The following is a 134,821-nucleotide window of genomic DNA, read 5'->3' as shown; positions in this document are numbered from 1 at the left end:
GCGTAAGTACATAATTTTTGAGCTTGAAATTGTCTTCTTAAAAAATAAGTACTTATTTATCGTTCCGGAATGGGGCCTTAGAACAATTATTTTTTGTTTCCGTTAGTTTTGTTAACGGTGTTAACGATTTAACTAATTTCGTAAAACAAACTACAGGGACGAAATTAGAGCACTTTGAAACTAGAAGGACGAGAGTGAGACAGCTGTAAAACTACAGGGACGACTACGAAAATTTGCCCATTAATTTTTGGTATTATCGTGATAAACGTTTTGGATTAATCATTCTTTTCAATATGAATACTCTATAAATAAAAAATTATAACAAGAAGCTAAACAAAAAACCACAAAGATAATAACACAAAAAAAAAAAAAAACACCTGAGCCAAAATTCAGGGAGGTTTGCCACTATAAATTGTCAAAATACTACCAAATAATATCTGGTTATGATCTTGTCCATTTCTATCCATTTTATGAAGTAGAATAGTACTACAAAAAGTAATTAATATTACTAAAATTAATATTAATTTTTCCAAGTTCTTGGTAAACGACATTGGGCGGATGAACTTACACAATTTTAAAATTTAATTTTCAGAAAAAACTACTACTATAACTCTAATTAAAAATTAAAATGTGAGTGATATTGCGTAAGCTCATGCGTAGCTCATACGTCCCTTGATGATACTTTGACAAATGTTTATACTATATATATCAATTGTATACCCAACTAGTCTACTTTGAGCATAGGCAGAGAGATCTAGACAACCAAACCACAACTTTTATTAATAGAGAGAGAGAGAGAGAGAGAGAGAGAGAGAGCAATTAGTTGAGGTACAAAACCAACAAGAGCTTTATAAAAAGCGCAAACATTCTCCTTTTGGAATAGAGAGATCATCTACGTACAAAGGCCGGCAAGGTAAGTCTATGTTCGTGGAATATCTATCCATTTCATCCCATCTCTCTCTCAGTCACTCTCTCTCTCTCACTCTCTCTCTTTCTCTCTCTCTCCGCTCTCTCTCTCTCTGCTCAACTACATATGTACATGCTGTTATATATGTTATTGACATCAGCCTCACTGGTTGGACTTCAATTTTTCAGCTAAGAGGCTCCTATCTAGTTTTGGGAGATCCTGCACAAGGTACATCAACAGCCATGTTGCCTTGAAAGAAGAGGAGGAGAATTGGATAGTACTAGTCTAGCTTGAATTATTAACTGCATGGTAATCATGGCAGAGACTAATGGTTTCGATGGCGATCATCAACCGACGCAAGAGGAGGATGCCGCGACATCAACAAGCCCTGCACTTGAAATAGAGGCGGTGGCGCCGACAGCAGCAGCAACGACAAGTTCCTCCCCAAACGGGGGTCAACAACTCGACCCGGAACAGCAGGCGAGCGAAAAAGAGGAGACAGGTACCAAAACCGTTCCGTTCTACAAGCTCTTCTCGTTTGCAGACTCCGTGGATGTCGGCTTGATGATTGTTGGTACCATCGGTGCTGTTGGAAATGGGTTATGCATGCCTTTCATGACTGTACTCTTCGGCGAACTAATCAATTCTTTTGGACAAAACCAGAACAACAAAGACGTGATTCACGTAGTTTCTAAGGTAAACTAAAGAAGTACATCCTTCAATTAGCATGTTCTTGCTTAGATTTTTCTTCGTAGGAGAGCTATGTAAACAAAGTTACAGTTTTCCTCGTGCTAATTACTCTTCAATGGTTACGATGTTTTGGCGAATTCAATAGAATTCTAGTTCATTAGTTCCACAATTATATATCCTGCTTCTTTTTCTTGTGATGTGTTGGGAGTGAAATATTGTCACTGATTATTTCCTTGGTTATGCATTAGGTATCATTGAAATTTGTCTATTTGGCTTTGATAGCAGGGGTGGTAGCATTCCTCCGTACGTGCATCCAACCTACTCTCCAAACTATTAGTATTGTCAACGCCGAATGATTTTTTCCTCACTCTTTTTTTTGTATCGGTTTGTCAGAGGTGTCTTGCTGGATGGTAACGGGAGAGCGACAAGCAGCAAGAATAAGGAGTCTTTACTTGAAAGCAATAATGAGACAAGATATAGCTTTCTTTGACAAAGAAATGAATACAGGAGAGGTTGTGAGTCGGATGTCGGGTGACACTGTTCTAATTCAAGATGCTATGGGCGAGAAGGTACTTACTCACCATTCCCCTTAAAAAAGAAAAGAAAAAGAGGCCATACTTTCTTTTGCGTTTTTCATTTGTCCATCTGGGTTTTGTGTTTCAATGCAGGTTGGGAAATTTATACAGCTGGTCTCTACGTTTTTGGGTGGCTTTGTGGTAGCATTCATCAGGGGGTGGCTTCTTACGCTTGTCTTGTTATCTTGTATTCCTATACTTGTACTAACTGGTGGAACCACTTCCATCGCCGTATCCAAAGTGTCATCCGCCGGCCAAAACGCTTATGCTAAAGCAGCCATTGTGGTTGAACAGACTATTGGCTCAATTAGAACAGTATGTCAAAGATCCAAAAAGCTATTCTTCTTCTTCTTCTTTTAAAAAAAAAAAGTAAAAAACAATTCAATGTTGCAGATTTGCTTAAACTTTAATTCTCTGTAGTTTTGCTCTTTACTGATATATGCTCATCTTTCTGCGAACTGCATATGTAGGTTGCGTCATTTAGCGGGGAGAAGCATGCCATAACTAAATATGACAAATCTCTCCTGGATGCTTACAAGTCAGGTATTCAAGAAGGCTTAACTTCTGGATTGGGTGTTGGAGTAGTCTTTTGCGTTGCACTTTGCACTTATTCTTTGGCTCTATGGTTTGGTGCAAAGATGATATTAAATAACAGATACACCGGAGGCGAAGTGATTAATGTAATTGTTGCTGTGCTAACTGGTTCCATGTAAGTTTCACTTCTGAAACTATGTCGATGTACTAGAAAAGTCAAGTCCGTTTGGATCCTTAAAGCGACGTTGTTCATCTCTGTAACTGAAATTGTGTTCCTAATATGTTTGTAAGTTTTTGTGTTATATGGATGTTTCAGGTCTCTTGGGCAGGCATCTCCCTGCATGACTGCATTTTCTGCGGGTCAAGCTGCAGCCTTCAAGATGTTTGAGACAATAAATAGGAAGCCCGAGATAGACATATATGACAACGAAGGCAAAAAATTACATGATATTTGTGGCGATATAGAGTTGAGAGATGTTTATTTCAGTTATCCTGCCCGTCCAGATGAGCAAATATTCAACGGGTTCTCACTTTCCATCCCAAGTGGCATGACAGTAGCTATGGTCGGACAGAGTGGTAGCGGAAAGTCAACCGTTATCAGCCTGATACAGAGATTTTATGATCCACAATCTGGTCAAGTCCTCATAGATGGCATTAATATCAAAGATTTCCAACTGAAGTGGGTTAGGGAGAAAATAGGTCTTGTTAGCCAAGAGCCTGTGTTGTTTTCGTGCAGCATCAAGGACAATATTGCATATGGGAAGGATGGGGCAACCCTAGAAGAAATTAAAGCAGCAACTGAGGTAGCTAATGCTGCTAAATTCATTGCTGTCCTACCTCAGGTTCTGATTTTTTTTCCCTTCTGGATTAACTGTTGTGTATAATACTTATTTTTCGTTCATAATCGAGCATGGTTGGTTAGATTCTTTGTTTTGCCATAGCTCAATTTTGAATTTTAGGGGTTGGACACCATGGTTGGTGAGCATGGAATCCAGCTGTCCGGTGGACAAAAGCAGAGAGTTGCCATAGCCAGGGCAATCCTGAAAGACCCACGCATTCTGCTCTTAGATGAAGCAACAAGTGCGCTCGATGCAGAGTCAGAGAGGGTTGTTCAAGAGGCATTGGACAAGATAATGGTCAGTAGAACAACGGTTATTGTTGCTCATCGCTTGAGCACCGTAAGGAATGCTGACATGATTGCAGTGATTCACCAAGGAAAAATCGTTGAAAAAGGTATCTTAGGAACAACCTTACTGCTTAGGTAACATGCTAATGAGCAAAGAAAACAAAATTATCGTAGACATACATATACATACGCACATATATGAACTCGGCTTCCTTGTGATAGAGAATATTCATACTATTTCGCGTCTTATGTGTTCATGGATTAGGCTCACACTCAAAACTACTTGAGGACCCAGAAGGAGCATACTCTCAGCTTATTAGGCTGCAAAAAGTGAACAAAGATTCTGAACAAGTTGCAATGGACCCAGAGAAATCAGATTCTATTATTGAATCCGGAAGACAGCCAAGTCAACGAATTTCATCCCTTCGATCCACAAGTCGGGGATCTTCTGAACTAGGAAATAGCAGCCGCCACCTTAGAGTTTCATTTGGTCTACCTATTGGACTTGATGTTTCTGACACTCCGTTGCCAAAAGTAGGAGCCAGCTACAACCAATCATTAGGAAATCCTCCAAAAGTCTCACTGCTCCGACTTGCTCATCTCAACAAGCCGGAGGTTCCAGTGTTGATAGCCGGAGCTTTTGCTGCAATCATTAACGGTTCAATACTTCCCACCTTTGGTCTATTGCTATCAGAGGCTATTTACACATTTTTCAAGCCACCCCATCAACTAAAGAAAGATTCAAAATTTTGGGCCATAATGTTTGCACTCCTTGGAGTAGCATCGTTATTTGCATATCCAGCACGGACATACTTGTTTTCTGTGGCTGGTTGTAAGCTGACGAAAAGGGTGCGATCAAAGTGTTTCGAAAAAGTGGTTCAGATGGAGGTCAGCTGGTTTGATGAGCCCGATAACTTGAGTGGAGCAATTGGAGCTAGGCTATCTGCAGATGCAGCGACTATTCGGGCTTTAGTGGGAGATGCACTTGGTCAGCTTGTTCAAATCTCTGCTTCAGCAATTGCAGGATTGCTCATTGCTTTCACAGCATGTTGGCAGCTAGCATTTATTGTCCTTTCTTTGTTACCTCTCATGGGATTGAATGGTTATCTTCAATTAAAGTTCATGCAAGGATTCAGTGCAGATGCAAAGGTTTGCTTTTCTATTCTCACTACTACTGTATTTTCAATGGTTGCCACATATTGCAATATTTTCGGACTCGAAAGAAAAAGAATACTAGTACTGTAGTATGGGAGTAGATAAGATTTAGGATTTAGGAGTACTCAGTACTGCTAAAAGTTTTTCGTTTTATGTTGTTTTTTCCTTGTACCTCTTTTAAGATCTAGACGTAAATTGGTGCAGTTGATGTACGAGGAGGCAAGCCAAGTTGCAAATGATGCCGTTGGAAGCATAAGAACAATCGCTTCTTTCTGCGCTGAAGAAAAAGTGCTGGAATTATACAAGAGCAAGTGCGATGGCCCTATGAAAACCGGCATAAGGCAAGGCGTTATAAGCGGGATAGGTTTTGGGGTATCTTTCGCCTTGCTATTTTTGTTCTACGCCTGTTGTTTCTACGTTGGAGCAAAGCTAGTTGACGATGGGAAAGCAAAATTTAACGGCGTATTTCGTGTAAGAATCCAAAAGCTTAAACATTCAAGCAATTGTATATGCACTCAAATCACTTAACTGTTGTAATGGTGGGTGTGGCCTCGCATGCAGGTTTTCTTTGCTCTAAGCATGGCAGCCTTGGCAATCTCTGAATCAAGTGGCTTAGCTTCTGATACTACGAAATCTAAGGCTGCTGCTGCTTCCATATTTGCCATTCTTGACAGGAAGTCAGAGATAGACCCCAGCGACGAGTCCGGGATGACTCTAGAGAGTGTGAAGGGAGAGATTGAGCTCCACCATATAAGCTTCAAGTACCCAACCAGGCCAGATTTTCACATTTTCCGGGACCTCAATTTGAACATTCAATCCGGCAAGGTAGAATCCTCTTTTGATTTCTGATTCTGATGATAATTTAGAATGGCATGGGTATCTTTCTCCAAATAATTTTCGCTCCAATTTGATTTTGTTAACATCCTCAACTTTCAGACGGTAGCTCTGGTCGGAGAAAGTGGAAGCGGGAAATCAACGGTGATAGCATTGCTGCAAAGATTTTACGATCCTGAGTCAGGCAATATCACGCTTGATGGGATTGAAATTCAGAGGCTCCAGTTGAAGTGGTTGAGACAGCAAATGGGTCTGGTTAGCCAAGAGCCATTCCTGTTTAATGAAACAATACGTGCTAACATTGCATATGGAAAAGAAGGAAACGCAACTGAGGCAGAAATTCTAGCTGCATCAGAGCTGGCAAATGCCCACAGCTTCATTAGCGGATTACAACATGTCAGAACACTTTCATCATCTTTACATATTTTGGCGTATATTTTTGTTGATGTGGCGATTCCATCGCAACCCGAAAATGCGTATTTCATCACGTAGAGAATTCTTTTCTAAAAGAAAATAAATTGCAGGGGTACGACACCATAGTAGGAGAGCGAGGAGTGCAGTTGTCAGGGGGACAGAAGCAACGGGTGGCCATAGCGCGTGCCATGGTCAGAAGTCCGAAAATACTGCTACTAGACGAGGCTACGAGTGCGCTGGATGCCGAGTCGGAGAGAGTGGTTCAAGATGCGCTAGACGGAGTGATGGTGAACCGAACCACAGTGGTGGTGGCACATAGATTATCCACAATCAAGAATGCGGATGTGATCGCGGTGGTCAAGAACGGTGTGATAGTGGAGAAGGGAAGGCACGACACTCTTATTACCATTAAAGATGGTTTCTACGCTTCCTTGGTCGCACTTCATGCGAGCAATTCATCATCCTAAAGCCTCATCTTCCCCCCCCCCCCAACCAAAAAAAAAAAAAAAAATTGGATTTTTGTTTTTGCTTTTACTTCTTTTTTTCCTATTAAATTTCTTGTTTCTTTTTTATTTGTAAGATGTCAGAATGTACAGCTCCATCGTGTTTCCTCTCTAATTGATGGGGTGATTTTTTTTTTTTTTTTGTTAAACCTAATCTAGAAAGACAATGAAAATATAATTAGGAATATTTGGATTACAATTTCATAATTTAAAGGACAAACAAGAAGAGAGTATGAAAATAAATTCTCAAATATGTGAGTTTACTCAACACTAGTATAAAAGCTCATAGATGTATTCTTCTTTTTCTTTTCTTTTCATTTCCTTTCACTTAGGAGTATAGATTACATATAGCAGCTTAAGCAAAACTATTATTATGGTCTTACAAGAGGATCTGGTTTTGGTAGAGTACTTCTCCTGGGTAGAGCTGGTGAAGTTTGCGATGTGGCAAGATATGAGAGGTACGACCCATATTATAGGCTATCGAGATATCATAGATACGGAATGGGAAATCCTGCAGGGCGTCTTGCAGGGCAGATTTGGACCGTCCATCTCGACAATCAATGGTCCAGATATATTTGTTGGATTTGAAGAGGGAAGTATCTGATACCTGCAGTTTAAAGGTTACTTTGTCGAGACAATAATGTGCAGAATGGTTGAATTTGAGTTATGGTTGTCTTTGTTGGATAATATTTTCTACTGAGATCAGGATATCAAGAATAGGGAACAAACTTCCGAAAACAAGCACTGATGAAATCTCAGAAAAAAATTAACCTTGGACTACAGTGAGCAGAATAAGCACAACAATGGTGAAAGCGGCTTGCCGATGAAACGATGACACGAGCCGTTAAGGGGATGTTACCATGTCTGGTCATTACCATCCCCATAAAACACGGACGCTAATGACCATCCCCGTAAAACACCAACGCGGGAGAGATCATAGCAAAAGCAGCCGCTCGAGCTATATACCACCGGAAAAGCGACACTGGCAAATAAAAACCATAGGTCCATAGCTAAGGCTTAAACTGAAGACACCAGCAGAAGAAAAAGCCGACTACAATCTAAAAATGGAAACCAAAACAACAGCAAAAACCCAATCAAAATCTAGCAACGGAGTCACGCTATCAGAGTAAACTGAGATAACCCACCACCGAGTTACTATGAGTCATTCTGCTAGTTTACGTTTGATGTTTCCAGAAGAGTTCCTGTTTATTGAACTGGGGAGATTTATCCGGCTTTTTGGTGAAATTCGATCAGGACCATCGTACATCAAGAGTCGTAAATTATAGCCGAATTAGAATGCTAAAACAGTAGTAATTCACATTTATACAATAGTCTAAAAATCATCAAACTATTTCAAGGGAGTGTCGTTAAACTGGCAATAACAAAACCATCAGTACATACAAATACTATCAAATAACAGTGTTGTTACAACTGGCGATAACTTAACCATCAGTACATACCATACATACAACAAATGGCAGACGACTCAAAAGGTTTGAAAATGAACTTACAAACAGATAATACATAGCCTAACAGCAGCATCTGGAGACGTCTGAGATTACAAATTTTCGGGTCTGTTGGGAAAAATCACGTTTCCTGTTCTAACGCACGATGTGATTCGACTTTTACTTACACCGGAAGACCTTCCCTGCCTATGTAGCCGTGTGCCACGGACGAATTTGAATAGATCAGGGCTCGTCCGGTGCGCCTCTGAGGGGTGGCAAGATTGCCCCGCGTACTCCGTCGGATGTAGTTCCAGGGCACTTGCACAAGTCTGAAGCTCACCATCACCCCTGCTGAAAACAGGACATACAGCAAAAACAGTACAGGCCTAATCGAGTCAGGGAAAATAACCGATGCCAGAGACACCAAAGGGAGTGAACCAAGCACCACTGCGCCACAAAGAAGAACATTAGCATAAGCCGGTGGTGTACGCATCGAAGAGATCAATCTCAGTTCGTAGTCATAGGCCAAGGAGTACAGAAGCAAGCTGGCAATGGAAACGAACATGGTCTTCGGGTGTGTTTCGAATGGAGTAGAATCCAATCCCTGATATTTCAGTTTGAGAAAGCTGACGAGAACGGGAAGAACAAACTCGTAAATGGCATGGTAGAGAGAGAGTGACCGTTGCTCTTCTTCTAGTTGTTGTGAGAAGTAGGAGGAGAAACTCCTGCTAGTGAAGGCGTTATTGGTCCGTCCCGAGAAGCTTCTTCCTCCTGCGATTGTTGTCGCAACCGTTGCCATTGGGTTAAGGTTGGTTCTGTCTGAATAAGAGAGAGAAAGAGTTAGAACAAGATACTAAGGAGATCACATTTGAACAAGAAGATTAAGAAAGAAGGCATTACCTGTGGTGAATGAAAATGGAGTTGATCTTGATGCGGTACGTAATGTTAAGGTTTTTATACAGGTTTATGACAGTTTGGGATGGGTTAAGAGGGGGGCTCAGAGGGCTCAGAAAAGAAAAAGAAGGTTTTGGGAATACTCACGTAGTCACGTAGGTGTATGGTTCGAAAGGGTGGATGATTTGGTCCGACATTATTTTGTGAAGTAAAAAACGATTCTGATCACAAAGGTATTTTGTGAAGTAAAAAACGATTCTGATCACAAAGAATCTAGGACAAGCACAGTCCGAAATTGGGAAAAATGAAAAAATTTCAGTGCCGAGTGGGTACCATATGGTGTCCGTCCAGTGCATCCGAGCCGTTCATTGCGTTCTTGGGGCAAGACTTAAACGTGTGTAGTTTATAAACAACAAATCATCACCAGAGGGTTTATTACCTAAACTGTCGAATTGGAACCCAAGGGATTCGGCCAAGTGGGGATAAGACAACGATTAGAAGGCTTATCCCAAGAAATGGCAAGATCAATTAAATTTCACAAAAGTCAAACCTTCTAAATCCAGAAGCTGCAAGAGATTTGTCAGGTTGTCAACTTTAAAGCCTTGAGATAAATTAATTAGTTTAGATGCAATTTAGATGCAAGTAAGCTGGACCCCAAGGCTATCAAAAAAAGCATTATGGTTCCACGAGATTCGTTTCGTAATTCAATTATAGTGAAATTATACCATAGTCTTGGAGCACTGCCACATGGTACTCTCGACCACTTTATAATCACACATTCTTACGGAGTTTACCACCAAGTGTATGGACATCACAGGAACATATAGTTGTAAATTAGTTCGGTGTAAAACGTGGCGGTACTCCCGGACCATTTGAATAATTACTCTTCAATTATATTACATGTGAAATGCGGTCAAACAGTGCAGCGCTAAGGCTTACATTTCTTCTTCTTTTTTCCCCTTGAATGTAAAACGTGGCGGTACTCACAAGGGTTCAGATGGCTCTGGCTCTTTTACGTTATTTGGCGCTTGTTTTGGGAAACTTTGGATTCAGAAGGCTCTGGCTCTTTTACGTTATTTGGCGCTTGTTTTGGGAAATTTCTTGGTTGCCGTTGGTGGTTTCTTTGCTTAAGAACTTCCTGGTTTGACCAGATGGGGGGTTCACTCAACAATTTTTCAGTGCTGGATGGGTACCATGTGATACCCGCTTCCGTTTGGCACATCCGTGCTATCCATTCCGATTTTGGACGACTCGAATTTGGAGAGAGAAAAATGAGAGATAGTGGCGGAGTGAGAGGAGAGAGAGAGTTTCAATTGGATCGTCAAAAGTGCATAGAATGATCTGAATGTGTCGAACGGACACCACGTGAAATATGCACCGAAAAATTTATCGGGTTTCACTAGTAGAATGGCATGGTGATTATAAATAGTACTGGACAACCCAATGTGATATTTTCTCCATCTTTTCGATCGAATGAGCCATGCCCAAAAAAACAAAAAACAAAAAAGCAATAACGTCTGAAAGTGAAGAAGTCTTTGGACACCTAATTTCATCTTCTTCTTTTTTTTTTTTTCCAGTCCAACAGAAAATCCTTTTATTTTTTGTTTGTCAACTGAAATCTTAACCTTTAATTTTTTTTTTTTTTTTTTTGGGGGGGGGGGGGGGGGGGGGGGGGGGGGGGGTGGGGTGGTGTGGTGTGTCAGTAAAAGCTTTATATATATATACACACACACTCCCTCCGTCCCTATATAATTGTCCACTACGATTTTACGTGCATTTTTAACGATTTATATCTCTCGACGTATATTACATTTTATGTTTTTGAAATCATTGTCTTATAGAAAAAAATGAGAACTATCAAACAAGATCCATATTGTATATTTTTAATAATATACGTTGAGAGATATAAGCTGTTGAAAATGCACGCAAAATTGTAGTGAACAATTAAATAGGGAAGGAGGGAGTATTAAGAAACAAACAGGGTAGAAAGATCCTGAGCAAGGGATACAAAACAGCATACAAAGCAAAATTAAGGTAGGAACTACCCCAAACTACAAATCAAAACAAAAAACTGCCACATGCAAAAGGCTTCATACAAGGTCATTTAAAAAAGAAAGAAAGAGCAAACCCAGTGCAGAAGACTCCTGTCATTTCACACCAGATTTTGGGCTGCATCATTCCAGGCTATGCAACTAAAGATTGTTTAACCTTTGAATTTACTTCAACAAACACACTTAACCCAAACTCCCGATACCCCTCCCTAGTCAGCAATTGTCTAGTGGAGGTGGTAGATGGAATTACTCTATTACCCTATCGTGTTAAAAAAGAATTTACTTCAAGAAGAAGTTTCTTGAAAAGCTTTCATGGACAAATGAATTCTAATTTGGAAACAAATTCTACATTTATAATTAAAGTTAGATGAACCTGTAATCGACATTATCACTTCATACCAACAGAGCAGAATTTGTAAATTTTTTTAAAAACTAGGTAATTAGATATACTTGAGTGCTAATCCCCCACATGGTTGCAAAGGTGTGTCTCATATTATATAACCATCTGTTTTTCCTTGCTACCAAACTGATTGTTAAACAGCAAGAAATCTAACGAGAGAACAGATATGCAAGAAATTTCACAAATCAAGAGAATAAAATACACACAAGTGGAGTGGTACCGGTATAGGCATCGTGTAATCCCGTACATTAGGTGGTGGTTTCAGACTCTGCGCTCACATCCCCAATCCTTCGTGTTAGAGTGGATTAGTTTTTTTGCCTTGGAAACAAGCATAAACAACACATTTAGCGATCACAAATTTGACTAATTTAGTAGTTATGTGTTTGGTGGAAAATTAGGAGAATAACAACAATCGTGAAATCAAGAACCGATATGGCTGAAATCGTGAAACTAACCAAGAGCCTTGAAACATTTACTTTTCCTTCTCCGATTGATTAGAGTACCGATTTGCTAGAAATGTTTCTAATTCTTTACTCCTAATGAAATGACGGCCCAGGACGTGTTTTAATAATTAATACCCTCCAAGGACATGCTAAGAACAATTGTTAATGCTGAAAATGTCATTGGCAGGTATTAATTATCAAAACATGTCATTGCCCGTCATTTTCCCTAAATTTGAAGTGGAAAGTATCTCTTGGGTTCCGTCCTTAGTGAAAGCCCAATAACAACTTTGTTTGGCCCAAAAGTAGTACTAATTTGTATGGGCTAGTATTTGGATAGAAAATTCTATTGGCACGTGGCTTGCACATGGGTTTTTAAGCTTCTCTCGGAAGCCAAATACTATTTGTTTTTGTCTCTTTGGAGAACACCATCAGTTCATCCGGAAAAAGAAAAGCAACGGCGGTGCTCTGTGTGCATCAGTGTGTGTTTTGTGTTTTCGGTGGAGGAAGGAAAAGCTCTTGTGCATCCACTTTGTTCTCCTACCCTACGGCAGATAATTCGGATCTTTGGGGCAGATTACTTCCATTTGGTGGCTCTCCATTTCAGCTCTGTTTTGGAGGGTTTTGGTCAATCTACGTTTGGTTAGGTCTTTCCTCTCTTGTAATTGGAGTTTATTGGATATACTTTAGGGTGTTTTTAGGATGTCTGTGAAATCTTGAATCTCTTGTAAACCTATTTGTAAAACCTTTGTTGATAGTGGAGTCGGACTCCGCTCCCGTGGACGTACTTCAATTTTGGGAGAACCACGTAAATTGCTTGTGTCTCGCTTGGTTTGTGGTTTTGTACATTTCGAATTTCATTGGCAGCAATTTTTATTTCCTCCGTGATTTACTAGTGGGAAATTCTATATATTTTTCTCCATAGTATCTGTATCTGATACGTAGTAGTTTTTTTTTTAAATCAGAAATTTTTATTAACTCAGACAGACACAAAGTACATAGCTAAAAGGAGAGTAGATACATCGGCCTGACTATCCACAACCCTCATTTCCTAAACACATGGAGAAAAATTGATTAAGACTCAACAGACTGTCCAAACCAAGGGAAAAACACTTAAACAGCCCAGATTGGTAAAAAACCAATCCAAACAAAAAACAACCCAAAACACCTAATACAACCCAAACTCCCAAACCCTAACCCAGACTGCCCCACCGCTCGCCACCAACAGCCACCGCAAAGATTAGTTTGTTGAGCTTAAGGGGATATTACCATGTCTGGTGATTGCCATCCCTATAAAACAAGGACGCTAATGACCATCCCCAAGAAACATGGTCGCCGGAGAGATCATCGCAAAAGCAGCCACTCGAGCTACCGCCGGAAAAGCGACACTGGCAAATAAAAACCATAATTAAGGCTTAAACTGAGGACAGCAGCAGATGGAAGCCAACTACAATCTAAAAATGGAAACCAAAACAACAGCAAAAACCCAATCAAAATCTAGCAAGCGAGTCGAGTCATTCTGCAGTGAGCAGAACAAGCCAGCAGCAGTTTACGTTTCATGTTTGTAGAGGAGTTTCTGTTTTATTGAACCGGGGAGATTTATCGGGCTTTTTGGCGAAATTCGACCAGGATCATCATACTTCAAGAGTCATAAATAGGGCTGTCCGCGGTCCGGATTGCTATGAATCCAATCCTAATCCGTGAGTCACGAATTTTAGAAAATACAATCCGCGTCCGGACCAAAAGTCCTACGGTTCGATTCCAATCCGTGAGTCATGGTTCGGTTCCGGTTTTATCCGTAGATTACATCTTATAAACACTAAATTGCAAATCCAACAAAAAAAAAAAATTCATGCCACCAAAAAAAAACAAGCATTACAATCTCCCATTATTGAGGAGAAGGAGTAAGTATATACCGTGTGAGAATTGTTTTCCCCCTAGTAATGCAATACAGTTTCCCGCTGAGGTTATATATTATTACAATATAGTATCTCATTAAGATAAAATTGTTGAAAAAAATTATAACAATCGGTAAAACTTCTAATTATTTACTAAATATTATATATGTACACATATTTTTTTAATTTATTATTTTTAATATTTCACGGCCTAGTTCGGTTAATCCATGGCTTGATAATGAAAATCCGTGGACCGAACCGTATCTCACGGTTTTTCAATTTTTGAATCCGTATCCGGACCATTATCCACGGATCCAATCCAAAAGTCACGGATCGGTTCGGTCTGGTTTCACAGTTCTCGATTTTTCTCGGACAGCCTTAACAAATTATAGCCAAATTAGAATGCTAAACAGTAGTAATTCACATTTAGCCAATCAAATCAAACAATAGTCTAAAAATTATCAAAACTATTTCAAGGGAGCTAGTGTTGTTGCAACTGGCAATAACATAAATAACCATCAGTACGTACAAATATCAAATAACTGAGTGTTGTTACGACGGGCGATAACATAACCATCATTACAAGCATACAACAAATGGCAGACGACCGAAAAGGTTTGAAAACGAACTTACAAATAGATAATACATAGCCTAGCAGCAGCAGGATCTGGAGATGTCTGAGATTACAAATTTTCGGTCCGTGGGCCGGTCATCTTATTCTCTAGCAGTCGGAAATCGTCTGTCCCGAAAAATCACGTTTCCTGTTCTAAAGCACGATGTGATTCGACTTTTACTTACACCGGAAGACGTTCCCTGCCTGTGTTGCCATGTGGCGCCGCGGATGAACTTGAATGGATCAGGGCTCGTCGGATGCGCCTCTGTGGGGTGGCAAGATTGCCCCGCGTTCTCCGTCGGATGTAGTTCCACCACGGCACTTGCACAAGTCTGAAGTTCACCATCACGCCTGCTGAAAACAGGACATACAGCAAGAACAGTACAGGCCTAATCGAGTCGGGGAAAATAACCGATGCCAGAGACACCAAAGGGAGTGATCCAAGCACCACTGCGCCACGAAGAAGAACATTAGCATAAGCCGGCGGTGCACGCATCGAAGAGATCAATCTCAGTTCGTAGTCACAGGCCAAGGAGTACAGAAGCAAGCTGGCAATGGAAACGAACATGGTTTTCGGGTGTGATTCGAACGGAGTCGAATCCAATCCCTGATATTTCAGTTTGAGAAAGCTGATGAGAACGGGAAGAACAAACTCATAAATGGCATGGTAGAGAGAGAGTGGCTGCTGCTCTTCTCCTAGTTGTTGTGAGAAGTAGGAGGAGAAACTCCTGCTGGTAAAGGCGATATTGGTCCATCCCGAGAACCTCCTTCCTCCTGCGATTGTTGTTGCAACCGTCGCCATTGGGTTAAGCTTGATTTTTTTGTGCGTGTGAGAGAGAGAGAGAGAGAGAGAGATAATAAGGAAAGCACATTTGAACAAGAGTGGTTTTATATAGGTGTTGACAGTTTGGGATGGGTTAAGAGGGGGGGTTTAGAGGGCTCAGGAGAAAAAAAGGAAGGTTTTGAGAACACTCACGTAGGGGTGGTTCAAAAGGCTGGGTCATTTGGTCCAACATTAATATTGTGAAGTATAAAACGATTCTGGTTCACAAAAGGTGTTTTTCCCATTTCTTTGCATGTGTGCAGGTTGAATCTTGGAGAGGACAAGCACAGTCCAAAATTCTCTTTATGCGGTGGTGGGATTTAAATAAAGGGTTGGGATTTAAATTCACTTTATATCAGACTTTCTTTTTTCCCGATCATTGCATATATATATATATATATATATATATATATATATATATATATATATATATATATATATACAGTCCGTCTCCCGTAAGAATTACCTCATTTTAATAAAATACGGACCTCCCTTTCCCGATTGAATTTCGATGATCTGAGCCGCTCAATGTGTTCAGAACGTGATTTTAAGGGTACTCGCGAGAAATCAATAAAAAAAATGACCGGGAAGGTCTTCATCCGAGCAGTTTTTGTTTGTTTTTTATCAAACGGTTCTAACAAAAACTGCTCGGATGAAGCCCTTCCTGGTCATTTTTTTTGCCGATTTCTCGCGGGTACCCTTAAAATCACGTTCTGAACATATTGAGCAGCTCGGATCATCGAAATTCGATCAAAAAATGGGAGAAATGAGCAGGTCCGTATTTTAACTAAAATAGGGACTCTCTCATTTGAGACTGATTGTGTGTGTGTCTATATATATATATATATATATATATATATATATATATATATATCAGTCGGGTTCTGGTGAGGGATCCCGCATTTTTTTAAAATGCGGGACTCCCCTTCCCGGTTGAATTTCGATGATCCGAGCCGCTCAAAGTGACCAGAACGTGATTTTAAGGGTCCTCGCGAGAAATCAGCAAAAAAAATGACCGGGAAGGGCTTCATCCGAGCAGTTTTCATTGAACGGTTCAAAAAAAACTGCTCGGATGAAGCCCTTCCCCGGCATTTTTTTCGCTGATTTCTCGCGAAGACCCTTAAAATCACATTCTGCACACATTGAACGGTTCGGATTTTCAAAATTTGATCGGAAAATGAAAGTCCCTCATTTTAACAAAGTGAGGGATCCCTCACTTGATAATTTGTAATATATATATATATATCGGGGCGGTTCCGGGGACACTTAAAAAAACCCTTAAAAAAACACTTCATAGTTCTCGATCGAATTTTGATGATCCGGGCCGCTCAGTGTGATCAGAACTTGATTTTAAGGGTGCCCGCGAGAAATCAACAAAAAAAAAGACCGGGAAGGGCTTCATCCGAACAGTTTTTTATTGAACTTTATTGAACGGTCCAATAAAAAACTACTCAAATCAAGCCCTTTCCGGTTAGTTTTTTGCCAGTTTCTCTCGGGCACCCTTAAAATCACGTTCTGAACACATTGAGCGGCTCGGATCATCAAAATTTGATCGGGAACTATGAGATTTAAGATTTGGAGTGTTTTTTTAAGGGTTTTTTTAAGTGTCCCCGGAACCGCCCCGTATATATATATATATCAGACTAGAAAATCTTATTCATAGAGTTCCGTTAGTTAGTAAGTTGTTACAGAGGTGAATTGTGAGCGGTCAAAAGTGTTTTGAACGGTCCGTAGTTTAATAAAAGTCTTCCCTGCTTTTTATTGGAAGAGTTTTATTAAAATCCAGACCGCTCAATTCATAATTGAAATGGACGGTGCAACTCTATGAGTAAGTGAATCGCGGAGGCTAGCTCCATGAATAAGTCAATCTCATATCAGACTTAAACGAGTGTAGTTTATAAACAACAAATCACCAAAGATTTATACCTTAAAAAATTAATTGTGGGGATTTGGCCAAGTGGGCATGAGACAACAGTTAAAAGGGCTTGCCCCAAGAAGTCACGAAAGCCAGACGTTCCAAATCTTGAAGCTATAAGAGATTCGTCAGGTCGTCAACTTAAGGGCCTAAGATATAATTAGCTGAGATGCAAGCAAACTGGACTGAACGCATAAGTAACAACCCTGAGATATAATTAGCTGAGATGCAAGCAAGCTGGACTGAACACGCCCCGGCTATCAAAAAACGAATTGGGGAATTGGTTACTCAACAGGCATGTAATTGTTGCATTCAATTATAACATGTGAAATGCGGTCAACCAGTGCAGCTATGACTTGGTACAATTTTTTTGTTCTTGAATGTTACGTATATGTTACATCACAAGGGTTCAGATGGCTCTGGCTCTTTTGCGTTATTTATATTTGGCGCTTGCTTTGGGAAACTTCTTGGTTATCGTTGGTGGTTTCTTTGCTCAAGGATTTCCTGCTTTTGACCAGGGGGTTCACCAGTACACGGAGCCAGAATTTTTACGTAACGGGGCAAATGAATATACACGATTAATTTTTTTTATGATAAAAAAATTCAATGTAAATTTAGAACACGGCTTCTCTGTAGTCAGCGGTTCAAACTGAACCGTTCATCTTAAAAATCAATGGTTCAAATTTGTTGAATCTATTACCGGTAAAAGTCTTTTATTAACGGTAAAAGATTGAAAACAAATTTGGACCGTTAAAAATACTTTCGGTTTTGAAATTGTAGGGGGACAACTGCCCTTACTAGCCCCCTAATGACATGGTGATTAAAAAAATGGACAAATCAATGTGATATTTTCTCTGTCTTTTCGAACGAATGAGCCATGCCAAAAAAAAAAGCAATAACTTCTGAAAGTGAAGAAGTCTTTGGACAACTAATCTCTATTTTTTTTTTTTTCAGTCCAACAGAAATCTATTTTCTTTTTCTTTGTCAACTGAAATCTTAACCTTTGAATTTACTTCAAAGAAAGAAGTTCTTGAAAAGCTTTCATGGACAAATGAATTCTAATTTGGAAAACAGATTCTACATTTATAATTAAAGTTAGATGAACCTGTGATCGACATTATCACTTTATACCAATAGAGCAAAATATGTAAAATTTTAGAAAACAACTAGGTAATTAGGTGGTGGTCTCAAACTCCACGCTCACATCCCCAATCCTTCGTATTAGAGCGGATTAGTTTTTTTGCCTTGGAAAAAAAGCACAAACAACACATTTAGCGACCACAAATTTGGCTAATTTAATAGTTCTGCGTTTGATGGAGAATCAGAAGAATAACAGCGATCGTGAAATCACGAACTGATATGGCCGGCTGAAATCGTGAAACTAACCAAGAGCCTTGGAACATTTACTTTTCCTTCTCTGAGGAACATTTGCTTGTTTTGGTGATTTTGGATTCCGTAGATGCGCGGTTGTGTTCCACTAACTAAAATAAGTACTTATTTTTTTTAATTAAAAGTGAGATATTGTGAGAGAATAATTTGCCATGTAAAATAAAACTAAGTACTTAAAAAATAAGAAAGTTCCGTGACTGAGACGTCTTTAACCAGCACACCGTACGGTTGGAATTACCTTGAGTTGAGTAGCACATGAATGGACGCTTGAGCAGTGACATGTTTTAGGGGCGAATCTGGAATGGAAAGTATTGTTTTAGGGGCATAGTTGGAAAGAAAAGAGTAGGGAACACTTTGGGTTCTTCACTTAGTCACATAACCCTTCGTAAAGCCATCCACTACCTTTCCCGATCCTTGGTGTCGCAAATTTTAGTTGTTCAGAATGTTTAAAAAAGACGCTTTCACACTCACGCTTTAAAAAGACACTTTCACACTCACAATCACGCTGAAGACCACAATCCCACTGGCCTGGAAAGCCAGTAGAGACTACAACAACTCTGTATTCGAGCAGTCCAATTCCCCCATCTGCAGGTTGAGTCGTTTAGGTCATGAAAATGGTAGCAAATCACCAACACAAATGGAAGAAATATATTCCAGTAGCACCACCTTTCTAACTTCGTACACCAATTATACAACTACTACCAACAGTAAATACCAATTATTTCACCCTCTCTGGAAAAAAGGACAACACTACCACACTTTATTACAAAAGTAAATATACACCACACAAAAGAGAGTTGGTATGAGCACATGGTTTTCACTCTGGATTATCTGAACCACTGCTTCCAGAATAATCTTCAGTCAAGTGCTACTGTTCCAAAAGATAGCGGATATTTTGGCGCCATTCTTCCGGATAAGTATCATTGAATTTCCGCAAAAATACCATTGATTAGGCGAATTGGGGAAACATTTTGATCCTCGAACTGTAACTATACGACAAACCTATTGACCCGGAAAATAACAAAAAAGACAGAGAAACAAAAATGGAAATTCGCAATGTAAACCCTAACATATATCTGACTCAATCTAAAACCGAAAGTTGTTATTGAACCTCATTCAGCCTAAAAAGCAAAAGGGTTTTATTTCAAGTTTTTGAGTAATCAACACAACAAAGGGAAACAAGCAACAGACCACAGTGGCAACCTTCATGCTCAAATCCATTGGTAAGCTAAAATCAGCCCAAGAAGAAGCAGCAGCTCCAATTGCGGAAGAAGACATCCGTTCAGGCGGCATTGACCTTTACTATCTGCCGGGGCTGCAGCCACATATTAACGAAGGGTTTTAGCTCATCTCGAATCAGATTTCTGACTATATAATGCACAGCTGACCATGTGAATAAACAAGTGTGCAGCAAAGGAAGTGTTTGGATCTTGAATTTGTGAGACGGGGTTTACAAGCTCCATTATTTTGCTTTTTACTCTGTACATCTTCATCCACAGATTCATGATTCCATGATGCGATCATCAATTTTGGGGGAATTTGCAGAGAGAGAAAAAAACGGGGCAAAGTGAAGCGAGACAGATTTACGTTCACAAATCCATTTTACTTTTCTCTCCACAAATTCAAGATCCAAATGTGGCTTAAGGCGGTATTTTGCTCAAGGATTTAGGGAGGGATTTGAGGACGAACAAGAGAAGAGGAAAAGACTAAATCCCAACTGTCAAATCCGTCAATTTTCCTCCCTTCTTTTTCTTGTCCGCTGCCACATCCTTGATCTAAACACAGCCTAAAAGTCCAATCATCCTGGATTACTGAATGTCTTAATTAGTAGTATATGACATGATAGGGACATTTCAGCTCCATACCGGGGCTAACTCTTCTTCGTGCTTTGGAATAAAAGCAGTATCAACTTTTCCATTTTTGAAGTCCTGCAGAAGAAAAACATGGCGCAAAACAAGTTTAGAAAAAGCAGGTCCCCCACCCCAAACATGGGACATCTCCAAAATAGAAGGCGTGGAGAAAGTTGCCTACCTCAACTTCAAGGATAAGTTTATGGTATTCGATTGTTGTCGGAACTCCTGCCGAAAGAAAATGATATCAACTGACAAGTAGTCGGAGAAAAGAGCAAAAAATAAAAGCCATAAACAAAAAGTCAAAACGTAGAACACGTGGCAAAATGGTTTCTCACTTCCAGCTCTCAGTAACAAATGTTGAAGCCAAAAGGTTTCCTTTAAGCTTCACTATTAAACCTGAAGTGATTGAATCACAAAAATCCTAGCAAAATCTCTCTCTCTCTCTCTCTCTCTCTCTCTCTCTCTCTCTCTCTCACACACACACACACACACACATGCAAAAAGAAAAAAAGACTTGAGTCTGCAAAGGCAGATTTATGGATTAAAACTCGACTTGCTCCCCTCGAATGGAGAATGTTTCTTTATGGTATCAAGAGAAGATTCCAATGAAACAAAAATGCAATTGGAGCAAAATGTCTGGGCATGATATTTGTTAGATTCTCCCGCCCTTACCAGTAATTATAGTGTCATTGAGAGCCCTTTTCATGCGTTCTATTGCTCTCTCTCTTGTTGGAGCCCATACAATAAGCTGTAGATAAAATTGGGGAATAGTTAGGAGAGTTCCATTATCTGAAAAGGAAAGAACCAAAACATAAAACATGACTATGACATCCTGGAATATTTTCAACACCATATCCTCCAAATTCAAGTTCCTAAACCAGCCTAGGCATCCCATAGATAGGTCAGAAATGCACAAGTAGCAACGATTAGAGATGAATTTAAAAATGAGAGTAAACTCTCACTCTCCTTTTTTCTTTTACTCTCTCAGTAGGGAAGTGTGAGATGCTAAAAGTGGAGCATGAAAATCATTTCTACAAATATGCCAGTAGTATGTTCATGCAGGTTTTCACTTAAACATGGTTTATGTTACGAAGACTCACAATAATGTCAAAAGATACTATCATCTCATCTAACAAGCTGGGAACTACTTAACTTGGATCATATGCCTTTGTTTACTCTACATTTGGGCAAGGGATGTCTGAGGGATATGTGGCCAATAAAAGTTTGAAAATTCATAATTTAAAATCCTAGTTGCGATAAAGGAAAAAAAAAAGAAAAGGATTGTTGACTTTTGAAAGGAACTAGAATAATTTCAGAAGTCCAAATAAAAGAATCTGAGTGGAACAAAACAACCTCTCTTCCAGTAATTGATATATGATGTCGCATCTTTTGTAGGATTACAAAGCATAAATGCTAAATTACATCTCATTTACAAGCATGGCTACGAGCACCTAGAGCTTTGATCATTACATAATCAGCCACAGTAATTTTTCCCAAACACCAAAGATTCTCTTGACCCACATCGCTTAATTATCTCCTCCAAAAACTAGTATATGAGCTTGGGCAGCCTCTCCATTCCTTGCTAATTGGTTTGGAGTTGGATGCTTTAAGAACGAGATCCAAAATATATTAAATATATATCCCTACAATTTAAGTATGAGCGAGTTTTAAATTCTTCCTTTGAACAAATTCTTAGTTCCTTCCAAAAACAAATACAACTTAGATCTTAAGTAACCGAAACTAGATTGAATATTCTTTTTCAATACTTGTTATTGGCATTGCTTCATAAGATACAAAATTGCAAACCCTGATTTTACTGTTTTTGCCTTGCCAGTCCCAATTCGAGATAAAGCATTGAAGCATAAATGTAATCCAGCTCATGAACTTCATTTAGACCCTTAAAGTAACAAATACATACAAAAAACATCAACACATAAACAGATACTCGTACAGTTGATAGCACAAGCAAATCACATGAATTTATGGCGTTATTGAGCATATAACAATGCACACCAAATCAAAGGCATGCAAGCAAAAAAATTCACTTGCCCCAGTTTCTGCAGTCAAAAAACATTTGATAAAGGATGTGAAATTGAGCAAAAGCATAGGCACATCATATATTGCACCAAAAATTTAAATATCGACAAACCTTTCCAAGTAGGGAATCATAGCTTGGTGGAACCACGTAATCAGGATAGATATGACTATCCATTCTCACAAATGGACCTCCCGACGGCAAGTATGCTGTTATTCTACCTGATGTCCAGAAAGAACAAACATATGAGCCTCTGAAACGTCTAGAATTTTATGACCAGGAGAATGCTATGATACACATAGTGTGTACCATAGAAATGTTATGTCCGTTTGTGGGGTTGGTTATTTTTTGTGGTGTAGGTCGTGTAGTATAAACAGGTGTGTAACCATAAAAAAGTTTCATTTGGTATGTATTATTGTGTAGTGGTTTTAGTCTTTTATGTGCCTTTTCTGTAATGACTTTACGTGGTGTTACGCAATATTCTTGACTAGCTACTAATGGATGTGTATGCTGCACATGAAGATAGTACAATTATTGTAGCAAGTTATGAACTATTGTGGCTAGTTACGAAAAATTTGGTTTAGAATGTACCATAGGTCCCCTTGATGACCATACAAAACCAAGAATTGCATAACAAGTCTCAAACATAACTGCACGTGAACTTTTGGCAAACACAACTGCGTGTGAACTTTGGAAAACACACTCTTAAAAATTGCAAAGACTGGGAACCCAAAGATAAAAAACTCCAAGACTTCAACTTGTAAAACCTGAGTACACCAATTGAAAGCATATTACAAGACCCAATAACATAACTTTGACACAACTTATGAGCCATTGGTCCTAACTCAAGGACATATCCATCCAATCAAGTGATATTTAGAATGCCCTCATCCCTGAAGCTAAGCAAATGTATGTAAAATAATCCAGAAGCAAACAAACTTCAGAAACCCAAAAAAAAAAAGAACAGAAAAGAAAAGAAAAGAAAAGAAAAGAAAAGAAAAGAGGACTTGAAATTTTGACACCAGCTAACTGTCCTTGTGGCAGAAAATAAGGTAGAGAATATGTTGAGGATATAATAGTCCAAAATACCAAAGAATGAACTTAGAAATGACATCGGAACATTACTGCAGCTAAAGTGATGGGCAAAATAGCATTGACAAAGCAATCACGAATCACGATACACACATACCTGGCCCAGGTCTGAAATTTTTAAAAGCATCTTCTGCATTAATACGGCACTCAATTGAATGTCCTCTCAGCACAATATCTTCCTGTCAAAATGATACCATAAAAAATTAAGTTCATTGTGCTTTATGTCCTGAGTAGTTTTAGTATCTCACATTCAGTACCTGTTTGTAGCGAAGTTTTTCCCCTCTTGCTACCCGGATCTGTTCTTCAATCAGGTCGACAGAGGAAATCATCTCCGTCACAGGATGCTCAACCTAAATGTTTTGGCCCAGCATGAGAACCAGTGAACACAATTAACAGTTAATCACAGCCAAGGTAATATACACAAGCAGCGTCATCTTGTACCTGGATCCGAGTATTCATTTCCATGAAATAAAAGGAACCTCTCTCATCCAAAAGGAACTCCACAGTTCCAACACCAATGTATCCTATAGATGCTGCTGCTGAAACTGCTGCATCACCCATGGCTTTACGCAACTCTGGGGTTAATGCAGGTGAGGGTGCTTCTTCCAGAAGCTTCTGATTCCTTCTCTGCACGACCAAGTTATTTCAACATGACTCGTCACGTAAATAAAATATTCTTCCAACAAGAGCAGGAAACACCTCCACAAATTTGAAATAATATTGTTTGTTCCCATGTTTCAACAAAATCAGAATTAGCAGGTTGGCCTCCTTAACAATTTCAACAGCTATGAATGTTTGTTGTTGATATAAGTTCAACTAGGCCGAGGGAGAATGCCTCATCTTCCTTTTTTCTCCCCTTTTTTGTTAATCCAAAGAATGAGAAAGGAGAAAGAGAGTCCAAATGAAAGAACACCAGAGGGGGAAAAAAGAAGCATGAACAACAGACACATGCAAGAGAAAAGAGAATGCTTCTATCTTTTAGGAATTAGGATTATATTATATTGTTGATTGTTGATTTGTGGAGAGTTTTATCAAGGGAATTAGAGTAAAGTTTCTTTTTAACAGTTCCGTTGCATTCTATCGCAAATCAGGCTTTCTTGTGTCATTACCCCTGTTTTTTCCCCTCTTCTCACCTATTGAGTGCCACCTGGCTTGGGTTTCCACAATGGTTGCTGTTTGCAGCAGAATCAAACAGATAAATTTGCAAGCTTTTTCCATTAAATGTTGCTTTAAGTTATACTTATTAATTGGTTTGAGAGTGTATGCTCGAGTCATGCATATTACACCTGTTGAACTCCAAGCAGCATCTTAGGAATCTTCTATGTTTATGAATAGTCCTATCCTATCAGTCCCAGACTTCTTAAAGTGAGTCCTACTGCCATATGTCAAGTGGAAAATCTGAAGAGCGGCCCCTCCCGACCCTAATTGTATGTTTCTAGTCAAGTTCCAAATGTGGATTGAGCTGAAACAAAGCCTCCTGGTTCCAAACTCCAACATGCCAAAAAATAAATGGAAATTTAGCCACAATTAATCATCTACTTTAAAAAAAAAGTGTATCTAACTCCCACTTAACTAGTATGTGGTGTAAAGAGTTGAGGAAGTTATTATGATGTTCCGACTGGAAAACGTAGCAGATAAAGAGGCATATGAAGGAGTTGAATATACCTGAATACTGCAATCACGCTCTCCAAAGTGAACTACATTACCGTACTTGTCTGCAAGAACCTGTAGAAACCAAAATGCTAAACGTGAATCAATGGATCAAAACATGATCAAGTTTTGCACTTTTCAGTCCAAACATGTTGCCTACAATTGTGCCTCTCTCATACGTCTTAGCTGCAGTGTTGCTGTAGAGTTACAGTATCCAAAATCATAATGCAATAACATAGCTTAATCTCTCACTAGGGATAATAAATATGTATCTTATCATGCACTCGAAGGAACAATTTAAGGCCATCTGTAATCCCCCATCAAGTGTGTCACCCATTGCAGGGCACAAGATAATTCCTTTTTATTTGGATAAAACCCAAAATAGACAAACAGTTACCTGAAACTCAATGTGCCTTGGATTTTGGATGTACTTCTCCAAATAAACACCATCATTTCCAAATGCAGCTGCAGCCTCACTCTTAGCTGCCTGTGGACATAACCAGTTTGAATTCAACATACAAAGTCATCTATTGCAACACATCTTGATACAATTGTTGGTGCATAGGTCCATTTCTCGTGCCGCCGTCTATTTTGTATGGGGGTGGCATTCTGTTCATGCCCAATATATAATACTTATTGAGAAGACTCAATAGCTTCACAATTAATTCAATAGGATTACTTATCTCATGTGATAATGTATCCCTTTACTATTTCAAGTCAAACAAACCAGACCAAAGAGGAAAGATATTAATTGTACACTCTTTGCACTACAGCTCAGATCACACATGCAAAGAACCCTGAAATCTTTTGTAAAAGAGGGCAAATAAGTAAGGTGGAAGAGAACTGCGATCAAGAGAAACACCTGCAGCAACTTCACAAACTCATCAGGTTCTTTTGCAAGACGCATTCCCCGTCCTCCACCACCTGCTGTTGCCTTCAAAACACAAAGTATAATTCACTCAATCACCCGAGCAAAAATGGAAATATATCTTGCTATGGTTCACTTGATTGTACAGTCATAGAAGAGTGAGGGGAATGAGAATAGAGTACGAAAATAGTAATTGCAACCACTATTGTTATCAAACCTATTTATAGCCCGCAATCAAACAGGACAGAAAAATATTCAACGACAATTATAGCAAGTTCTAGAATACATCAAACCCTCTTGGATATCTGCATTTTGAGAGTTTGGACATTCCATAAGATTTAACGTGTTCGGCCCGGAGTGCCCCCATGGATTTGGTTACACAATGCCACTCCCTGCGACCGCTCTAAAAACAAACTTGCGGGTGCGATGTCGAATGCCATAAAAAGACTTAATTGAAACCCTTCCTACCACCAATTGGTTTTAGGAGAGATAGTGGAAAAGCAGTCCGACACAACCTTTCATAGAATTCCGCAGGCCAACCCACATATCATGTCTCAGTTAATAAAATAACAGAAAAGACAATGATTTGTTCATCTCCATGGCCCAACTGACAGATAGCATACAGATTTGTGCTGAACAAGCACCCAAAGGCATTCAAATGAGTATGTATGCCAAGCCTCCAAGAACTACTATTTTAGCCATCAATGTCTATTCTCCACAATAAAATCTGTTCAACTGCAGACGATATGATCTGTACCAGCGTGACTAAAGGACCAAGCATGAATTGCTTGGGCATAAACAAACTAAAGGATGAAAAGACAAGGAAAGAAGAATCACAGACGAAACTCCTGGTTCTTCCATTGAAGACGGACAGTATAATTCCCACTAATCACTACTGCAAAACCATCTGGTCGCCAAACACAATGAACCAGAAGGGTTTGACTTGACCAATATTCATCCAAAGACAACAAATGACATCCTAAAAATGCTGCTGAGCTTTTCTATGGACTAAAGGCAGCAACACTCATGACTGCCCAAAGTGGCATCGGGCTAAGTTCATTAAGCTCTATTGCAGCTACATTACAAGAATAAAAGTTACCAAGGTGATGAATACTCAAATATAAGAATTGTGTAAGGCCACCATTAAATTTTGAACAAATGCAGATTGCTATTATTGACCAAGACATATTATTTTGAACAACACTTTCTTTTTCTTTTTTGAACAGCATTGACCAAGACATATTAATCAGCTTGGATTGCATTCCCAAATCATAATGTATAGGAGATTTAAGTTCTACAAATAAAAAGTACCTTGATCATCACCGGAAAGCCAATCTCCTTTGCAAGCCTAAAGGCTTCTTCTGTGCTCTACAATCACAATAATTACGAACATGAAGATCAAGAAACAGAAAATTTGGTTTTTATTACGTCTCGTAATGCCCAAAATACAGATACCTCCACCAGCCCATCACTGCCTGGTACAGTTGGAACGCCAGCATTCTTCATTGTGTCCCTGGCCGTTGATTTATCACCCATGACGCGTATACTGTCAGGCTGCAAAATCATAAAACCAGATTTCAACAACTTTGCCACATACAAGGACTTGTGTTCATATCCAAGTAGTAAGAATTTTTGAATATGAGCCAAGAGACCTTTGGCCCAATGGCAACAGGCACTTAGGGGTCAGGAGTTAAAGCCGGTTTTTTCCATGAGTTAGATGCTTTAAATTCAAATACAGAACCTTTAATATTGACACGAGCATCCCACTTCAGATACTAATGGTTAGATCATATTGACTTAAAACAAAATTCAGCATTTTTTTAAGCCCTTACATTTGGACCAATAAAGTTGATTCCATGCTCCCTGCACATTGCAACAAAAACTGCATTCTCAGAAAGGAAGCCATATCCAGGATGCAACATTGTACAGCCACGACTGGTAGCAGCAGAAAGGACATTTGGGACCACCAAATACCTGCAAGTAGAAGACAAATATTCACATATGTAGACCATTTTATGTTATATATTCTACTCAAAAAGGAAAACACATGTGAAAGAGGAACTCCAAGAAACTGTAAGGTTTTTCAACTGGATTTGCTATGTTTCATGCCATTGCTTAGTACATTGTGAAACATCTATTCCACAAGAATGGCCAGAGAAAAATGTAAGCTCAAGGCATAGACACTACCACTACCTGGGGAACCAGAAATGGCCAGAGAAAAATGTAAGCTCAAGGCATAGACACTACCACTACTTGGGGAACTAGAAATCAACTAGAGTAAAAGATTGATGAAACAGTATAAACAGGTTAGTTCAGCCACAAAAGATACTGTTTCCAAAGCAATGCTGAGAAAGAACACTACAGAGCTAAATTTCAATGGCCCTTCTAAATGAAGAGTCAGTGTCAGAGAGAGTTCTAGACTCCAATACTCTGTGGACCAAAGTATGACAGTTCTTGGATCCTCTCTTCTTTAGGACGTCAAATGGACAAAGTGTTTTGTTGATTCTTGTGAAATATCAGACATTAAGGTTCTTGAAAGGTTTTAGAATGAGGTCCCTTGTGATTGATGCCAGATTTATCTTAAATTAGTTTTGCTGGCAAAGATTTTATCATTAGAAGACTCAGACCATGCAGTTAACACTGCAATAGAGGTCATTAACTCGTTTCAGATTTAGGAAGTAGATATGATGCATATTCCGACACAACTCCTCCCACAAGTACAGCCGTGCAGCCTGCATGAGAAGATACCATTTCGATAGCACCCCTTCTGGCAGATCCAACCTTTAACCCCTCTTTCTAGATGACCAGTAGTTAGCCCCCGGGAACTTGGAAATTGCAAAGAATATAACAGCTCCTTTTTTTTTGCAAATAATCTCAACATACTATAGGCTGTTATTATTTTCCCCCCGTTGTTGTTCCTGTTATGTAATACATTCTACCATTTTAGTCAAAGTTTTTAGGTGAGAAGCAACCCAACATTCTCAACAAGCGTGTAATCAACCAACAAAACAACCTATATGGGCAGACTAACAACCCAACTACATAAGAAAAGGGATCACGAAAATAAAAATAGAGATGACTGCCACCTTCCATCATGCTAGGAATAGTATTAATGAAAAATTAATACAATAAATCAGAAATGTTAACCACTACTAAACAATACGAACATTTATCGACAGGCACAAAAACCTTTTGAGTTTAACAACTTGCAAACCACTTGTGCGACTTACGATTGATTGCTTGGTGCTTCACCTATGCAGACTGATTCATCAGCCAGTTTCACGTGCAGTGCATCCTTATCTATGGTTGAGTAAACTGCAACACAGGGTATTCCCATCTCATGAGCAGTTCGAATCACACGAACCGCAATTTCTCCTCGATTTGCCACCAAAATTTTATCTGCAAGGCACTTAGCACGAAGGGGTCCACCACGTTTCTGCAATTTACGGCTAACTTGAATACTCCGGGTACTCTTCCCAAGAAAGTTCACCCTACTTCCCAAATTAAAGCTGCATCTTGGGCTCTGAATTCCATTGGCTCTCCCCACAGATAAACCCTTGCATGAAGAAAATTATCAACAGATTCAAATAAATCTATATACCACGAAAGCAAGAGCTATTAAAACTGAAAGACTTCTGTTGAATCATTCAAGAAGCCAAACACAGTCATGTATTACGACGTGTTACAATGGCTTTGGCATTCCATATGATCAAAAGGCCAATCATATAGCGAATGGAGCTATCGGCGCATCAAACATTGTTTCCTGGTTGGGATTGTAACATGCTACAGGAAGCCAAAAGTAACAATGGAAAGGTGTAACTTCAACCAATTGATCCAAGTTTTTTTATACATAAAATAGATCATTCAGATGTACTTGATCAGAATGGATAGAGTTTGTGGACTTCACATAGGTAAGTTTATACATTCTTTATGGGCACTCACAGAAGTTTAAGAAATAAATATTTCAAATGCAATTTCTTCACATGATCAAAAGGCCAATCATTTAGCGAATGGAGCTATCGGCATCAAACATTGTTTCCTGGTTGGGATTGTAACATGCTACAGGAAGCCAAAAGTAACAATGGAAAGTTGTAACTTCAACCAATTGATCCAAGTTTTTTTTTACATAAAATAGATCATTCAGATGTACTTGATCAGAATGGATAGAGTTTGTGGACTTCGCATAGGTAAGTTTATACATTCTTTATGGGCACTCACAGAAGTTTAAGAAATAAATAGTTCAAATGCAATTTCTTCACATGACTAACCTCCATGACACCCACAACCACGATGCCAATATGCCATCAAGCCAGATATGGGAATTTTCGCAAAATCATCTCTGAGCAATATATTTTTCTTTTGACAAATTAAATTGAGTGAAAACTGTTTAGAAAATAGTCGCATTGAATGCACGTGTTTAAGCCTCTACACCGCATAAGACATATCAAATCATACACAATCTAGCAGTTGTAGAGTACCTCTAGTCCACCTAATAGTAATCGAAGTTTAGTCCAAGTTTTGAACTAGTAAAACTTACTCTTAAAACCCTTAACACAACAAATCCTCGGTGAAACAACAGGCTTTGATAAAATTCTCTCGAGTATTGATTTGGCGAACATGGTGAGCAAAGAGGGAGTGGAATATCTTGGATTTTGTAGTTACATCAACAAAATATACCAAAACTCAACTAATGTACCCACAAGAAACTAAAAACTCTACTGAATATCTACATCGGAAACAAATAAGTTATCGACGAGAGGAAAGAGGGTTAGGATTGGGGGTGAGTAGAGAGGGCCCCGTTTGATAAACGGATTAGAGGTTGGGATTGGATTGTTAAGGTGATGGTATTAGTAATACATTGTTTGGTTTCCAAAATTTGTCCGGATTGGTTGTCCCATGTGATGAACAATCCGGCCCATAGGGGGTATTAGTAATACCCCTTGGGACTTGGTATTCGTAGTCCAATCCCAACCCCTTCTCATTACCAATCCCTTCTCATTATCAATTTCTTCTATCAATCCAATCTAATCCCATCTCAAACAAACATAATATTAATAATCCCATCATCTAATCTCATCCCAACAAACATACTCATTATCAATCTATTCTCATTAACAATCCATTCTCATTACCAATCCCAATCCTAATCCCATCTCCTTATGAATCTCATCCATCTATCACTGTTATCAAACGGGGCCTGAAGTAACCAACAATGTTGTCACCAAACAAATTTCAAACCATCAAATCTTTTTGCACTATTATATCCCAATGTGATCATAGCCATAATAAGCACAAAACACAGCTTCATGGCAAGACATTTAACATATAAACAGGTCCCACCTGCACAAGCTTTTCTGTCAATGCAAAACAAGTTCACACACACACACACACACGCATCCTGCTGGAAATTTTGGAATGCCACCCTTACAAAGTACTGAAAGCAAAACAAAACAAAACAAAACCGAAAAAATGACATATTCAGCTACGTACCAAGATGATATAGGATGGGGAAAAGGTTGAGTACGTTTTACTGTATTTAACACAAGACAGGAAGGGCCAATGAATAGAAAAGGTGGAAAAGTAGAATTGTAGGGTGTATCTGTAAAGCGAAGTCCCACATCGCCTGAGTACCAAAGAAATATGAAGTATATAAGCGTGAGGGCATCCTCACTTCATAGCTAGATTTTGGGGTTGAGTTCTACCCAAGACCGTGTAACATGGTATCAAGGTACACCAGAGATGGGTAGGGTGCGTGTCTCTGGCCTGCACACGGCAGGTGCTGCTGAGAGAGCATGCTGCGCGTGAGAGAGGGTGTGAAGCGAAGTCCCACATCGCCTAGGTACCAAAGAAATATGAAGTATATAAGCATGATGGCACCCTCACTTCATAAGCTAGCTTTTGGGGTTGAGTTCTACCTAATACCGTGTAACAGTATTAGGTTTAGGTTTTCCAGTGAACATAAGAAAGAATGACTGTGAATGCTGGGTAAATTTAACTGTAAAATCATATTCCCCATTTCTTACATAGAGTATAATACTATATAGAGTGAAAAAAAGTACCTCACATTAACAAGACAGCATTTTTTAACAAACAAAGGACACAAATTTCCTACCAGGGGAAGCAACAAATTTTCTAGTGGCCTTTGAGGATTGTAAGGATGTCATACAATTCAAAGGAGACTTCATGATCCTGCCTGATGGCACTTGCCTGGGAAATGATATTGAAGATACAACTGATGTAATTCCCAAACCCCAACCTTTCGCATTAAAGAAACTTAGGAGTAACATAACTATGTGACTAATTTGATTGTTAAAAGCCAAGAGGCCTTTGGTTCAACGGCAATCAGGAGTGCACTTAGGTGTCAGTAGCCCAACCCTTCCTATCAAAGAAACTTAGGAGTGACTAAATTTGATTGTTAAGAAACAACTTGTAATCATACTTTAAATTAACTAGACAAGGCAATTAACATAGTTTTGGGCAGATAGAAAAGGATATTGGGTATGTATATAAGCACTCAGAAGTTCCTAAAGGTCCTCCCAGCAGTATCATTCATTATTCAATACTAACAGATAAGAACTCATAGCTTGACTCCAGTTGCCTTGTTAATTGTTAACTGGCAAATCATATAGACTGCCTAAAGAAAACTTATCAAGAATGTCTTTTTAAAAAAAAGGTGAGGTACTCCAAAATAAAGAAACTACATTTTAACAGAAATTTCACAATTCGAGAGACATGAATTGTTTTGATTTCTCTTTTGGGTTAATGAGACATGGAAAATTAAGGAGAAAACACATTCAAAAGCAAAAACAAGAAGACTGATAAGGAGTGGAGAGAAGAGGAGGTGGCACTTACAGGAGAGGAGAGAACAGATTTGGAAAAGGTCGTAGCGGAGGGGTCCATTTCCCAATCAAGAATGCCTATAAAAAACAGACCCACTTAAGGAAATGCAAGAATTTGATGAAGTAACAGATCTGATCAAGAATGCAGGAAAAGCGTACCTTTCAAAGAGAAGCTGAGAGAGAGAGAGAGAGAGAGAGAGAGAGAGAGAGAGAGAGTAGTTGGAATGGGAAGAAGGAAGTTGAAGAAAATAAGGAAGAAGGTGTCGATGAAAACAAGGGGGAGTTGACAGATTGAATGCTCCGCCAAACGGGTTGGGAACTTGGAAGCTAACCACTTGCTAATTTCTCTATTTGGTTTATAGGGGTTTATGTGCTGATAAATGAAGGAAAGGGGGTTAATCCGCACATCGACTAAACCATAAGGACCTAAGTGACGTTTCCTCTGAGAAAATTCACTCGAATTCTTCTTCCCATATCCGGCCAATCTCAACCCAAAAACCGGATCCATATAGACCATCTTCGCTTGGCAAAGAGAGAGAGAGAGAGAGAGAGAGAGAGAGAGAGAGAGCGCAGCCGACTCGCCGCTCAGCTTTGCTCCGGCGACATCCCCAGTCAGGTGCACTTACATAATTCCCCCCCATTTCCTACCAATCTACGTATACATATTTGCATAGTACATCTAGTTCAGAAATGTCGTATCATTTGCTAAGTGATGATACTTGTAAAACCCAGAAACCTCTTGATTGGTACATCTAGTTTTTATGGGTCTTTATAGGTTTATAGTTTTTATGGTCTTCATAGGTTTAAGTGAACTCCCATTGAGGGAGATAAGACGTATTGAAACCCGACAGAAGTTAAAGTTGTTTGTACACCATGTGTTCGATGAAATGCCTATTAGTCCTATTCAAGTCGGGCATTTAGTTTCCTTGCTTGTTTATGAATATTTGCTGAACCTTTTATCCTGTTGCCATTTTAATGGTTTCTCAAACATCACACTTATTTTCACAGCATTATAGTTTTTTAGTGCTAGAGGTACAAATTACAGTGGACGTTTTGAATACTTTTCTGATTTCTCCCCTTTTCTGCCGATACCGTAGTAATTTTCCGTGTAAACTTTTGTAGATGATAAATTGTTATTCAAAGGGATATTCTTTGTGAAGAGGATCTTTTAGCTTAAGTCATGGCGGGCTGGCAGAGACATTTCCAATCCATACTCCGTCAGGTTGGGAAGAGATTAGAGCATAACTACAATGCTTCGGTCAACTTCTCAGGTCATCACTCAAGCGCCTCCTTAGTACCTGGTAGGTCTATAACTAAATTCTTGTAAACTTGTTGTGAGAAGTCTTGTCCTTGGTGATATGCTCTAAAGTTATTTACTTGGTTAGTAGGAGAACAATATATGTTGGATGTTTTGCTTTAGATGAAAAAAATAAATCTCTTTTTCTCTTCACTGGTTAAAAATTCAATATGGCTTTGAAATTTGGTTTGATATCTAACTTACATGGACTCTGTATGCCTATTAGGTACGGCCATACGGGTACATATATGATTGCCGGGCAGGGGCGGACCCAGGATTTGGCTGCAGTGGGGTCAAATATCTACCACACATATAATTTTTTGGGATCTTCAGGGCAAAAATATTATCTTTTGGGGCAAAATTACGAAATACTCCTCAAAACTATACCTGCTCTAGGGGTATTTTGGAACTCAGCGGGGTCGCGTGACCTCGCTTGCCATAGTGTGGTTCCGCCCCTGTTGCCGGGGCCTTTTAATTCTCATGTCCTATGACACTGGTGCATGGATATATATTTTTTTTCTTGAGGACTTTATTTAGTATAATTGAGATTTACAAACAAATGTAGTGCACGTTATGCTGAAAATGTTACTTGTTATGCGTATTTATATGCTGAACTTGACTACTTATGTGAACCTGTTGAGTTTTTATCCGGCTGGAGATGTTGCACACACAGCTGACATGTTCTAAAACTTCAAAAGTTAGAAGAGTCCGTGTAACTTAGTGTGCTATTATGCGACTTTGTATATCTTTATTTCATGCATCACATTGTCGTAGGTAGCTTTAAGCCATTGATGTATTAACTTTGAATCTTCCTTTGCAGGCGAGCTGCCTAATTTGCAGATCCTAAGTTCTTCGTCTTCTCTAAACAACTCAAGGCCATTGTATCAATATTGGCAGCAGTTGGTAATTCTAAGATTTTTTCTGAATTTAACCAAGCTTTTTGGATGATTGTCTATTGTCCTCCTTGATAGACTATCTCAAATTGTACATGCACACCAATGAGTCAGCACAACATACTGATCGATGGGATAGTGTTTGTGGACTTCCAGAGTGCACATAAAAGATTCTTGACTGAGGGCCTGAGGCTTATTGTTCTCCTACTTGATGATATGTATAATTAGTTCATTTATTTTCTTGTATTGTGGGTTGACTTAAAAAATTTGTCTTATGTTGATGGCTTTTGAGATATAATGGATGTTTATTGATTAGCTGACCCTGCAATTGATTTCCAAAAAAGAAAAAGAAAGTGACTAAGATACTGGATCCAGTTCCGTAAATCATATTTCTGCGGTTTTCTTGCTTAATTGTTAACTCTCATTCTTTGTTTATTTATTGCAGCAATTTTCCACTTCGAGGACGTTGCTTGCTAGTTCATCTGACGAAACACCTATTTCTTCTCCACTGACGCCTGTTCTGGCATTGGGCAGTGGTAAACCTGAAGAGCAGAAAGTTCTATCTAAACCTTCAAAAGTTCAAGCAGTTTTAAAAGGCATAAAACAGGTATGAGATTCCTCTTTTTTTGACGTCTTTCATTGATAAACGCCTAGGGACTTTTAGTAATTTTAACGCTTCCAGGTACTCTGTGTGGGGCATTCAATACGTAGATGTAATGTTGGAAACAAGGCCTTTAAATTTGAATTCCAATGCATTAATGGTATGTTTCCTTTAAAGTTGGAGCTGGAAGAGGGACATCACAAGTCATAGCATGAGACATTAATCAATCCCTCAACAGTTTCAGTGAAAATTACGGATGCTAACCAATCTGCGAACATCACAAGTCTTTAACATTTTGCAGTTTTTAACTCTTAAAAGTATTCTTGAACTAATGGCCAGCTAGTTTGGACCACTAGAAAGATCATGGTAAGCTAGATTTTTCCTGTCAGAAATAGAGTCAATAGACCAAAGGGATGATAAAGGGAACTTCCTTAAGCACATACTTTTTTTTAATTTGGTTTTTGTTTTGCATTGACTGTGTTTAATGCCTCACTGTTTTCAGAGTCCTAAGAAGGTGAACTTGGTTGCTGCATTAGTTCGTGGCATGCGTGTGGAAGACGCATTGTTGCAGTTGCAAGTGACGGTTAAGCGAGCCTCCAAAACTGTATATCAGGTGATAAAAACTATTGAACATTTTACACGTGATTATACACACATTTTAAAATGGTTATGTCATCGATTTCATGTGCGAAAGGGAAAACAAGTTCTTTCCTTCTTGGGGGTGAGGATAAAGGAAAGATGCTTTTTTTAGATGGAATTTTTGTCCCACGAGTTCTTTCACTCAGAGCTTATATTATAAAGTGAGATTCTGTATTTTAACGATCATCCAATTCAGTCATGTCCATATCATATAGACAAAGATCCATCTCTGCCTATTGGGAAAAAAGGTTCATGTCTATGTTTTTGGTTTTTGAGTGTATTTTAAATAATTTTCGTGCATTTTAAAAACGAAATAAATCCTTTCTGTGCAGGTTATACACTCAGCCAGGGCAAATGCAACCCACAATCACGGATTAGACCCAGATCGTCTCCTTGTTGGTAACTACAAAAAATGAATCCCCCTTCTTGATTTTACTTGAAATATGCTTATTGTATATTTTCATGCTTCTTGCAGCTGAGGCATTCGTTGGGAAGGGCCTCTTCCTAAAGAGAGTCTCTTTCCATGCTAGAGGAAGATCCGGAATAATGCATAAACCGGAGTGTAGATTGACCGTGGTAGTTAGGGAAATAACTCCAGAAGAGGAGGCTGAGATAGCTAAGCTGAAAGTTAGCAATTTCCTCAAGCTTACCAAGCGGGAGAGACAACTTGTCCCCCACAAGCTTATTGAGACTACTCCGATTTGGAGCCGCAAAGGCAAAGAAACAACTCACGGATGACCTGGTATGGGTCCGCGACCAAGCCTCTCTTCAAATTTTCACATTCTGGTATGAAATCATGCTGTGGTTGGAAGATGCTTAATTGTAAACTGTCATTCGAATCATTGTCGTTTTGATAGAACGGTTTAAAACTTTTCAGTACCTGTACTACATTTTGACGATGAGGAGCTTTGTTATGTGGGAAGACAACTGCGTGTCTGCATGGGACATTTGTGTTAATGTATACCGTTTTTTGTTGTTAGTGCTCCAACTTGGGGAAATATTTGGGTTGTCCTATACACCATTCCTGGCCCAATAAAGAAACCTTCCAGAACCTTATTGACAAAGTCCAAGCAAATCTCGATGGTTGGGTTAGGAAAAATGTTTGCCCTGGCTGGGCGACACACGCTCATTGATTCCGTGAATTCCACTATTCCTACTTACATTTCTCAAACAAACGCTCTGCCCAAATCTGTCACGGATAGATTGGACAAAGTGAATCAGGATTTCCTCTGGGGTTCCTTGGAGGAAAGCCGCAAGCTTCATGCAGTGAATTGGAAGAATGTTGGTAAGCTAATAAAGTGGCTTTCGCCAATCTCAATTGGAGATTCTATAATGAACCTAATTCTCTCTTTGGTGCCGTGTCCTCAAGGGTAAGTACGGGAATACGATCAAACAAGTGTCTAAGCCTTCTCCAATTTGGAGGAGTATTTGTAAAGGTAATGAACTGTTAACAAGAGGTGTGAGAGTCGTCATTCGCAATGGGGCGACCACCAGTTTTTGGTTCGATAACTGGCTGGATTTGGGCCCCCTTCGAGCTGTTATTGGAGGGCCTCTTTCCCCGCTGATTGCTCTCTTAAGGTCAGAGATTTGTGGGAAAACCCGTGCTAACCCGCGTGTCGGTCACTTCCTTTGGTTAGTTGGGCACGCGCGTCCGTCCACAAAAGACAAATCTGTTCGCCCGCTCTGGCACTCTCTCACTCCTGACCCTTTTCGCATGCATTGCCTAAATCATGTTGAAAGCAACCTTCATGTGCTCCGTGATTGTCCCTTTGCCCACTCTGTTTGGCATCTTCTCCTTCCCCCTTCCCTTTGTCCTCACTTCCTTTTTGAGTCTCTTCCTAAGTGGCTCCTCTCCAATTGTCAGTCCAAGCTTACCCACCCGTCGGATTTGCCTTGGGCGATAATCTTTCCCCCTGGCTTGTTGGTGTATTTGGAACAACCGGAAACAAATTTTATTTAACCACACTGATATTTTGGCTTGGGCTTCGAAATGGTACTTTACAGCCCATAATGCTGAGCGAAATTCCAATCCATCCACGGTTTGGGTTGGGTGGAATCCTCCCGATTTTGGCATGGTGATGCGTAATATTGATGGGGCAGTGGATTCTCAAGGCAATGCCGCTTGCGAGGGTCTCTTTCGGGACCACAATGGCTGTTTTATTATTGACTTCCGAAGAAAAATTGGGAAGTGCTCGACCTTGGCAGCGGAGTTGTTGGCCTTAAGGGATGGCCTCAAACTTGCAAATGATCTTCATTATTTCAACATTGTTATCTGGATGCTATTGCAGTGATCAGTATCATTCAAGACCGAAACTAGTCAACAGCTCATCCTTTGAGCAATTTGACAACTGATTGCAAGTTCCTAATGGAGGGAATCATGGTGACAAACCTCAAGCATAAGTACCGGGAGGCTAATTGTTGTGCTGACTTGCTAGCAAGGAAAGCGCTGATCCATTCATTGGGTTTTCTATCTTACTGGTATTCCGTCTTTGTTGTTATTTCAATTAAATGCAGACTTTGTAGGGATTAAATACCCCAGACTTATTCGTATTTCATAATCTATTGACACAGTGGAAATAACAAAAAGATTAGTTGCGTACTAATCAAACGAATGATAGGTACTCGTAGCCACGAGCAGTTCTTGAATCCTCAAGAGAAAAAGACAAAGTCTGAATATTCTTGATAAAAAGCTGCCTAAATATTAGGTTACAATCCCTTTTATAGGGAAAAGGCTAACCCTAGCAAAACCCTAACTTAAAACGAAAATTCCCAAAATTTGGGGAAAATAATAAAATTGGAAAAAGGAAAGAAAAACATGACTTCCCCAAAAAGAATCAACTTCTACGGAATTATACGCTAAAAGTTATTAACGAAACAAATATTTCCTAAAACAGCAAAAACGTCCAATTGAAGGTCTAAACGAAGGAATTAGGCGAAAAACATCATCAGTCACAAACTTAGGGTGGTGAGTATTGATCGCAGCGCGAAAATAAGTCAGCCCACAAAGTTTGGGCCCAATCCGAGCTCGTCCGAAAGTTGCCAAATCGAGTAATTTGCAATTAAACAACGTTTGGGCTTCCGAGGCTTCGACCGGTCCAATTGATCATAAAATTGGGCCTCCACGTGTTCTACATCATCTATGCTTAGTCCTTCATTATCAAAAAAAAAAAAAGAAAAGGAGATTTTGGAATCACATTTCTTGAATGGTGATAATGCTGCCTCGTTACCTTCCATATAGTTTCATATGACAGAAACTTATTTACATACCCACGTAAACAAGTGTTGTAGACTTGTTGAACACATTTGTGCCCCAATCACTAAACTTTTTCTTCTTCTTTTTTCCCCCTCAATTTTCAATGTTCAGTTATGTTGAAAAATGTATGCATTATAATTTGTGAAAATTTATATGCATCTCTATTAATTATTTTGATGATTAATTCAATGATATTTTTATTCGGCAAATACAAAATTATCGAAAAGTCGATTCCCGAATTAAATATTTTCGTGACCTTGAAATATAGCATAAAGTCTCTTGGATTCATGATTTATATTTACAAAGACTTTATTGAGCTCAATACATGCTTTAACGGTTTATTTAGATGAAATTGTGAGCCACAGGTTGACGAACCGGCTGACAAGCCGGCTGTCTGAACAGAAAGCTGTGACAACCGGACGACCACCCGGATGACCACTCTTTCAAACGGCTAGTTTCCAACGGCTAGTTTCAAACGGCTAGTTTCCAACGGCTAGTTTCCAACGGCTAGTTTCAAACGGCTAGTTTCCAACGGCTAGTTTCAAACGGCTAGTTTCCAACGGCTAGTTTCCAACGGCTAGTTCCAACGGCTAGTTTCCAACGGCTAGGAAGCATATGGATGGCTATATAAGGCATCAAGAACTCATTAATGAGTACACACACAAGCTACAACATTCCATATTATTGCAAGAGCAAATTCTCAAAAGATCAAAGCCAAAAATTCTCATTGTTCTTCCACTTTCATATTATTCTTGAGAGAAAATTTGTACAAGTCGTGAGCGATAATTTTCATACCTTCTTCACATACTTGTATTTCCTAAGTGAGTGTTTGAGTCAAACACTTGAAAGCTTAGAAGACCAAATTCAGGTTGGAATTTGGGTGTTATTGTTTTTGAGAAGTTTTCGGAGAAAATTCTTGCGGTTGTGCTAGCTCCTCGGGAAAGCTAGAGGCATTCGGTTCTTGTAAGCACCCGCAAGACTAACAAGTTGTAATCTTTTAAAGATTAGTCTAACCTTCAAGTAATTGCTTGAGGAGAAGTGGAGTAGGGCCGGACCGTGGACAAATCCGGACCGAACCACTATAAACGGGTTCTATCTCTCTATCTCTCTATTTTGATTGCATACTTATTGTTTGCATATATTGTTAGAGATAAATTTTTATTGGTAATTATTACTAGCAATCCTATTCACCCCCCCTCTAGGTTGCATAATTTGGGTAACAATTGGTATCAGAGCCTCGGCTCTTGTTTGTAGATTTAACCATCTAAGAGTTAAGATCCATGGCAACCACTAGTAATGTTTCTTGTATCGAAGGTCAATCGTCCAATAGACCTCCCTTGTTCACCGGAGAAAATTACTCTCATTGGAAAAATAGAATGATGATCTTTATTCAATCCACGGATTATGATCTATGGAAAATTATCAAAAATGGTCCCATTATTCCTACTAAGAAAGTTGGAGAAGAGACTATGCCTAAACCAGATTATGAGTGGAGTCATTTGGAAAAGGCTTCAATAGAAAAGAACTATAGAGCTATGAACCTTCTTTTTTGTGCTATTACTCCCAATGAATATGATTGTGTTTCCGCATGTGAATCGGCTAAAGAAATATGGGATAAGTTAGAAATGTCACATGAAGGAGATAGTCAAGTTAAGGAGTCCAAAATTGATATTCTTGTGCATAGCTATGAGCTCTTCAAAATGAAACCGGATGAATCTATATCTCAAATGTTTGCTAGATTTGCTAGTATTACTAACGGTTTAAAAGCTCTTGGAAAGATTTACAGTCAATCCGAAATGACAAGGAAGGTGCTCCGTTCCATGCCAACCAATTGGGACACTACCACCTCCATCATCCTACAATCCAAAGATTTCTCAACATACACGATGGACAAGCTCATGGGATCTCTCATGACGGAGGAAATGCATCACAACCTCAAGGGTGAAAAAGAGAAGAAAGTTAAGGATCTTGCCTTCAAAAGTACAACAAGCAAATCAAAAAGCAAGGAGGATTCAAGCAACGAAAGTGAGGATGATGAAATGGCGCTCATCACAAAAACGTTCAAGAAACTCCTCAAAAATAGAGCATCTCGCAAAGGTAGAGGATTTTCAAGAAAAGATGGAGGCAAAGAAGAAAGTAGCAAAAAGGATCCAATCATTTGCTACGAGTGCAAGAAGCCCGGCCACATCAAAAGTGAATGTCCATATGCCAAAAAATATTCAAAGAAGGACAAAAGGAGAGCTATGATGGCCACATGGGACAATAGTGACGATAGTAGCTCCAATGAGGACGATGAGCAACAAGAGGTCGCTAACTTGTGTTTCATGGCCATCGAAGAAAACGAGGTAGATCTCGACTCATCCTATTCCTTTGATGAATTGTTTATTGCCTATAAAGAGTTGAAAGTAGAATTTGAAAAGGTTGTTTCTAAAAACAAATTTCTTAAAAAGGTTGCTAAAGATCTCTCACTAGAAATGGATGATTTAATTGAAGAGAAAGATATTTTGGAGGAAGAAAATGAAAGTTTAAGAACCTCTTTGGCAAAAGAAAAAGAGTATTTGAAGGATACTTCCAAAAACGAATCTTTAGAAAAACAAATTGATGATTTAACTAATTCTCTTTCAAAACTCACTAATGGAAAAGAAAGTTTAGACATTCTTCTTGGAAAACAAATGGTTTCTTTTCACAAGGCCGGAATTGGTTATAATCCCACTCAACACAAAAATCTTTTTGGAAAAGATGTTCCTCCTTCTAGCCATTCTAAATTGACATGTCATTATTGTGGTAAAATTGGTCATATTTCTCCTACTTGTCCTATGAAAGGATACTCATCTTCTAATGCAAAAAAGGTCTGGGTTCCTAAGAACCGTATCAATGCTAACCTTCAAGGACCCAAGATGATTTGGGTACCAAAAGTCAAGAAATGATGTGCTATTGTAGGTATGCTTCAAAAGTTCTCTCAAGGAAGGAAGTTGGTACCTTGATAGTGGATGTTCAAGACACATGACCGGTGACAAGAGGGCTTTCAATTCTCTTTCGCCTAAAGATGGTGGACATGTCACATTTGGAGACAACAACAAAGGCAAAATCATAGGAATCGGTGATATAGGTAATTCTCCTATTATTGAAGATGTTTTACTTGTTAATGGTTTAAAACACAATCTTCTTAGCATAAGTCAATTATGTGATAGAGGAAATCGTGTTATCTTTGAAAAATCCAAATGTATCATTGAAAATGACAAAAGCAACAAGACACTCTTCGTTGGACAAAGATTTGAAAATGTATATGTTTTTAATCTCAATGATTTAAGTAATTGTGATATAAAATGTTTTTCCGCTTTGAGTGAAAATAGTTGGCTTTGGCATAGGCGCCTAGGACATGCAAGTATGGATGCTATTTCAAAACTCTCTAGAAAAAATTTGGTAAAAGGTCTTCCTAAAATCAAATTTGAAAAAGATAGACTTTGTGGTCCTTGCCAACAAGGAAAACAAACCAAGATTTCTTTTAGGTCCAAAAATGTTGTTTCAACTACTAGACCTTTGCAATTACTTCATATGGATTTGTTTGGACCAACTCGCTCTCCAAGTCTTTGTGGAAACTATTATTGTCTTGTTGTTGTTGATGATTTCTCTAGATATACATGGGTGATGTTCCTAGCTCATAAGAATGAGGCTTATCCTAATTTCACTAAACTTTGTAGAAGAGTTCAAAATGAAAAAGGATTTGTTATTTCTAACATTCGTACGGATCATGGAAAAGAACTTGACAATTCTTTATATGAAAAGTTTTGTGATGAACATGGTATTGGTCATAACTTTTCCGTACCTCGTACTCCTCAACAAAATGGAGTAGTAGAGAGAAAAAATCGTACTCTGGAAGAAATGGCCCGCACTATGCTTTGTGAAAACTCTTTGCCAAAATATTTTTGGGCGGAAGCCGTTAATACCTCATGCTATATTTTGAATCGAGTTTTAATTAGGCCTATCCTCAAGAAAACTCCTTATGAGCTTTGGAATGGTAGAATACCCAACATTAATTACTTTCATGCCTTCGGTTGTAAATGTTATGTATTAAACAATGGAAAAGATAACTTGGGTAAATTTGATTCAAAATCGGATGAAGGCATCTTTATTGGTTACTCTCTTACTAGCAAAGCATATAGAATTTATAATAAGCGCACTAATCTTGTTGAAGAATCTATTCACGTTTCCTTTGATGAATCTAATCCTTGTGCTACTAAGGATGTTGTTGATAATGATGACTTAGAGATTACACATAAGATTCATGACTTGACAATTCAAGAAAAAGTTGATGGTGATACTCAAGTAGAAAGCTCTCAAATCAAAGAAGATGAAGTTATTAATCAACCTCAAGATGCCATGGGAGACAACCAAGATCTTTCCAAGGATTGGAGATTCGTGCAAAACCATCCAAAGGACTTGATTCTTGGAGAAGTTTCGAAAGGGGTAACCACTCGCTCGTCTCATAGAAATTTTTGTGAAAATCAAGCTTTTGTTTCTCAAATTGAGCCTAAAAACTTTCCAGAAGCTCAAGATGATGAAAATTGGATTTTGGCCATGCAAGATGAGTTAAATCAATTTGAAAGGAATAAAGTTTGGGCATTAGTACCTAAGCCTCTTGATCACTCTATTATAGGTACTAAATGGGTTTTTCGTAACAAGCTAGATGAATCCGGAAATATTGTTAGGAATAAAGCTAGACTTGTTGCTCAAGGTTATAATCAAGAAGAAGGTATTGATTTTGAAGAAACTTTTGCACCGGTAGCTAGATTAGAGGCTATTCGCATATTGCTTGCCTTTGCATCTTTCAAAAATTTCAAGCTTTATCAAATGGATGTGAAAAGTGCATTTTTGAATGGGTTCATAAATGAAGAAGTTTATGTCAAACAACCTCCCGGCTTTGAAGATCATGTATACCCCGATCATGTTTTTAAACTCTCAAAAGCTTTATATGGTTTGAAGCAAGCACCACGTGCATGGTATGATAGACTTAGTTCATTCTTGCTTGACAATGGCTTTACTCGTGGAAAAATTGATACTACTCTTTTCATTAAAGCCAAAGGTAAAGATATGCTCATTATTCAAATATATGTTGATGATATTGTCTTTGGTGCCACTAATGATAATATGTGCAAAGAGTTTGCTAAGTGTATGCAAGGTAAATTTGAAATGAGTATGATGGGGGAGCTTAACTTCTTCCTCGGACTTCAAATCAAGCAAACTAATGAGGGGATCCTAATCAACCAAGCCAAGTATGCGAAAGAACTTATTAAGAAGTTTGGCATGGAAGGATCAAAGCCAACGAGCACACCAATGAGCACATCAACTAAGCTAGACAAAGATGAGAATGGTAAGGCCGTCAATGAAAAGATGTATCGAGGTATGATCGGCTCATTACTTTATCTCACTGCAAGTAGACCGGATATAATGTTTAGTGTTTGCATGTGTGCTAGATTTCAATCATGTCCTAAAGAATCGCATTTAAAAGCTATTAAACGTATCTTTAAATATGTTGGCGGTTCTCATGACTTAGGATTGTTTTATCCACGTGGAGTTGCATTTGATTTAATTGGTTATTCAGATGCGGATTTTGGAGGTTTCAAAGTTGATCGTAAAAGTACAAGTGGGACTTGCCAATTTCTAGGGCACTCTCTAGTGTCTTGGCATAGCAAGAAACAAAATTCCGTAGCTCTATCTACCGCTGAGGCGGAATATGTAGCGGCCGGAAGTTGTTGTGCCCAAATATTGTGGATCAAACAACAAATGGAGGATTTCAATTTGCAATATGATCATATTCCTATTAAATGTGATAATACTAGTGCAATTAGCTTAACCAAGAATCCGATTCAACATTCTCGAACAAAACATATTGAGATTAGACATCATTTTATAAGAGATCATGTTCAAAAAGGGGATATTGAACTTAACTTTATTAGTACCGACAAGCAATTGGCGGACATTTTCACAAAACCCCTTGGTGAAGAACAATTTTGTTTCATTCGACGAGAACTCGGCATGTCTAATCATTTATGAAAAAGTTTTGTGTTCTTGATGTCAAAAGTTTTTTTTTTGGATTCAATGTTGAGTTGATTGAATTCGTAAATATCATACTTGATGGAGAGTACAAATGATCTTGATAAAGAAATCACCCTCCAAACATTTTATCATATGATTCATTTTCCTGTGTTTGGTATGCAGAAAATCAGTTTTATGGTCTTTAATGCTACTCCTCTTAAACGTTTTCTGGACTTAACCTGCATTTGTCAGTGTAGAGACCCGTATTTTATTTCCATAATTCTTTATGTTTTATTAAGGCATGAGTTGTGATATAAAATGGAGAATGAGTTCGGATGTCGAATGTGCTAGAATTTAGAAGTTCGGGATGCAAGTGTAATATGCATGGGTGTATAAGTGAAGGTGTGTGTAGGGGATAATTCTCCCCCACATATATTTCTTTTCTTTTCCGGGCAGACACACACACGTTTCTCTCTCTCTACTCCCTCGACCGACTCTCTCTCTTTCTCACCTCTCCTCCAAACTTCTCTCTTCGATTTCATCGCCTTAGAATGAGATTTCGGAAAAATCCCAAGTACTAAAGTTGTTCTACGCGACGAGATCTTCCTATTGATCGAAGAAGAATCATGATCGGAGCACTTTGAGGTTTCCTCCATGTTCGGGCTTGCTTCTAACCCTCGAGGTAGGGATCTCCTACCTTCTTTACATGTTTAAGTGTTGGTTAGATGTACAAGAATCAAGTTTGATCATTTATTTTGAGTCTTGAACAAATCTGTTATATGCTGATAATTTCGTGGGTTTTGGAAATCTGTCTTTTGGGAGCCCTCTGCTAGAAATCACTGGCATTTGTCATGATTAAGACCTCAAGGGGCGGGTCAGGGTCGTGACAGTCAGTCGGATGTCCAAGCGGATGTCCAACCGGACAACCGTGAGGATTGAGACTTATTCAAGCTTTTGCGTTGCTAACTCTGATTTATTAAGTCTGTTACACTTAGTTTGTATGAACTTCATGGCTTAGTGCTTAAATTGTCTCTTATATACTTCGCCGATATGAATTTCTTGTCTCTAAGCTTGCAGGGATAATCATTCTCGGTAATACCCCTCGCATTCTTTAAAAAGCTCTCTTTTAGGGGGAGCATGTATTAAGGGGACACAACAATAAACACCCGAACACAATTTTCTTCCCCTATTCTTGTTCTTTTCGGCGCCACCCCTATTCTTGTCCTATTCGGCGCCGCATCCCCTATCCTATCTCTATTCGGTGCCGCATCCCCTATTATCTCTCTTTCGGCGCAGCAATTCAATCAATTCGGCGCACCATTTCAAACACTTCGGCGCAGCATTTCAAACAATTCGGCGCAGCATTTCAAACAATTCGGCAATCTCATACTCTATAAATTCAACAACACTCTCTCTATCTCTTCATCTATCTATCTTTCCTTCTCTCTCGGCCTAAATCTCTCATCAAGCAATGGCAAACATACCGCAAGGGTTACCGTTTGAGTTTTACGAAAGAGATGCCGAACGAGCAGAGTTCAGGTTGTTTATCCAAACCATTTGGATGCAACTCTTTATCTTCATTCTGCTGTGTGCGTTACTTACAATGAGAATACCACCATGGTTCGGGTGGAATGTAAATGTGGATACTCTGTGGTATTGGATTGGCATTGTAGCTGCCGTTGTAGCAGCCATTATTCGAGAATACGAAAATCAAGGACGCCAAGCTCTCAATGTACGAAGATAGAGTGCTACAGGGCAAGAGCGGCATGGTGCTGGAACCATGGCCCTATTGTTTTTCTCTTTTTAGTTTTTTTTTATGATGTCACAGGGGGAGAAAAAGCCAAGTTTTAATTGATCTATCTTGCCATTTTGGGCAAATTTAAAAAATTGCTTGCTATGATCTGATGATTATTGCTATTACTCGTTGATCGTAGATAACTGCTTTGGTGCATGTATTAAGGGGGAGATTGGCATAACTCCTACTTGAATAAAAACTATCATTTTGTGTCATCATCAAAAAGGGGGAGATTGTTGAAAAATGTATGCATTATAATTTGTGAAAATTTATATGCATCTCTATTAATTATTTTGATGATTAATTCAATGATATTTTTATTCGGCAAATACAAAATTATCGAAAAGTCGATTCCCGAATTAAATATTTTCGTGACCTTGAAATATAGCATAAAGTCTCTTGGATTCATGATTTATATTTACAAAGACTTTATTGAGCTCAATACATGCTTTAACGGTTTATTTAGATGAAATTGTGAGCCACAGGTTGACGAACCGGCTGACAAGCCGGCTGTCTGAACAGAAAGCTGTGACAACCGGACGACCACCCGGATGACCACTCTTTCAAACGGCTAGTTTCCAACGGCTAGTTTCAAACGGCTAGTTTCCAACGGCTAGTTTCCAACGGCTAGTTTCAAACGGCTAGTTTCCAACGGCTAGTTTCAAACGGCTAGTTTCCAACGGCTAGTTTCCAACGGCTAGTTCCAACGGCTAGTTTCCAACGGCTAGGAAGCATATGGATGGCTATATAAGGCATCAAGAACTCATTAATGAGTACACACACAAGCTACAACATTCCATATTATTGCAAGAGCAAATTCTCAAAAGATCAAAGCCAAAAATTCTCATTGTTCTTCCACTTTCATATTATTCTTGAGAGAAAATTTGTACAAGTCGTGAGCGATAATTTTCATACCTTCTTCACATACTTGTATTTCCTAAGTGAGTGTTTGAGTCAAACACTTGAAAGCTTAGAAGACCAAATTCAGGTTGGAATTTGGGTGTTATTGTTTTTGAGAAGTTTTCGGAGAAAATTCTTGCGGTTGTGCTAGCTCCTCGGGAAAGCTAGAGGCATTCGGTTCTTGTAAGCACCCGCAAGACTTACAAGTTGTAATCTTTTAAAGATTAGTCTAACCTTCAAGTAATTGCTTGAGGAGAAGTGGAGTAGGGCCGGACCGTGGACAAATCCGGACCGAACCACTATAAACGGGTTCTATCTCTCTATCTCTCTATTTTGATTGCATACTTATTGTTTGCATATATTGTTAGAGATAAATTTTTATTGGTAATTATTACTAGCAATCCTATTCACCCCCCCTCTAGGTTGCATAATTTGGGTAACAAGTTACAAGAGTTTAAACTAAATTTACAATCGATGAGTTTTTTTTTTTTTTTTGCAACATTTCTCATATGACAAATTTTTTTTTTTTTTTTGCTTCAAATTTTTTTGCAATCCAAATAAATTTTTTTGGGAAAAAAACCAGACATTCCCGTCATATAGAATGACTTTTATTAGTATTTCAAAGAATATGAATACTATGGCAATTAGATGTATGGAGTAACTTTGAGTATTATTCTTACAGATGTTTGTATATTTTGTGTTTAGTGGATTTTTTTTCGTTTGTTGTCAAATTATATAGTTAGGATTAAAAATTGGGCTCGACGGGTAGCTAGAATTGAAAAGAGCATAAAAATATAAATTGGGTTGAACAAACTGTAAACAAAACTCAATTTTTTAACCATTTATAGACAATTATTCTAAGTTTTTGGTCTTAATATATTTTTAGTTTTTCGATACCTCTCTCAAGATAAATACTAACTTATTTCTAAAAAATTCGACATGAATGTAAGAAAAAAATTGGAAAAAGGACAAATAAAAATACAATTATTGGTTCATGGCAGACCCACCTATAATCACATCGGGAATTTTCATGCATTAAAGTAAACCTGGCGGGGAAAACATAAAGAAAAATAAGTGAACGAGATTAAAAGTAATTAGGCTATCAAAAACTGATTAAAAGTAATGACAAAGACTTCTATGTACTAAAACAAAAAAAACAAAAAAAAATTGACCAAGACTTACAGTGAAAGAAAGGAAAATACCCGAGAATGATTTATGTAATGAAGTTAATGTTTCCTTAATCGAACCTCTTATGTTTATGTTGCAACAATTAGCTGATGAAGCTGTAGGGGTTAAATAACCCAGAACGATTTATGTTTGATTTTCTATAATATCGTTTGTTCACCAAAAAAAAGAAAGGAAAATTAAATACTCCGTAAATCATGACCGAGACTTTGTGACAAATACGTTGTGCTAATCCAGAAGAAGGAAAAGCATACGCAACCAATGAAACTGGCTAGTGCCTGATTGAATTGATTTGGTCATGTAGTAACAAGGTTCAAGTCTCCTCCAATATTTGGTTAGCGTTTTTCTATTTCAAGTTAATTTACTCAAAAAAGAAAAAAAAGAATACATTCACATTGATTATTTAAAACTAAACTTTTAATAACACAAAATTTCATGTAATTCATAGTACTTTTAATAAGAATGATCTACTCAGCATTCTTAGCAAAAATGGTTTATCTGACGGATACGTTTTTTTTTTCCTTCGTTTGATTGGTAATTATAGCTTCTTCCCCTTTAAATTTAATATCCACCTTAGCTCTTATATCCGTCGCCTTACGTGCATTCTTAAAAATAATGGAGTTCGATCCTATTTCGGATGTAATTAGATGAGAAAGAAGAAAGAGGGGTCACCATTTAGCATTAGCCATAGAAACAAAATTGACTTTATTATTATTATTATTTATTTATAGATGTCTAGCATACTTCTAAAGAATTGTGAAAGGGGTATGTACCGCTAAGTGGCAAGTGGGTGGAGCAAGCCAAAAGGGTATTAACCACTGCATCAAGCACTCGTGTTCTTGACGAGAATTGAAGGGCGTAGTTACTTTCCATGAAAGGGGTGTGGAAGTGACGTTGGATAAAAAGTAGAACAACCATCCACCGCACAACCATTGCACGCGTGTAGGGTCTGTTGGGAGTTCATCCGATACATCGACCCGCCACTGCGTGCTCAAGGCCCAATTTGTATGGGAGTAACGGCAAAGAGTCCGCCACATCACTTGGGCCCAATATACATTGAATGACTCATATCCACTTAAAAGGCTAAGCCTTGTAAGTTGTGAGCCATCCAATTGTATATTAAGGTCCAACTCTTTTTCTATTTATCCGATGTGGGACTCAACGTTCACACATGTTCTAACAAATTTTCCCCTCTTGTGTGAACCGAACATTGGGCCTTAACCTCTCTCTGCATCCAACCTCCCCCTTATTCTGATCTACTACTTTCAACCCTATCTCTCGAACTGGGCTTATTCTACACCCACTCCATCGATTCAGAGTCATCTCAATTGGAAGCCAACGTGCCTAGCCACCAACACTATGCTCCCCCATGAGAACTCCATTGAGAGCCAATGTGCTCATTAATTCGACAGCACCGTGCTCTTCGACGAGTCAACTCCATCGACAATGAGCCATCCAATACAACACTCCAACATCAAGCCACATTGCTTCATCGGGAGTCGTCTTTGGACTTTATACCGCTCCATGAGTGTTCTCCGTGCAAGCCCCTTCAATGGTGCGCTAAGAGTCTTCCCATAGATCGTCAACCAACGGCTTTGATACCATTTGTTGGGAGTTCATCCGACACATCGACCCACCACTGCGTGCTCAAGGCCCAATTTGTATGGGAGTAACGACAAAGAGTCCACCACATTACTTTGGTCCAATATACACTGAATGACCCATATCCACTTAAAAGGCTAAGTCTTGTAAGTGGTGAGCCATCCATATTAAGGTCCAACTCTTTTTCTATTTATCCGATGTGGGACTCAACGTTCACACATGTTCTAACAGGGTCCACTCCTAGCCTGGAACGGATGATCCTAGCCGCTCAATAATTTATAAAAAAAAACCGAGTGGGCCTCCACGAAAATCGTCTCAATCCGATAAGTGTTGGTATTTGATCCAAACTTTCAAAAATCAGATAATCCGAGCCGTTCACAAATGAAAGATTGAAACGAGCACATACACATATCGGATTGAGATTATTTCAGCGAAGGTCCACTCAATTTTTTTCTTAAAATTATTGAGCAGTACGGATCATTCGTGCGGACCCAGAGTGGGCCTCGTACTTATGCGGTGGATGGGGTGTTCGGTGGGTGTATCACCTCTCAAAAGACGGATGGGCTCTTGCACTGTCATGCTGAATCCCACCAATCTCGTCTGTTGAATCACGTATGGAACCTATACGTCATCAGTAATATGTCTCTTTTCATTTGGAAAATACTAGTTTTGTCTCTTTTCATTTGGTATGATATGAGAAATAATTTTTGGATTCTACCTTTCAATAAACGCACTCCAATGCTTTTCTTTGAGCGTCCGTTAAAAATAAATTACGTAGCACAATTTTCGAAGAACAAGAGGCAAATTTTAAAATGTACGTAGTAATTATAGAGTATCAAAACCACTTTTCTGTTTTTTGTTTTTATCATTGCTGTTGACACATTTCGGAAGCTGTTTAAAGCACGCAAGATACATGTAAACAAAAATGACGACATTTAATATGTCAAAAATGCTATAGCCGCGCTCAAATAGACACCTATTTACACACCCCCACAAACATGGGGTGTGGGCTTCTGCTTGACGATTTTTTAATCATAAATTAATTGGTTGTTCCAAGCATAAGGCGGAGACCGACGTAGCACAATATCCGGTAAGACTGGAGTCGAATCCATAAATACGATGATGAGTGCTGATTAAAAACTTGGGTTGTTATAATTTGAACCTAAGGAATTGTTTAGTTTTTTTCCAAATAATTAAAAAGATGTACGGTCGTAGGGTTCATAATACTTGCAATCAGTTCCGAACTTATTTGCTCTGTACGGCGTTCTTAAAAACGTTTGATTTTAGAGAGAAAAAGCTACTCCGAAAGATGCGAATTTTTATGGTTGCCGTTTACCCATACACAACAAAGAATGAGTTTTGGACCCCCATTCTCCTGTTCACATGGGCTCCAACAATGACTGGGTTCTTCTAACGGAAGTACTTTATTAACCTAAAATTGTTTTTCCGTTATTGTTTCGAAATAGGAGTAGAACACGTCCGATTTGGACACGGAGGGCTAATCATTCCGCGACTCTTACCACTCCTACCTATACGACTACTAATTTATTATCGGTCTTGCTATTGTTAGCCCACTGGGCTGACGATAAACACACTAAAAGACAAGAAAAACACGTATTTCTGTGCACTTTTTACATCCTTTAATACACATTCACACACCTATTATCGTCAGCCCAATGGGCTGATTTTAGAATTTTTCATTTATTATTAAGCAAGAAAATAAAAAATCTTGGTTTGAAATATGTTTCTATTGCACAAGATAAAAAATAAATAAGAAATATTAACTAATCAAATACCCGCGAATAATTTTTATAAAAAATAAAAAATAAAAATTAAAAATTAAAATAAGTTACCGAAGTACGAATAATTAAATAAGAACTTCAAATTACTTGAAAGGAACAAACTCGAAGAAAACTATCGGAAGAAAAGTCTCGGCAGACGGCAGCCCCGTTCTTTGTTTTGTTTTTTGATCCGCAGCTCCGTTCTTTGTTGACTGTCGGTTTCTACGCAGCCCACGTGGTCTCGGTTTCTACTGTATTCCATGCGTCCGAAATCCCCCAGCAGCCCTCGCCTCCTTTTTCTGTTTCGTCCGTGGGAATACAGTATCTATGCAACCCTACCACCCTTTTATCTTTTTATATCCTGGACTTGAATGACTACTGTGGTGTTAGAGACACACCCACTCTCACACCAAAAAACACACCCACCACTCACATGAGTGGTGGGTTCCACACACACTACACACTTTAGTGTGTGTATGGGGCCCGCCACTCATGTGAGTTTGAATATGTGTTTGGGTGTGAGAGTGGGTGTGTCCCTAGAATTATTGCTTAAGCAAGAGTGGTGAATAATTGAGTTCACCTCTGCTGGACTGATATTTGCCCTATCTCCCCTTGTAGTGGTAGACAACTGGAATCTCGTTTACAGAAACAATAATTTTCTAAACCACACACAATTACGCAAACTTTCTCACATCAAATATAGGACCTACACACTCAGTATGTGTGCAGCGCGGGTGGGCCTCACGTTTGATGTGAGAGAGCTTGTGTGATTGTGTGTGGTAGTAGCATAATTGTTACAAAAATGCTCGACCTTTTATCAATGGTTTCTTGTGGTTGGCTTCATTAATGCTAGATACCCAAAAAATTTACTCAAAAGGTACTCCAAAATTAAAAAAATCAAGGGTTCAGACTATCTTTTGAGTGTATGAATTTTTGATTTCTCTTTTTGGGTATTTTCTGGGTAAGTTGTTTGGGTACGTACCTAGCATTGCTGTGTTGGCTTTTACCTATATAAGAGGGTCTGGTATGCCGTCTTGATTTCATTGCAGTTGTTTCGAGTGGTCAGTCCAATATTTCTAGTCTTTGCTTATTAGAGGAAAAAAAAAAAGAGTCTGTTAAATATTTACTATTTCGATCGATATGAACAAGACAGAAGAAGAGGCGAAAAGGCTCTATGAAGCCTGTGTGAGTGGGAGTGTCGAAACATTAAACGTACTGCTCGTAAAAGATCAACTCATTCTGAACCGAGTTAGCTCGGCCGAGTGCTTCTCCAGTGACACTCCCTTGCACGTAGCAGCATCGTGCGGTCATTTGGAGTTCACGAAAGCTCTTCTGCTTCGGAAACCAAAACTTGCCACCGAGTTGGACTCGCGACAGTGTACACCCCTCCACTTGGCTTCCATTGAGGGCCACTTTAAGATTGTACGGGAGTTGTTACGGGTGAACCCTGACGTCTGCATCGCTCGGGATCAAGATGGTACTCATGTTATTTTTCTCTCTAGCTGTTTGGTAATAGCAGTTTTTCTCTTTTTTCTGTCTAACAAAACGAAGTCGTTGCTTTCTCCCGTTAAGATTCTAGCAGAGAGTAGCAACTCAAAAAAAAAAAAAAATCTAATCTGATACTTATAGAAACTTCCCTCTAGTGTCATATATTATTATAAAATAACACTTGTTATATAACTTATTCCTTCCATTTTGTATTTAGTTTACGCAATTTGTTTCTCAATTTTTATGGGGCGGGACAGAGTGGATTGTGTAAACTAGTTCCTCGACAGGGGCAGGAACGGGTCACCCATACATTACCCTGTTAGGGTTCGGGGCAAGTTTGAGGCCGTGGTGTGCTTTTCTAGGTAGCGTCGGGTATGACAAAACTCGCCTCACCCTGTTGTCATCCCCACAAGATGGTCACATGACAATTGAAAAAAAATTCTTATAACATATGTAAAAACTTTAGGTTCATCCATATGTTAAAACACTTGGTCCAAATATGAATGAACACCCAATTTAAAATTAAATAAACACCCCGCCAATATATTAGCCCAAAAAACAATCCATTAGATCGAATAACCCAATACAGCCTATTACGATCCCAATAGCCCATAACAAATAAAAAACGGATAAAGAAATGAAGAAAAAGAAAGAAGGGAGTTGTTAAAACAGAGGAGTACGTGCTCCTCTTTGGACTTCGTACCATTGATAATGAGGCTATCATGTAACGGTTTTAAGAAATGAAAATTCGTCGAGTGCAATTAATTGTGTAAAGATTCAGGTATTGCAGACGACAAACGATTAGTTAATTACAACAAATAGGTCATCGAGCTCAAATAGTTAAGACCAGGGCGCACAGTTAGCTCAAGATCGTGTTGGTCTTGGAATCGAAGGGATGGACCCTAATAGTGACCTAACTAATTACTAATCATTGTCATCCAACATACTGTTGAGGAAATGAATCCCACATTGCTTGGGAGTGGAATGGGTGATCACTTAATAACATCTGGGACTTTTTCACTCATTGCCAATTGGTTTTGAGATGGATATAAAGTCTCTATATGGTATCAGAGCGGGGCCCGTTCCACCCCACATTTTATAAAATTCACAATCCACACCCCGCGATGACAGACCAGCGAAAAGGCTGCACGATGATAGGACCCAAAAGTGGCCACACGTGACAGACCTCAAACGCGGCTGCACGTGAGGGGGGATGTTGAGGAAATGAATCCCACATTGCTTGGGAGTGGAATGAGTGATCACTTAATAACATTTGGGACCCTCTTCACTCATTGCCAATTGATTTTGAGATGGATATAAAGTCTCTATACATACCTCTGCCAAAAAAAAAAAAAAAACTTTCGAAATCGAACATGGAAAATGTGTAAAAGTATTTAGTAAGGGTTTTCTGAAAAATAAGAATTCCAACAGGTAGAATCCCTCTTCACTCGGCAGTCATGAAAGGGCGAGTAGAGGTTATACAGGAACTGCTTGGGGCCAAACCATGCTCAGTTCATGACAAACTAGGTAGAGGGGAGACTGTGTTGCACTTTTCTGTCAAATACAACAGGCTGGAAGCTTTAAAGACATTGGTGGAATATCTGCAGAGTAAGAACATGGAATCTGATCTCCTCAATTCCGCAGACGATGATGGCAACACCATCTTGCATCTTGCTGCAGCCCTCAAACAAGTGAATGTAAGTATTTGTGTATACATGAGTTTGCTGTTTTTTTGTCCTTTTCTGATTTTCTTTAACAACGAAAAAGTGATAAAATCTCATCGAGAAGATGAGACCGCCAACTATGTTAATAGCAATTATTCCATAAACTTAGTGACAGACACCACAAGAATATGTGATTGTGAAGTGGTTTGGAGTTCCACGTGACTGTACTCTCGCACTATTACATAATTTCACATATGTCAAAGTTTAGTTGACAGCTTTTAGAGAAATTGACTCTTATTGCACCACTAAATTTTGCGTACAACAGTTTTCATCCATTTATCCCTTTTTAACATATCTGACCCAAAAAAAGAAAAAAAAAATTAATTTCATAGACTTGGCGCAATGGTAATCAAGTGAAAACTAGAAGTCTGAAGGTGCATACCAATTCATTAAAAAGAAAATTGGGAAGGAAAATTTAGTCAAATTTTTTTCTCAACCTTTAATTGCTTTTAATTCTTGCTCTTAATTTTGTGGGCATTAATTTTGAACACTAATGTCACTTTGGATGTGCAGACCGTAGAATATTTGTTGGGGATACAAATTGTCAAAGACCATGCCAATGACAAGAACCAGAGTGGTTCTACAGCTTTAGATATTGTGGAGCACTGTCCTAATAGAGACCTAAAAACCATGGAAATTCGGGAGTTTTTGTTGCAAGCTGGTGTGCATAGATTCAATTGTGATGGGCCAAAACCGAACCTTGAGTTACCTCCCAAAAATCCTCCTCGTACTGATCAACATTGCTTTGGTAAAACTGGAGTAATATTTATGGGATGCATTTGTTGGTTTTGGACTAGGTTTAAGGTCGACCGTGGCTGGCTCAAAGAGGTACTTTCGGATGGTGCATACTCTCTCTCTCTCTCTCTCTCTCTCTCTCTCTGTGATGAGTTTCCACAGTTTTATACAGATACACTCATGCACATGCATTGCTACAAATGACAGCTACACACTCTTTTCATGAAACTATTACCCACTGATTCAAGCATACTTCAGTGTTAGCGAAGAAGTAATCACCAGATTCGTCTTGTTGTGCCCTTCATCCAAGCTCAAAAAGTGATTCGAATCGTTTCTCTTTTTTGGCTGTTCGAGTTTGTCGCGTACAACAAAATTCAGACATTAGTTTAAGCAAGACCAAAATACTATCACAAAAATTAACAATCGACTAGCATGATTTCTGTTAATAAACTTTAGGATAAACAAGTTTAAATCATGTGACTACCGATTTTTTATTGGTGCGGTCTTTTATGTGCACGAAAAACTCGATGAGACGAACAAATAGAACGATTTCAATCCTTTTTCAGACCCAAACGGGTGTATATATATGATGAGCAGTGTTGTGCTTAAGACACATTCTTGATAGTAGCAACACAACTAGGAGGCCTTACGAAACTTTGGGTCTTATATTGAAGGAGATGGCTTAACTGCAGTTTTGGAGCGAGTTCTCAGGGTCGGTCTTGAAAATTTGGCGGCTTAAAGCGACTTTTAAAATTGAGGCCTTAGTTTTCTAAAAAAATAAAAAAATCAATATGGGTGGTTAATACAAGGTAAAAATATTAAACATGTATTTTAGTTTCGTAATTTAACTCAAATTAACAAAATTTTAAAATATTTTATACCATTAGAAAAAAATCAAACATAACGAAATACCACTCATACACTACATTTCTTTAACTAATCATGTTATTAACTTTAACCATAAGAATGCTATTTTTAGCAATGAGAGAATTGTTTACTTTAAGTCTTTTTCTATCAGAGTTTGTTAAGTAAAAATTAATTATTTTGATTTATATATAGTCAAAAGTGTTTTATTTGTGAATTTGATACTCCCTCCGTTTTTTATTTAGAGTCCAGTATTATATTTTGGGCTGTCTCTTAATAAGTGTCTATTTTGTTAAGTTAGTGGGTAAAAGTTGGTATATTGTCTATTTTGTTCCTTAAAGTAGATTCTATTTTAAAAAATTAATGAGTAAAAATGTAATGATGATTGGTAAGTAGAGAAAGTGGAGGAAAAAGTTGATATAAAAGGTATAATGATGATGTCTTTTTAATAAATTAAAGTTACATACTTAAAAAAGGACGGAGGGAGTATTAGAAGTTGAAAATAAAATTGAAATAAATGAAGGCAAAAAAAACTTATCAAAACATTTATCATGTTCTTTGAATAATATCTACAATCACTTAAGCACAACTAATTTAGAATACAATTGATGCAAGAATTGTCATCATCCACCTAGATTTAACTACAGAAAATAAGAAAGAAAAAAAAATAGTTTGCTCAAAAGATGAGTTCCTGGTAGTCGAACCCAGGAGGGGCAGCGTTAAAAGCGCTCTCGGACCATCAGTGCTCAACTCCTCATTTGCAAGAATAGGAACAACTTACTTACTTACCTATGTACGTACATACATACATAAGTTTTCGTCTGGAAAATGAGGCATAGTTTTGGGTTAACTTTCGGAGGCTTAAAGTGACCGCACCTCGGGCTTTAGCCCAGGGCCCCTGGCAGTTCTGCATTTTTAGTGCCTTTTTCGGGCCTTTTTTTTTTTGATCGGCAAAAGATGAAATTTTATTAAAACACGGGGAAAGGGGGAGGGGATCCAACAAAGAGTTGGAAAATACAGCACAAGAGCATACATTACCCAAAACACCTAAAGGTCTACCAGGGGTCATAACAAAATAAGACAATACAGCATAACCCAGAACCCAAATAAATCAAAAAAGCCCAAACGCCTAAATCCGGCCCAAACCTGGGCCGGCCCACCCTAACCAAACCACAGAACCCTAACTACACCGGCAACCACCACCGCACGTTTTTCGGGCCTTGCTGGATGATCGGAATCGTTCATATGATACTTTTTCAAAGAGAAACATGTTTCAATTGGGGGAAGTGCTTCAATTGGATATTGATTGGAATTCGATGAACATGATTTTTTGTATTATCAAAGTACTCGTTGAGCTCTATCATATGAACGATTCTGATCATCGAGTGAGACCTGAAAAAGGCACCGAAAATGCAGAACTGCATAGCGTACAGTTTGCTCCAAAACTGCAGCTAAGCCGTCTCCTATACAGCATTTAGCCCCAGGTTTTAATTGGATCCTCCATTAACGAAGAGTGAAAATGAACCCAAATTAGTCGGTTACAGGCATGGGGTCGGAACTCAAAATCCACTTTTTCAAGTTTTCATGACCCAATATAAGTGTAATATAAATACATGTTCTATGCCAACAGGTACGTGGCCATTTAATAACGGCAGCCACCTTGACGGCAACCATGGCTTATCAATCTATTTTGAGTCCGCCCGGTGGTCTTTGGCAAGAAACAAAAAAAGACGATTCGCTTGCCCCTTCTCCTTCCTTGGGCTATAGTACTACTGTGGATGACGAGCAGACAGCGGGACACGCCATCATGGACAAACATGGCTCTTATCATACTTACTTGGCTCTTAACACCGTAGTGTTAGGAGCATCGTTGAGCACTATCATGCTGGCCATGACTGGATTCCCAATGGAGAACAAGTTTATAACATGGTCGTTGGTATTCACCGTGTACCTCACAATTACATGCATGGGTGCAGCGTATGTGACAGCAATTAATTTAGTATCCCCAGAACCAACTTCAGAGGATGCACTGGATGCACTGTTGTTGAGTTGGCTGGCTCTGTGCTCATTTTTTGTTATGGCGCTTCACTCATGCCAATTCTTGGTATGGCTGGGGAAAAAGTTGGTAAGACTCGTTAAAGCATGTTATGGATGTTGCAAACCAACTCCAAGAACTACCAACAATAATAAGAAGGATAATCTAGCCGGCACCCATAAATGCGTGGGAAACATCTGCTAGATATATAGTCTTTGTTGTACTTCGGGATTCTATTCCAAGCCGAGGATTTGTGCTAGCTTGTGGGCCGGGATATCGATGATTGCTGCAGACTAGCGGATCCAGTGCATGTGGTCGCCAATCTTAAATAAAGAATACTGCATCGCCAATCTTAAATAAAGAGTAGTGCAATATGTGTGTGCCTGAGACCTTTTATTATGTGACTGTGTGTAGTATTTGTGCAATTCCTATGTTTGCCCTAGCCTATGTGGTGTGTACTGTTATAGTATGAAAGAAGCTAGATCCTTCTTAATTTGTGTATTTGTCTGTGTGGTTGTGGGTGTCATGTATTTGTTGTATGGTTATTAATTAATGAGTATTTGGTTTGTTGTTGAAATAGTTAGGATTAAAAATTGGGCTCAACGTATAGAATTGAAGAAAAGCGTAAAAATACAAGCCGAGTTGAACAAACTGTAAACAAAACTCGATTTTTAATCCTTTGTCAATTATTCTTACTTTTTTTTTGGTCTTAATTAATTTTGAGTTTTCCAATACCTCTCTCAAAATGAATAACTGTTTTTCTAAAAAATTCGACGTGAATGTGTTAGCCGAAATGGTGGAAGCATTGGGTTTCCGAACTGAGTTGGAGAGTACGTATTATTCCAGAAGATGGGCAGAGATTCATGATTGAGGGAGATGCTCAAGCGATTCTCAAGATGTTAGTAATGCGAAAGTACCACTAAATCGATCTGGTCTGGATATCCTCATTAGTGATTCTATTTCTTTAGCTAGTTGTTTATTGGATTGTATTTTTCATTTTGTTTCTCGTAATTGGAATAGGGCGGCCCATGTCACACGGCCAAATATGCCATATCTATCGATCTTCCGTTGACTTGGAACGGAGAATTTCCAAATTGGGTTCAGCGTGAAGCTCGTGTGAATACTTCTTTATCGCAGTAATGAATAAAAGTATCAACCAATTGAAAAAAAAAAAAAACCAAAAAACAAAGAAAGTGTGAGAAAAACTAGAAAAAAGGACAAATAATTGGTTCAAGGCATGCAGACCCACTCCACCTGTAATCGCATATATCTGGAATTTTCATGCATGAAAGTGAACATGACTAACAAAGCACATAAACGAAAATAATTAAACGTGATTAAAAGTAAGTAATAAAAGTATTGACCAAGACTTCCATGTAAAACAAAAAATTGACCAAGACTTTTTATTTTTTCTAAGCAATTTTTTTTATATTTACAAAGGATTACAAAGATTAAAAGAATTAAAGGCATACTGGCAAAAGTTATCATAGACCTAAAGAAAGGCATGACGCCAACCGACAGCCAAAAAACCCACACAAAAATTGACCCAAGACTTACACGTGAAAGAAAGGGGGAAAAAAGAAAAAACTAAACTTCTAGTACCTGGTTGGTCTATAACTAAATTCTTGTAAACTTGCAGTCTTGTCCTTGGTGATTTGCTCTAAAGTTAATTACTTGGTTAGAAGGAGAAGTACTAGGGGTGAGTATGGTTCGGATTGGTTCGGTTTTATAACAAACAAAGAACCAAACTAATACCTACGGATTGTGAATTTGAAAAACCAAACCAATCCATAGAATGCATAGAACCAAACCATAAAAAAACGGATCGGTTCCGCTTTGAACCACGGTTTGCCTAAAAACGGAATATTTATCTTCATAAACTATTTAAATTAGTACTGAGAGACATATTAAAGAGTGGTGCTATTTGCACCGACAGGTTCCCTACCGACGGTGTACGCGCGGCCGTCTCCGGCCACCGGACGGCCGATCCGAGCCGTCCAAAAATTTTTAAAATAAAAAACCGAGGGGCCCGGCGCGGGAATCAACGGCATCCGATGTGTTTAGGGTGCTTGATCTAAACACCCTATTTTTCGTGTATATCGGCCGTCCGGTGGCCGGAGACGGCCGCGCGCGGCCGTCGGTACGATTTCCCTACATTTTGGTCGGTGTATATAGGATTTCTGCATATTAAATTAGTCATTATTAATATAAAAACTAGTTCTTTTCCTATTTAAGGAATATAGTAAGAAAAAACTAATTAAGAGAAAAAATAGTGACTAACAAAGAGTGCATATTATTGACCTGAAAAGGAAGATATGGATGCAATTTGTCGATTTATGTTTATTACATTAGGTTTAGAAAGAATAGGAATATAGTTTCAACATACAAATTTAGAGTATTAGATTAAGAAATTAATGACTATGACTTAGACTAGTTTTATTTGGTAGTATATCTAAAAGATTTTGATTTTCGCGCTCCACTTTGTTTATGAAGTTACTTTGAACTTTATGTTAAAAGTGGAGCTCATTCAAAAAACGTTAAAAGTGGAGCACTGTCAGTAAAAGTGGAGCGCAAAAATCAGTTCCGATATCTAAATCGTGTATATATCAATATATATACCTACATATACACATACGTATACATACATGCATACGGTTTGGATCGGATTGAAACCTGAACCATTAACATAAATCTACATACTAAATCATTGAACACGGTTTATAATTATTTAAAATCGGAGCCAAACCACACTTCTAAAAAACCGGACCAAACTATGCGGTTTCGATTGGTTTGGACTAGATTCACGGATCAATGGTTTTTTTACTCACCCCTACGGAGAAAAAGATATGTCAGATGTTTTGCTTTAGATGAAAAAAAAATTCTCTTCACTGGTTAAAAATTCAATATAAACCAAACCATACCAAACCAAATCGAGTTTTATGTCTCAATCAATTGGGGTCATCTAGGTTAAAAATTTAATATGACTTTGAAATTTGGTTTGATACCTAACTTACATGGACTCAGTAAGCCTATCAGGTACGGCCATACGGGTACATATATGATTGCCGGGGCCTTGAATTCTCATGTCCGATGACACTGGTGTATGCCTTCCTTTTTTTTTTTTTTTCCCTAAGGACTTTATTTAGTATAATTGAGATTTACAAACAAATGTAGTGCATGTTTTTTTTTTTGGGTAAGGATGTAGTGCACGTTATGCCAAAAATGTTATATAAAGAAATTTACCCCGAAAGTACCCCGAAAACAGCAATCAATGGTTGAGATTCACTTTGATGTGTGTGACATAATCATCAAAATGAATCTCAACCATTGATTACTGTTTTCGGAGTACTTTCGGGGTAAGTTTTCTTTGTACCTAGCATTTCTGCTTTTTAAGTATCTTGCTTCGTACGTAACTCCAACTTATTAAAAAGACATCATCATTCTACCTTTCACATCAACTTTTTCTTCCACTTTTCCTACTTTTCAATCATCATTACACTTTTACTCACTAACTTTTCAAAATGGAATCTACTTTCAGGGACAAAATAGATAATGCATCAACTTTTACCCACTAACCTTACAAAATGAACACTTATTAAGGGACAATTAAAATGAAATACTGAACTCAAAATAAGGGACAGAGGGAGTAATTGTTATACATATTTATATGCTGAACTTGCCTACTTTTTTGAACTTAAGGCTCATAAGTTAATATGAATAGATACTAAGAAATTTTAGAAAAGGGCAGTACAGGAATATTTTTTGGATACAGGCCAAATACCGGATTAGAGCAAGTATATCAGATTAGGCAAAATTTGAGCCAAAAATGCCAGTGAACAGTGCACATTTTTCTTTTTAACTACTCACATCTCTTTCAATACTATATCAATACTATTTATTTTACCTATTCTCTATTAAAATAATACTTTCTTTTTCTTTTTCTTCTTTTCTTTTCACTATTCTTTTTGTTGGAGGAGAGAAAGAGTGGCTAGAAGAGAGAGAAAATAATATTAAATGTATAAATGGTGAATAGTTTTTAGGTAAATTTACCTAAGCACTATTGCAAAATTTATTTTACCTAATCTTATAAGGGACTATTGCTAACTTGGTACAATGCTTATTTTGGGTTTTGCTTCGATAAAATACCTAAGATGCTATTTTCCCTAATCTAGTGTACATGTTCTTAAGGTTAGAATAGAGTAGGTATAAATACTCCATGTTGTAAACCCTGTTTCAGTTGATTGAAAAAGAAACGACAGCCGCTCTCGTTATCGTAGACGTACCCAGTATTAGGGAACCACGTATATTCTGTGTGTTGATTTCTTTACTATGTTCTATTCGCATATCGTGTGTGTGTGTTTTGGTCCTACACTACTTATGTGAAACTGTTGAGTTTATATCCGGCTGGAGATGTTGCCCACAACTGACATGTTCTAAAACTTCAAAAGTTGGAAGAGTCCATGCAACTTAGTGTGCTATTATGCGACTTGGTATATCTTTGTTTCATGCATCGCAGTGTCGTAGGTAGCTTTACCCATTGATGTATTAACTTTGAATCTTTTTTTGCAGGCGAGCTGCCTAATTTGCAGATCCTAAGTTCTTCGTCTTCTCTAAACAACTCAAGGCCATTGTATCAAATATTGGCAGCAGTTGGTAATTCTAAGATTTTTCTTCTGAATTTAACCAAGCTTTTTTGATGATCGTCTATTGTCCTCCTTGATAGACTATCTCAAACTGTACATGTGCACCAATGATCGATGGGATAGCGTTTGTGGACTTCCAGAGTGCACATGAAAGATTCTTGACTGAGGGCCTGAGGCTTATTGTTCTCCTACTTGATGATATGTATAAATAGTTCATTTCTTTCTTGTGTTGTGGGTTGACTTAAAAAAATCGTCTGATGTTGATGGCTTTTGAGATATAATGGATGTTTATTTATTAGCTGACCCTGCCATTGAATTTCCATAAAAGAAAAAGAAAGTGACTAAGATACTGAATCCAGTTCCGTAAATCATATTTCTGCAGTTTTCTTGCTTAATTGTTAACTCTCATTCTTTGTTCTTTTATTGCAGCAATTTTCCACTTCAAGGACGTTGCTTGCTAGTTCATCTGATGAAACACCTATTTCTTCTCCATTGACGCCTGTTCTGGCATTGGGCAATGGTAAACCTGAAAAGCAGAAAGTTCTATCTAAACCTTCAAAAGTTCTAGCAGTTTTAAAAGGCATAAAATAGGTGTGAGATTCCTCTTTGTTTGACTTCTTTCATTGATAAACTCCTAGGGACTTTTAGTAATTTTAATGCTTCCAGGTACTTAGATGTAATGTCGGAAACAAGGCCGTTAAATTGATGATGTTGGAAACAAGGCCTTTAAATTTGAATTCCAATGCATTAATGGTATGTGTCCTTTAAAGTTGGAGCTGGAAGAGCGACAAACAAAATGGGACAGGGGGAAAAAACAAAATAGATGATGTTCTATTAGGCTCCGTTCCAGAAATCTTCTTAAAAAATAAGCAGCTTATTTCACATTTTCAAACTCAAAAATAATGTAAATGAAAAATATATTTTCAATTTTTTTTGCATCGTATAAAAGATCTCGATGAGTTCTTTCAAACAAGATCCATATTTCATATTTTTAGATTTCAATAAGTCCATAATATTTGAGCTTGAAATTGCCTTCTTAAAAAATAAAGACTTTTTTCGCGTTCTGGAACGGGCTCTTACTCCCTCCGTCCCTTTTTAAGTGTCCTGCTTCGTAACTCCAACTTATTAAAAAGACATCATCATTACACATTTCACATCAACTTTTTCCTCCACTTTTCCTATTTACCCATCATCATTACACTTTTATTCACTAACTTTTCAAAATGAAATATACTTTTAGGGACAAAATAGACAATGCACCAACTTTTACCCCCTTAACTTTACAAAATGGACACTTATTAAGGGACAGTCCAAAATGAAATACTGGACACAAAAAAAAGGGACGGATGGAGTATCAATTATAGCACGAGACATTAAACAGTTTCAAAGAAAATTACGGATGCAAACCAATCTGCGATCATCACAAGTCATTAACATTTTGCAGTTTTTAACTCTTAAAAGTATTCTTGAACTAATGGCCAGCTAGTTTGGAGTCTTTGGACCACTGGAAAGATCATGGTAAGCTAGATTTTTCCTGTCAGAAATAGTGTCAATAGACCAAAGGGTTGATAAAGGGAACTTCCTTACGCACGTACTATTTTTTAAATTTGGTTTTTGTTTTGCATTGACTGTGTTTAATGCCCTGCTGTTTTCAGAGTCCTAAGAAGGTGAACTTGGTTGCTGCATTAGTTCGTGGCATGTGTGTGGAAGACGCATTGTTGCAGTTGCAAGTGACGGTTAAGCGAGCCTCCAAAACTGTATATCAGGTGATAAAAACTATTAAACATTTTACACGTGATTATACGCACATTTTATAATGGTTATGTCATAGATTTCATGTGCGAAAGGGAAAACAAGTTCTTACCTTCTTGGGGGTGAGGATAAAGGAAAGCTACTTTTTTTAGATGGAATTTTTGTCCTAAGAGTTCTTTAACTCAGAGCATTTATTATAAAGCGAGATTCTGTAATTCAGTCATGTCCATATCATATGGACAAAGATCCATCTCTGCCTATGGGAAAAAAGGTCAATGTCAATGTTTTTGTTTTGGGAATGACTTTGGTGTCTCCGGTCATTTTGGGGACACCGTAACTTTTGGCGTAACAAAATCATTATAAGTATAGTTAAAACTCATTACAAGCATAACAGAATCATAACAAGGCATAACTTGTTAGTTATGCCTTGGTTGGGTTTAATTATGCCTTGATTGATTTTTTGGATATTCTTTGATTATGTCTTATTTGGGTTCTGTTATGCTTGTTATTGGTTTTAGTTATACTTATAATTGTGAAGTTGTGCCAAAAATTACTGTGCCCCCAAAATCACCGGGAGCACCATAGCATCATCCTTTTGTTTTTTGAGTGCATTTCAAATAGTTTTCGTGCATTTTAAAAACAAAATCAATTCTTTCTGTGTAGGTTATACACTCAGCCAGGGCAAATGCAACCCACAATCACGGATTAGACCCAGATCGTCTCCTTGTTGGTAACTACAAAAAATGAATCCCCCTTCTTGATTTTACTTGAAATATGCTTATTGTATGTTTTTCATGCTTCTTGCAGCTGAGGCATTCTGTAGAAACTTTATATCCATCTCAAAATCAATTGGCAATGACTGAAGAGGTCCCATATGTTATTAAGTGATTACCCATTTCACTCCTAAGCAATGTGAAAAACTTTATTTCTTTAACATCTCCCTCACGTGCAGCCAGCCGCGTTTGAGGTCTGTCACGTGTGGTCACTTTTGAGTCCTATCATCGTGCATCATTTTTGCTAGTCTGTCATCGTGGGGTGTGGATTGTAAATTTTTTTTAAAATGTGGGGTGAAACAGGCCCCGCTCTGATACCATGTAGAAACTTTATATTCATCTCAAAACCAGTTGGCAATGAGTGGAAAGGTCTTATATGTTATTAAGTGATTACCCATTCCACTCGTTGGGAAGGGTCTCTTCCTAAAGAGAGTCTCTTTCCACGCTAGAGGAAGATCCGGAGTAATGCATAAACCGGAGTGTAGATTGACCGTGGTAGTTAGGGAAATAACTCCAGAAGAGGAGGCCGAGACAGCTAAGCTGAAAGTTAGCAATTTCCTCAAGCTTACCAAGCGGGAGAGACGGCTTGTTCCCCATAAGCTTATTGAGACTACTCCGACTTGGAACCGCAAAAGCAAAGCAACAACTCACGGATAACTTGGTATGGGTCCGTGACCAAGCTTTTCTTCAAATTTTCACATTCTGGTATGAAATTGTGCTGTGGTTGGAAGATGCTTAATTGTAAATTGTCATTCGAATCATTGTCGTTTTGATAGAACGGTTTAAAAGTTCAGTACCTGTACTACATTTTGACGACGAGGAGCTTTGTTATGTGGGAAGACAACTGCGTGTCTGCATGGGACATTTGTGTTATTGTATACTGGTTTTTTGTTGTTAGTGCTCCAATTTGGGGAAATTTTTGGGTTGTTCTATGCACCATTCCCGGCCCAATAAAGAAACCTTCCAGAACCTTATTGACAAAGTCCAAGCAAATCTCGCTTGTTGGGTTAGGAAAAATGTTTGCCCTGGCTGGGCGACACACGCTCATTGATTCCGTGAATTCCACTATTCCCGCTTACATTTCTCAAACAAACGCTCTGCCCAAATCTGTCACGGATAGATTGGACAAAGTGAATCGGGATTTCCTCTGGGGTTCCTCGGAGGAAAGCCGCAAGCTTCATGCAGTGAATTGGAAGAATGTTGTTAAACCGAAATCTCTAGGCGGTCTTGGTATTTGCAGTTCGCACGAAGCTAGTAAAGTGGCTTTGGTCAATCTCAATTGGAGATTTTATAATGAACCTAATTCTCTCTTTGGTGCCGTGTCCTCAAGGGTAAGTACGGGAATACGATCAAACAAGTGTCTAAGCCTTCTCCAATTTGGAGGAGTATTTGTAAAGGTAATGAGCTGTTTACAAAAGGTGAGAGAGTCGTCATTCGTAATGGGGCGACCACCAGTTTTTGGTTCGATAACTGGCTGGATTTGGGACCCCTTCGAGCTGAAGGGCCTCTTTCCCTCGCGCTGATTGCTCTCTTAAGGTCAGAGATTTGTGGGAAAACCCGTGCTAACCTGCGTGTTGGTCACTTTGGTTAGTTGGGCACAGGCGTCTGTCCACGAAAGACAAATCTGTTTACCCGCTCTGGCACTCTATCACTCCTGACCCTATTCGCGTGCATTGCCCGAATCATGTTGAAAGCAACCTTCATGTGCTCCGTGATTGTCCCTTTGCCCGCTCTGTTTGGCATCTTCTCCTTCTCCCTTCCCTTTGTCCTCACTTCCTTTTTGAGTCTCTTCCTAAGTGGCTCCTCTCCAATTGTCAGTCCAAGCTTACCCACCCGTCGGATTTGCCTTGGGCGATAATCTTTCCCCCTGGCTTGTTGGTGTATTTGGAACAACCGGAAACAAATTTTATTTAACCACACTGATATTTTGGCTTGGGCTTCGAAATCATACTTTACAGCCCATAACGCTGAGCGAAATTCCAATCCATCCACGGCTTGGGTTGGGTGGAAACCTCCCGATTTTGGCATGGTGATGCTTAATATTGATGGGGCAGTGGATTCTCAAGGCAATGCCGCTTGCGGGGGTCTCTTTCGGGACCACAATGGCTGTTTTATTATTGGCTTCCGAAGAAAAATTGGGAAGTGCTAGACCTTGGCAGCGGAGTTGTTGGCCGTAAGGGATGGCCTCAAACTTGCAAATGATCTTCATTATTTCAACATTGTTATCTGGATGCTATTGCAGTGATCAATACCATTCAAGACCGAAATTAGTCAACAGCTCATCCTTTGAGCAATTTGACAACTGATTGCAAGTTCCTAATGGAGGGAATCATGGTGACAAACTGACCGCGTCGTACCGTGCCAAAAATATATTTATAAAACCTTGGAGTTAACTACTACTCCGTAGAATAGTGGTCAAGACCGAGTGTCGATCCGCAGGGACAGTGAGGTTGAATTACTATAATTCCGATTAATTTGAAGAGAAAAAGATTTGAATAGTTTGACTTCAGAAAACTAATTAATTAAGAAAGCTACTAACTATTTGATTTGAAAACTGATGAGAAAAAGACCCAGGGTTTCAAATCCACCCCGATCACGTAAAAACGATATGCATAGGCTAGGTTTAACATTCGAATCATTAAAGACTATCGTTAGAGCTTGCAATCCCTTCCGATAATCGTCAAGAAGATAATTGAGTTGTTAAAAGGCATAGACTATCCCATAACACGGACCGTCTTACTAGCCCGATCTGGCCGCCTAACGGCACGATCCGTCTTACGAGCATAATCTATCTCAGAACTCCAACCACAATCAAAGAATACCATTGTTTAACTCCGTATTTAAAACCGCGAATATAAATACGGAACAGATTAAAAGTATTAAAATCATTCTATAAAACTGAAACGAGTTCTAGTTAAACAATCGATCCGAATATTAAAACCTAAACCTATACATATACGTTACTTGGCACGGTGCTTCATCTTCTCTCTAGGGAATGGGATTAGCCGGCCATGGGCTTAAAGGTGTTCCCCAATTTCTTTTCCGTGACGTCCTGCCGTTTCTTCGAACAAGGTCAAAGGCTGCCGTCCAGCCTTTCCTGATTTTTTCCTTCGTCAGTAGGTTTCACCCCCTTATATAGATTTTGAACCATTAATTACATAAGAGGCCCATGGACCTTAGGTAACTACGAATAAATCATTCAATTTTGAATCACTTTGCTCTTTAACCCCAAACTTCATTAAACTCTCGTTTTTATCCAAAATCTTAGATAACGATCTCAAGCAACCTGTAAACACAAAAAAAAAAAGACAAAGTAAATATAAAGTAAGATAAATAAATGACTAACGAATGTAGTTTAGAGGGCCAAAATATCAATATTTCGACACTTATCACACTCCCCAACTTACACTTTGCTAGTTCCTAGCAAACAACTAATGAAAATAAATTAAAATGGATAGTTCTTTTAAACCCCCAGGTGGCCCCGGTAGGACGAGTGAAGTCTCGAGAGGATTTTCAGCAGTAATAACCCACAAAACACCATGAACCCTTCTACATGGAACTTGAAACTCAACATGCAACTCATTGGTCCATCAAGCGAAGAATGTGCAACTCCCTCAAAGATATAAGAAGGCACAAATAGTTCCAAACACTATCAAGTCAAGAAATAAACCATTGCACCTAGGCTTAGCGTGTGTGTGATATAGGCCTCAACCACAAGTGTGCCATGACTAACCGCTCTCTGTGGACCGAGTCTTGACTTTCAATCCTCAACCACAAGTGTGTCATGCACTCACAAAGAAAATCACTCGAAATAAGGTGCATATTGTAACTCTCAAGTGTGCGGCTTGAAATTATGTAAATGGAAAGCAAAGTACTTCGCACACAAGACACGAAAAGAATGCTTTATATGGACACACGGTCTCATGAACGAACCACCAAGCATTGGAACTCTCTCTCACATCCTTCAATCCACTTCCCATCACCCCAAGGATCAAATAGGACTTTAATTTCGGTTGTAATGTGGGGTAAGGAAAAATATTTCAAGGTTACGGTAAAACATCACGTGTCCGAGAATAGGCAAACAACTTAGGGCTAATTTAATAATGTGCGCCCAATTTTTTTCCACTTTTCAACTCCACATTATCTCTCCTTCTAACCTTCCAACATTTTTCAATCATAAAACACAATTCCTCCTTTTCAAACATACCGGTGCCCCTTTCTTCTTCTTTTTTTCTTTTGTGTTGTGTTTTCTTTTTCTTTTTTTTAGGGGCACCACCAATTCAAGTACAAAATTTCACAATCTATCCAAAAATTATACCTTTATATTTTTGCCTTTCTCCAAACACAATATGGAAAGTGGAGCTAACTAAGAAAAGGCTAAATATATAAGGCTCAATGTGGCTCGCAAGGGATAAATGTGAACACAAAGGAATGAATTGGCCCAAATATCAAGAAAGTGCCTATAATCCTCTCCCAGGGGTGTAACATCCATGTGACAAACCAAAACCAAGAGATATTGTTATGCATTCTAGTCCAACACTTGGCGACCAAAGATAATGAGATTGACAGCAAATGTGTTTCTTTCCATGACAAACAAAGAGTTTATTCGACACCACTCCAACAAAAAGCTTAAGGCACGAAAGCTCACTAGGGCATAAGTCTCCACTAATCTAGCCATCAAGAACAGTCAATTCACAACTCACAAGCGATCAAGGCCCAAGTATACGTGAAGTGCAAGAGTGCCAAACCAAAGTGCCCTAATCAACTTCTTAAGACAAGCTAGCAAGTAGAACTACCATGCCAAAAACAGATATCATTACGGTAGGCAACGCACCTCAACTCAGTCATCCAACAAGTAATCACAACAAGTGTCAAACCGCATGCAAAAAGGTACCAATATTTTTTAGATTTTTCAAAATTTTTAATTTTTTTTTGGATTTTTAAGACTCTAAGAAAAAATAAACTACGAAGTAGTCCCTCCCCCCAACTTGAACCATTCGATGCCCTCATTGAATGCAAAAGAACAAAAATAGAGGACATAAAAGAAAAAGAAGGGAAAGGTATCACCTCACAATGGAGAACTACGTAGGAAATAATTTAGATAGCGGGAAGGAGACCCCCCAACGTGAATGAAAGCGTCCTGCAATGTTAGTCCTCACAACAAAAAGAAACAAGAAAAATAAATAACTAACCTAAGAAAGAGAGAAGAAAAAGAAAACAAAACAAAAATAAAAAAACAGAAAATATACAAAAAGTTTATGACATTCACTCCCATCATGTGAAATCCAATCATTCATTACACTAAGGAGAGCAACTAATATGAACGTCTCACCCCACTTCAAGGACTCCGTTAAAAATTGTACGCGACCATGCCACAAAATCAAATACTTAGAGTATCTCAATTGCCTTAGCCGCGTGGAAAACTGAGATTCCACCAAGTGCGAATTCCAAACCAAATTAATTTTCAAGCTGTCGATGTGTTTCAATAAAAATGGTTGGTAAGCCACATCAAAAAGATCAACACCAAGAAAATCAATTTGTTCTAACTCAATAATCTTTTGTAATGGTGGATGCTCAATAGAAGTGATGGCATCATCTATGATAGGGGATATATGATTATCAAGATCAAGTGGACTTTTCACAATTATTGGCACCAATTTCTCAAGAGTCGTATCATGAAAATCCATCTCAAGTGTACTAGAATGCTCTTGAGGAGATTGTTGCACTTTAGGTTCATCGCTTGGATCAACTATTTTGCAAGCTACAAGTGGCTCTGTGGTTTCTTCTGCCAACGCATTAGAATTGATCAGTTCAAAATTTTCAATTTGATTGCAGGAGAGACAATCCTTAGCAAATTGATCGTAATAATCCCAAATCTCTTCTCCATCCTTGTCCAAAAATTCACCATTGCACCTCTTATCTATAATCTGACGCATTTCAAAATTTAAACGTTTGTAAAAATATACCCAGAACATAACTAAGTTCATAGGTATGTTGAAACCAATTGCAAAGTGAATATTTGAACCGCCACCAGCATTGAGGAAAAGACTCATCTTCTTGTTGATAAAAATTTGAGATTTCGCAAAATAGCATGTGAGTCTCGTAAATGGGGTTGAACTCTTTGGTAAATAATATTTGGATATCTCCATATGTACGAACAGATTGTGGGCTTAAAGAATGAAACCAATTCTTAGCATGATCTCTTGGAGACAACGGAAACAATCTAAACAGAGCCACTTCATCATTAGCACAAATCTCCTCAAGTTTTTCTAGATGTAAGTATAGATTTTCTCCAGCTATACCATAAAATTTAGGAACAGTATCATCAAGCACATGTTGCCAATAATTGGGTAAAGTTGACACTGATCGATCAAATTGATTTTCATACCCTCCATAGCAACTTGCAAAATAAGCCATCTTTTATTTATTTATTTATTTTTTGGTATTTTGATTTTTTAAAAGGAGACAAAAATAGAAAATAAAAATAAAATAAAATAAAATAAAATAAAACCCTAGTGCAAGCCTCTCAACTAATGCAAGTAAAAAAAAAAAATCTTACAATACTTTGTTAAGAATTTTCCCCACCACAAAGCAGTTGCCAGCTTTCATTTTTTTTTTCTCCTCGTAAAGTCGATAATCCTGCACTAGAAAAAATGCTACAAAAAAAAGTAATAATAAAAACAATAAAAAAAAAATGCTAACTAAGAACTAAAATAAAAACTAATCGAAAGAATGTAATCGTGCAAACTGTCCCCGGCAACGGCGCCAAAATTTGACCGCGTCGTACCGTGTCAAAAATATATTTATAAAACCTTGGAGTTAACTACTACTCTGTAGAATAGTGGTCAAGACCGAGTGTCGATCCGTAGGGACAGTGAGGTTGAATTACTATAATTTCGATTAATTTGAAGAGAAAAAGATTTGAATAGTTTGACTTCAGAAAACTAATTAATTAAGAAAGCTACTAACTATTTGATTTGAAAACTGATGAGAAAAAGACCTAGGGTTTCAAATCCACCCCGACCACGTAAAAACGATATGCATAGGCTAGGTTTAACATTCGAATCATTAAAGACTATCGTTAGAGCTTGCAATCTCTTCTGATAATCGTCAAGAAGATAATTGAGTTGTTAAAAGGCATAGACTATCCCATAGCACGGACCGTCTCACTAGCCCGATCTGGCCGCCTAACGGCACGATCCGTCTTACGAGCATAATCTATCTCAGAACTCCAACCACAATCAAAGAATACCATTGTTTAACTCCGTATTTAAAACCGCGAATATAAATACGGAACAGATTAAAAGTATTAAAATCATTCTATAAAACTGAAACGAGTTCTAGTTAAACAATCGATCCGAATATTAAAACCTAAACCTATACATATACAAAGTTACTTGGCACGGTGCTTCATCTTCCCCCTAGGGAATGGGATTAGCCGGCCATGGGCTTAATGGTGTTCCCCAATTTCTTTTCCGTGACGTCCTGCCGTTTCTTCGAACAAGGTCAAAGGCTGCCGTCCAGCCTTTCCTGATTTTTTCCTTCGTCAGTAGGTTTCCACCCCCTTATATAGATTTTGAACCATTAATTACATAAGAGGCCCATGGACCTTAGGTAACTACGAATAAATCCTTCAATTTTGAATCACTTTGCTTTTTAACCCCAAACTTCATTAAACTCTCGTTTTTATCCAAAATCTTAGATAACGATCTCAAGCAACCTGTAAACACAAAAAAAAAAGACAAAGTAAATATAAAGTAAGATAAATAAATGACTAACGAATGTAGTTTAGAGGGCCAAAATATCAATATTTCGACACTTATCACAAACCTCAAGCATGAGTATCGGGAGGCTAGTTGCTGTGCTGACTTGCTAGCAAGGAAAGCGTTGACCTATTCATTGGGTTTTCTATCTTATTGTTTTTCTGTCTTTGTTGTTATTTCAATTAAATGCAGATTCTGTAGGGGTTAAAACCCCCAAACTTATTCGTATTTCATAATCTATGCTTAGTCCTTCATTACCAAAAAAAGAGAGAGGATTTTGGAATCACATTTCTTGAATGGTGATAATGCTGCCTCATTACCTTCCATATAGTTTCATATGACAGAAACTTATTTAGGGGGTGTTTGGATGGCCCCTTTCTACATTTTCCAATTCTCATTTTTGGGTTTTGGGTGTTTGGCAGGAAGAGGGAAAATGGGTTTGAGGGAAAATGGGTTTTCCGATTTCTTGTTTCTAAGATAAAACGCAGAATCTGGTGAAGAGGAAACGTTTTCTCTCAACTGATTTTCCTTCACCTCATACCAGTTCTTCACATAACAGCAAACAATAATTAAAATAAAAAATATATAATTAAAAAAAGGGGGGACACTTTCAGGTCATGTACATAACCAATTTCGGAAGTAAATTTAAAAAAATTGATTAAAACATTATCTATATACATTATACACTATTATTAATAATCGGGGGCAACATAGTAAAAAACCAATCCATAATTCATTTTCAATCCATATCTTTCAAACACTACTCCTACTACAAAGTGCATTCTGCACATATCATACAAATGCTCTACCAAATACAAAATACATTCCGATCATAATCCCAAAAGCCAAAAAAGCAAAAAGTTGAAAATGAAAAGCCAAAAAGTTGACTCCCAAACACCCTCTTACATACTCACACAAACAAGTGTGTTGTAGACTTGTTGAACACATTTGTGCCCCAATCACTAAACTTTTTCTTCTTCTTTCTTCCCCTCTCAATTTTCAATGTTCAGTTACAAGAGTTTAAACTAAATTTACAATTGATGAGTTTTTTTTTTGCAATATTTCTCTCATGACGATTTTTTTTTCTTTTGCTTCAAATTTTTTGCAGACCAATTAAATTTTTTGGGGAAAAATACCACACATTCCCGTCATATAGAATGACTTTTATTAGTATTTCAAAGAATATGAATTCTATGGCAATTAGATGTATGGAGTAACTTTGAGTATTATTCTTACAGATGTTTGTATATTTGGTGTTTAGTGGATTTTTTTTTATGTCAAAATATATAGTTAGGATTAAAAATTGGGCTCGACTAGTAGCTAAAATTGAAAAGAGCATAAAAATATAAATTGGGTTGAACAAATTGTAAACAAAACTCAAATTTTTAACCATTTATAGACAATTAATCTAAGTTTTTGGTCTAAATATATTTTTAGTTTTCCGATACCTCTCTTAAGATAAATACTAACTTATTTCTAAAAAAATCGACGTGAATGTAAGAAAAAAATTGGAAAAAGGACAAATAAAAATACAATTATTGGTTTATGGCAAATTCACCTGTAATCACATCGGGAATTTTCATGCATTAAAGTGAATTTGACGGGGAAAACATAAAGAAAAATAAGTGAACGAGATTAAAAGTAATTAGGCTATCAAAAACTGATTAAAAGTATAAATAATTGGTCTAGGGTCCATTATAGAGAACTTGTAACCCAATTAATCCACTTCTAATGTTTGTAACCTCTCTAATCCACTAATATATTTTAGTAAGACCTTAAATTCACTTCTTTTAAAAAAAAAATTAAACCAAGACAAAAATGTCCTATATATACTATCATATATATAGAGAAACCCTAAATCAAAAACAAATCTGGAGCACAGCCTCCTCCTCCTCTCTCTCTCACAACAAAGAGAAAGAAAAATGTGCCCGCTGAGACTGATTCTGATATTCCTCTCGGCCATTCTAGCTCGCCGGCTTTTTCGTCCTCAGAAACCTTAAATCTCAGCCCCAAATCCTCGAAGATTCTGTCAGCGCTACGCCAAATCTTCCGCAAAATCCGATTCTGTCAATGGATCCTCCAAGGTCCCGATTTTCCTCATTTTCGTTAACATCTAAGGTTTCTTTTTTCTGTTTTTTTAGTTTCCTGATTCTATTTTATGAAACTATAGATTTTGGGGGTAATGAAGATGGGGTTCTGGACTTGCGTGGATATGGCTAGTGGTCGCTACCTATGGAGGAATTTGGTGTCTACTTTGTGTTTTTCAGCAATCACTTATTGATTTGGTCTGCGCAACAGCCTCTCTGACTTACTTCTGATATATTTGGAGTTTTTTGAATAAATATATAAGATTATATGTGTTTTTTTTCTAGAGCTAGACATATAAGGTTAGAACAGGTTGTGTTTTTTGAAAAAATATATAATGTTATATGTGTGTATTTTGTGTCACACAAAAAATATATTTTTGTGTGTTTTTGTTGTTATTTAATGTCATTTTTTTAAAACATTCTTAGTTAGAGTGAGATATAATAATATATAACGTTATATTGTTATATATAACATTCTAGATTAGAAATATTCTATCTTATTTAATAAAGAGAACATATAACGTTATATATGATCTTTTGTACCGTGTAACGTTATGTATGAGCTTTTGTCATATATAACGGTATATACTCCGTTATCGATCACTTATTGAATTGGTCCACGTAGCGGCCTCTCCGACTTATACGTGAAAATATGTGATTTGAAGCTCGATTAGCGATGTGGCTTGGTTATAGATGATCTTCTCTATTGAGACATATATGTTATATGTGACAATTTACCCTTGGTACCTAATTTTATCCTGTAAAACTCCAAAACAAAGGAACTAATAACGTTATATATTCTCTTGTTGAATTGGTCTGCGTAGCGGCTTCTCAAAAACACATATGGATATATTCATATATTACAAGAAGCAAGTCAAATAGGCTGCTGCGCGGACCAATTCAATAAGTGATGAACAACGGAGCATATAACGCGTTATATATGAACTTCTGTCATGTGTAATATGTGTTTTTCCTATGGTTAGACATATGATATTACATCTCGTTTTTGAGATATATTAATGTTGTTTATGTTTTTTTGAATGTGTGTGTGTGTGTGTGTGTGTGTATATATATATATATATATATATATATATATATATATATATAGGTTATGGGAATGCAATTCGAAAGCAGAAAATCACAAATTTTGAAGGATTCGATGAAAGTTTTGATGAAGAAACGGTGAAAAAATAAAGCTCGACCCCTTGTGGCCTCATCAACTTTCAACTTGAGATTCAAGGCGCGACTGAAAATAAGGATAATGGTGGCATGATATGTGAACATATAATGTTATTTTTTGAGATATATAATATTGTTGAAAATATATGATATTGTTTTGAGAACATATAATTTTATATGTCATATTTTGTGAGACTTAGAGCTACAAAAGCTCAAATATAATGTTATATATTCTGTTTTTTTTTTTTTTTTAGATTTAGAACTACAGAAGCTCATATATAATGTTATATGTTTTGTTATATTTTTTTTGTGAGATTCAGAGTTGCAGAAGCTCAAATATAATGTTATATGTTCTTTTTTTTTTTGCGATATTTAGATATTTAAAAATTCACATATAATGTTATATGTTTTGTATGGACCAGCATATAACATTAAAGGCTAAAAACAAGAAAAACCAAAAAGAAATGTTGCATGTTAGAAATTTTTTGTCACACATATAATGTTGTATGTTAGGAAATTTTTATCACTTATATAACTTTAAAAAATCAATACAAGAAAAATAAAAAAAAACAAAAAGAGAAATTTGTCACATATATAACGTTAAATGTTAAGTGTAGCGGGTTCAATAAAAAAAATCGAGAAAAACGAAAAAATACGTTTTTTGTTACACATATAACGTTATATGTGGCGTGATGGCAGCGACAGCGGTGGTGGTGGAGGCGGCAGCCGTGGTGGCAGTGGTGGTGGCGGCTAATTATGACCGAGACTTTGTGACAAATACGTTGTGCTAATCCAGAAGAAGGAAAAGCATACGCAACCAATGATATTGGCTAGTGCCTGATTGAATTGATTTAGTCATGTAGGAACAAGGTTCAAGTCTCCAATATTCGGTTAGCGTTTTTCTATTTCAAGCTAATTTACTCAAAAAAAAAAAAAAAGAGAGAATACATTCACATTGATTATTTAAAACTAAACTTTTAATAACACAAAATTTCTTGTAATTCATAGTACTTTTAATACGAGAAAAAATCAATTGATTAATCAAAGGGAATGTATTCTACAGTCACAAAGTCTTGGTCATCGTTTTTCTTTCTTTCTTTTCACTTGTAAGTCTCATCCATCTTTAACAGCAAAAAAGCCAAAAAAAAAAAAACCTTTGAAATCCTTTTGTAATGGTCTTTTAGATGGTATATTGTGTCAGTTTTATTTTGCATATGAATGATCTACCCAGCATTCTTAGCAAAAATGATTTATATGACGGATACGTTTTTCTTTTTTTTTGTTTGATTGGTAATTGTAGCTTCTTCTCCTTTAAATTTAATATCCAGCCTACTCTTATATCCGTTGCCTTACGTGCTTTGTTAAAAATAATGGAGTTCGATCCTATTTCGGATGTAATTAGATGATAAAGAAGAAGAGGGGTCACCATTTAGCATTAGCCATAGAAACAAAATTGACTTTATTATTATTTTTTTATAGATGTTTAGCATACTTCTAAAGAATTGTGAAAGGGGTTCGTACCGCTAAGCGGCAAGTGGGTGGAGCAAACCTAAGGGGTATTAACCACTGCATCAAGTACTCGCGTTTCTGACGAGAATCGAACCCTTAAGTAGTTACTTTCCATGAAAGGGATGTGGAAGTGATGTTGGATAAAAGGTACTAAAAAACAACATTAATGATACACCCACCGAACAACCATCCACTGCACACCCACCGCTCGCATGTGGGGTCCACTCCTAGCCCCGCACAGATGATCCTAGCCGCTCAATAATTTGAAAAGAAAAAACTGAGTAGGCCTCCGCGGAAATCGTCTCAATCCGATATGTGTTGGTGCTCGATCCAAACTTTCAAAATCAGATGATCCGAGCCGTTCACAAATGAAAGATTGAAACGAACACCTACACATATCGGATTGAGATGATTTTTGAGAGGGCCCACTCAATTTTTTTCTAAAATTATTGAGCAGTACAGATCATTCGTGCGGGCCCGGAGTGGGCCTCACACGTGTGCGGTGGATGGGGTGTTCGGTGGGTGTATCACCTCTCAAAAGACAGATGGGCTCTTGCACTGCAAAAAGCCTACTGGTACAGATTTAATAGGTACAAACTCCTTTTTGGGCCCATTTTGGGTCTAAAAAAATGATCAGAGTCGCTTATTTTGTTTAAAATACTTTGCTTATGGTCTCCAAAAAAAAAAAGGGTAATCCGGCATCAGTAAAAGTATTTACGAAATATTCAAACTTCGCTCTAGAATTCAATAGAGCATAGTTTGGATGTTTTGTAAATACTTTTACCGATTCCGGATTAAGCTTATATTTTATAGGGACCATAAGAAAAATATTTTAAACAAAATGAGCGACTCCGATTATTTTTTTAAGATCCAAAATGGGCCCGAAAAGAAATTTGTACCCATTGGTACAGATTTTTTTGTGTGTACCAGTAGTACCATTCCTTGCACTGTCATGCTGAATCCCACCAATCTCGTCGTTGAATGACGTATGGAACCTATACGCCATCTCTTTCCGTTTAGAAAATACTAGTTTTGTCTCTTTTCATTTGGTATGATATGAAAAATAATTTTGGCATTCTACCTTTCAATAGACACGCTACAATGCTTTTTTTGAGCGTGCGTTAAAAATAAATTACGTAGCACAATTTTCGAAGAACAAGTGAAAGACAAATTTTTAAATGTACGGAGTAATTATAGAGTATCAAAAACACTTTTCTTTTTTGTTTTATCATTGCGATTGACACATTTCGAAAGCTGTATAACGCACGTAAGATACATGTAAATAAAAACGACGACATTTAATATGTCAAAAATGCTATAGCGGCACTCAAATAGACACCTATTTACACACTCCCACAAACAAGGGATGTGGGCTTCTGCTTGACCATTTTTTAATTCTAAATTAATTGGTTGTCCCAAGCGTGAGGCGGACACCGACGTAACACAATATCCGGTAAAACTGGAGTCGAATCCATATAAAGACGGTGATGAGTACTGACTAAAAACTTGGGTTTTTATAATTTGAACTGGCTCTTAGGTGGCTTGTCGTTTGATGTTGAGATTAACTAAAATCTAAGAAATTGTTTAGTTTTTTTCCAAATAATTAAAAATAGGTACGGTCGTATGGTTCATAGTACTCGTAACTAGTTCTGAACTTATTTGCTCTGTTCGGTGTTCTTAAAAATGTTTGATTTTAGAGAGAAAAAGCTACCCCGAAAGATGCGAATCTTTATGGTCTCCGTTTACCCATGCGTAACGAAAAATGAGTTTTAATTGAACCTCCAGTCTTCCGTTCACATAGGCTCCGACGATGACTGGGTTCGTCCAACGGACGTACTTTATTAACCTAAAATTACTTTTTCATTATTATTTTGAAATAGGAGCAGAACGCGTCCGATCTGGCCACGGTGGGCTAATCATCCCGCGACTTCTACATATACGACTACTCACTCATTATTAAGCAAGAAAATAAAAAATCTTGGTTTGAAACATGCTCCTATTACGCAAGATAAAAAATAAATAAAAAATATCAACTAATCAAATACCAACGAATAACTTTTATAAAAAACAAAAATTAAAATAAGTTATCGAAATGCGAATCATTAAACAAAACTTCAAATAACTTAAAATGAACAAAACTCGAAAGAAAACTATCGAAACAAAAGTCTAAGCAGCCCCGTTCTTTGTTGACTGTCGGTTTCTACGCAGCCCACGTGTTCTTTGTTGACAATCGGAACAAAATCTCAGCAGCCCCGTTCTTTGTTGACTGTCGATTTCCACGCAGCCCACGTGCTCTCAGTTTCTACTGTATTCCATGCATCCGAAATCCCCCAGCAGAAAAAACCCTCGCGTCATTTTTCTGTTTCGTCCGTGGGAATCTTGTATCTATGCAACCCTACCACCCTTTTATCTAAATAATAAGAGAGCTGCTAATGGTACAGCAGTCGTGGTACAACAGTTCCGTACAAATGGATTTTGCGTCCATTTTGGGTCTCGCAAAGATGATCGGAGCCGCTTATTTTGTTCAAAACATATTGTTTACGGTTCCTGTAAAAAATCATCTCAATCCGGTATCGAAAAAGGCGTTTACGAATCATTCAACAAAATGAGCGGCTCCGATCATCTTTGCGAGACCTGAGATGGGCGCAAAACCCATCTGTACGGGGTTGCTGTACCCCCACTGCTGTACCTCAATCTTTACTGAAATAATAATATAAAAATACACTTAGTATGGATGAATTAGGCCACGTTCCAGAACACTTTCTGAAAAAATAAGTACTTATTTCACATTTTCAAACTCAAAAATAATGTAAATGAAAAATAAATTTTCAATTTTTTTTGCATCGTATTAAAGATCTCAATAAGATCTATCAAATAAGATCCATATTCATAAGAAAATAATTTGCGTAAGCACATGATTTTTGAGCTTGAAATTGCTTTCTTAAAAAATAAGTACTTATTTTCCTTTTCGGAACGGAGCCTTATAATACTCTCTCTGTCCCATGACAATTTTTGAAACTCGTATCATTTTTCATCGCTTATATTTTTCAATCTATAATATTTTTTATGAGTTTGAAAACTTTATATAATAGAACTAATCAAGAACTATCAAACAAGATCCATATTGTATATATTTTGAGATCCATATTGAAAGATATAAATCCAATCACACACTCACACTCACAATAAGGAAGGAGCCCGGATACACTACACATTCAGTGTGTGTGGGCCCTACTCTTGTTGTGAGTATGAGTGTGTGAATGAGTGTGTAATTGAGTATGGTGTTAAAATTTTCCGCAAAAAACAATCATGGGCCCACCAAATGAATGACCACTGACGTGCTAAACAATCTTGGGCCCTCGCCGTCTTTTTCTGTTTCGTCCGTGGGAATCTTGTATCTATGCAACCCTACCACCCTTTTATATCTTGGAATTGAATGACCACTGACGTGCTAAGGAAGAATTCTCTCTTAAGCAACATGTTGCTACTACTATTCCATGGGCCCACCTAATGAAGCCCAATTTCTTGGTCATTTTCCCTAGTAGTTTCCGATTGTCAATGGACCCACTAATTGAAACTATTTTGATTATGGGTTTTGCCTGGACATCAAATAAAACTCAATTTTGTTATTTTTGTCGATAAAAAAATAAAAAAAATAAAGCTCAATTTTACGCTTTTTGTATATCAAACCCTTCAAATACCTATAACATAAAAATAAAGCATAAATCTCTAAATAATAATATAAAAATACATTTAGTAAGGATGAATTAAGGGGCGTTTATGTGAATATTCACGCGCCTATTAACTTTTCACATCGGAGCATGTGTTGTAGACTTATCGTTGAACACATTTGTGCCCAAAATCACTACAATTTTTCTTCTTTTTCTTCAATTTTCAATCTAGAGTTCAAACTAAATTTACAATTGATTAGTTTTTTTTTTCAATATTTCTCTTATGTCAATTTTTTTTTTGTTTTGCTTCAAATTTTTCGCAGACCAAATAAAAATTTTTGGGAAAAAACACCAGACATTCTCATCATATAGAATGACTTTTTGTTTAATCTTGTTAAAAAATTTATTTCAAAGATTATGAATACTGTGGTAATTAGCTAGATTTATATAGAGCAACTTTGAGTATTATTCTTACATATGTTTGTATACTTGGTGTTTAGTGAATTTTTTAGTTGTCAAATAGTTAGGATTAAAGAAAAATGAGTGAACGAGATTAAAAGTAATATTGACCAAGACTTGAATGTAATTAAAAAAAAAAAATTGACCATGAACACGTGAAAGAAAGGAAAAAAGAAAGAAAAGAAAAGAAAAGAGGATCATGACTGAGCTAGACGTTGTGGAAATGAGGGACACTGTTGTTGCTTAGGGGACAGCATGGGCGTTGTTCGGTAATGAACGGTTCAGATTTCATCTCGATCGAACAAATCTTAGTCGTCTAGTCAAGGTGAAATTTGAACCATATATTGTCGAGTATGGATGAATGAGGCCAACACCCAAGTTTTCCCCCTAAGGGACAGCAGGGTCTCGACTGAGAGTAGAATACATTCCCATTGATTAATCAATTGATTTGTTTTCTCCTATTAAAAGTACTATGAATTACATGAAATTTTGTGTTATTAAAAGTTCGGTTTTAAAAAATCATTTGATTAATCAATGGGAACGCATTCTACAGTCACAAAGTCTTGGTCGTCGGTTTTATTTCTTTCTTTTCACTTGTAAGGCTCCGTTCCAGAACACCTTCTTAAAAAATAAGTATTTATTTCATATTTTCAAACTCAAAAATAATGTAAATGAAAAATAATTTTTTGATTTTTTTTGCACCGTATAAAAGATCTCGATGAGATCTATCAAACAAGATCCATATTGGTAGAAAAATTATTTGCGTAAACACATTATTTTTTAGCTTGAAATCGCCTTCTTAAAAAATAAGTACTTATATTGAGTACTAGAACGGAGCCTAAGTCTTATACAGCTAGCTTGAACAGCAAAAGAGCAAAAATCTTTGAAATCCTTTTGTAATTGTCTTTTAGGTGGAAGTTTGCGTCAATTTTATGGAGAAAAATATGGAGAAAAAGATTAAATGTAAAGTCATATTATTAGGTTTTCGTGGGTTTTTTTTTTCCCCCGAAGAAATAAATTAAAGGTTTGGTTCAACTCTTTTAAGGTATGCAAACGCAAGATATTACGACATGAAATTTTCTTTATCAGAACCTACCATTCTCTAAATTACATTTTTTACGGTATTTGTACAAAGTTTTAGTTTTTAATGCATACCCGAAATACTTAAACGAATCACATCAGTCTATAAAAAAAATTATGTATCCGAATGGGTCATGGAAAATTTATTGTCCATGGGAGCTTGTGCAGAGAGAGAGAGAGAGAGAGAGAGAGAGAGTGTGTTTGAAAAACGGAAAAACATATAGCGTGCCCAGGGAACCACTGCAGAAATTACAGTGGTACCCTACAATGAGGGGCTTTACCGCTATACCAGAGCATGCACTTGTGTAAAATTCTTCAAATGTTTGTATTTTAACCTTTCTAATTGTAATTTTTCTGTTTTTAGTACTATTTTGGAAGGGGGTGACACGTGTCAACCTACCCTTTTTAGGTCCGCGGCCGCCCCTTGATGGAAGATTAGAGGAGAGGAATACTGAACCACTGGTCAAGGAAAAAAAATTCTCAGAGGGGTGAGTTCACCTCTGCTGTACTGATATTTGGCCTATCTCCCCTCGTAGTGGTGGACAACTGGAATTTCCTTTACAGAAACAATAATTCTCTAAACCACACACAATTATACAAACTCTCTCACATCAAATGAAGGACCCACACACTCAGTATGCGTGCAGTGTGGGTGGGCCTCACGTTTGATATGAGAAAGTTTGTGTGATTGTGTGTGGTAGTAGCATAGTTGTTACAGAAATACTCGACCTTTTATCAATGTTTTCTTGTGGTTGGCTTTATTAATGCAAGGTACCCAAAAAACTTACTCCAAAAGTACTACGAAATGAAAAAAATCAAGGGTTCAGACTATCTTTTGAGTGAATTTAAATTCTTGATTTCCCTTTTCGGGTACTTTCTGAGAAAGTTGCTTGGTACGTACCTAGCATTGCTCGTTTGGCTTTTACCTATATAAGAGGGTCTGGTATGCCGTTTTGATTTCATTGCAGTTGTTTCGAGTGGTCAGTCAAATATTTCTAGTCTTTGCTTATTAAAGGCAAAAAAAAAGAGTCCGTTAAATATTACTATTTCGATCGATATGAACAAGACAGAAGAAGAGGCGAAAAGGCTCTATGAAGCCTGTTTGAGTGGGAGTGTCGAAACATTAAATGCACTGCTCGTAAAAGATCAACTCATTCTGAACCGAGTTAGCTCAGCCGAGTGCTTCTCCAGTGACACTCCCTTGCACGTAGCAGCATCGTGCGGTCATTTGGAGCTCACGAAAGCCCTTCTGCTTCGGAAACCAAACCTTGCCACCGAGTTGGACTCGCGACGGTGTACACCCCTCCACTTGGCTTCCACCGAGGGCCACTTTGAGATTGTACGAGAATTGTTACGGGTGAACCCTGACGTCTGCATCGCTCGTGATCAAGATGGTAATAATGTTATTTTTCTCTCTAGCTCTTTGGTAATAGCAGTTTTTCTCTTTTTTCTGTCTAACAAAACGAAGTCGTTGCTTTCCGCATTAAGATTCTAGCAGAGAGTAGCAACTCCAAAAAAAAAAAAAAAGTCTAAGGTATTTTTGTCCGAAATAATATGATTCAAGAATTGATTATAAAAATATAGCTCTCATAGCCTCAGTTCTCATAGCCATAGTTCAGGGGTATTTTTGTCCAAAATTATATGTTAACTCGGGCTATGTAAACTGGCAGGGATATTTTTGTTCAAAATATTATGTTAACTGGCTATGAGAATTGGCAGTTCTCATAGCCAATTCTCATAGCTAAGGATATTATTGTCTGAAATAATATAGGTCAGGAGTTGATTCTAAAAATATAAATTTTACTAAAAATGAACATGTACACAAAAAGTTAAGAAGAATGGGTAAAATAGTAAAAATGCATGAAAAGCAAAAAAAAAAGGACTGAAATAAAGAAGAAATATTTTGTCAGGACTAAATTAAGTCTGAGCCTACCTTTTGAGGCTGGCATCTAAATTCCCCTATAAAATAACACTTGTTATATAACCTATTCCTTCCATTTTGTATTTAGTTTACACAATTTGTTTCTCAATTTTTACGGGGTGGGGCAGAGTAGATTGCGTAAACCAGTTCCTCGACAGGGGCAGAGTGGATTGAACAAAATGGAATGACATTTATACTACTATGTTTATATTAGCTTCTTCAAAAAAGGGGGAACTCCGATCCAACTTGTTCAAAAGAAGGTGGCAGTGAAGGCCCAATTCTGAAAGTATTAGAGCTGTGCCTCTGAGATATATTAATATATGCACTGGGGAATTATAAGCACAAAGCATATAATAGACCCACTTTTTGCCTTTTCAAAAAAGAAAGAGAGAAAAGTAGACCCACTTTTTGACAAATTCCTCTACTGGTTTCCTCCTTTAACGTCAATATGAGTAGGACTTTAGAAAAAGAAGAAGAAGAGACTTTAGAGAAAAAAGAAGAAGAGAGAGGACAGAGCTGCATGTGATTAAACATGCATGAGCCAAAAGAAAAAGGGCAATAATTGTCCCTAGTGGGGGCACATCGGTTTACGACCTAGATGCATAATGGGAATGGAAAGCAAGGAAGACATATAACATAAGATGGAAGGATTAAATCATTTCAGAGATCATTATAAAGAATTTGGACAAAGTCAAACTAATCGTCTAACAAATACAAAACAGAGGAGTACGTTCTCCTTTTTGGACTTCGTACCATTGATAATGAGGCTATCATGCAATGGTTTCAAGTTATGAAAACTCGTCGAGTGCAATTAATTGTGTAAAGATTCAGGTATTGCATACGACAAACGATTAGTTAATTACAACAAATAGGTCATCGAGCTCCTATAGTTAAGACCAGGGCGCACAGTTAGCTCAAGGTCGTGTAGGTCTTGGAATCCAACGGATGGACCCCAATAATGACCTAACTTACTAATCATTGTCATCCAACATACCTCTGCCAAAAAAAAAAAAAACTTTCGCAATCGAACATTGGAAAATGTGTAAGTTTTTAGTAAGAGTTTTCTGAAAAATAAGAATTCCAACAGGTAGAATCCCTCTCCACTCGGCGGTCACGAAAGGGCGAGTAGAGGTTATACGGGAACTGCTTGGGACCAAACCACGCTCAGTTCATGACAAACTAGGTAGAGGGGAGACTGTGTTACACTTGTCAGTCAAATACAACAGGCTAGAAGCTTTAAAGACACTGGTGGAATATTTGCAGAGTAAGAACATGGAATCTGATCTCCTCAACTCCATAGACGATGATGGCAATACCATCTTGCATCTTGCTGCCGCCCTCAAACAAGTGGATGTAAGTATTTGTGTGTACATGTAGTTTGTTGTTTGTCTGTCCTTTTCTGATTTTCTTTTGACAACGAAAAAGTAATAAATCTCATCGAGACGATGAGACAGCCAACTATGTCAAGAGCAATTATTCAATAGTTCGAGAGCACCACCACGTAGTATTTTGGACCACTTTACAATCTCACATTCTTGTGGTGTTCATACACTTAATGGCAGACTTCACAAGAATATGTGGTTGTAAAGTGATCCAGAGTACCACGTGACAGTACTCTCGGACTATTATATAATTTCACATATATCAAAGTTAAGTTAACAGTTTTTAGAGAAATTGACTCTGATTGCACCACTACAAGTTGCGTACAACAGTTTTTCATCCCTTTATCCCTTTTTAACATTTCTGACCCAAAAATAGAAAAAAATAATTGATTTCATAGACTTGGCGTAATGGTAATCAAGTGAAAACTAGAAGTCTGAAGCTGGATACCAATTCATTAAAAAGAAACTGGGAAGGAAAATTTAGTCAAATTTTTTTCTCAACGTTTAATTGCTTTTAATTCTTGCTCTTAATTTTGTGGCATTAATTTTGAACACTAATGTCACTTTGGATGTGCAGACCGTAGAATATTTGTTGGGAATAAAAAGTGTCAGAGACCATGCCAATGACAAGAACCAGAGCGGTTCTACAGCTTTAGATATTGTGGAGCATTGTCCTAACAGAGACCTAAAAACGATGGAAATTCGAGTGTTTCTGTTGCAAGCTGATGTGCATAGATCCAATTATGATGGGCCGAAACAGAACTCCGAGTTACCTCCCAATAATCCTCCTCGTACTGATCAACATTTCTGTGGTAAAACTGGAGTAATATTTATGGGATGCATTTCTTGGTTTTGGACTAGGTTTAAGGTCGACCGTGGCTGGCTCAAAGAGGTACTTTCGGATGGTGCATACACACTCTCTCTCTCTCTCTCTCTCTCTCTCTCTCTCTGATGAGTTTCCACAATTTTATACAGATACGCTCATGCACATGCATTGCTATAAATGACAGCTACACACTCTTTTCAAGGCTGTGCTAGGGACAAAGAAATGAGCAAAGAAAAGACCCTTAAAGTATACATGAATGGCTCAGATTTACTGTGCAGTGAATCTGAGCTATTTATGTACACTTTAAGGGTCTTTTCTTTGCTTATTTTCTTTGCACTTAGCATTTTTCTTTCATGAAACTATTACCTACTGATTCAAGCAAACTTCAGTGTTAGCGAAGAAGTAATCACCAGATTCGTCTTGTTGTGCCCTTCATCCAAGCTCAAAAAGTGATTCGAATCATTTCTCTTTTTTGGCTGTTTGAGTTTGTCACGTACAACAAAATTCATACGTCAGTTTAAGCATGACCAAAATACTATGTCACAAAAATTAACGATTGACTAGCATGATTTCTGATAATAAACTTTAGGATAAATTAACATGTTTAAATCATGTGACTACCGATTCTTTTATCAGTGCGGTCTTTTATGTGCACGAGAAACTCGATGAGATGAACAAATAGAACGATTTTCCAATCCTTTTTCAAACCCAAACGGGTGTATATATATGATGAGCAGGGTTGTGCTTGAGATACATTCTTGATAGTAACAACACAACTAGGAGGCCTTACGAAACTTTGGGTCTTATATTGAAGGAGATGACTTAACTGCAGTTTTGGAGCAAACTGCAGAGCGTGCAGTTCTTAGGGTTGGCCCTGAAAATGTGGAGGCTTAAAGTGACTTTTAAAATTGAGGCATTAGTTTTCGAAAAAAAAAAAAATCAATATGGGTGGTTAATACAAGGTAAAAATATTAAACATGTATTTTAGTTTCGTAATTTAACTCAAATAAAATTTTAAAATGTTTTATACCATTAGAAAAAAATCAAACATAACGAAATACCACTCATACACTGCATTTCTTTAACTAATCATGTTATTAACTTTAACCATAAGAATGCTATTTTTGGCAATGAGAGAATTGTTTACTTTAAGTCTTTTATTATCAGAGTTTGTTGAGTGAAAATTAATTATTTTGATTTATATATAGTCAAAAGTGTTTTATTTGTGAATTTGATATTAGAAGTTGAAAATAAAATTGAAATAAATGAAGGCAAAAAAAAATTTATCAAAACATTTATCATGTTCTTTGAGTAATATCTACAATCACTTAAGCATAACTCATTTAGAATACAAGAGATGCAAGAATTGTCATCATCTACCTAGATTAACTACAGAAAATAAGAAAGAAAAAATAATTAGTTTGCCCAAAAGAAGACCTCCTGGGAGTCAAACCCAGGAAGTGCAGCGTTAATAACGCTCTCGGACCATCAGTGCTCAACTCCTCATTTGCAAGATTAGGAACAACTTATATATATAAGTTGTCATCTGGAAAATGAGGTCTAGTTTTGGGTTAACTTTCGGAGGCTTAAAGCGGCCGTAGCTTTAGCCCAGGGCCGGCCTGCATTTTCAGTGCATTTTCGGGCCTTGCTCGATGACCGGAATCGTTCATATGATACAATTTTTCAAAGAGAAACGTGTTTCAATTGGGAGAAGTACTACAATACACACCCCTTATTTTAGTGTGTATCATATGTACCCTCATTAAAACATACAAAAATATTATGAATATATTGCTAAAAAATTATGAATCATATTGATGAAAAGTTACGAAAATCATATTGCCAACAGGTACGCGGCCATTTAATAACGGCAGCCACTTTGACAGCAACCATGGCTTATCAATCTATTTTGAGTCCGCCCGGTGGTCTTTGGCAAGAAACAAAAAAAGACGATTCGCTTGCCCCTTCTCCTTCCTTGGGCTATAGTACTACTGTGGATGACGAGCAGACAGCGGGACACGCCATCATGGACAAACATGGCTCTTATCATACTTACTTGGCTCTTAACACCGTAGTGTTAGGAGCATCGTTGAGCACTATCATGCTGGCCATGACTGGATTCCCAATGGAGAACAAGTTTATAACATGGTCGTTGGTATTCACCGTGTACCTCACAATTACATGCATGGGTGCAGCGTATGTGACAGCAATTAATTTAGTATCCCCAGAACCAACTTCAGAGGATGCACTGGATGCACTGTTGTTGAGTTGGCTGGCTCTGTGCTCATTTTTTGTTATGGCGCTTCACTCATGCCAATTCTTGGTATGGCTGGGGAAAAAGTTGGTAAGACTCGTTAAAGCATGTTATGGATGTTGCAAACCAACTCCAAGAACTACCAACAATAATAAGAAGGATAATCTAGCCGGCACCCATAAATGCGTGGGAAACATCTGCTAGATATATAGTCTTTGTTGTACTTTGGGATTCTATTCCAAGCCGAGGATTTGTGCTCGCGTGTGGGCCGGGATATCGATGATTGCTGCAGACAAGCGGATCTAGTGTGGTCGCAAATCTTAAATAAAGAGTACTGCAACATGCGTGTGCTCAAGACCTTTTATTATGTGACTGTGTGTAGTATTTGTGCAATTCCTATGTTTGCCCTAGCCTATATGGTGTGTATTGTGTAGTAGTATGAAAGAAGCTAGATCCTTCTTAATTTGTGTATTTGTTTGTATGGTTGTGGATGTCATGTATTTGTTGTATGGTTGTTAATCAATGAGTATTCGGTTTGTTGTCAAAATAGTTAAGATTAAAAATTGGGCTCGACGTGTAGCTATAATTGAAGAAAAGTGTAAAAATACAAGTCGAGTTGAACAAACTGTAAACAAGACTCAATTTTTAATCCTTTGTCGATTACTCTTAGTTTTTTTTTGAGTCTTAATTAATTTTGAGTTTTCTAATACCTCTCTCAAGACGAATAACTGATTTCTAAAAAATTCGATGTGAATGTGTAAGACAAAATGGTGGAAGCACTGGGTTTCCGAACTGCGTTGGAGAGTACGTATTAGTCTAGAAGACGGGCAGAGATTCATGATTGAGGGAGATGCTCAAGCGATTGTCAAGTTGTTAGAAATGCGAAAGTACCACTAAATCGATCTAGCCTGGATATCCTCATTACTGATTCTATTTCTTTAGCTAGTTGTTTAATGTACTGTTCTTTTCATTTTTTGTATCTCGTAATTGTAATAGGGCGGTTCTTGTCACAGCCAAATATGCCCTATCTATCGATCTTCCGCTGACTTGGAACGGAGAATTTCTAAACTGGGTTCAGCGTGAAGCTCGTGTTGATGCTTCTTTATTGCAGTAAGTATCAACCGATTGAAAAAAAACCAAAAAACAAAGAAAGTGTAAGAAAAACTGGAAAAAAGGACAAATAATTGGTTCAAGGCATGTAGACCCACTCCACCTATATATATAATAAGTGCCAAAATATACATATTTTGGCCATTCAATCTACATTTATTAGTCATTTATTTTTGTTAACTGATTTTTATTATGTGTTTTTATGTTTATAGGTTGCTTGAATCCGTTGTTCGAGACTTTGGATAAAAAAAAAATTTTAAAAAAGTTTGAGATTAAAAATGCAAAGTGCTTTAAATTTGATTTTCTGAGTTGTTAAAGCCTGTTACCCTATATAAGGTTTGTGTAATTAAAGCCTATTACCCTATATAAGGAACAGGATCAGCGGCAGCTTTTGGAAGGGTCATGGCTGGCGGAAAAGAAGAAAAAAAAAGCGGTTGCTGCCGTAGGAAAAAAAGAAGAAACGGAACTGCCGATTCTTTGTTCAGAATATTGTTAGTTCTTTGTTGAGTTTATTTTTTTCGTCAAGTTATTTTAAATTTCGTTTAGTTACTTGCACTTCGGTAATTCGGTTTAATTTTAATTTTTTATAAAAGTTGTTCGTTGATTCTTGTTCAACTTAGATCTTTTATTTATGTTTCAAATTAGGGTTTCATTTGTTTCTTGTTTAATGATTAGTGAGTAATCGTATGGGTAGGGTCGCGGGGTGATTAGCACACCGTGGCTGGTTCGGATGCGTTCTGCTCTTATTTTGAAATAAAAAAAGTAAGAAAAATAATTTTAGATTGGTAAAATACTTCCTGTGGACAAACCTGGGCATTGTCGGAGTCCATGTGAACGAAAGAATGGGGGTCCAAAACTCATTCTCCTCGGGGTATGGGTAAACGGCAACCATAAGGGTTTGCATCTTACGGGGTATCTTTTTCACTTTAAAGTTGAATGTTTTTAAAGAACACCAATTGGAGCAGATGAGTCCGGCCAGTTGCTAGTGCTATAAACCCTATGATCGTATTTTTCTTTTAATTATTTGAAAAGAACAGTTGTTTTCTTAAATTTTAGTTAACCTCAATCAATTGACAATGGGTGGCTACCTAAGAGCCAGTTTAAATAAGTAACAATCCGAGTTTTTAGTTAGCACACATCACCGTCTCTGTGGATTCGACTCCGGACTTACCGGATATTGTGTTACGACGGTCTCCGCCTTACGCTTGGGGCAACCCATTAATTTAGGACTAGAAAATCGTCAAGCAATATAATCGCATATATCTGAAATTTTCATGCATGAAAGTGAATGTGACTGACAAAACATAAACGGAAATAATTGAACGAGATTAAAAGTATGTAATAAAGGTATTGAACAAGATTTCCATGTAAAACAAAAAATTGACCAAGACATTTTATTTTTTCTAAGCAATTTTTTTTATATTTATAAAGGATTACAAAGATTAAAAGGATAAAGACATATCGGCAAAAAGTCACCATAGACTTAATGGAAGGCAAGACGCCAACCGACAGCCAAAAAACCCACACAAAAAATGACCAAGACTCACACGTGAAAGAAAGGGAAAAAAAAAAACTAAACTTTTAGTACCTGGTAGGTCTATAACGAAATTCTTGTAAACTTGTAGTCTTGTCCTTGGTGATGTGCTCTAAAGTTATTTACTTGGTTAGTAGGAGAAGTGGAGAACAATATATGTCGAATGTTTTGCTTTAGATGAAAAAAACAAAAAAAATTTCTCTTCACTGGTTAAAAATTCAATATAAACCAAACCAAATCAAACCGAGTCTTATATCCCAATCAATTGGGGTCAGCTAGGTTAAAAATTCGACATGGCTTTGAAATTTGGTTTGATACCTAACTTACATGGACTTAGTACGCCTATTAGGTACGGCCATACGGGTACATATATGATTGCCGGGGCCTTTTAATTCTCATGTCCGATGACACTGGTGCATGCCTTTTTTTTTATTTTATTGAGGACTTTATTTAGTATAATTGAGATTTACAAATAAATGTAGTGCACATTATGCCAAAAATGTTACTCCGTAATTGTTCTGCGTATTTATATGCTGAACTTGACTACTTGTTAGAACTTGTGGCTCATATGTTAATATGAAGAGATACTAAAAAGTTTTAGAAAAAGGCGGTGCAGAAGTATTTTTGGGATACAAGCCAAATACCGGATTAAAGTTAGAATAGAGTAGGTATAAATTCTCTATGTAAACCCTGTTTCAGTTGATTGAATAAGAAACGACAGCCGCTCTCGCTCCCGTGGACGTACCCGGTATTGGGGAACCACGTATATTTTGTGTTATGATTTCTTTACCGTTTTTTCTATTCGCATATTGTGTGTGTGTGTGTTGGTCCTACACCACTTATGTGAACCAGTTGAGTTTATATCAGGCTGGAGATGTTGCACACAACTGACATGTTCTAAAACTTCAAAAGTTGGTATATCTTTGTTTCATGCATAGCAGTGTCGTAGGTAGCTTTAAGCCATTGATGTATTAACTTTGAATCTTTTTTTGCAGGCGAGCTGCCTAATTTGCAGATCCTAAGTTCTTCGTCTTCTCTAAACAACTCAAGGCCATTGTATCAATATTGGCAGCAGTTGGTAATTCTAAGATTTTTTCTGAATTTAACCAAGCTTTTTTGATGATCGTCTATTGTCCTCCTTGATAGACTATCTCAAACTGCACATGCACACCAATGAGTCAGCACAACGTACTGATCGATGGGATAGTGTTTGTGGACTTCAAGAGTGCACATAAAAGATTCTTGACTGAGGGCCTGAGGCTTATTGTTCTCCTACTTGATGATATGTATAAGTAGTTCATTTCTTTTCTTGTATTGTGGGTTGACTTAAAAAAATTGTCTGATGTTGATGGCTTTTGAGATATAATGGATGTTTATTGATTAGCTGACCCTGCCATTGAATTTCCAAAAAAGAAAAAGAAAGTGACTAAGATACTGGATCCAGTTCCGTAAATCATATTTCTGCAGTTTTCTTGCTTAATTTTCACATTCTGGTATGAAATCGTGCTGTGGTTGGAAGATGCTTAATTGTAAACTGTCATTCGAATCGTTGTCGTTTTGATAGACGGTTTAAAAGTTTTCAGTACCTGTACTACATTTTGACGATGAGGAGCTTTGTCATGTGGGACGACAACTGCGTGTCTGCATGGGACATTTTGGGTTGTCCTATACACCATTCCTGGCCCAATAAAGAAACCTTTCAGAACCTTATTGACAAAGTCCAAGCAAATCTAGCTGGTTGGGTTAGGAAAAATGTTTGCCCTGGCTGGGCGACACACGCTCATTGATTCCGTGAATTCCACTACTCCCGCTTACATTTCTCAAACAAACGCTCTGCCCAAATTTGTCACGGATAGATTGGACAAAGTGAATCAGGATTTCCTCTGGGGTTTCTCGGAGGAAAGCCGCAAGCTTCATGCAGTGAATTGGAAGAATGTTGTTAAACCGAAATCTCTAGGTGGTCTTGGTATTCGCAGTTCGCATGAAGCTAGTAAAGTGGCTTTGGCCAATCTCAATTGGAGATTTTATAATGAACCTAATTCTCTCTTGGTGCCGTGTCCTCAAGGGTAAGTACGGGAATACGATCAAACAAGTGTCTAAGCCTTAATAAAATGTCTGTTATTTCCCCACACCCCCCCCCCCCCGCCGCCCCCCCCCAGATTAAGAGCTTAATCGAGAGCCAAGCTGTGCAATGGTTCAGTAACGACCAAGATAGTTCTTGTTGGAACCCCCCCTCTGGTCGCTTTTCCAGCAAGGAGGCTTATTCCATTAGCCTAAAGGGTATTAGCTCTACTCCCTTCGACAACTGGTCCTGGTTGTGGAAAACCTGTGCTAACCCGCGTGTCGTTCACTTCCTTTGGTTAGTTGGGCACGCGCATCTGTCCACGAAAGACAATCTATTTGCCTGCTCTATCACTCCTGACCCTTTTCGCATGCATTGCCCGATTTAATCATGTTGAAATTAAGCAACCTTCATGTGCTCCGTGATAGTCCCTTTGCCCGCTCTGTTTGGCATCTTCTGCTTCCCCCTTCTCTTTGTCCTCACTTCCTTTCTCAGTCTCTTCCTAAGTGGCTCCTCTCCAATTGTCAGTCCAGACTTACTCGTATTTCGTAATTTATGCTTAGTTCTTCATTACTATAAAAAAAAAAAAAAGATTTTGGAATCACATTTCTTGAATGATGATAATGCTGCCTCGTTACCTTCCATGCATATAGCTTCATATGACAGAAACTTCTTTCTTGTTTTGCCAAAAGAGAGAAAAAAAAAAAACCCGGAAAGTTAGTATCAGATTATTTGATATAATGAAAATCATCTCAACGATAAAATGAAAACATCAACTCAGTCAATCCTGAATTGCATTTCAATCTATTCTTTTCTCGAAACTCATAAGTTACCAAAGACAAATGCTCATCAACTCAACTTATGCGATCTCGAATTTCTAATGCTCAGTGACAAACAAAGCAAAAGAATGATACCCCACTCCGTCCCACAAAAAATGTCCAAGATTACTATCCACGCTTCTCCTAGTATAATCTATATATTTTTTACATCAATAAGATTTTGTACATGCAATATAGATATTATTTGATAGATTTCACTTAGTTTTATTACACAAAGTTCTTAAATTTAGTATATTATAAATTACACAATGTAGATATCTTTTTGAAAGGTGTGAATTATAATTTTGGACATCCGTCGTGGGACGGAGGAATATTCTGAGCAAACAAACATATTACTACGATTACCAAAATAAATAAAAATAAAAATAAACTTTTCCTATAACATTCCAATGGAAGAGATATTTCAGCCCAACTATGAAACATGCCTCGTGTATTAAGCCCACTATCTAAGCGTGGGCTTCGACTTAGTGTTACTGGGCCGAGTACTCGATCCTGGTCTAAAGATATGTACTTCACTAAAATACATGGTGCCTTTAGAGCATCTGCATGTGTCTCGCTACTGTCCATGTGGCGCTAGAGTAGCGAGTAAATGTGCAAGTAATCTATGTGCTTCAGCCTCGTTATTTATTGGATTAAATTACAAAAGCTACAGTGTACTCGTTTTTAGAGACGAGGCACAGTTCAAAGGTTAAATTAGTATTTTATTATTTTTTACACCACATCCATTCCAAATTAGAGCTGGGCAACGGACACAAAACACAATAATACGACATGAATCGGGCACTAAATAGCGGGTTAGTGTTGAGCATTTCTGATACGAAACATGAAAATGACACAATTCGAGAACACAAATTCTAAATGGGTCGATTTTGGGTTGAATACGCGAGACACGAAATTGACACGACCAACACGGTTACTAATCTGTGTCACCCATTAACATGATACGACACGACACGAACACGAACACACACACACACACACAATACAGTAGATTATTATTATTATTATTATATGGTATATCTGTAATTCTATATAGAGTTGGGCAACAGACACGATAACACGACATGAATCAGACACGAAGTTAACGGGTTAGGTTGAGCATTTCTGACACAAAACACGAAAATGACACAACTCGAGAAACACGAATTCTAAATGGGCCAGGTTCGGATTTGGTGATTTGTGACATGAACTCGACTGACACGATACGAATAAGACCTGACACGACCTGTTACCCAGGTCTATTCCAAATAGCACTCTGCCAAGGGCCCTGTTTGGAGCACAACGAATAGGCAAGAAATTGATGATTTTTGCGCAGCCCATTACGGATTCTACAAAGATGATTCAAACTCTAGTCATCCTTGAAATATTTTTTTATGGGTTCCTAAAAAAAATTAGCTCAATCCGATATTAGTAAGAACTGTTTCAAAATTTGTAAGGTGTTTCAGAATTCATAAGGCACCCTATGAATTCTGAAATAACCCTTACTGATATCAGATTGAGCTAATTTTTTCAAGAATTCATAAAAAAATATTTAAAAATGACTTGCGGTTTGAATCATCTTTATAAAATCCGTAATGGGTTCCGTAAAAATTATCAATTTCTTGCTCATTATTGTGCCCCAAACAGGGCTCTTGGCAAAAAATATTTAATTGAGAAGAGAGTGAGAGTAAATAATATTTTTAATGAGATAGCTCTAATGTAGAGAGCCTGATGCAGTAGATATTTTAAAAGTAAGTAACTAATGTAATAAGATAAATTTTTAAAGTGTAATTTGGTCCAAAATTTAAAGAACCTGATGTACATGCTCTTATATGCATTGAGAGCTGCTCACCCCGACACCCACAACCCCCTCCCCCCCCCCCCCCCCCGTTTTACCACCCCCAACTTCTTCTTTTCAATTTTTATTCTTTATTTATTCTTTCCTTTTTTTTTTTCTCTATTACCCCCTCCCGTTCTTTCCTTCCATTTGTTTTTTTTTCCCTTTTTTTCTTATATATATGTATATATATTAAAAAATATAGTTTAAAAAATAAATGTTTCAATTTTCAATCCGTTTAAACCGGTACAAAAATGTTATTTTTCCAAACATTTCATCCTAAATGGTCGTAGTAAATTTTTTAATACACTTATTTTTATAAAGTATTTTTTAATATATAAACGGTGTAAAAAATAAGTGTTTCAATTTTCAATCCATGTTACTAATCAAACTATTATTTCTTACATTTAAAAAATTCGTTCTTTCTTTCTTACACAATAGGTTCAAGTCTAATTCTAGATTTTGTAAAGTAATTGAGAGAGAAAAAAAAGTGTTTCAATTGATCATGTTTATCAAACTTTTTTTTTCTCCTTTATAGATTAAAAAATATAGTTACAAAAATAAGTGTTTCAATTTTTAATCCGTTTGAACCGGTGCAAAGTTGTTATTTTTCTGATCATTTCATCTTAGATGGTCGTAATAAATTTTTGGCTCCAAAGCTTTTCAATGGACATCCTAAGAGAGTCTTGGAACTAAATAATAAGTCTTAGGGTGTTTTGTTGAAAGGCCTTAAAAAGATATGAGTAATTAAATAAAGAAATAAATTAAAATAATATGATCAGAATAAAAAAATCTTCACACCCGTTTAAACGCATTAAAAATTGAAGCACTTAAATTTTTAACCATATTTTTTAATATATATAAACGGTCTCAAAAAATTAAGTGCTTAAATTCACTCCGTTTGAATCGGTGCAAAGATCTTGTCAATATAATCAGAATAACAAGATCTTTGCACTGATTCAAACGAAGTGAAAATTTGAGCACTTAATTTTTTTAGACCGTTTATATATTAAAAAATATGGTTAAAAAATTAAGTACTTTAATTTTTAATGCGTTTGAACAGATGTGAAGATCTTTTTATTTTGATCATATTATTCTAAAAAGACATAATGAAATTTTGTCTTTAGGACTCTCATAATTACGTTTCTACTTCGTAGGATTGCAAATTGACAGGGGAAGATTTTTTTAACCCAAACGTTGCCGTTTAGGAGCTACTGTGCGCAGCAGAGCCCAGGGCCAATTAAAATGGCGGAGGGAGGTAATTAAAAGGGCTGAGGGAGGGTAAAAGCGGAAAAAAGGTGTGGGACCGGAAGAGGTGTGGTGTCATGGGGGTGGGAAAAGCAATTTACATATGCATTAAGGGGGGTGATTAGCAGCTCTCCTCATTTAAGTACCAATACCAGTAGTACAGCTTCCATTACAGTCGATGTGAAGTGTGAACGTAAGATTCTGATCAAAAAAAAAAAAAATTGTGTGAACGTAAGAAATTCTCTCATTTGTTGTACCAATCCCACATGGATGCATTCAATTACTTATTCAGTCGTACAAATTGAGTATGAACATCATAAATAATTCCACATGGACGTATTCAATTACTTATTTCGTACAAATTGAGTACGAACATCAAAAATAATTCCACACGGATGCATTCAATTACTTATTCAGTCGTACAAATTGAGTACGAACATCATAAATAATTCCACATGGATGCATTCAATTACTTATTCAGTCGTACAAATTGAGTATGAACATCATAAATAATTGTACCCAAAAACAATAAGGGGACACTATCGGTTTCAAAATATAAAAAACTAACAAAATAAAAGAAAATACAACAAGAACAAAAGGAAAGAGACGTATGGAACCACGACGCCAGAGCCGAACCGGACCCGTCGAACACACTCGTGAAGAGGGGTTGGAGAGTCCGAAATTGAGAGGTCAGGTATGAACACAAAGCAAACTCTCCTGAATTACCCGTCGCACCAACTCGAATTCGTCCCACCACAAACTGGAGGCAGAAGCCGCTACAGACACCGTTTTCGTCGCTGGTATATTGATTCCAAAAACCCCCAGATCTAGAACCCTAGATCTAGCTCCTGAGTCCAAAAAGAATGGGGAGAGTAGGAGATCTTCACAAAAGGGCTTAGGTCCCCGTTCCAAAAACTTTTTTAAAAAATAAGTAACTTATTTCACATTTTCAAACTCAAAAATAATGTAAATGAAAAATATTTTTTCAATTTTTTTTGCATCGTATAAAAGATCTCATCGATATCTTTCAAACAAGATCCATATTGCATATTTTTAAATTTCAATACGTCTATAATTTTTGAGCTTAAAATTGCCTTCTTAAAAAATCAGGACTTTTTTCTCTTTCCGGAATGGGCTCTTAGAGTCAATTCAGAAAAAAAAATTCTTACCGATATTAGGTTGAGCTGATTTTTTACAGGGTTCCATAAAAAATGTTTTAAAAATAATGAACTGTTCGAATCATCTTTGTGAGATCCAAGGTGAACCCCACGAAACTCATATGTACACGATATGTACAAGCTCATATGTACCCATAGCTTTTTTCAAAATGAATCCACAATAATGTAATGAGAAAGGAAAACATTAGTAGCATTTGTACAATATATGTGCTTATTGAAGGAAGAGGAAATTATGGTCAAGTGTACAACTTAATTTCAAAGTTAGTGGAATCAGGGTTGTATCTGGTATATTCTAGTATTTTTCCTGTTTAGCCGCACAGGTATATGAAACATATAGAGGACAATAATGTAGGCAACGTTAGAGCATCTACACCCGTGTTTGCCATTTTTTCATTGCCATTTCGATTTTTGGCTAACGAATAGTGCCATTTTGTTTTTAAAAAAAAAGGGGGCAAGGGTGCTATGTACACTCCTGTATGCCATTTTGCCACTCTCATTTTTCTCCCTCTCAATATAAAAAATGGCAACTATGCCATAAATTTCCTCATATTTGGCAAATAAAATGGCATTTGTCATAATAACTTTTAACTTTGAGTTTGAGTTTGTCTGTTTGTGGGGTGGTAGTTGGCATTTTTGAAAAACGGCAACAAATTGTTCCAAATTTATCAACGAGTGTGGACTGTGGATGCTCCTATTCTCTGTAGAGCATCTGTAAAGGGAGATGTCAAAGTTGAGGTAGATAATCAAACGGTTAATTTTGACATTAAGTTATCATCCAACCATTATGCTTTCTATCATGCCAAAAGTGACATGGCTTTGAAGGGAGGTGACGTGGCTTTGAAGGAAAGTCCTAACTTGTCAACTTTGACATCAACCTTCTAGACTGCCAATTTTCAAAAATTGACCACAAGCTTTCAAAGTAATTTGACATAATGGTTGGAGAGAGGGAGCTTGATGTCAAATTAAAGATGTCAAATTGGCACATAAGCCTTCAATATAATTTGACATCTCCATTTTTGACCTCTTTGGTTGGAGATGCTCTTAGAGATAAGAATACATTCCTAATATTTAGGAGAAAATTATGGAGTCTGATTTGTTTCGTCATAGTACAAGATGTACATGATTTTGATTATGGAAGTGGAATACATCTACACAATGAGGCCAAATTAAGTATATTGCTTTTCGGTCTAAGATGAAAAATATATTCTTCAAACTATAGCCACTCAAATTCCAATTCTCATTTGTGCGAGAATCAAGGGTAGTCCAAATAATAAGGTGCTCCATTCACCAGGATGAGGCCCTGAGTTCGGTTCTCACGTAGGGTCTCATTGCCTACATTTGTAGATTAGGCAAGTATTGGTTTCTTGCATGTAAAAAAAAAAAAAAAAACTCTTTTGTGCTAACTATACTTTGAATTCATGACATAGGACTTAAAAGCACTTATTAGTTTAGGATAATTAGACCACATTAAAAGCGTCGTTTTTTTTTGGGCCTTTCTAATTTACATCATCACCCTTGTAAACAACAACTCCAGAATAGGGCGGTAAACAAGTCGAGCCGAGTCGAACTTTGTTGAGCTCAAGCTCGGCTCGAGCCTTAACGAGCCGAGTTCTTATCGAGCCGAGCTGAGTCATTTCATAAACGAGCCTTTTTAATAGAGCCAAGCCACCCGGCTTGTTTAGTAAACGAGACTAAACGAGCCGAAAACTATTGAGCTTGAGCTTGGCTCGTTTACTAAACAAGCCGAGCTGAAGCGCTGAGCCAAGCTCGCGAGCTGCTCGGTTCATTTATAGTACTACTCCAGGATCTGGTATACAAGCTCTCCTTCTCTGCATTTATGTGTCACATATGGAGGGAACGGAACACTCGAATTTTTCAAAGGGTTAGTCAGACCATGAATAAGTTGATTGCAAAGATTAATTGAGAATGATGTTAGAGCTTTGCTCATTTCGCGGAGGGCTGTCAAGAGAACTGATGTCAATCGTCTTATCTGTTGTAATTGGTCCATTAGTCATAAGGTTTTTGGACCACGGCATTAGCTGAGTGTTTTGACTTTTGAGGGCTAACTGTCTTCTCTGGTTGGCTAAGTAAAGCCCTCTTTGTTTTGGATTGTTCTCTACCTTGTTTCTGGGGAATGCTCTTTGTGATCACCTGTAAAATTCGCGGGTCCGTTTAATAAAACTTTAACTTACCAAAAAAAAAAAAAAACAACCTCCAGCACTTCATAATTTGCCTCTATATATAATTGATTTGTTCATCATTCTATTGAACAATTAATTAAATGCTCCAGAATTTTGTTACACAGTTTTTTTTTTAAAACTTTAATTAGATTAGTTTTAGAACTTTGGAATTCTCGTGATGTCACTTGTGCAACACCAAACACGCTCCCTAGCTATATGATGAAAACTAATGGTTGTTGAATATATATCCATAAAATTAACTTGACACAAAGTAAATGGGTCATACTGCAAACTGAAATAATTTCTAAAGGGTAAAACCGGAATAATAAATGAGAGTCGTTGGAAAGGTTTCTCCTTTGACGACTTAACTAGTATATAATCAGGATAACTAACATTAATTATGGCCAAACTAGTGCCCGAGGGGCACCATTTAGCATTAGCCATAGAAACAAAATTGACTCTATTATTATTTTTCTATCACTTGATAGATATCTAGTAGTACACTCTTAAGGGATGTGAAAGGGGTATTGCTAAGCGGCAAATGGGTGGAGCAAATCCAAAGAACATCAATCATCACATTAAGTATGGTTTCCAAGGCTTATTGGGCATGTTGTTAGGTTTGGTGTCTGTCTTTCAGTTTTGCTTCGGTTTCTCAATTCGGTTTGTTTTCGCTTTTTGTGGAGCTTTGGGTTTTGAGGTATGGTTTTGATCTTGTTGTTTGGTTTGAAGTTTCATTTAGATTTTTGGGTGTTTGTAGTTTGGTTTTCCTTAGGTTTTTGCTATTTTGGTTGGCGTTTTGCTGTCCTTTTTTTGGTGGTTTTGGGTGGCTTATGCCGGTATGCCCTTGTTTTGTTTAATCTTTGCAATCGTTTATAAAAATTAATAAAATTTTTTTGCTTAGCAAACAAAAAAAATTATCATATCAAACACTCACATTCATGGCGAGAATCAAACTCTTACCTTTCATACAGAAGAAGCGAGGATGTGGTGTTGAATAAGTAAACTAGATGGGCACTGGACTCTCATTTAATGTTGAATCCCACCCCCATCTCGTCAGTTGAATGACGTATGGAACCAGGTCATCAAAACACATGAAAACCAATCATTTGTTTGTGTGGCTCCTCCAAAAGAAAAAAGTTAGTATCTTTTCATTTTTGCTAGTATTATGTGAGAAATTATTTCGCCATTCCACCTTTTAACAAATGCACTCTAATACTTGTCTTTTAGAGTGAATAATACACATAGAACAAGTAAAAAAACAAATTTTAGAGTGTAATTATAAAAAAAATGAAGTGTCAAAGTCATTTTCCTTTTTCTATCAATGCTAATGACATATTTCGGGACCTATATAATGCATGAGACCCCATGAGATACATGTAAACAAAAATGCTACAGCCACACCCAAACACGCACTTATTTGCACACCCACATAAACAAGTGTGTTGTAAACTTGTTGAACACATTTGTGCCCCAATCACTAAACTTTTTCTTCTTCTTCCCCCCCAACCCCCCCCCCCCCCCCCCCCCCCCCCCTCTCCCAATTTTTAATGTTCAGTTACAAGAGTTTAAACTAAATTTACAATGGATTAGTTTTTAGTTTTTTGCAATATTTCTCTTATGATAAATTTTTTTTTTTGCTTCAAATTTTTTGCCGACCAAATAAATTTTTTTGGGAAAAATACCAGACATTCCCGTCATATAGAATGACTTCTATTAGTATTTCAAAGAATATGAATACTATGGCAATTAGATGTATAGAGTAACTTTGAGTATTATTCTTACAGATGTTTGTATATTTGGTGTTTAGTGGACTTTTTTTAAGTTTGTCGTCAAAATATATAGTTAGGATTAAAAATTGGGCTCGGCAAGTAGCTAGAATTGAAAAGAACATAAAAATATAAATCGAGTTGAACAAACTGTAAACAAGACTCAATTTTTTATCCATTTATAGACAATTATTCTATGTTTTTGGTCTTAATATATTTTTAATTTTCCGATACCTCTCTCATGATAAATAATAACAGATTTCTAAAAAATTCGACGTGAATGTAAGAAGAAATTGGAAAAAGAACAAATAAAAATACAATTATTAGTTCAAGGCAGACCCACCTGTAATCACATCAGGAATTTTCATGCATTAAAGTGAACTTGACGGGAAAAACAGATAAAGAAAAATAAGTGAACGAGATTAAAAGTAAATGGAGCTATCAAAAGGGATTTAAAGTAATGACAAAGACTTCCATGTAAAACAAAAATATTGACCAAGACTTACACGTGAAAGAAAGGAAAAAACAAATAAATTGACCAAGACTTTGTGACAAATACGTTGTGCTAATCTAGAAGAAGGAAAAGCATACGCAACCAATGAAACTGGCTAGTGCCTGATTGAATTGATCTGGTCATGTAGGAATAAGGTTCAAGTCTCCTTCAATATTCGGTTAGCGTTTTTTCGTTTCAAGCTAATTTGTTCAAAAAAAAAAAAGAATATATACATTCACATTGATTATTTACAACTAAACTTTTAATAACACAAAATTTCATGTAATTCATAGTACTTTCAATAGGAGAAGAAATCAATTGATTAATCAATGGAAATGTATTCTACAGTCGCAAAGTCTTGGTCATCGTTTTTCTTTCTTTCTTTTCACTTATAAGTCTTATCCATTTTTAACAGCAAAAAAGCAAAAATAAAAATAATAAAAAAATCCTTTGAAAATCCTTTTGCAATGGTCTCTTAGATGGAATATTGCGTCAGTTTTATTTTGCATGAATGATCTACTCAACATTCTTAGCAAAATAAATGGTTTATAGCTTCTCCCCCTTTAAATTTAATATCCAGGCTAGCTCTTATGTCCATCGCCTTACATGCATTCTGAAAAATAATGGAGTTTGATCCTGTACCAAATGTCATTATTAGATGATAAAGGACAAGAGGGGTCACCATTTAGCATTAGCTATAGAAACAAAATTGACTTTATTATTATTTTTTTATAGATGTCTAGCATACTTCTAAAGAATTGTGGAAGAGATACGTACCGCTAAGCTGCAAGTGACTGGAGCAAGTCTAAAGGATATCAACCACTGCATCAAGTACTCGCATTCCTGACAAGAATCGAACCCTTACGTAGTTACTTTCCATGAAAGAGGTGAGGAAGTAACGTTGAATATAAAAAAAGTACTAAAAAACAGCGTTAATGGAGTTTGATCCTGCTCCAGATGTCATTAGATGATAAAGAAGAAGAGGGGTCACTGATAAGCGCGTAAATATTCACATTAGCGCTTTCTAATTTATCATTGCTAAGTCTATTTATTTTATTACTTGGTCTTTTAATGTTTGATTTTTGTATTGTAGGTGTTTGAATGCTTAATAGGTTAAAAGCCGATTAAATGATGGATTGAGTCATACAGTATTATATTTGCTCCTACCGTTGCATGTCTTGGTGGGCCTCAAAAGGCTACCATTTTATTACCACTTTGTTGACCAAAGTCTTGAACAAAAGAAAAAATGAATTAGGCCTAAGGAAATTGCCGGCCCGCGAGGGTTATTATTTTAGTTGGCTACAGAGGATAAGGAAAGGGGTTTTTTGGTTTGGAGTGGCACTTTTTGGAGGAAAAAGATGAAGAACGGGGGCTGCCGACGAACAGAGAACGGGGCTGCCGGGGCTGAATCCAGAAACGACAAAGGGCTTCGGGGTTTAATCCTCTTATTCTTTGCAAGCTTTTAGTCCATTATTTCAATGGAGTTTTATACTTGTATGATTATTTGTTTTGAATATTGTTTGCTTTTTTTCTGAGTTTTTTCTTCAAGTTTTGAAGCTTTGTTCAATTACTCGCACTTCGATAATTCATTTTTAATTTTTGTTATTATAAAAGTTATTCGCTGTTTCTGATTAGTTGATTTTTCTTGTTTATTTTTCATTTAGCGTAATAAAAATATGCTTCAAATTAGGGTTTCTTTTGCTTATTATTTAATAATGAATGAGTAGTCGTTTAGGTAGGGCCGTGGGATGATTAGCACACCGTAGCCAGGTCGAACACGTTTTGCTCTTGTTTTTCAAAGAATAAAGAAAAGGCAATTTTAGGTTTTTTTTTTGGCAATATTTCTCTTATGTCAAATTATTATTTTTTTTGGTTTTGCTTCAAATTTTTTGTGGACCAAATAAAAATTTTTGGGAAAAAGCACCAGACATTCTTGTTATATAGAATGACTTTTTGTTTAATCTTATTAAAAAATTTATTTCAAAGATTATGAGTACTATGGGAATTAGCTAGATTTATGGAGCAACTTTGAGTATTATTCTTACATATGTTTGTATACTTGGTGTTTAGTGGATTTTTTAGTTGTCAAAAATAGTTAGGATTAAATATTGGGCTCGACGAGTAGCTATAATTGAAAAAAAGCATAAAAAAATAAATCGAGTTGAACAAACTGTAAACAAGACTCAATTTTTTTAAATCCTTTTTTAGTCGATTATTCTTAGTTTTTTTGGTCTTAATTTTTAGTTTTTCAATACCTCTCTCAAGATGAATCACGGATTTGTAAAAAAAAAAAAAAAACTCGACGGGAATGTAAAAAAAACTGGACAAAAGGACAAATAAAAATAGTATACAATTTCCATGCATGAAACTGACTAAACATAATGAAAAATGAGTGAACGAGATTAAAAGTATTGACCAAGACTTCCATGTAATTAAAAAAAAAAAATTGACCGTGACAGAAATGCTCTACCTTTTATCAATATTGTTTTCTTGTGGTTGGCAAAGTGATTGACTTTTCCTATAGAAGAAGGTCTTGCATGCCGTCTTGATTTCATTGCAGTTTTTTTTTTCCTTACTCCCCCATGCTGCATTTACTTGTTTCGAGTTAGTTAGTTGAATATTTCTCTTTGCTTATCGAACAAAAGGTTAAAATATTTTCGATAATGAGCGAGACAGAAGCAGTGGCTGAAAGGCTCTATGAAGCCTGCTTGAGTGGAAGTGTCGAAACGTTAAAAGCATTGATTGAGAAAGATCCACTCATTCTCGACCGAGCTAGCCCGACTGAGTGCTTCTCCAATGACACCCCCTTGCACGTAACGGCATTGCGCGGTCATTTGGAGTTCACGAATGCCCTTCTGAGTTGGAAACCAACACTTGCCGCCGAGTTAGACTCGCGACGGTGTACACCCCTCCACTTGGCTTCCACCGAGGGCCACTTCAAGATTGTACACGAGTTGTTACGGGTGAACCCCGGCGTCTGCATGGCTCGTGATCAAGATGGTAGTCATGTTAATTTTCTCTCTAGCTCTTCGTTAATATATAGCAGTTCTTTTCTCTCGTTGCTTTCTGCTTTTAGATTCTAACCTGATACTTATAGAAACTTTCCTCTAGTGTTTTTGTGACTTCGTGTACACTCACTGGTGGCTCTACAACTTGGTCAATAGAGATGGCAATCATGTCCCCACCCCGAACCCGCCCCTAGCCCACCTTGATTCGTCAATTCTTTAGATACCAGGGTGGGTTCGGGAAAATAAGAAAAACTCGATCGGGATCGGGTAGGATTTGGAATGACATTATATGATTTTATTATCCGCCTCAAACCCGCCCCGAAATGATTTAAGATAAAAAAATCAATGTTTTACTCATATTCCACTATTATACTAAAAGAATTACATGTTTATCCATACATTTCCACTATTTTACTAAGAAATTATACTTTTTCCCTTCTTTATTCACCATCATTATAAGAAAAGAAATTAAATAGACATCCCATCTACTAGACTTATTTATGTAACACTTGTTATATTATTCCTTCAATTTTGTATATATTTAGTTTAGTTTACACAATTTGTTTCTCAATTTTTATGGGGCGGGGTGGATTGGGTAAACTAGTTCCTCGACCAGGGTAGGTATGGGTCAGCCATATACATTACCTGGTTAGTGTTCGGGGCAAGTTCGAGGCCGTGTTGCGCTTTTGGGGTTAGGGTTGGGTATGGCAAAATCCGCCCTGTCCCATTGCCATCCCCACAAGATGGTCACATGACAACCAATTTTATTTATTTTTTAATAATTTTAAACAGATGTAAAAACTTTAGGTTCATCCATCTGTTAGACACTCAAATCCAAAATAAAATGAACACCCACCCAACATATTAGCCCAATAATCAATCCATTTGAATATGGAAAAATGATAGCTTATGACGTGTTTTGATAATTAATATCCGTTAAGGACATTTTCAGTATTAACAAATGTTCTCAGCATGTACTTGACGGGTATTAATTATTAAAACACGTCCTTGGCGGTCATTTTCCCTTTGAATATTGCAATACAACCCATTACAACCCAATGGCCCATAACAAATATAAAACAGAAAAAGAGATGAAGAAAACGAAAGCAGAGAATTGTTAAAAAAAGAGAAGTTTTATGAAAAACAAGTATTCCAACAGGTAGAACCCCTCTCCACTTGGCGGTCATGAAAGGGCGAGCAGAGGTTATACAGGAACTACTTGAGGCCCAACCATATTCAGTTTATGACAAACAACTAGGTACAGGGGAGAGTGTTCTGCACTTGTCAATCAATTACAACAGGCTAGAAGCTTTAAAGACACTAGTGCAATATCTGCAAAGCAAGAACATGGAATTTGATCTCCTCAACTCCAAAGACAATGATGGCAATACCATCTTGCATCATGCTGTAGCCCTCAAACAAGTGGATGTAAGTATTTGTGTATACCTGTAGTTACCCTCACGAACATGACTAAAAGGGACCAAACTCGGTGGTTAATTTGTTGTTTGTGTGTCCTTTTCTGATTTTCTTGCATAACGAAAAAGTGATAAATCTCATCGAGATGATGAGACCCCCAACTAGGTCAAGAGTAATTATTCAATAATTCGGAAGTACTGTCACGTGATACTCCAGATCATTTTACAACTACACATTCTTGTGGGGTCTATATACGTAGTGGTAGACTACACAAAAAAAATGTGATTGTAAAGTGGTCTGAAGTACCACATGACGGTACTCTCAGACTATTGTATAATTTCACCTACATCAAAAGTTAGAGTTGACAGCTTTTAGAAAAATTGACTCTTATTGCACCGCTACAAGTTGCGCTCAACAGTTTCGCATCCCTTTATCCCTGTTTAACATTTCTGACCAAAAAAAGAAAGAGAAATTCAATTCATAGACTTGGCGCAATGGTAATCAAATGAAAATTAGAAATCTCTAAGAATCTTTTGGTCTAGGGTTCGACTTTCACCCCACCGAAAGCTGGATACCAATTCTGCAATTCATTAAAAAGAAACTGGGAAGGAAAATTAAGTCAATTTTTTCCTCAACCTTTAATTGCTTTTAATTCCTGCTCTTAATTTTGTGTCATTAATTTCGAACACTAATGACACTTTGGATATGCAGACCATAGAATATTTGTTGGGAATAAAGAATGTCAAAGACCGCATCAATGACAAGAACCATAACGGTTGTACAGCTCTGGATATTGTGGAGCGCTGTCCTTATAGCAGAGATCTTAAAACCAAGGAAATTCGGGATCTGTTGCAAGGTGGTGTTCATAAATCCGGTTCTGAATCTCCTTGTACTCAACATTGCGGTAAAGCTGGAGTAATATTTATGAAATGCATTTCTTGGTTTTGGGAAAGGTTCGAGGTCGACCCTGGCTGGCTCAAAGAGGTACTTTTGGTTTTTGTTTTTGATGGTTCACATTCTCTCGCTCTCTCCCCTTCTCTTTCTGAGTTTCTAGAGTTTTATGTAGATACACTCATACACATGCATGCATTGCTATAAATGACTTTTTTCATCAAACTATATATAATTAACTACTGATTCAAGCAAACTTCAGTGTTACCGTAGATGTATGTAATCACCAGATCCGTCTTGTTGTGCCCCTGATCATCCCGAGCTCAAAAACTTATTTGAATCGTTTCTCTTTTGGTTCTTCGAGCTTGTCGCGTACAACAAAATTCGGACATGGATATGTAGACACCCCATTCTGGACTGTCCAAATAACGTTATTTGTCGATCTTTTACTTCCTCAATGATGATTATAGTCGAAAACAGTCTGAGGATAATGTTGTGTTTGAGCTTTGAGCGTCCCTAATCTCTCTCAAACCCCTTTCAAACCAGAGCCAAACAGCCCCAGCAAAACCCAACTGGCATACGCCAGTGTATTGGAGGCGTACGCCAGTTAGCTGCCACGTGTCAGTCATCGACCGTTGACTCAGCTATAACTGGCGCACGCCGGTCCAAGTGTGGCGCACGCCAGTCAAACCCAGTCATAGCAACTTTATTCAGCCACATGGACGAGACTTCTGTGCCACCCTGACGTCGGCCACAGTAGCCCCTGATGATTAGATCGGCCAGGCCCGTTCCCCCTCTCTCCTACACCCCCCATCAACTAGTCCCATGCATTTAATGCATGGGAAGGCTCCCTTTTTGACCCAAACCAGCCAAACAGGGCCTTAGCACCAGGCTGATCTCAGTCTCTCTCCCCTATAAATACCCCCCTTTGCTTAACGATTTCCTAATCCTAAATTAATGGGTTGCCCCAAGCGTAGGGCGGAAACCGATGTAGCACAATATCCGGTAAATCCGGAGTCGAATCCACTAAGGACGGTGATGTGTGCTAACTAAAAACTCGGGTTGTTATAATTTAAACGGGCTCTTAGGTAGCCACCCCTAATCTTTGGTTGATTGATTAACTAATGCTACTGATAAATTGCTTGAAAGATTAAAAAGAGAGGCGCGGTCGTAGGGAATCCGGCGCTCGCTACCCAATCAGAATCCGCTCGCTTTTCATAGTTCTAAAAAAATGGTTAAATTTAGGGAGAATTGGAAACCCCGAAGAATGCGAATCCTAAGGTTGCCGGTCCCGTACACAGCGGCGAACAGGTTTTGGTCCCCCGTTCCCGCTCACATGAGCCCTGGCAATGCCTCGGATCGTCCAACGGACGTAGTTTTCACCAACTAAATTTATTTAATTGAATTAATGTGCAGAAAATTGCGAGACGAATCCTAATTGGGTTGCGGCGCGCCTTTACCTAGCGACCAGACCTCAGAAAAACTACTCACTCATTATTGCGCAAGAAACGAAAGAAACCCTAATTTGAAACATGCTTCTAAATACGAAATAAATAAAAGATACAAATCAAACAAATACCAAAGAACAACTTTATTAAAGAACAGAAACTGAAACGAATTACTAGTGTGCGAGAAATTGAACAAAGCTTCAAAACTTGGAAGAAAAAGAAAACATTACTGTAAAACCAAAATGTGCCGCAGCCCGTCGGTTGCGTGATCCCAAGAAGAATCACGGCAGCCCCAATTCTTCCTTCTTTTCCTTCCCACGGCAGCCCCAATCTCTCTGTCTTTTTTTTCGTCCGTGGGAAGAAGTCCAAAAGCTGCTACTGAAAAATAAATAAACAACTCCCCCAGGCGCAGCCCCGTCCTTCGTCCATTTTATAAGCCACGTCTGCCGTCCCACTTAAAACCCTATTGGCCCCCATTAGACCTAATTAGAAAATCCCAATAGTGTATTCTCAATCTCAGCCGTGTCTTGAATTTGTTTCCTATTTTAATCACCGAGTGCACGATATGGCAATCTAATTATTTCCCTTCCAAAGATGTAATTGATTTGCCTCCATTGGAATTAAAATGACACCGCTTGATTTGGCTTCTTGATCATGAGCAACTTATAACCTTGAAAACAATTAAATCCCATGGCTTTCGACTTGCTTTGAACGTCAAGATTAGCATCTACCAATTGAATTTGACAGCTTCAAAGGACCAACTTCCACCACCGTGTAATATTTTAATTTCGCGCTTTTTGTACCAAATCCTCCAAATACCTACAATACACAAATTAAGCATAAATCTGCAAGTAATAATATAAAAATAGACTTAGCAAGGATATATTAAGGGGCGCGTATGTGAACATTTACGCGTTTATCACACCCCCCAACTTACACTTTGCTAGTCCCGAGCAAAGAAAATAAAATACAACTAAAGAAAACAAATTAAAATTGATAGTTCTTTTAAACCCCCAGGCAGCCCCGGTAGGACGAGTGAAGTCTCGTGAGGATTTTCAGCCGTGATCATCCACAAAACACCGCGGATCCCTTTACTTGGAACTCAAAAAGGAACTGCAATGCAACTCTTTGATACGCCAATGCCAAAAATATAGCATATGCGAAAATAGTTCTAGAGGCTATCAAAACATAGAAATAAATCATGGCACCAAACCTTAGCGTGTGTGAGCAAAGACCTTAACCACAAGTGAACCACAACCAAGTACTCTCTCCGGACCGAGTCTCGACTTCAATTCTCACCGTGTCATGCACTCAACAAAAGAAAACACTCGAAACAAGGTGCATTTAATAAACTCTCAATGTGTGCGGGCGAAAGTTTTGCAATAAAGAATCAAAGTACCCAGCACACTTAGACACGAATAGAAAGCTTTTTAAGGTAGACACATGATCTTCATGAAAGAAATGTCAAGCATTAAAGACTATCTATCCATCGATCCATAACCCATTGCCCCAAAGATCAAATAGGACTTTTATTCGGTTATATCATTGGGTAAGGAAAAGTGCTTCAAAGGTTAGGATAAATCATAAAGAAGTGTCCGAGAATCGGCTATAACAACATAGGGCAAGTGTAACAATGTGTACCCTCTTATCATTCTTTTCAACTCCGCCACATCTCTCTTATTTTTCACCCTTCACACAATTCCCCAGTGAAATTCACACGTTTCTTTTTTCAAACAAATGCAAGGGTGTCTTCCCTTTTTTCATTCAAGTTCTATTTTTTTTTCTTTATTTCTATTTTCTCAATTTTTTTTATTTTTAGCTATGGGAAAGAATACACCACATTTCAAGCACAACTCTCTCAAATACACTTCCTCCATTCTCTTCAAAAATTAATCTTCACATGATTAGCTCGCCATTCTCAAGACACAATTTGGTTGGTAAAGCTTAACAAGAAAAAGGCTCATGCAAGAGGCTCAATGTGGCTCGCAAAGATAAGTATTTAAGAAAAAGAAACGAACCGGCTCAATCAGCAAAGATGGCCTATTATCATCTCCTAGGGGCAATACAACCATATAACTTTCCATTCCCAAAAGAAGATATAATAGGCATGCATTAAGTCCCAATACTTGACGACAAAGATAATGAGATCGACAACGATTAAGCTTCTTTCTCTTTCTTTTTTTTTTTTTACGACAAACGAAGAGTTTATGTGACACCACTCCAAAGAAAGATAAGGCACTAAAGCTCACATGGGCATAAGTCTCCACTAATCTAGCCATTGAAAGCACTCAAGTCACAACTCACAAACAGTCAAGGTCCAACAAACGTGCAATGCAAAGATGCTAAGAATGTATGCCAGAATAAATTTCTATCGCCAAGTTAGCAAAAAGAACTAACATGCAATATCATATTCAAGTAATGCCCAACAATTCTCAACACTAGCAACCAACAAGTAAACATTGCAATCTTCAAGTCTCAAGTAGAAAAGATCCAACAAGTATTTTTAATTTTTAAATTTTTTTTATTAACAAGATAAAGAACAAAGTGATTCCTCCCCCCAACTTGAACTATTCAATGTCCGCATTGAAAGCATAAAAAAAATAAAAATAAATAAAGATCGGACATAAACAAAAAAGAGAGGAGAGATATCACCTCGGAAAGGAGGGCTAAGCAGAGTAAATTAGAGAGTGAGGGATACCCCCCAACTTGAATCGAACAACCTGCAAAATGTTAACCTCCAAAACAGCAAGAAAAATAACTAAAAGAAATAAACAAGGTAAGAAAGAAAAATAAAATACAAAAAAACATCCACTTTCTTCACGCGAAAGACACGAGTACTACTTTTCTTCCCATTTCTCAAGCGAGAAACGGGTGGCTATACCAGACCAAAAAAAAAAAAAAAAAGTATAAGCAGCCAAACGTGGGTACCGAACATTTATCATGCCAATGAAAGCTAAGACAATGAACATAACGCTCCATTCTACACCTTTTATCAAGTATTGAACCCGACCATGCCATAAGATAAGATACTTCGAGTAGCACATTTGCCGAATTCGTTTTAGACATTTAAATTTCAACAAGTGTATAGCCAAAACTAGATCAATTTTCAAATTGTTGACAAAATCCACAAGATATGGATGATAAACTAAATTAAATTCATCAACACCAAGAAAATCAATCAGCTCCACATTTAAAAACTCTTGCGAAAGTGTAGATTCAGTAGCAGGGGTGGCACAATCTAGAGCTGAGAGTACTTGATTATTCAGTGCAACTATAGGCAATGACTCCTCAAAAGGCATATAGCTTTCACAAATAACAAACAGCTCTATTTCCTCTTTTTCTCTCGCATCAAAATCCTTAGGAAGTAGCTCTATTTCCTCTTTTTCCCTAGCATCAGAATTAATATCCTCACGAAGTGGCTCTATTTCCTCTTTTTCTCTAGCATCAGAATTGGTATCCTCGGGAAGCGATTCTATTTCCTCTTTTTCTCTAGCATCAAAACTGGTATCCTCAGAACTTTTAGTCAACTCACAAAATTGGAGCTTTTGGGTTAATTCATCTAAGAAATCCCCGGCAACGGCGCCAAAAATGCTTGACCGATTTCCTAGACCTAAAATAATGGGTTGCCCCAAGCGTAGGGCGGAGACCGATGCAGCATAATATCCGGTAAGTCCGGAGTCGAATCCACAAAGACGGTAATGTGTGCTGACTAAAAATTCGGGTTGTTATAATTTAAATAGGCTCTCAGGTAGCCACCCCTTGTTGATTTGATTGAGATTACAAAAATCTAAAAATTGATTGTACTTTTCAAATAATTAAAAGAAAGGTACGGTTGTAGGGTTCATAGCACTCGCAACCAGTCCAGAATAACCTGCTCCATTCGATGTTCTTAAAAATGTTCAATTTAAGATTAGAAAAGATACCCCGCAAGATGCGAAACCCTATGGTCGCCGTTTATCCATGCGCAACGGAGAATGAGTTTTGGACCCCCATTCTCCCGTTCACATAGGCTCCGACAATGCCCGAGTTCGTCCGCGGGAAGTATTTTTCCTATGTTAAATCATTTTTACATTGTTTGAAAATAGAAGCAGTGTCCGAACTGGCTATGGTGTGCTAATCACCCCGCAACCCTACCCATACGTCTACTCACTAAATTGGAGCTTTTGGGTTAATTCATCTAAGAAATCCCAAGCGTCTTCAGGGGTTTTATCCAGAAATTCGTCAGTGGACCTAAAATCCACCTCGCATGACTTAAAGTTTAAACCACGGCAAAAGATAACCAGAAGACTGCCAAGCTCACAATTAAACGTCCAAGAGAATACAACAAATTTAAATCGCTCCCAACACTGTGACAAAGACTCATCATCATGTTGAGAGAAATCTGATAGTTCTTGTAAAAGCATGTGAGTCTCATATGAGGGATTGAAATGATTGAAAAATTGTATTACAATCTCACCCCATGTCAATCTTGGACTCAAACAATTAAACCAATCTAGAGCACTATCACGCAAAGATGCTGGGAATACATGTAAAAGAGCCACTTCATCACTAGCAAAAGCTTCCTCAAGTTTATGAACATGCGAAAAATGATTTTCTGATGCAAAACCATAAAATATAGGAAGCGACACTGAACAATCAAATTGTTTTGCATAACCTCCATACCTCCCCGCAAAATGGGCCATTTTTTTTTTTTTTTTTTGCTTTTCAACGATAAAAAATAAAAAATAAATTAAAAAAAATAAATAAATAAATAACTACCCGAATTCTTAACACACGCTACCGTCCCCGGCAACGGCGCCAAAAATGCTTAACGATTTCCTAATCCTAAATTAATGGGTTGCCCCAAGCGTAGGGCGGAAACCGATGTAGCACAATATCCGGTAAATCCGGAGTCGAATCCACTAAGGACGGTGATGTGTGCTAACTAAAAACTCGGGTTGTTATAATTTAAACGGGCTCTTAGGTAGCCACCCCTAATCTTTGGTTGATTGATTAACTAATGCTACTGATAAATTGCTTGAAAGATTAAAAAGAGAGGCGCGGTCGTAGGGAATCCGGCGCTCGCTACCCAATCAGAATCCGCTCGCTTTTCATAGTTCTAAAAAAATGGTTAAATTTAGGGAGAATTGGAAACCCCGAAGAATGCGAATCCTAAGGTTGCCGGTCCCGTACACAGCGGCGAACAGGTTTTGGTCCCCCGTTCCCGCTCACATGAGCCCTGGCAATGCCTCGGATCGTCCAACGGACGTAGTTTTCACCAACTAAATTTATTTAATTGAATTAATGTGCAGAAAATTGCGAGACGAATCCTAATTGGGTTGCGGCGCGCCTTTACCTAGCGACCAGACCTCAGAAAAACTACTCACTCATTATTGCGCAAGAAGCGAAAGAAACCCTAATTTGAAACATGCTTCTAAATACGAAATAAATAAAAGATACAAATCAAACAAATACCAAAGAACAACTTTATTAAAGAACAGAAACTGAAACGAATTACTAGTGTGCGAGAAATTGAACAAAGCTTCAAAACTTGGAAGAAAAAGAAAACATTACTGTAAAACCAAAATGTGCCGCAGCCCGTCGGTTGCGTGATCCCAAGAAGAATCACGGCAGCCCCAATTCTTCCTTCTTTTCCTTCCCACGGCAGCCCCAATCTCTCTGTCTTTTTTTTCGTCCGTGGGAAGAAGTCCAAAAGCTGCTACTGAAAAATAAATAAACAACTCCCCCAGGCGCAGCCCCGTCCTTCGTCCATTTTATAAGCCACGTCTGCCGTCCCACTTAAAACCCTATTGGCCCCCATTAGACCTAATTAGAAAATCCCAATAGTGTATTCTCAATCTCAGCCGTGTCTTGAATTTGTTTCCTATTTTAATCACCGAGTGCACGATATGGCAATCTAATTATTTCCCTTCCAAAGATGTAATTGATTTGCCTCCATTGGAATTAAAATTACACCGCTTGATTTGGCTTCTTGATCATGAGCAACTTATAACCTTGAAAACAATTAAATCCCATGGCTTTCGACTTGCTTTGAACGTCAAGATTAGCATCTACCAATTGAATTTGACAGCTTCAAAGGACCAACTTCCAACACCGTGTAATATTTTAATTTCGCGCTTTTTGTACCAAATCCTCCAAATACCTACAATACACAAATTAAGCATAAATCTGCAAGTAATAATATAAAAATAGACTTAGCAAGGATATATTAAGGGGCGCGTATGTGAACATTTACGCGTTTATCACCTTGCATTCATTTGCAAAGGGGTTAGCCACATTAAGAGGTGTAATCTCTCTCCCTCTCATTTTCTTCAAGCTCTCTATCTCTCTTCTTCCATCGAAAGAGAAAGGAGAGCAACCCACTTCCATACGTCCCACTGATACTCAGCCACCATACAACCTCCATCTCCAACCTCTAAAGCTCAAAACCATCTCCAAACTTCAATACGAAAGGTATACCACATTTACGTTCTTTTCTATTTTCAGCTCCTGAGGGGGATCAGTAAGGCCCAGGCTAGTAAGCAATGCTAGTCCTGGCCTTAAACTGATAAAATACAACAATCGTATGAGACGGAATATGGCGCACGCCAGTCATGGTATGTCGTACGCCAGTCATGGTAAAAACGTGCAATACTGGCGTGGGGATCATGGATCATCCCTTTAGCTTACTTTTATTTCTGTCAATCACCCTTGCATGCTAACAACCAGCTTACTGCTTTCTGTATTTAGAAATTTTTAGCGGTAATATTCAATATTTGTTCATATCTGTTATAGAGAGGCCTCTGGGATCCTTCTGGTCATGTTCCAGAGCCTAGACGATGCAAAGCCAAACACAAGAATAGAAGGACAAACCGGCGTACGGCTGTCTATGACTAGCGTACGGCGGTATGTCTCAGGATTCAGTGGCTGGCCTTTGCATCTGAGCTTAACCTAGGCCTATTTTCTGTCCCCATATTGTTTTGGGGTATTCTGTATTCTTTCATGGCCTAAAGCACTTCCTTCTGCCTGTTATTATATAATCTGTAATATATTGACTGCGTGGTTTGTCCTGGGTGTGCGCTGGTCCTCCAGAGCCCAGAGGGTTGCAAACAAAGACTGAGTAAGCAAAGAAGTGGAGTACGCCAGTTGTTAAGTGGCGTGCGCACGTCTAAACCAGCATGCGGTGGCTCGGCCAGTGCATGCTGGTAGGATCTGCTCACGTCACTTTGTGACAGCATACTGCAGTTTGCTCGGGTTGCTCAGTGCTTGTTCTCAATCTATATTTGGTATTGCAATCAAACCATCCATACATATTTTGTCATATAAACTGCAAGCTGTTACAGTTTTCATCCCCATTAATTGTTCCCCCGCCCTAACTGGCTAAAAAGTGACCAAATGAGAGAAAAATGCAAACGATTTTACAAAATGCCCGAGTAGAGACCGATCTCCGGATTGGGCGAGAAGGGATGCCATAAAATCCTTCCCCTCTCGTAACCTGGCTTCCGAACCTCAGATATCGAAGGTGACGACGGACCGGTCCACGCCTTTTCAAAATCAAACAAACGTGGCAAACGTTTTCGAGTTCGGTTCCTTGGGTGTTTTCACCGCTAAAACTCGAGTGGCGACTCTGAATCGAGGCGTTTCGCCATGCCTTTCCAAAAAGGGGCCGCATCCGATTTTTAACAAATAAAATTTTTCGGGGCGCGTGCCCACAGGATAATAACATTGGGACATCGGTATAAGCATGACCTAAATACTGTGTCACAAAAATTAATGGCTAGCATGATTTCTGATAATAAACTTTGGATAAACATGTTTAAATCATGTGACAAACGGTTTTCGATTAGTGTGATCTTTTATGTGCAAAAGAAGTTCGATGAGACAACCAAATAAAACGATTCAAATCCTTTTTCAGGCCCAAACGGGTGTATATAATGAGTAGTATTATGTTTGAGACACAGTCTTACAGTAACAACACAAATAGGGGGCCTTGTGAAACTTTGGGTCTTATATTGAACTCCCAACCATGTACTATCAAAAATATTTGTAAGGTCAAATTCTATACAGAGTTTAGCCCCTGGTTCTGATTGGATCCTCATATTAGTGGACAATGGACTTGAACCCGAATTAGTTGGTGCATGCTTGGGGTCGGAACTCAAAACCCACTTTTTCAAGCTATCATGAACTATTATATATGTAACATGGTCTAGGATGTCATATGATTATTCTGAGGCTTATGTGCCAACCTTGTTGGAATATTTGCTTTCGGGTTGTGGTGTCGTTATATTCTTGTTCTCTTTAATCTTTGTGATACTTTTTCAAAGATGAATAAAATTTCTTGGGAAAAAAATCGAAATGGTTCATGTAGTTTAGTGTTTGTGTCAAGTTGGTCCCTGCAATTTGAATTGACTCGATTTACATTCTGTAGTTTCTATTTTGTTCCAACTTGGTTCAATTACTAACTGCCGTTAGCCTCCATTAACCCTAGACACAAATGGGTTCCTTTTCTAGTGATTACCGAACCCTTTCTTCTCTAACCTAGCAGATCTAAAGCATTTTCCTAAAATGCAAGACGGAGTCACTTTTTTTTCTTCTAAAAATCGAGTTCTCTGACCCGTGTTCTTTTTTCTAAAATACTTGAATTATTTTTTAATATTCAAGAGGTGACCAGATACACCTAAACTCTATGCCCGGTGGACACTCTAAGTTTTTTTCTAAATCCCTTTTGTGGCCCGAACTATGGCCCGGACCTGATTCTCCTTTATCCGGAGATATGTAGGCAGCTTGATAAAAGCTTGATCCCTTTTTAAAACAAAACCCACTTCATTTTCTAAAATTCAAACACTTTTCAAAAATATCCGAGCCCCTTTTATACAACACAAAACTCCACATTTTTCCTTTTTTTTTCAAGAACCACGTAGCACTCCATAGGAATCAGATCACTTATTCACACCCCAATCCCTCTCACTCCTTCCCTCTGAAGGCGAACAAGACACATTTCAGTCGAAGGTAAAATTCCGAGCGCGACAAATGGAGAATTAAAGCAGTGAAAAAAATGGAAAATGGAACAATGAGGCTTTGTGTTTTGGTTTAAATGTATATTAGGGTAAGAGGAGAATGACAGATTACTGTTTTAACCTTAGAAAAGGGGCCCATTCCTAGCTGGGGTTAACGAAGTCTAACGACAGTTAGTAATTGAACCAAGTTAGAACAAACTGAAAACTACAGAGTGTAAATCGAGCCAATTCAAACTGCAGGGACCAAGTTGATACAAACACTAACTATAAGAAACATTTCGATTTTTTTCACAAATTTCTTTGCTGTTCAATATATATATATATATATGTATATATGTATATGTATGTATATGTATATGTATATGTATGTATATGTATGTATGTATGTGCTTGCGACCTTAAAGTGTGTTGCAATAAGAATACCCCAAGCGTAGGGCTAGGTCGGTTGAAAGCATAATAAAACCCGGAAGTCCGGGGTCGAATCCACAGGGAGCGCATCCATAACTTGGCTCGAAGATTAGCTTGCGTAGAGAATTTTGGCGTTAGGACCGCCAACCAAAGTTTGGCGTTGAGACGGCCAACTGAGCGATTTAGAAAGTGGCTACTTAACCTAACTACGGCTTTTTAACCGGAGATTAAACTAAAGGCTAGGTTTAGGGATAATTAACACCCATAACGTAAGGATGAACTCGATTCTTCTCTTCTTAACAACGGTGTTAAACATGACTAGGGCTCTTTTGATTCATTTTAACAAACACAAAGAGGGACATAGCTCCAAGCATCAAATGTGGCAAATAACTTAGCCCTTGCCTACATTTGATCAAAAAGATTAACACCTCTAAGTTTTGGTACATAAAATTAGTCCTAAGGTTTAAGCTAGAAAATGGAATTTTACAAGAGAAGAACAACCTACATCCTTGGTTACGGGATGTTAACCATCCCACAACCTATCCTTACTACACTACTCACTCATATTGAAAGGGGCAACGAAATGAGCAAGGGGAAACATAAGGAAAATACCAAACATTGAGTAAATTCGAAATAAATACAAGATCCTCGAAGAGAATGAAATTTCTTACGACTTTAATGAAGACCAAAAGCTCCGAAAGTAAATGGATCGCACCTAAAAACCTTGCTCAAAGCATAAATGAAGAGAGAGGTGGGAGCTCCATTAATGGAGGTAGAGAGAGAAAGTGCAAAAGAAGAAGATGACCTACTCTCCTCAGGTCTGGGGGTATTTAAAGCCCCTTAAAAATGAGCTACAAAGGTCCTAAATGCCCCTAAAAAGTTACAAAAGTCGGGCACAAAAAGTAGATTTTTTTCCAGGATGTACCGGTATCGTGCAAACCTAGTACCGGTACATCGCTTGTTTCACAGCATTTTGAACCAAATCTGTCCGCGATGTACACGTGCAGCTTTTATCGGTACAGGTACATCGCTGGCAGAAAGCTTCCGAATTGTTTTCTTCCCTCCAACAGCCCCTTTGACATCCCGAACACTCTTCGACACTTCTTTAAACAATCCTTGGGACTTGGTAACGGGGTGCACATGGTCTCGGCTCTTTGGATAATTCCGGGTTGATTTCCTTGGCGTTCAAAACGCCTTATTGTCTCCTTTAACCTGCAAGGGCCAAAAACACCAACTCCGCGCAATATCAACTAATTAAAGTAAATTATGCACGAAATAGGGACAAAATTGGTATCGATAAGCCCATTTATATACACTATCGAGGGCTTATCACACCCCCCAACTTGGACTTTGCTAGTCCCTAGCAAACTTAAACAAAAAGTAAATGACTATACTATGCAATTTTCCCCCGAAACAAAATACGAAATTATGCTCAACTTAGGATACGGCAAGAGTCCACAATCAACACCCCTTCAAACTCAATCACATGCAACCCACGTACGTGCATACAATGAACTAAGGTGAACAAATAATGCCAACGGCCAAGCAACATACATTCACCTTGAATTTCAATTCCAGGACTCAAAAGAACGTACTTTGATATGAATTTGCACAAAGTAATAAATTAGAACATCCCATGATAAGCGCTAGCAAGAATCGCAATAGCAGGAAACAAAAAGCTATGCATGCTAATCAAAAGAGCGCCGAGCGAAAAGAGCTAAGTAATTATTCACAACAAACTAAGCCAAACGGAAATTTCATCCTAAATTAGCATTCAATATCGACTATGCATCAAAAGGAGTTAGACTAGCGTACATTAGGATCAACTAAGGACTTCAGTGGCTTATAATGACCTTGGTGCCAAGAAAAGGGAAACAAAAAGGGTAGCGGCCAAAAATTTTCAGCTTGGTTTCAACTACCCTTGGCCACTACCATCCCTTAAACTACCCAAGACACGGCCACTTGCCGGCCAAACACCAAACAATGTTATGAAAAATAAAGAAAAACTACTAATTAAGTCATACTAGAATTACTACCACCGACTCTACCACACCGTCATCCTCATCTGGCTCTTCACGGTGTTGAGCCTCAAGCTCTCCCTCTCAATCAGACTTTTTCTCATCCGGAATGTATGCTAGCCCGGAGGTCTAACCAATCCTCTCATCATAATAGTAAATCCTCTTTCAAATTTGATTTTGCTCTTTCATAGCATTTCTTTGATTTTCCTTTCGTTTTTTTTGAGGAATCGGGTCATTTGAGGTGAAAATTGTAGTGAGAGAGATTAAGGAGCCAATTCCGAGGGCATGAAAGATGGAGATGAAAATTTGAGGTTTTGGGGTCTATAGTGGGAGGAAAGAGAGCATCACACACAAAATCTTCAAAAAATTTCCAACCAAGTACAAGTTACCGATCACTCTTAAAACATCCACACCACCCCCAAACTTCCTTAACTCATTGAAATACAATTCTACACAACCCTCCAAACATCCGGTTCCCTAAGCTTGAGCAATAAATGGAGACTCGGACTTCGGTTCAAAATTAAGGACGAGGGGACTCTTTTGTGGTCTAATCAAGCAAAAATGCCTTGCATCATTTCCTACGTATGCCAATCAACTCCACTATGATGCATGAAAGATATTTACACTACTCAAGCATGAACAAACGGGGAATTATTTACGCAAGTGCAGAAAAAGAGACAAACAAGCATGGGATGCTTCAAAACGAACTTCAACTCTAGGCGATGCATGCTACTTGACACAACTTGGAGCTCAATTTGTTCAACAAAGTTCACATATATGCATGCACGTGGATTCAACACATGATCAAATTTGATGGGGTACACGACTCTTGCCATTATTAGGGAAAAAGTGAGCATAATCTAAGTATCTAACACTTGAAATCACTAATTATAAGGGAAAATTGCACAAAAAATTTTAAAATTTTCTATGCAGAACTGAGAACGTAAATTAAAAGCATAATCCATCCCCCCCAACTTGAAATATGCAGTGTCCTCAATGCAAAAAGCATAAAAATAAGGAAAGGGATAGAACAAAAGTACCGACGGGGTGGAATGTCAACCACCCTATACCTCGACCAAGTTGGAGGATTTTGGGTCATCGCCTCTATTCATCATCGAAACCGCTTCCAAGGCCCACTCTTTCGGCCCCACGTTCGGAACCATAGCTAGTCGCACAGGGCCATCGCCGGAGCTTTCTTGGGCTTACAACCGCGACACATAGTCGCACCCATGCTTAGGGCTCCTGAATGCCTCACTCACCCCGGCTTCTAGACCCAAACTACCAAGGCTGGTGCGGTAGCGTGTTGCCCTGCAAAAGACTTAAGAACCGACTATCTACTAAGAGACAAATGACATTAGTACCGCCGGCTCGTGGTAGCCCGGCAACAAAAATTATTATGAACAAGTATTTAAATCCACCGAATCGTCACGTGATTGAACGGGTACTACTTTTCTCCCCATGTTTCACTCAAAGCGCCGTAGAACGAGTCATACAACAACTTTGAGTTAGAGACAGGTGGCTATACCAGACCATCAAAAGAGAAAAACAAAAAAAAAAAACAAAACAAAAAAAACTAGAATGCCAAGCTCAAACATTTTCAGTCAAACATGGATTTCGAACATTGATTGTGCCTTTAAGAGCTATTACCATGAGCACATCACTCCACTCCAAAATTTTGGTCAAAAATTGAATTCGGCCATACCACAAAAATAGATACTTTGAGTAAAGTAATTGCCGAAGTCGTTTGAGAAATTTAAGTTCGACAAAGTGAGCATTCCAAACTATATTGAGTTTCAGACTGTTGACAAAATCTACAATGTAAGGATGGTAAACCAAATCAAAGTCATCAACACCAAGAAAATCAATATGTTCCACTCCCACAAAATCTTGGAATGGTGGAGACTCAACGGGAGTGCCAACAACATCTACAGAATTCTCATGAGGAGAACATTGGACATTAAACTCATCATAGCATCCTAACTCTGAGATTTTTTTCAAATCTAAACCAAGCTCTTCAATAATGATAAACGGCTCTATTTCCTCTTCCTCAACATTTAAGTTGGTCTCTTCAACATTGACATCACAAACCCAAGATTCAGAATTTTCGGCCAATTGATCAAAGTAATCCCAATTTTCATTAGCGGTTTTATCCAAAAATACACCATCAAACATCTCATCTACAAGCTGACGCGTTGTAGAATTTAAACTCTTATAGAAAATGGGAATAAGGTGCCTTGTTTCACAGCAATGCTGCGACCAATAGAGTATGGGATATCTAAACCGCCACCAACAACATGCAAAAGGCTCTTCATCAAGTTGATAAAAATTTACGATTTCATGTAGCAGCATATGAGTCTCATGAATTGGGGAAAACTTTTTGAAAAACTGATTTTCCATATCTTGCCATGTAACTATTGATCCTGGGTTCAATGAATCAAACCAACTCTTAGCCCTATCTTTCAAAGATGATGGAAATATCTGAAATAAGGCCACTTTATCATTCATGCAAAGCTCCTCAAGTTCTACGATGTGCGCACATGGATTTTCAGAGGCTAAGCCATGAAAAGGGGGCAACACTTGAAGCATGCTCGGCCTAGCACTAAAAACACTGGCGGTTGCCATTCTACTACAAAGATAAAAGTATAAATTAAAAACAAAAGATGGAATACTTACAGTGCGGTGTAAAGCAATACCTCCAAGTTAGCTACCAATTGATTCCCCGGCAACGGCGCCAAAAATGCTTGCGACCTTAAAGTGTGTTGCAATAAGAATACCCCAAGCGTAGGGCTAGGTCGGTTGAAAGCATAATAAAACCCGGAAGTCCGGGGTCGAATCCACAGGGAGCGCATCCATAACTTGGCTCGAAGATTAGCTTGCGTAGAGAATTTTGGCGTTAGGACCGCCAACCAAAGTTTGGCGTTGAGACGGCCAACTGAGCGATTTAGAAAGTGGCTACTTAACCTAACTACGGCTTTTTAACCGGAGATTAAACTAAAGGCTAGGTTTAGGGATAATTAACACCCATAACGTAAGGATGAACTCGATTCTTCTCTTCTTAACAACGGTGTTAAACATGACTAGGGCTCTTTTGATTCATTTTAACAAACACAAAGAGGGACATAGCTCCAAGCATCAAATGTGGCAAATAACTTAGCCCTTGCCTACATTTGATCAAAAAGATTAACACCTCTAAGTTTTGGTACATAAAATTAGTCCTAAGGTTTAAGCTAGAAAATGGAATTTTACAAGAGAAGAACAACCTACATCCTTGGTTACGGGATGTTAACCATCCCACAACCTATCCTTACTACACTACTCACTCATATTGAAAGGGGCAACGAAATGAGCAAGGGGAAACATAAGGAAAATACCAAACATTGAGTAAATTCGAAATAAATACAAGATCCTCGAAGAGAATGAAATTTCTTACGACTTTAATGAAGACCAAAAGCTCCGAAAGTAAATGGATCGCACCTAAAAACCTTGCTCAAAGCATAAATGAAGAGAGAGGTGGGAGCTCCATTAATGGAGGTAGAGAGAGAAAGTGCAAAAGAAGAAGATGACCTACTCTCCTCAGGTCTGGGGGTATTTAAAGCCCCTTAAAAATGAGCTACAAAGGTCCTAAATGCCCCTAAAAAGTTACAAAAGTCGGGCACAAAAAGTAGATTTTTTTCCAGGATGTACCGGTATCGTGCAAACCTAGTACCGGTACATCGCTTGTTTCACAGCATTTTGAACCAAATCTGTCCGCGATGTACACGTACAGCTTTTATCGGTACAGGTACATCGCTGGCAGAAAGCTTCCGAATTGTTTTCTTCCCTCCAACAGCCCCTTTGACATCCCGAACACTCTTCGACACTTCTTTAAACAATCCTTGGGACTTGGTAACGGGGTGCACATGGTCTCGGCTCTTTGGATAATTCCGGGTTGATTTCCTTGGCGTTCAAAACGCCTTATTGTCTCCTTTAACCTGCAAGGGCCAAAAACACCAACTCCGCGCAATATCAACTAATTAAAGTAAATTATGCACGAAATAGGGACAAAATTGGTATCGATAAGCCCATTTATATACACTATCGAGGGCTTATCACACCCCCCAACTTGGACTTTGCTAGTCCCTAGCAAACTTAAACAAAAAGTAAATGACTATACTATGCAATTTTCCCCCGAAACAAAATACGAAATTATGCTCAACTTAGGATACGTCAAGAGTCCACAATCAACACCCCTTCAAACTCAATCACATGCAACCCACGTACGTGCATACAATGAACTAAGGTGAACAAATAATGCCAACGGCCAAGCAACATACATTCACCTTGAATTTCAATTCCAGGACTCAAAAGAACGTACTTTGATATGAATTTGCACAAAGTAATAAATTAGAACATCCCATGATAAGCGCTAGCAAGAATCGCAATAGCAGGAAACAAAAAGCTATGCATGCTAATCAAAAGAGCGCCGAGCGAAAAGAGCTAAGTAATTATTCACAACAAACTAAGCCAAACGGAAATTTCATCCTAAATTAGCATTCAATATCGACTATGCATCAAAAGGAGTTAGACTAGCGTACATTAGGATCAACTAAGGACTTCAGTAGCTTATAATGACCTTGGTGCCAAGAAAAGGGAAACAAAAAGGGTAGCGGCCAAAAATTTTCAGCTTGGTTTCAACTACCCTTGGCCACTACCATCCCTTAAACTACCCAAGACACGGCCACTTGCCGGCCAAACACCAAACAAAGTTATGAAAAATAAAGAAAAACTACTAATTAAGTCATACTAGAATTACTACCACCGACTCTACCACACCGTCATCCTCATCTGGCTCTTCACGGTGTTGAGCCTCAAGCTCTCCCTCTCAATCAGACTTTTTCTCATCCGGAATGTATGCTAGCCCGGAGGTCTAACCAATCCTCTCATCATAATAGTAAATCCTCTTTCAAATTTGATTTTGCTCTTTCATAGCATTTCTTTGATTTTCCTTTCGTTTTTTTTGAGGAATCGGGTCATTTGAGGTGAAAATTGTAGTGAGAGAGATTAAGGAGCCAATTCCGAGGGCATGAAAGATGGAGATGAAAATTTGAGGTTTTGGGGTCTATAGTGGGAGGAAAGAGAGCATCACACACAAAATCTTCAAAAAATTTCCAACCAAGTACAAGTTACCGATCACTCTTAAAACATCCACACCACCCCCAAACTTCCTTAACTCATTGAAATACAATTCTACACAACCCTCCAAACATCCGGTTCCCTAAGCTTGAGCAATAAATGGAGACTCGGACTTCGGTTCAAAATTAAGGACGAGGGGACTCTTTTGTGGTCTAATCAAGCAAAAATGCCTTGCATCATTTCCTACGTATGCCAATCAACTCCACTATGATGCATGAAAGATATTTACACTACTCAAGCATGAACAAACGGGGAATTATTTACGCAAGTGCAGAAAAAGAGACAAACAAGCATGGGATGCTTCAAAACGAACTTCAACTCTAGGCGATGCATGCTACTTGACACAACTTGGAGCTCAATTTGTTCAACAAAGTTCACATATATGCATGCACGTGGATTCAACACATGATCAAATTTGATGGGGTACACGACTCTTGCCATTATTAGGGAAAAAGTGAGCATAATCTAAGTATCTAACACTTGAAATCACTAATTATAAGGGAAAATTGCACAAAAAATTTTAAAATTTTCTATGCAGAACTGAGAACGTAAATTAAAAGCATAATCCATCCCCCCCAACTTGAAATATGCAGTGTCCTCAATGCAAAAAGCATAAAAATAAGGAAAGGGATAGAACAAAAGTACCGACGGGGTGGAATGTCAACCACCCTATACCTCGACCAAGTTGGAGGATTTTGGGTCATCGCCTCTATTCATCATCGAAACCGCTTCCAAGGCCCACTCTTTCGGCCCCACGTTCGGAACCATAGCTAGTCGCACAGGGCCATCGCCGGAGCTTTCTTGGGCTTACAACCGCGACACATAGTCGCACCCATGCTTAGGGCTCCTGAATGCCTCACTCACCCCGGCTTCTAGACCCAAACTACCAAGGCTGGTGCGGTAGCGTGTTGCCCTGCAAAAGACTTAAGAACCGACTATCTACTAAGAGACAAATGACATTAGTACCGCCGGCTCGTGGTAGCCCGGCAACAAAAATTATTATGAACAAGTATTTAAATCCACCGAATCGTCACGTGATTGAACGGGTACTACTTTTCTCCCCATGTTTCACTCAAAGCGCCGTAGAACGAGTCATACAACAACTTTGAGTTAGAGACAGGTGGCTATACCAGACCATCAAAAGAGAAAAACAAAAAAAAAAAACAAAACAAAAAAAACTAGAATGCCAAGCTCAAACATTTTCAGTCAAACATGGATTTCGAACATTGATTGTGCCTTTAAGAGCTATTACCATGAGCACATCACTCCACTCCAAAATTTTGGTCAAAAATTGAATTCGGCCATACCACAAAAATAGATACTTTGAGTAAAGTAATTGCCGAAGTCGTTTGAGAAATTTAAGTTCGACAAAGTGAGCATTCCAAACTATATTGAGTTTCAGACTGTTGACAAAATCTACAATGTAAGGATGGTAAACCAAATCAAAGTCATCAACACCAAGAAAATCAATATGTTCCACTCCCACAAAATCTTGGAATGGTGGAGACTCAACGGGAGTGCCAACAACATCTACAGAATTCTCATGAGGAGAACATTGGACATTAAACTCATCATAGCATCCTAACTCTGAGATTTTTTTCAAATCTAAACCAAGCTCTTCAATAATGATAAACGGCTCTATTTCCTCTTCCTCAACATTTAAGTTGGTCTCTTCAACATTGACATCACAAACCCAAGATTCAGAATTTTCGGCCAATTGATCAAAGTAATCCCAATTTTCATTAGCGGTTTTATCCAAAAATACACCATCAAACATCTCATCTACAAGCTGACGCGTTGTAGAATTTAAACTCTTATAGAAAATGGGAATAAGGTGCCTTGTTTCACAGCAATGCTGCGACCAATAGAGTATGGGATATCTAAACCGCCACCAACAACATGCAAAAGGCTCTTCATCAAGTTGATAAAAATTTACGATTTCATGTAGCAGCATATGAGTCTCATGAATTGGGGAAAACTTTTTGAAAAACTGATTTTCCATATCTTGCCATGTAACTATTGATCCTGGGTTCAATGAATCAAACCAACTCTTAGCCCTATCTTTCAAAGATGATGGAAATATCTGAAATAAGGCCACTTTATCATTCATGCAAAGCTCCTCAAGTTCTACGATGTGCGCACATGGATTTTCAGAGGCTAAGCCATGAAAAGGGGGCAACACTTGAAGCATGCTCGGCCTAGCACTAAAAACACTGGCGGTTGCCATTCTACTACAAAGATAAAAGTATAAATTAAAAACAAAAGATGGAATACTTACAGTGCGGTGTAAAGCAATACCTCCAAGTTAGCTACCAATTGATTCCCCGGCAACGGCGCCAAAAATGCTTGCGACCTTAAAGTGTGTTGCAATAAGAATACCCCAAGCGTAGGGCTAGGTCGGTTGAAAGCATAATAAAACCCGGAAGTCCGGGGTCGAATCCACAGGGAGCGCATCCATAACTTGGCTCGAAGATTAGCTTGCGTAGAGAATTTTGGCGTTAGGACCGCCAACCAAAGTTTGGCGTTGAGACGGCCAACTGAGCGATTTAGAAAGTGGCTACTTAACCTAACTACGGCTTTTTAACCGGAGATTAAACTAAAGGCTAGGTTTAGGGATAATTAACACCCATAACGTAAGGATGAACTCGATTCTTCTCTTCTTAACAACGGTGTTAAACATGACTAGGGCTCTTTTGATTCATTTTAACAAACACAAAGAGGGACATAGCTCCAAGCATCAAATGTGGCAAATAACTTAGCCCTTGCCTACATTTGATCAAAAAGATTAACACCTCTAAGTTTTGGTACATAAAATTAGTCCTAAGGTTTAAGCTAGAAAATGGAATTTTACAAGAGAAGAACAACCTACATCCTTGGTTACGGGATGTTAACCATCCCACAACCTATCCTTACTACACTACTCACTCATATTGAAAGGGGCAACGAAATGAGCAAGGGGAAACATAAGGAAAATACCAAACATTGAGTAAATTCGAAATAAATACAAGATCCTCGAAGAGAATGAAATTTCTTACGACTTTAATGAAGACCAAAAGCTCCGAAAGTAAATGGATCGCACCTAAAAACCTTGCTCAAAGCATAAATGAAGAGAGAGGTGGGAGCTCCATTAATGGAGGTAGAGAGAGAAAGTGCAAAAGAAGAAGATGACCTACTCTCCTCAGGTCTGGGGGTATTTAAAGCCCCTTAAAAATGAGCTACAAAGGTCCTAAATGCCCCTAAAAAGTTACAAAAGTCGGGCACAAAAAGTAGATTTTTTTCCAGGATGTACCGGTATCGTGCAAACCTAGTACCGGTACATCGCTTGTTTCACAGCATTTTGAACCAAATCTGTCCGCGATGTACACGTACAGCTTTTATCGGTACAGGTACATCGCTGGCAGAAAGCTTCCGAATTGTTTTCTTCCCTCCAACAGCCCCTTTGACATCCCGAACACTCTTCGACACTTCTTTAAACAATCCTTGGGACTTGGTAACGGGGTGCACATGGTCTCGGCTCTTTGGATAATTCCGGGTTGATTTCCTTGGCGTTCAAAACGCCTTATTGTCTCCTTTAACCTGCAAGGGCCAAAAACACCAACTCCGCGCAATATCAACTAATTAAAGTAAATTATGCACGAAATAGGGACAAAATTGGTATCGATAAGCCCATTTATATACACTATCGAGGGCTTATCAGTATGTATGTATATGTATGTATGTAACATGTTCAATTGACTAGTGGAGGTGGAAAATGGAATTACTCTCTTATCCTTCCGTGTTAAAAAAAGTTATCATTACCTATTAATATATATGTAACACGTTCCATGCCAACAGGCACGCGGCCATTTAATAACGGCAGCCACCCTAACGGCAACGATGGCTTATCAATCTATTATGAGTCCGCCTGGTGGTTTTTGGCAAGATACAACAGACGACTCGCTCGCCAAGTCTCCTTCCTCGGAATATTCAGATCCTCCTTCGGATGGGCCGCACAAAGCGGGAATAGCCATTTTGGACACTACGACATATGGCGCTTATGAAATTTACTTGTCCCTTAACACCATAGTGTTAGGAGCATCGTTGAGCACTATTATGCTGGCCATGACTGGATTCCCAATGAAAAACAAGTTCTTGACATGGTTGTTGGTATTCACTGTGTATGTCAAAATTTCATGCATGGTTGCAGCTTATGTGGTAGCAGTTGGTTTAGTAACCTCAAGACAACTTCCATCGGCCGTACTTTATGGACTGGTGCTTGGTTGGATGGGTCTATGTGCATTTGTTGTGGTGCTTCACTCATGCCACTTCTTGGTATGGCTGATGAAGAAGTTGGTAAAACTCGTTACAGCATGTTATGGATGTTGCAAATCAACTCCAAGAGCTACCCCAAAAATAGAATTAGCGAGGATAAATGCGAGGGAAGCTTCTGCTAGCTTGTCTTTGTTGTACTTTGGGATTCTATTCGAAGCCGACGGATTTGTGCTTGTGGGCCTGGATGATTGCTGCAAATTGGCTAGCGGATTTGGCGTGGTCGCCAATCTTAAATAAAGAGTACTGTAACATACGCTTGTGTGAGACCCTTATTGTGTGACTCTGTGCAGTTTTTTTGTGAAATTCATACGTGTGCACTAGCCCATGGTGTGAAGTAGCATGAAAGAAGCTAAATCCTTCTTCTTTGCGTATTTGTCTATATGGTTTTGGGTGCCATATATGTATTTGTTGTATAGTTGTGAGGTTGTGGATGCCATATATTTGTTGTATGGTTGTGAATGAGTATTCGGTTTGTTGCATGTTATTGCAAATGGTCAATGTGTTTTAGTTCTTATACTGTTATTAAATTATAATTACTTCATATATATGGACGCAAGATTACTTTAAAGTAACTAATATATTAGGCTTCCACGGACAAATCTATATAGTAAGAATATTTGCAACAAATGCTACTGTAATAACGGGGAATGTTTGAAAAATGGGGTAGCGATTGCTCATACATAGTTGCTCCTCGGTCCCTCCCTAGCTAATTTTTTCCAAACAGATAAAGAAACCTTCTTATAATATGTGCATAGATCGTGCAAAGATTGCTTTGTGAGGCCCACTTCGATTGGGGTCTCACAAAAATAATCCGAACCATTCAGTAATCTTAAAATATTTCATTAAGTGGCCTCGTAAAGAAAGTAGGCAGAGGGGAAACGGTTATGTCAAATATAACAAATTAGAGGCTTTAAAGATATGAGAGTGACTTTTTCACGGAGCCTCCGTGAACATCATGTTTATGTTCACGGTGTTGTTCAATATCGCGCGTCCATTTCTATTTTGGACGGTCCAGATTTTAATGAATTTTTTCTGAGGAAAAGTTAATCACAATCAATTATTACGAGTCATAATTGATTTTCAATCTGAATCCTCCAAAAACACTTTGGACGATCGCGATTGAGCTTCGTAACTTCTTCTTTACGGAATAACCGTAAAGAAGATTTTCTCTAAAGATATCGGTGTAATATATGCACATCAAAGGAGTTTCTAGACAACTACTACAGAGACGATGATGACAATACTATTTTGCATCTTTCCGTAGCACTCAAAGAAATAGACCTATTGGCAAACAATGAGCTCTTAGGTCGGTTGGTAACTTGATACGCCTCGTTAGGTGGAGGCATGGTTTAAGTCCCGCGAGGGGCGGTTTAGAATTCAGGACAATGAACAGAAAAATAGATGGACAACAACCACCACATCAATCACTCGCATTCCTGACAAGAATCGAACTCTTACCTCCTATGTATTGAAGAGGTGAGTAAGTGCTAAGTGCTGTTTGATAACGAAAACAGATGGACACTAGCACTCTTATTATGTCATCCAGAATCCAGAAAGACTACGACCCCCGAAGGAAAAATGCGGTGGCCGGCCATCGCACGCCGTGACGGTCCACTCTGGGCCCCCAAACGGATGATCCGATCCGTTCAATAATTTAAAAAAAAAACCGAGTGGAATCATGGGAAATCAGCTTGATCTGATATGTGTATGTGCTCGAATCAAACTTCTTATCTTTGGAAAATCAGAAAAATAGTTTTTCCGATTTTCCAAAGATAAGAAGCTTGATCCGAGCACCTACACATATCGGATTGAGCTGATTTCCTTTAACACCCATTCGGTGTTTTTTTTTAATTATTG

The 134,821-nt window shown here is 37.9% G+C and overlaps 6 protein-coding genes across 10 annotated transcripts; 5 read left to right on the top strand and 1 right to left on the bottom strand.

Annotated features, from left to right (window-relative positions):
- The first annotated feature begins 736 nt into the window (after positions 1–736).
- LOC131318559 (ABC transporter B family member 4-like) lies at positions 737–6,981 on the top strand. 5 transcript variants are annotated; one of them, XM_058348421.1, is made up of 13 exons: positions 737–913; positions 1,096–1,603; positions 1,846–1,900; positions 1,991–2,166; positions 2,266–2,487; positions 2,643–2,881; positions 3,023–3,548; positions 3,666–3,939; positions 4,098–4,981; positions 5,192–5,458; positions 5,549–5,812; positions 5,924–6,217; positions 6,346–6,844. In XM_058348421.1, the coding sequence occupies exons 2-13, from the start codon at positions 1,214–1,216 to the stop codon at positions 6,700–6,702; spliced, it is 3,948 nt and encodes a 1,315-aa protein (XP_058204404.1). In that variant the 5' UTR covers positions 737–913; positions 1,096–1,213; the 3' UTR covers positions 6,703–6,844. The 5 variants fall into 5 exon arrangements, 3 of the variants coding, with proteins under 3 accessions (XP_058204404.1, XP_058204405.1, XP_058204403.1); XM_058348420.1 differs by lacking the exon at positions 737–913 and having other exon boundaries at positions 1,019–1,603; positions 6,346–6,981; XR_009197724.1 differs by lacking the exons at positions 737–913; positions 6,346–6,844 and having other exon boundaries at positions 1,008–1,603; positions 5,662–5,812; positions 5,931–6,136.
- A 12,518-nt stretch (positions 6,982–19,499) lies between these two features.
- Positions 19,500–33,737, bottom strand: LOC131318551 (biotin carboxylase 2, chloroplastic). The gene is made up of 17 exons (XM_058348410.1): positions 33,103–33,737; positions 32,957–33,021; positions 29,335–29,660; positions 27,937–28,078; positions 27,560–27,658; positions 27,416–27,472; positions 26,099–26,170; positions 25,634–25,723; positions 25,252–25,311; positions 24,028–24,213; positions 23,844–23,936; positions 23,684–23,765; positions 22,609–22,715; positions 21,132–21,207; positions 20,638–20,684; positions 20,472–20,534; positions 19,500–19,921 (listed from the first exon to the last, which is right to left on the bottom strand). The coding sequence occupies exons 1-17, from the start codon at positions 33,458–33,460 to the stop codon at positions 19,889–19,891; spliced, it is 1,956 nt and encodes a 651-aa protein (XP_058204393.1). The 5' UTR covers positions 33,461–33,737; the 3' UTR covers positions 19,500–19,888.
- LOC131318558 (large ribosomal subunit protein uL22c-like) lies at positions 33,395–37,352 on the top strand. Its single transcript, XM_058348419.1, has 7 exons — positions 33,395–33,559; positions 34,066–34,244; positions 35,061–35,143; positions 35,579–35,740; positions 36,237–36,347; positions 36,706–36,772; positions 36,849–37,352. The coding sequence occupies exons 2-7, from the start codon at positions 34,124–34,126 to the stop codon at positions 37,109–37,111; spliced, it is 807 nt and encodes a 268-aa protein (XP_058204402.1). The 5' UTR covers positions 33,395–33,559; positions 34,066–34,123; the 3' UTR covers positions 37,112–37,352.
- A 16,563-nt stretch (positions 37,353–53,915) lies between these two features.
- On the top strand, positions 53,916–60,348 carry LOC131318554 (ankyrin repeat-containing protein ITN1-like). The gene is made up of 4 exons (XM_058348414.1): positions 53,916–54,402; positions 55,845–56,110; positions 56,651–56,965; positions 59,367–60,348. Exons 1-4 carry the CDS (start codon positions 54,066–54,068, stop codon positions 59,973–59,975), a joined length of 1,527 nt encoding a protein of 508 aa, XP_058204397.1. The 5' UTR covers positions 53,916–54,065; the 3' UTR covers positions 59,976–60,348.
- A 25,218-nt stretch (positions 60,349–85,566) lies between these two features.
- On the top strand, positions 85,567–91,617 carry LOC131318553 (ankyrin repeat-containing protein NPR4-like). Its single transcript, XM_058348413.1, has 4 exons — positions 85,567–86,081; positions 87,696–87,961; positions 88,568–88,882; positions 90,666–91,617. Exons 1-4 carry the CDS (start codon positions 85,745–85,747, stop codon positions 91,272–91,274), a joined length of 1,527 nt encoding a protein of 508 aa, XP_058204396.1. The 5' UTR covers positions 85,567–85,744; the 3' UTR covers positions 91,275–91,617.
- A 16,232-nt stretch (positions 91,618–107,849) lies between these two features.
- LOC131318552 (ankyrin repeat-containing protein At5g02620-like) lies at positions 107,850–133,476 on the top strand. Its single transcript, XM_058348411.1, has 4 exons — positions 107,850–108,296; positions 109,464–109,732; positions 110,432–110,704; positions 132,488–133,476. Exons 1-4 carry the CDS (start codon positions 107,960–107,962, stop codon positions 133,199–133,201), a joined length of 1,593 nt encoding a protein of 530 aa, XP_058204394.1. The 5' UTR covers positions 107,850–107,959; the 3' UTR covers positions 133,202–133,476.
- The last annotated feature ends 1,345 nt before the right edge of the window (positions 133,477–134,821 follow it).

This window comes from Rhododendron vialii, chromosome 3a, assembly GCF_030253575.1.
Source record: "Rhododendron vialii isolate Sample 1 chromosome 3a, ASM3025357v1".
In the NCBI taxonomy this organism is placed as follows: Eukaryota; Viridiplantae; Streptophyta; class Magnoliopsida; order Ericales; family Ericaceae; genus Rhododendron; species Rhododendron vialii.
Note: the sequence above shows the minus strand (reverse complement) of the source record. Positions and strands in the feature narration are given on the sequence as shown.

What these genes read in the sequence shown, in the direction of transcription:
- LOC131318553 (XM_058348413.1), top strand. Translation starts at nt 85,745, where the DNA reads ATGAACAAGACAGAAGAAGAGGCGAAAAGGCTCTATGAAGCCTGTTTG. An exon ending in CATCGCTCGTGATCAAGATG is followed by an intron (nt 86,082 to 87,695) that starts GTAATAATGTTA and finishes GAATTCCAACAG; the next exon opens with GTAGAATCCCTCTCCACTCG. An exon ending in ACCGTGGCTGGCTCAAAGAG is followed by an intron (nt 88,883 to 90,665) that starts GTACTTTCGGAT and finishes TATTGCCAACAG; the next exon opens with GTACGCGGCCATTTAATAAC.
- LOC131318554 (XM_058348414.1), top strand. Translation starts at nt 54,066, where the DNA reads ATGAACAAGACAGAAGAAGAGGCGAAAAGGCTCTATGAAGCCTGTGTG. An exon ending in CATCGCTCGGGATCAAGATG is followed by an intron (nt 54,403 to 55,844) that starts GTACTCATGTTA and finishes GAATTCCAACAG; the next exon opens with GTAGAATCCCTCTTCACTCG. An exon ending in ACCGTGGCTGGCTCAAAGAG is followed by an intron (nt 56,966 to 59,366) that starts GTACTTTCGGAT and finishes CTATGCCAACAG; the next exon opens with GTACGTGGCCATTTAATAAC.
- LOC131318559 (XM_058348420.1), top strand. Translation starts at nt 1,214, where the DNA reads ATGGTAATCATGGCAGAGACTAATGGTTTCGATGGCGATCATCAACCG. An exon ending in TCATTGCTGTCCTACCTCAG is followed by an intron (nt 3,549 to 3,665) that starts GTTCTGATTTTT and finishes TTTGAATTTTAG; the next exon opens with GGGTTGGACACCATGGTTGG. An exon ending in AATTTAACGGCGTATTTCGT is followed by an intron (nt 5,459 to 5,548) that starts GTAAGAATCCAA and finishes CCTCGCATGCAG; the next exon opens with GTTTTCTTTGCTCTAAGCAT.
- LOC131318552 (XM_058348411.1), top strand. Translation starts at nt 107,960, where the DNA reads ATGAGCGAGACAGAAGCAGTGGCTGAAAGGCTCTATGAAGCCTGCTTG. An exon ending in CATGGCTCGTGATCAAGATG is followed by an intron (nt 108,297 to 109,463) that starts GTAGTCATGTTA and finishes GTATTCCAACAG; the next exon opens with GTAGAACCCCTCTCCACTTG. An exon ending in TAGCCCTCAAACAAGTGGAT is followed by an intron (nt 109,733 to 110,431) that starts GTAAGTATTTGT and finishes TTGGATATGCAG; the next exon opens with ACCATAGAATATTTGTTGGG.
- LOC131318558 (XM_058348419.1), top strand. Translation starts at nt 34,124, where the DNA reads ATGGCGGGCTGGCAGAGACATTTCCAATCCATACTCCGTCAGGTTGGG. An exon ending in AAGCGCCTCCTTAGTACCTG is followed by an intron (nt 34,245 to 35,060) that starts GTAGGTCTATAA and finishes CTTCCTTTGCAG; the next exon opens with GCGAGCTGCCTAATTTGCAG. An exon ending in TTTTAAAAGGCATAAAACAG is followed by an intron (nt 35,741 to 36,236) that starts GTATGAGATTCC and finishes CACTGTTTTCAG; the next exon opens with AGTCCTAAGAAGGTGAACTT.
- LOC131318551 (XM_058348410.1), bottom strand. Translation starts at nt 33,460, where the DNA reads ATGGTCTATATGGATCCGGTTTTTGGGTTGAGATTGGCCGGATATGGG. An exon ending in GCTTTCCGGTGATGATCAAG is followed by an intron (nt 26,171 to 27,415) that starts GTACTTTTTATT and finishes TGTGTTTTGAAG; the next exon opens with GCAACAGCAGGTGGTGGAGG. An exon ending in AAAAACTTCGCTACAAACAG is followed by an intron (nt 23,766 to 23,843) that starts GTACTGAATGTG and finishes TCATTTTGACAG; the next exon opens with GAAGATATTGTGCTGAGAGG.